Raw genomic sequence first — 102,063 nt, 5'->3', positions numbered from 1 at the left:
TAGGCATCTACCCTAAGAAAACCATAATTCAAAAAGAGACACATACCACAATGTTCATTGCGGCACTGTTTACAATAGCCAGGACGTGGAAGCAACCTACGCGTCCATCAACAGATGAGTGGATAAAGAAAATGTGGCACATTCCATACAATGGAATATTACTCAGCCATAAAAAGGAATGAAATTGAGTTATTTGTAGTGAGGTGGATGGACCTAGAGTCTGTCATACAGAGTGAAGTAAGTCAGAGAGAGAAAAACAAATACCGTATGCTAACACATATATATGGAATCTAAAAAAAAAAAAAAGTTCTGATGAACCTAGAGGCAGGACAGGAATAAAGACTCAGACGTAGAGAATGGACCTGAGGACTCGGGGAGGGGGTAGGGTAAGCTGGGACGAAGTGAGAGAGTGGCATGGACATATATACACTACGAAATGTCAAATAGATAGCTAGTGGGAAGCAGCTGCATAGCACAGGGAGATCAGCTTGGTGCTGTGTGACCACCTAGAGGGGTGGGATAGGGAGGGTGGGAGGGAGAGGCAAGAGGGAGGGGATATGGGGATATATGTATACGTATAGCTGATTCACTTTGTTACACAGCAGAAACTAACACAACATTATAAAGCAATTATACTCCAATAAAGATGTTAAAAAAAAAAATGAAGGCACCATAATTCAGCAAGGGCTCTAGGTCAGGCAGAGGCAAGAGAAAATCTGGCTAATGAATGTGACACAGTGAAAAAAATGAGGCTAGAAATGCCCACTTCATGGAGGGGTATGATATTTAGATGAAACAAGGTACTTAAAGCACTTTTGCCTTGGACAAAGTAGATGCTCTATAGATATTAATTCCCTCCCCTTTTCCTCCAATTTGCTTTACCAGTTAATTTGCCATTATCAACCCTTGTTAATGTAACAATGTTCATGCACTGGATGCAGAACCAGGGACACTGGGCATCTCCAGGCAATAGGGCAGGATGAGATGGTACCATGGGAGAAAGGGGTGAGGAAGTGACAAACCAAGCTTACTTCACAGTCTTATCACCAGGTTGGATAAATCAGGGTTTATTGTTTACCGTTTACGAGCATATGCTCTGCTGGATTCTTTACAAACATTAGGCTAAAATTACAAAGCTCTTGAATTTACTTTAGGAAAAAGAGAAACACAGCAGGTGGCAATTTTATGTTTTTAAGGAGAAAAGACTCAGAAGAGTGTGCAAAGGGGCTTCAGGTCCTGTTTTTTTATGAGAGGGAAAAAGTGACATGTGTGTGTGGAGGGCAGGACTGGTGGAGTCCTGTGTGACAGGGAGTGGGTGGGAGTGAGGCCGTAGCCACAGCCAACCTCCGGACTACAAATTCTAACTCTCCACTCAGGGATGTGATGTTTTCTTACTGCAAAAATCAAACCTGACACCATCTAAAATTTTTCTATAATCATGAACACTTTATTTCCTCAAATGTTTCACTTTACAGTAACCATGCTTTAGAAAAGGTACCATGCTCAAGATTATTTAAGGCAAGAAACCCTTTGCCATCCCAGAAACTGAAATAGCCCCAAATGTGAGAATTTGCATCAGCTCTCGCTGCTATGCAAATCAGACAGCGGCTTGTAGGGTGGCCTTGTTTATTTTGGTAAATGTGTGGGTAGGGGACGGAAAGTGGCTGTTTAAAATGCATTTAAAACTTTTAGTTTCAAATTATTGAACTCTGCAAAAGGGAACTTAGATTTCCCAGGAACAAAATGAGACAAATCTTACTCCAGAAATATGTCAGGCATAAATACACTTAAACAAAACTCTTTAAAGCCACATTGTTGGTTATTTGAATAGAGAGTTGAGAATTTTCCTACCCAATGGGTAATTTAAGTTCACTTCACCTGTGGACTCAGAATTTGTGGGCTCCCACATTGAGACTGCTGGCTCTTTTACCACAATTGTTTAAGGTTGTGATTTGCCAACTTCTGAGCTTGGCCACTGTTTCTGAACTTTTGATTTGAGGCTCTAGCCAACCATGATTTCCAGGATATGGATCTTACCCGGTGTTTGCCTCCTACCTCTACGACTTTTCTCGCTCCATCTGCGCTACTGATGCTAGGTCCCAAGGCTCTCTGCATGGACTCCCATTGGCTGAATTATTAACTGCTGATGCCATGTACCTCTGGGCTCCTGAATTGCTTCCTCAGTTTATCATCACATAATTCAATCATATTAACTATCAAGGACAATTTGACATTAACATTAGTATGGAAAAATAAATGTGCAAGTATAGCCAGGAGATCAATTAAAAAGAATAACTAAGGGAAACTGGCTCTACCAAACACTAAAGTCTGCTATAAAGCCTTTATATCTAAAGCAGTTGGATACTGGCATATGATTAGGCAAACAGACCAGTGGGATAGACTAAAAAGTCCCTGAAGAGACCCACGTACATATGGAAATTTAGTGTGTGACAAAGGGCATCTCACGTTGCTGGGGCAAAAATAGGGAAAACTGGGTAACTACCGGAAAAAGACAAAATCTATACCTATCTCACACCATACACAAGAATAAACTAAATGAATCAGGAATCTGAACACAGACATTTAAACTATGTAAGTATGGGAAGAAAATATGGGTATATTCCTCTTTAACCTTGGTACAGGGAAAGTCTTTCTAACCATGACTCCCAATACGGGAAAAAAATAAAAGAATAGATTGACTTGTATGGCAAAAGTCAAAAGGCTGTTGACATGCTGGGAAAAATGTTTGTAACTTATACCAGAGACAAGGGGCTAATAGCCTCAATATTTAAAGAATTCTGTAAGAAGGAGAAATGACCAAACTCAAGAGAAAAACAGAAAAAAAGACAGGAACAGAAAATTTATTTTAAAACGTACATATGTCATTTAAACATTTGAAAAGATATTCAAATAACTCATAATTAAAGAAATGCAAGTTAGAACTATACCGTTTCTCACGTATCAGATAAACAAAAATTCAAAAAGCATGACAACACATCCTCTTGGCAGGGTTAGGGGAAAACAGGCACTCTCACGCATTGCTGATGGGAATACAAATTGGCACAGCCCTTTGGGAGGGGAACTTGGCAATGACTAACAAAACAATTCATTCACTTACCTCTCAACTGAGAGATCCCACTTCTAGGAATCTATCCTGAAGATACATCTCCAAAAATACAAAAATATATATGTGCAGATTATTTATTGCAACATTGTTTGAAAACAACCATGTTTTTTTAACCATGTTTTTTAAAATAATCATGTTAAATAACCATTTTTAAATAACCATGATTAAAAGAGTAGCTGAATAAACTATAGTACATGCAGACAATGGAGTACTATGCAGCTGTAAAAAAAAGAATGATAAAGATTTCTGTGAACTGGCATGGTGTATTTACTAGGACATATTAAGTGAAAAAAGCAAAGTATAAAAGAATATCAGTAGGATGCTATCCTTAGTGAAAGAAAAAAGGAAATAAGAAATTATACATGTATCTGCTTAATAGTGCAAAGGGAAAGAGAGCAAGGATAAACTAGAAACTAATGAGATTGGTTACATACAAGGAGCAGGTGGGAATGGGTTGTAAAGGATGGGAAAATGAGAAGAGGATTTTCTTCCTCTTTCCTCAATCCCCTGCCCCCAGTCAATCCCCTGGGGGCAGGGGATTGACTCTTCTGAGCAACCCTTTTTAAATAGTTCTGACTTTTGGCAACGATAGTAGTGATTCACTTACTCAAGGCATACAGACAGACAAAATCAACAAGGATGGGAAAGGGAAACCAAACGAAATATGTATGAATCCAATCAGGAGGTATAAATCATGCAGTTAATTCAAACAGGGAAATTTAATGTAAACTATAACATGGGAGTAACTGTAAAGGTGTAAGCAGTACTCTAAAAAATGAACATACTTGGAAGGGGCTCCTCCCTGAGGATGAGATTCAGACCTCGTTGGATTCAGTGAATGCTAAAAATTAGTGGATTTCCTGGGCCAGGGCAGCTCCACAGTCACCAGATAAACAGGAAATAACCCTCTGTGGTACAGGCAAGCCAAAGCTTTCAGGAAGGAAATGCAGCTGGCCAGCAAACCAAAAGCACTCCTCTGGGGTCCAAGTGGCCAAGACTAGCAGACTGGCACACAGAAGGAGTTGGGACACTGGAAGCCCATTCATCAGCAGAGCAGCATGAGGCCCAGAGTGTGTGATGTCCATGCTGGGAGGGCCACAGTGAGGTGGTCACTGGACCAGGGTCAAGGCAGTGAGCTCACCAAGGGACACTGTGGTCTGGACAAGCAGCACTGGATTTTTCCACACACCGCCGGTAGCCATGTGATAGGAGTGAGAAGATAACAAAACAGCAGCACACCGGAACCAAGAAGAGAAATCCGTTTCTCTACAATGTCCCTGTAGTACCTTTCACTGGCAAATTGTAACATTGTGCTTATTGCAAAAAAGAAATACTTAAAGGATCCATCTCCATTATTGCAGAGTAAGTAATGAAGGGTGAATTTGGAGATGAAGGGCAATCAATTGGTAACTAGTAGAGAAGGCAAACAAAGAAATAAACCTAACTGTAAAATAACAAATGAATAACACAACCATACAGAAAGCAAAGGAGAAAAAGGAACAAACCTCAGTTACTTTGAAAAACAGTATTTTTACTATGTGCACTAAAACTAAAGATAAAATGAACCATGCACAAATGTACATACAGGGGTATGGAAATTACTTTCTGTGAATTCTAGTATTAAGTAAATAAATTAAAATATTGTGGCTAATGAGAGCCTGTTTTATCATTGTCAGAGAAAGGGGTTACAAATAAAGAGCATTCAGGACAAACCGTGTGGTATTCGAACGGAATCGGAGGTATCACTATGAAATCATGGTTTTTATTATATATAAAGAAAGACAGATATACAAATAGATATAAATATGTGTATATGCACATATGTTTCTAGCTCTCTCCTCTGAGAGAAACTAGAAGCAATGATAACTCCAGCAGCAGTAAGTACACCTAATGCCCAGATCTTGGTTTCTGAATACCATGCTCCAACAGAATGAACCAGGGCTCCTTGGAGAAATGGCTCAGGTCATGGCTAGGCAGTACCACAAAAAAAATAAAATATTAAAGACAAACAAGTAAGGGTACCGGTTTCTGGTCAAGAACTTAGCATAATGTCACATACAGAGGCATTTATTAAGTAAAGAAACTATAATGCATGGTGAAAGGGTAGGCTTTGGAACCATCCAGATGTATGCTCAAGTCTGGCCTTGTTAGTTACTAATTGTGTGATACCAGGCTAGTTACCTAGTCTTCCTAAGCCTCATGTCCTCATTACACATTTACATAAATGGGTCATCATAATAATACCTACTTTGTATGATTATGATTATCTAGAGTCTAATCTACATTATGATTATCTATATTAAATAAACAATATTTGTAAGGAACTTGTTCAATCAATAGGAGTCCCAGTGGTTGAGACTATGGTTGTTAGGATTAGCCATATTAATGACTAGGTTATGCCTTGTGAAGAATTATACACAGTATACTAAAGGGCCCCTTTAAGACCAGGTAGATACATTTTTAAACCGAAAAATGGTTAAATAAAAGGTGATTATTTTTTATCAAAACATGATTCATAGACTTCTTTGGGAGCAGATAGATTTTGGTTTACTTTTAATTCTGTAAAACCAGATCTATGACATAAAGCAATTATTTGTGCATTGCCTTATGCAGTTGGGGAGAGGGCCACCACAGGGTGACTTGGGCATGGGGAATATCTGGCTCACTAGTAAGTCTTAATGTTGACTCTTTCAAAGGGGTGAAGAGAAGCCAAACTCCCTAGTTGTCTTTTCTAAGCAGATTCTGAACGACTTAAATGTGATGACATAGATCAAATATTTGAGGTTAAGCATTGCTTGTAGGTTCATGCTTTCTCCTTTAATCCATTTTTTGAGATAACTCCAGCATAAATAATGGGCAAGCACAGAAGAAGGCTGAAAATGGCTAAACAGATTCTATTTGGTGCTATTTCAGTGCTAAGTCAAACACTAAAATGTCTGGTGTTTCTAGTGATACATTTATTTTATGAAAAAGATATGAGACCAAGAGACTCCTGTGGCAACTATTCCCTATATAAACAAAGGAAACCATCACAAACAAAATATGTCAATCTGCTGACTTCCAAATATTGCCAATAATCCTTTAAGTTTAGGAACAAAGGCTACATTCCTGAATAAATTTTCTTATCTTTAAAATCGACTCCAAAGTTTTGGAAACCCTAGCTTTTGAATATTAACCCAAAATAGTTTCTATCCAGTCCTTTGGAAGTGCAACTCAAATTCATGCTAACCTTAATGGAGGCAGAGGTAGTGTCTGTGATCTTTCACTGACCCCTTTGTGATTCCTGAGAACTCTAACCATATTGGATATTCCAAAGCATCTTCATCTTTGAATCCTCATCCAGCACTGCTCCCCTTCACTCAGTAGTGACCTCTACCTTATGTGGCTAAGATCTGGTCTGTTTAGAACAAGTGTCATCTAAATTGTTGCGCTGATAGCTCCACCCTCATCCAGCCCCTGCCTATCCTCCAGCCTCTGGACAAGTGGTGACTCCCTCCTTCTTCATGACTCACCCCTTCACTTGGATTCTCAATCTCACACCCTGAAGCTCCTCCCAGTGTGTCATTTATTTTTCTGATTTTCTTTCAAAAATACATAGGCTTCCCTTATACTTTCCTGGACTATCTTCTATTCTGATAGCTCTACACTTATGTTTCCCTGCCCAAATCATTGATTTATCCTTTAAACCTGGTGTCTGTCCTCACTTCTCTACTGAGACAAATCCAAGGACTTTTTACTAACTTCTGTTTTCTCTGCCTCTGCCATGTCTAACTTTGGTGAACACGCAGGGTCAATCCTAACTCTGAACCTTTGCCCCTCTTGCGGCCCCACCTGAAATCTTCCCTCCTCTTCATTTGTGTCATTCTCACCCATCCTTAAAGGTCCAGCTTGAACCCCTTTTCATCTGTGAAGTCTCATCAGAATCCCCCCTTCTCTGAACTCTTGTAATACTGCCAGTAGGATGCACTGCATCTCAGAGATGCACCCAAATTATGCTTCGGGAAACTACACGGTTCCCACTTTATGCATTCTTGCCCAGCGGCTCTTTCTTGGCCAAGGAGTGAGCATGTATCCCTAATCATGCCAACGGGATTCTCTCTCCCAGGAACATGAATCCCGAATGGAGTGACCGAAGGAGAAAGTGGATAGAACAAAACCATCCCGGCTGCAGGGTCCTGCTGAGCCTGTGTCCTAGCCCCACCCCCTAGATCCTGGGAGGTGTAGGATCTGATCTTCCTGGTTGTGGCTCTTCCACATTTCCTTCATTTCTGCGAGCCATGTTTTTTTTTCTCTTAAGTTGACAAGAGTAAATGTTTCTCCCTACATCCAAATATACTTAACTAGGATTTTCCCATTGCCTTTTATTACTGTTTAATTTGAGGGAAGAGGAGCTAATTAAGTCTCGTGTGCCAATGAGACAGGAAGTTTCTTGAGGGCAGAAATTCTGCCTTACAACTTTATATATCTTACATAAGTTTTTAACAATTCAACTGCATGAATAATCATATAGGAAAATCTCAATCTATAAATAAAGAGACAAGAATAACTATCTGAGATCATCTTTATGATTCTATGTTGCAGTTTAAGATCATTCGTTAATTCCATAAACACATCCCAAGTGTCAGCTATTGACCATGCACCAAGTTAGACACTGGAGTCGTGTGCAAGATGAAAAAGACAAAAGACATGGCTCCTGTATCTGGAGTTCTTCTTTCCAGTTTAACTTGTGTCTTATATAATGATAGTACCTAGTATCAATTTGGCACTTATAATTCTGAAAAGCTTTCAAATATAAATGGGAAAGCTTCTGATGGATCACGTGACCAAGATCAAAACCAGAGCAACAAGGAGAAGACAGGTCCCCTGACTTACAGTGATGTTCCTTCCTTCTCTCTACCACAATGAGAAACATTTCCTTCAGACACAATTAAATAAATTGTGGCATTATGTTTTATTTAATTCCCACGTTACATCCAACTCATGGGTTATTCTTTTGTTACACAAGATAAAGGCAGTTTTTGAGTTCTTGCTAGAGGAAAACAACATAAGTATTAGCTGGTTCTGGGATATTTGATGAACAAATATTTATGTAGTGCACGCTAAGTGCAATGCATTGGTCTATCCTGTGATTACACCACTCAAGACATAGTGACAGTCCCTGCCCTAAGTGAGTTTATGCTCTTGTGGGAGAGCAGGGGAGTGCCATATATGTGGTAAGTGCTAGAATGAAGAGATACAGCCCATACTCAAGTTCCCCAAATTTTTATGTTCACAAAGAATCTGAATTGAATTTCTCAGTCTCCCCCAATCATTTGTATGTTGACTGAAACTTATCAGCCTTGTTTTTTCCCCTCATTCCAGAACCAATGTCCCTTCCTCTTCACAGTATCACCTCTCTCTAAATTTCCCCTTTTCTTTAAATTCTCCCTTCCTAAATCTGAATTTCCAAGGTGATCCCCAAAACCTTACTGATCCACAGGACATTCACCAAGACCCTGATGGACCCTCAGTGGTCCTCAGAGCTCTATAAAAAATTCCTTTTTCTGAGAAGCAGGAAGTTGTCTTTGTTATATTGTCAATGGTCCAGGACAAGACCAGAGACCAAGAGCCAAAGGGTACACCATGAAATTACTTTTTTAGGATTGCATTGTTGGCAAGCCACATGCTTGAATGTACCGTTCTGCTGTTTTGCTTTTAGGGTCAACAGAAGTATATAAAATTTTTCAACTTTCTTCAAAACATGTGCCATGAAATTGACTTAATAAAATGAATAACAACAGTAGCTGCAAGTTACAAAGCAAAACTAGGCTAGGACATATCTGTTGAAAGGGCAGTTGAGGACTTCCCTGGTGGCGCAGTGGTTAAGAATCCGCCTGCCAATGCAGGGGACGTGGGTTTGAGCCCTGGTCCGCGAAGATTCCACATGCTGCAGAGCAACTAAGCCCGTGCGCCACAACTACTGAACCTGCACTCTAGAGCCCACAACTACTGAGCCCGAGCGCCACAACTACTGCAGCTCACGTGCCTACAGCCCGTGCTCCACAACAAGAGAAGCCGCCGCAATGAGAAGCCCGCACACCGCAACAAAGAGTACCCCCCACTCGCCACAACTAGAGAAAAGCCCACGTGCAGCAACAGACCCAATGCAGCCAAAAATAAATAAATAAATTTATTTTTTTTTAAAAAAAGAAAGGGCAGTTGAAATAAAGACTAAATTTTCTATCAGCTAAGAGTCCACATTTATCAACTGTTAAAACATACAACTTTCTGGACAATCTTAAAGATATTACTGTCATTTCTGTAAAAGCAATTTGTATACGGTGTAACTTTCATGTATAATTACTGCTAGTATAGGCAGACTGGGGCATTGCTAGGATGATTTGAGGCAGAGAGGAGTGAGAATATTAAGAAATGTTATACTCAGTACATTTCTAAACTATGGCAGGTAAGATCTGAAAGACTACACAATGTAAAATGAGGTCAGGCAGTGATTTAAAAGTCTGTGCGTTTCTTTGATCATAATACCTAGCACTTTTTCAGAGAATTTACTAACATTAATTACTCCTCACCACATTTTCATGATATAATATCAACAGCTGCATTTTGTCTTCATTGGTTAAGAGGCATAATGAGGGAGTTAAATGATGGCTTATATCTGGAAAGGAGTTGGAGGAATATCTAGTTTCTAAAGCTTGCATTTATAGTACATCATTAAGAGCTCCAGCTTTGAGAAAAGACAAACCCAGGTTCAAATTCAAGCTCTGTCACTTAATATATCTACGTGACCCTAGGCAAGACACTTACTATCTAAGCCTCGTGTTCTCCATCTGAAAAAGCGAACATGTCCTAGATTGCAAAAATGGGCCCAATTGTTCATCATTTCTTATATCTATACCTTTTGTCCTGCTGTTTTCCAATGCTCTCTACAGGGATGGAATGACTTATTTAACATCCTTACATTTAACTATGTGACTTGCTTTAACCAACATGTCTGAGATATTAACAGACATGTTGCACAAAGAAGGTTGAAATGGACTTATGCAATTAGGCTTGTTCAGAGCTTGCAGCTCTCCACTCACAACAGAACATGCCCAGCCTAGGCCATTGGAGGAGGAGATACAAATGGAGGAGCTGGATTGCCCCATTTATCCCAGCCAAGGCCAGGCTAGATCAGTCTTCAGTGAGCCAAATCCTACATGTCATGAGCCAATCCAGCCAAGACTGGCAGATCTCTTTAGCCAATCACCCCACGTGTATAAGCAACACATAGTTATTTTTGCATGCCACTGGGGTTTTGTGGGGTTTTGTTACATAACATTGCTGTGACAATAGATAACTGATACATGATGGTAGTACCTATCACATACATGTCAGTGTGAGAAGATACATGTAAATCACTTAGTACAGAACCAAATGATAATTATAACAATACAAGTGATAATAGGTACTGTTCTTCTGGAGAAAGGATTACAGAATATGCAAAGGTATTGGCAATTCATCTGTGGATCCTGAACAAGACCTGTCTCATTGAAAAGTTTTTACAAAATCATACAATTTTACTTCTAGTTTTTGCAAAGAACCAGGCAGATGGTCCAGCTGTAGTTTTTAAGCTTGTGAGTATCCTGGGATCTGTTCTTAGAAGTAAAACAGTTCTTTTCCTTCTATAAGATTTACCTTGTAAAGATTCAAAAATACAAAACAAAGAAGATTCAAAAATACAAAACAAAACAAAACCAAAACACCACACACAGAGTAGAGACAGACATTCAAATTCATGACCTACTGAGGGAAGCCAAAGGCTAGCCTCATGAATAAACCCGAGTTATGGAGTTTTGCTCCAGCGGAGGGCTGGGCAGGGAAGAACAATCCTCATCCTTTGGGTTCTTTTCCTATTTGGGTAATCTTCTTGAAATAGTTCAGTATAATGGTGAAGAAATGTGGCTCTAGAGTTTAAATTCTGGTTCTGCCCCTTACTAGCGCTGCCATCTTGAGCACATTAAACTCTGCATACATTAACTCACTCCTTAAGTGGGAAAAAGAACAGTAACCACCACAGGTTGCTGCAAGGATCACATAATAGCTGCAAAGGCTTTTACAGTGAGAATATTAAGAAATGTTATACTCAGTACATTTCTAAACTATGGCAGGTAAGAGATCTGAAAGACTACACAATGTAAAATGAGGTCAGGCAGTGATTTAAAAGTCTGTGTGTTTCTTTGATCATAATACCTAGCACTTTTTCAGAGAAAAAGTGCTAGGTATTATTCTCTATGCTAGAGAATGCTGCTGTCTAAGCCAGGTGAGCCTAATTGGCCTGGATACAAAACAGCCCATTAGTGTTGAACTACCTGTGTCCATCCTAAGTACAGAACAAAAACTGAATCTCAGATTTTATACTCCGAGGTGAGGAAAAGCCACACTCATGAGAGAGAAGAAGGTACAAGGCCTAGATGAATGCCAAGAGTGATGTTTCTCAGTGGCTCCCAAGCTATCTCACCTAGTTCTCGTAAGAGTTATGAGAAAGAGTCCAAAGTGACTTCTAGCTTTGCACTGCAGTTCTGTCCATTAGCACAAAGACAAGTCAATGCTCTTCACCTAACCAACCAGTAGCATGAATAGACAAGTGACTTGCTCTCTTTTAGACACCAACATTCTTCCTTTTCTGGCTGTTTCTCTTACTACTCCCGTGAAATTAACCATGGGAGCCATAGTCTACTCTGAGAGTTGCTGTCCTCCTTAGGAAAAGGAGATCAGGACAGAAGCCAAAGAGAGTCTTACCCTCTCCTTCATGGAGGCACTTCTTCCACATCCTCTCCTAAATACTCTTCCTCCATATCATCCAGGAGTCAAGGAGTTGCTACTTCATTCCTTCACGGTTTTTGTGAATGCTTCGCTATTGTAGCCCCAAAAGCTGCTGAGCAGGTCAGGACATTAATTACATTAGCCCCAGTGCCACCGTCAGCCCCTGTTCTCTTTCTCCTCTTGGATCCTGCTCAGCTATGCTATCCAACCAAGCAGGGTGAAAAATAAGCACCAGATGAAAATATAGCCCAAATAATACACCAGCACTGTAAAATTCCTGAAATTGACGGCCACCTTGTAAAAGTTAACAATACAAACTTTCTCCTATTATCAGTTCAATCTGCTGCTGCTACAGAGAAATTTCAGTCCAAAATTCTGCCCTACCCTATTTCCTTCTACTGACTCAGTTCCAGGCAGAAGAGATGGTATTTGGGCCTTTGGGTGGAATCTGCACACTGGGCCATCTGCCAGTATAATTGGAATAGAGCCTTAGCACCTCCAAAGTTTGATCATTTCAACCCTAAGACTCTAATTTCCCTCTTTTCTGAAATACCTAAGGGTCGACAGAACAAATGAGAATATCACAGCACCAGCCTTAATCCCACAAAATTCAAAAGCACAAACAAATTCCCAGTAATAACCTAAACATCAATTTCCATCTGAGGGCAGTTACCAAGCAAAAGATTGCATTTCCCAGAGCATATTCCAGATGCTTATTGCTATTGCCAGCTACAGACCATTGTGAAGATTTGGCATTATCCAGGTCTGCAAGGAAACAAACAAAAAAAAAGAGAGCAAGAGAGAGAAAAAAAGGCCTCTTCCTTTAGATTTCAGGATGCCGGTGACTTTGTACCAACTGTTAGAATTCCAGCCTTGGAAAGCCAAGTTCATGGGGAGAGAGAAATCATGTATCAAGACACAAACTGTGTGGATAACTACAAAGAACCTGCTGTATAAAAATATAAATAAAATTCTAAAATTAAAAAAATACAAAAAACCCGACACAAATTGTGACACTGTGTGCTCCTTGCCATGCTTTGCCTGCACAACTGAGCTTATATACACAATTTAAATGGCAACTTAAAAATAAAAAGATAAAAGATGTTCTATAGCCCTCATTGCTAACTCTGCTGTTGCCAAGAGTAAGCAGCAGTGAAAAGATAAATCCATCAGTATTTGAATTTAAATGTTAAAATAATAATAAAGCTTATGGTCTCCCTAAGGTTAGTTTATAATAAAAATAACTTCTTGAACCGGAAAACTTATCTGGTTTCTTTCTTCCTTTCATTATCCACTTAATGACTGAAGTTATTATTTCCATGGTGGTCTCCAAGCCAGACTTGGTTTCTATGTAGATTGGCATATCACCTCCAACAATTTCACCAGCTGCCTTTTCCTCTCAAGAGAATATGATTAAAATATTAATCCAGCTTCTGGACTAATCTAGCAAAAAAAAAAAAAGTTATATAAATCAATCTCTGCACAACATTTTCCTCGCTCTGAAATGTGCAATGTGTCCTCGTTTTATTTGTGATGCCTCCACAGGAAGGTTAGGTACTAGCAAAGCAGATCTAAAATGTTTACCTCTCTGCCCCTCTCCTGCTTTGTCCTCCTGACTTCTCAAACCTGGAAATGGGAAACTTTGAGCCCCAGTCCGAATGAGAAGAGAAGAGCTGGAGGAAATCGCCAGGGGTCTAAGTCACGCTACCTAGGCTACCCAGCTGCCTGGCAGCGATCTGCCAAAGCGCCCAGAGATAGAGGGCACGCTCAGCCAGCCGACACGGCGCTCTCTCGGCAGTGATAATACGCACGTTTGTCCTGCTGCCTGGAAACCATCCAGAACTGCAAATCCATCACTCCACAAGCATTGACCGAAACCACCCCTGGGCCTAGCATCGGGCTAAATCCTTGCTTTTGAGGAGATTACAATCTAATTACTGTAATTAGACACCAATCGAGTATTGAACTATGTGACACTAAGTAGGAATTTGAAGAAAATGGTCATTGAGGGCTGGAGTCATTGGAAAAGATTTCATGGAGCCTCCAAGACTTTGAAGGGAAGAGTAAAGTAATGCTTGAGGTTGATGAAGTTGATAAAAATGGGCTTAGGATCAAAAAAAAACAAAACACCGTGTGGAGTCTCGGTCTTACCTGAGGAAGAAATCCACCAATAAAGGTGCCGAAGGCATGCTGGGTTCCCCGGACCGTTGTGTCAGCAGAGCTCATCACTAAGAAAATGGGTTTCCTCTCAGGTCAGGAAGAAATTTCATCCTTCCTGAAATTGTTTAGCATTTGAATCAAGATGGTGACGTTGTTGATACAAAAATCAAGCTGACATCCTTAAGTTACTTAGGCCTCCAATATAGAAATGTCATTGAAAGAAATGGCTTTCTAGCAATGCCAGTTCAGACTAGATTAAAAGTTGAAAGTACTTTCCTGTGAAGTCAGGGTTACTGATGGAGGAATAGGTCTTTTTCCAAAGGGCACTAACAGTCAAGAAACATCATTAGTAGTACCTGCTAGGACTAGGATTGGAATGATTGAGCCGTAGAATTGTTCCACTAATTTTAAAAAGTCATACTGTAGGTTTCAGTCTAAGTAATTAATAAAAATAGCAAGACTTTGTTTCTTATGTGCCCTTAAGTACTAACTTTGCATTAATCTGCATATTTTAATTGAACTACGTGCATTACGTGACAAAAGTGTCTCTGGAGAAACTCTGGTTTCTCCAGTTCGTCCCATGATTAATGACAGATAAGGTGGACAGGGGTGAAAGCATTTTTCAACATGGCTAACCTGATTTTCCAAGAGAAAAGCTGTCAAGGCCCATTTTCTCCCTCATGCTTAGCTAAATTGCTGACTGAATCAACTAGTGTAATGGGTTAATTCTGAAATCTTATCTCTAATTATTGTGTAAAACTGAAATGTACCTCTGTCTCCTTTTGGGGAGGATTTTTTTAAATGGCGGAATAACAATCATTTCATTCCAAGTATCATCTGCAAGTCAGGTTTTCCATAAGGCAGACAGGGCCTTGCTGAAACTGATGTTTCTGAATAGTTTGTCTACACTTCAGCCTGGGAACAGACTGCAAAGTGGGCTGGGGTGGAAATAAGAGCTGGGCTTTCTGTGACCTTTCTGGAAGGTCAAAGGAGGTGTGACATTCACTCGGCTCTGTGCTGTAAGGAACTCAGGTCTCTCTTCCCCATTTAAAGACTCTAACGTGGGCCTGGTATCCACCATTCATTCCCACAATTGCCAATTGTCAAGGACCATCTCAGAAGTTTCTAGGAATGGGTATAGGCTGCAGGCTCAGAGAAGCTGCTTCTCAGCCACCACCAGCTGGGAATTGAGTTTGCTGTGCTGACCACAAGCGTAGGACTCCTCCAGACCAGCAACTCCAGCACTTTGCAGCAAACACACATGATGAATGGTGTATGGACACACACCCGTGGGTGTTCCCAGGATCATGCACAATTCCCTGAATACTGGCTTTAACCCCACCCTTTCTCCAAAACCAGAAAGCATGGCACAATATTAGATGAGAGAGAGTATAATTGGGAAAGGCTTGAATCCACTCTAAGGTATGCTTCGAACAAAAATAAATAATTCAGAGATGTCAGCACATTATTAAGAAAAAAATGGATTGAAACATTTCACAGAGTTGCGACACCACGTTGAGAACTGCTGCCTTTGACACGAAGCTGCCTGGGACACCGGACACTTGTCACACAAGCTGACAGCAACCTATCAGTCTCAAGGGCTACCCTGACTGGCTGTCTACCACCCTGCTGCCCTTTCTTCATAGAGAAGAGACCCACACCTATGATTGTACAGAGTGATGATTAAGAGCATGTACTTCTGTATATAAAATAGGTAAACAACAAGGACCAACTGTATAGCACAGGAAACTATATCCAATATCTTGTAATAACCTATAATGGAGAAGAATCTGAAAAAGAATAGATATAAATATAGATATATATAGATATATCTGAATCACTTTGCTGTACACCTGAAGGTAACACAACGTTGTAAATTAACTACAATTCAATTGTTTTTAATGGTTAAAAAATAAAATAAAATCTAGGAAAATAAATGTGAAAACCGAAACCTTTAAAAAAAAAAAAAAAGCACACACTCTGGAGACAGCCTGCCTGAATTCAAATCCTAACTTCACATTTTTTTGCTCTTCATTAGGGCTGTTCACAAATACTCCCATTCTCCTCCTCCTGAGGTAGATGGTGGCTTACATTTCCTGCCACCTTGAAGTTGGGCGTGTCTGTGTGACTTACTTTAATTCCTATGTGAGAAGTGATGATTCACTTCTGGGCAAAAGTCAGTAAGCCCTCCTTACTCAAGTGGCCCATGGTCCAGCAGTATAGGACTCACCTGGAAGCTTGCCAGAAATGCAGAATCTCAGGCCCACCCCAGACCTCCTGACTCGCGATGTGTACTTCACAAGCTCCCCAGGCCATGCACACGCACATTCGAGTGGGAAGCCCTGCTCCAAAGCAAGAGCCCTGCTCACCATTTGCTCATCTCCCTGCCACCGTGACTGATGATGTCCCAGATGGTGGCCTAAGCCCTTGGCCTGACCTGAGATGGACAAGAAGTAAAGCACGAGAGAATCAAAGCTTTGTTCTAAGCCACTAAAATGTGAGGGCTGTTCCTGTGGCATAAACAAGCCTATTCTGATACAATCACTTAGTGCTCTGCGACCCTGGACAGGTTACTTAAACTCCCTGTGCCTCAGTTTCCTTGATGTAAAACGGAGATGATATCAGTACCGATTCTTAGGGTTGATGTGAGGATTACTGAGGTAACATATGAATAGAGCCTGGCACACATTCAATGCAAATGTTAGCATCTATTACTGACACATTCCGTGCCCACAACTCAAATCTTGCCTAGTGATGTGTGATTCCTCAGTGACAGTAGGATCAGAACCTTTGCCCCGCTGGCAATCCCCTACCCCAAACCACTCATACTCCAGGACAAGCATGAAATCACTCACATCAGAAAGAGAATGAAAAAGGATTCCTTCTCGGAAAGAAGTAGGGGATCTTTGTAACCTGGCCCAAGCATTCCTGGCCTGGATCTTCACATCACTGCCTTTCCCCTACTCTAATATCGCATATGCAGCCCTCACCCTCTCACCTGCCTTCCCAAATCCTTCCTGCCTTTCAGGGCACAGCTAGTGTCCCTCCTTCACCATGAAGTCTGCCTCAAAGACTTCTTTACTATGCAATTTAGAATTAAGACATAGTATCTGTCTATTATGCATAAGGCTTTGTCCTGAACTCAATGCTGGGTTAAAACACACACACACACACACACACACACACACACACACACACACACACACACACACACACAATACCTAGTAAATGTTTATTTTTTGTCTTTTCTAGCACCAAAGGGTTACCAAGCCTGTTCCCCAAGAAAACTGGCAAAGGCACCGTGATGGGGATGGTATAGAGGTAGTTTCTGTTTAAGTCCTGCTTTTTAAAAGGGTCCAGTAGATTTCTGACATGATAGTAAAAGTGATAAATACTTGATAACATTTTTTATGATGATCATGAATAAAATGGGCTTTTTTAGTCTAAACCCAAATAAAATGATAAATTATCTTTTCTCCTTGCCACTCCCTTAATGTATATGTAAGGAAACAAAATATTCTAAGCCAGGGTAAATATTTTAGTGTCCTGGATCTCTCTTTCATATTCATAAACCGACTTGAAAAAAGAATCACGGTACCGAAGCAATTCACCACAGCTGCGCAATGAACCACACGACTCAGTTCCAAAGTCACAGAACTTGAATAAGCACCTTAGAAATCCAACCTCAACATTTCATATTCTCTAGACCAGGGGGGAGCAAACATTTTCTTAAAGGGCCAGACACTGGACATTTTAGGCTGTGGGAACCACAGGTCTCCGTCACTGCTACTCAACTCTGCCACTATAGCACAGAAGCAGCCCCAGACAATACAGAAACAAATGGGCATGGCTATGTTCCAACAAAACTTAATTTATGGACACTGACATTTGAATTTCACATGTTCACGGGTCACTAAAATCTCCTTTTGATTTTTTTTCAACCATTTAAAAATGTAAAACCATTTTCAACCTGTGAGTTGTTCCCAAACAGCCAGCAAGCTGGGTTTGCCGGCTCCTGCGCCAGACCCCCAAGTTCATGCTTCTTCAACCACATCACAAAGTCTCCCTAGTAGTCATGGATACATGGTATGGAGCCCAGTGGTCACTTAAAAATCAGGTGAGAAATAATCCCATGAGCCCGTTTTTATTAGCTCAACTTGAAAAAACAAAGATCCTAAAGATGTCAAACTTTTGCCGGAACATATGCCAGTGTTACCACAAAAATAATGTCACCCATCACCCCTGTCCTCACCACACACAATTAACAGTTTACAGAGTAAGAAAGTAGTTGGCAGTTGTCTTCATAGATGAAGTCAATGTAGTCTCATTCCTTTGCCAAAAGGCAGGGAAAGCAGTTCCTGATGGCTCTTCTCCCCAGGGCTATTCAAGGCCAGTTGATGCAGAATGACTAGGAAGGACAAGCTTTGGCTTCAACGTGGATTTTTAACCAGGACTCTCACTACTTTAAAAAAAAATGTTTAATTTTTTTTCAAAAAGAGCCTTGGCTTTTGCTATTTTTACTGACAGTCATTTTGAAAGTAGCAGTGCTTAAAACATTTTAAGTCTAGATATCTCTATGGAAACCCAAGAGAATTCACATTTTATGGCCAAATGACTACCTACCTAGATCCTCTCGGATCACTATAGGCCATCTGTGAAAACAGAAACATCTTAGACCTATTTTTCCAAAACTCTATCTTATCAGATATATAATTAAATTGATATAATTATTAGTTTTGCTGAGGAAAAGATTAGGAGAGAACTTATTTCTGAGGCTGCCTTTTGATTTTTAAGACATCCCTATTTAAAATATTATTAGGAGAAGAATTTTGTAAAGAATTTTATCAATTTTGGCAGACGTAATAAAAGAGGAAGAACGCAATCAAATAATTTAACAGTTGCTTTGAAATATATGTCATTAATTTTCTTCCCCCTCCTTTCCATCAATGTTGAATACATTTTCTTTTAAAAAATGTATCCTCTCCCCAGACTGCATATTCTTTGCAAGGGAGGGGAAAAAAACCAATAATTATTTGGCGAAGAAATCAGATAACACTTTAACCAGGTAACCAAAATTAACATCACCAGCGAGGGACAGATGGCCTTTAGGGGCCTCCAGATGCGACACTCTGAGAAAAACATAACATCACCTAGAATGCATAACCTGAATCTAATCATGAGGAAACACCATTATAAAAAAATAAAAAGGAGGTGGGGCAGAAGGGTTGTATTATTTTTAAAATGTCAATGTCACAAAAGACAAAGAAAGGCTGTGGAAATGTTCTAGAATAAAAGAAGCTACAGATACATGAAAATCAAATGCAATATGTGACCTTAGAATGGATCTGATATTGCAGGGGGGTGGGGAAAATTCTCTAAAGGAGGTGAAGGGGTCAACAGACAAAACTGGAATACAAATGGTATATTAAAGTATTGTACCAATGTTAAATTTACTGACGTCAATAACTATACCATGATTATATGAGAATTATATAAGAATGTATGATGTAAATAACTTTCTACTAAATGGTTCAGAAAAACATATTGATATATATGTATTTTATATACATATATTTATATATACATATTTTTTAGAGAGAATAATAGATATCAAATGATAAATCTAAAGGTATAAAATGTTAATAGGTTTAAGGAATAAGGGATATATAGGTATTTCTGCAACTTTTCTCTAAGTTTGAAGTTATTTCCAAATAGAGTTTAAAGAAAAATTAACAGTTCTTGCCTACGTTGGAGCTCTTGGCTATCTATTTTCTCTCCATGATATTCCAAATACAACACAGTAAGGGAGAGTGCCAAGTCACAAGAAAACACAGATATTTTAACATGATCTTTTATCAGTGACTGAAGGTGCCAAAGCATTACACACAACCCATTCTCAGCAGAGTCCGGTGCACAGACCAGTAAACATTGGGTACTCCAGCAACTTAGATGCAATCATTTCCCACTAATTTCTCCAAACAAGGCTGTGATTCTAAAACCTCTGTGCATCCCACAACTTGCAGAATTATGTCATACACAAAACAAGCCTCTCAGCCGGTCTCTTTGACACACTCCATCAGTATCAATCAATTGGATTCAATCTTTCTAACTGCAGCATTTCAATATTTTAAGCCACGTCTAAGTAGCTAGAGAATATGCCACTCAGGAAGCAGGATCACCTCATCATACATCCTCAACTCCTCACCACCACTGCTTAACTGCTGTCAAAATCCCGCAGCCTTCACATCTGTGAGCCCACAATGGTCCTGTATCGGTGCTGGAGGTGCTGACCTCCCATCTTCAGTACTCTGTCCAAACTGATTGTTCCCCAAAGCAATGGAGGGAACTGTGCCTAAGACCAAAAATTTAGGAGAGATTATTCTGTAAGTTGATCACTGGAAAGAGAATCAAAAAAGTAATAACCAAAATTAAAATTTTCAGCCATCCTTAGGAATTTGGAATACTTACCCATTCTCCAAAACACAGCAAAGACAGAACATATGTATAGTGGTAAGTCTTTTCTGTCCTTCCCTCTTTTTCGTTTTATTATTTTCTTGATCCTTTTAGTAGTGACTATCTCTGGGTTAAAATACCCAGGTACTATTTGGCTTTGGTTTTTTATCCCAGATATTCTCCTTATTATTAATTTTTCCCTAAATTTCAATCAACAATTTTATTTAACAAATATTTACCAAGAACCTACTTGACATAAGATGCTTGGCTGGACTTAAAGGGTGGTACTCCCCAGAAAAAAGTTCCCAGGGTTTTTATCTACCAATAATACCCAAGAAAATGACACGAAGACAATAAGTGCAATAAAGTCTGCTTGCAGAAAAGCATAAGAAGCAGAAGTGAATCACGACCAATGGCAAAAAGGAATAACCTAGTCAAAGCACTAAAATTTAATGAGAAGATCATTTTCAAAGTAGGTGAAATTGAAGGGAAGGTACATGTAAATTATTATAGATTTAAAATCATGCATATTCTTCTCCATGAAACTTCTCAAATGCAGATGAAAACACACATGTACAAAACCAAGCAATTATAAATCCTCTGAAGCATGTAACTGTGATTAACTGCTACTCTTGGCAATATAAAAATACTTTACCACAATTACATTCCAGCCTGTAATGTAATTCAAAACAAACAAGTCAGAGACATCGCTCAAATGGCAGAACCAACAAATACAGATGCTTTGCATCAAGGAAATAAATCCACTGAAGAAATGCAACCGAGGAGCTGCCCTCCAGGGCCTGGAGCTGGGCCTCTGGTGGAACAGCGAGGCCCCCTTCTGGGCAGAGGCAGAGCATCCCGGCATGGCTCTGCAAAGCTGCAGTTCATCAGAGGCAAGCCCTGCCACACTCAGGAAGCATGGATACCTGGGACTTCCTGCTGTGGATACCCTTTGAGGGTTGTGCTGACACGTTCACATTTCAGTTTTGCTTTTTGTTTTGTTTCGTTTTTTGCCGCGCCGCACGGCATGTATTATCTTAGTTCCCTGACCAGGGAAAGAACCCTTGCCACCTGCAATGCCAGTGAGGAGTCTTAACCACTGGACCTCCAGGGAAGTCCTTTTACATTTTAGATTTTAAATTCTAAATCTGTATTTTTATAAAGAGAAATAACTGTGCTTGATTTCAGATGAAACTAACCATAATTCTGCAACCAGCATTCCCACCACCAAATGGCACGCCCACCCCTTCCACCCTGTTCTGTTTCTTTTTGCCATAATTTTTATCACCCTCTAACATACTGTGTAATCTGTTATGTTCATTATCTGTCTCCTCCTGCTAGAATATGAGCTCCATGAGGGCAGGATTCTTTGTTTTGCTCACTGCTTCAGTGAACGAACAGAGCCTGGCACAGTATAGTTGCTCAATAACAAAGAAGGAGTTGTCCATTAATGCATTTCTTTTACTGTTAAGGCTATTCATCTTCAAAGAAGGCATAAATAAGATTTTACAATAGCAGTATGCTGTAATTTTTAAATGATCCTTAAGCACTTGTTTTAACAGTACGTATTTTCTCTAAATGCTTTATAAAAGCAAAAATCTGCTCTAAGGACCATAGAATCACGGTCTATATGTATATGATTCATATACAATTTCCAAGGAGTCACATCCTGCCCCCCACACCCTGGGAGAACATAGTGGTTGCCAAGAATGAAGGGTCCGAGTCTGAAAGGCCAGGCCTAGACCAGGTGTCCGTAGGGCAACGCGCTCCATGCAGACACACCAGGTAACTGAGTTCAGATACACACATCCTCTGAAAGTCAGCACTTTCCTGGACTGAACATAATGATTTTGGCAGGAAGAGCAGGCACTGCTTACTAATTTCTAAAACGTCAATCTTTAATTTTTCCCCTTCTTAAAAATGTTCTTCCAGCTTGTGGAAAATCTAGGAGTTGTTTGCAGGTGTCAGACTTTTTAAAAGTGCTAATTTGTTCCCTTAACAGAGCAAATGATGAAAAACCATTTTCCCATGGATTAAGGACAATATATAAACATACGATTCAACAATGTCAACAGCTTTCTGTCCAAGAATGTCGTCCAGGAGCACGAGTCTTTCATTAGAACAAGTTCAGGATTTCTGACATTCCTTTTTCCGAACCTTTGATTTTGGTGCTGTCAAAAGAATTGAAAAGAAAAAGAGAAAATGAAGAGGTAGGCCCGTGCAGACTCTCTTCGTACTGATTTAAGTGAAGTACATACATACAGTAGCGGAAAACTGACCATTTGGATTTTCTTGTTTGTAGAAGGTCTTTAACATCTCCACTGCTTCCTCAGCCCGATATCCGGGGATGCACTGATGAAACGAGAAAGCTGAGAATGAATGTAGGCCTAGGAAAATGTGTATTGTATCCCACAAAAACTGCAATATATACATAATTATGTAAACACATTTCCAATGTTAACACGCCTTGTGGATATTAGTAACATGGGTAAGGAAGCATATTTCCAAAAAAAAAAATAGACATATGGTCTCAAACATCTCTCGATCAACTAATTATTACTTCTCAATCAACTACTGTGTGATCATAGTACAAATCACTAGCTATGTGATCTTGGGTAAGATACTTAAACCTTCCATGCTTTGGTTCCCTCATATGTAAAATACAGGGAATTACAGCAATTAACCCAAAAGGATTTTGTGAGGATTAAATGAGATTAGATAATATAACCCCTGTTAAATACCTGGCATATCATTAAGTGCTCACTAAGCACTAAGCTATTTTTATCTGCTGTTCTTTACTGGTGGCCCATTAAGTGTTTGACTCTACAGAGCTAGGGTTGGCAGTCCACAGCTAGAAATGGTCAGCTAAGAATGGTTTTTATATTTTTAAAGGGTTAAAAAATAATTAATATGTGACAGAGATGTAAGTGGCTCACAAAGGCTAAAATATTTACCCTCAGGCTCTTTAAAGAAAAAAATCAGTCGATCCTTACTACAAAGGACTTTTTTTTTAAGTGTTCAGTTTGATCTATCTTTGGTAGATTCCTTCAGAGAAGTGATCAACATGTGAAAGAATAAGAAATTGTGGTAACAGCAGGGGGATGAAACTTAAACTTGCCTTAACGATAGAGAATATTTAAAAAGAGTGAGCAGATCATCTCAGGGAAAGAGTAGGAATAGGCTTAGGTTGTGAGTGAGAAAACCAACTGATGGGGGTGGGGTGATTATTAAGGGAATACAAGGAAAGAAATTAAAGCAATAAAAACCAAGTCAAAATATATAGGGCTTTGAAGGAGTTTGGACTTGATATGCTGCCCCCTTTGGAGGTGCACGAAGTGATGCAATGAATGGAGGAGATTCCAGGGAATCTTCCATCTGGAAGCAGTGCCCAGGAGAGGATGCAGCCAGCACTGGGCCAGCAAGTGTGGTCCACTGCTCAAGATGAGCCTCCCTTTCTCTTGTGCTTCAGCTGGCTCCTGCCTGGGCCCACAAAGCCTGCATAAACCTTCCCCATCAAAACAACCTGCTACAAGTTTGATGTTTTTGGATTCCACATGTAAGGGAGATCATAGAGTGTTTGTCTTTCTCTGGCTTATTTTGCTTAGCATAACACCCTTGAGGTCCAGCCATGCTGTTGAAAATGGCAGAATTTCCTTCTTTTTTTATGGCTGAATAATATTCATATATATATATATATATATATATATATATATATGACCATATATACAATACTTTCTTTATAGAAACAGAGTAGAATGGTGGTTGACAGGGGCGGAGGGGGTGGGGGAAATGCGGAGACTTTGGTCAAAGGGTACAAACTGTCAGTTATAAGAAGAATAAGTTCCAGCATGGTGACTATAGAGAACAATACTGTACTGTATGTTTGAAAGTTGCTATGAGAGGGGAGCTTAAGTGTTCTCACCATAAAGTAATAACAACAACAACAAAATAGTAATTATGTGAAGTGAAGGATGTATGAACTAACCTTACTGTGGTATAAACATTTTGCTATATACATGCATCACATAATCACACTGTACACCTTATAATCACACAATGTTGTACATCAATTATATCTCAATAAAGCTGGAAAAAAAAAAAAACCAATAATCTTCCTTCTACCCTGTCCCCCACGCAAGCTGATACCCTGCTCCTCCCACAGAACATTCCCGAATCGTGGCCGTCACTTTTGCAGCTCTCTGTTCCTCCCCAACATCATCCTCACTGGCTGTGCTCCCAGGAGTGCCCTCTTAGATATCTCAAGGGCCCCTATTGACCAAAACACTGGTCTTTTCACTCTCCTCAACTCTCTGCAGTCGTGGAGACTACCGGCTACACTTGTTTCTCTTTAGAAGGGACTACCGGGCCCAACCATAAACCTTACTAAACCTACTAATCTACATCACAATAACTTTCACCATGTTCATATTATTTATCCAAAACTCAACTACCACTACATTATCACCGTCTCAAACATGGAACAAAATACCCGTCATCACAACCCTCACCATACTCACCCTACTCTCCATGGGAGGACTCCCACCACTTTCAGAATTCATGCCCAAGTGAATAATTATCCAAGAACTAACAAAAAATGATATCCTTATTATACCAACATTCAGAGCCATTACAGCACTACTCACCCTATATTTCTATATATGCCTCACCTACTCCACAGCATTAACCCTATTCCCCTCTACAAACAACATAAAAATAAAATGACAATTTCACTCCTCAAAACGAATAACTCTTCTACCAACAGCAATCGTAATATCCACAGTACTCCTACCTCTCACACCAATGCTCTCCGTTTTACTATAGGAGTTTAGGTTAAATCAGACCAAGAGCCTTCAAAGCCCTAAGCAAGTACAATTGACTTAACTCCTGCAAAATAAGGATTGCAAGACTATACGTTACATCAGTTGAATGCAAATCAAACACTTTAATTAAGCTAAATGCTCACTAGATTGGAGGGATACATCTCCCACGAATTTTTAGTTAACAGCTAAATACCCTAGTCAACTGGCTTCAATCTACTTCTCCCGCCAGGAGAAAAAAAAGGCGGGAGAAGTCCCGGCAGGATTGAAGCTGCTTCCTTGAATTTGCAATTCAAAATGATTATTCACCACAGGACGTGGCAAAAAGAGGGCTCAACCTCTGCCTTTAGATTTACAGACTAATACCTACTCGGCCATTTTGCCTATGTTCATAAACCGCTGACTATTCTCAACTAACCACAAGGACACTGGCACCTTATATCTATTATTTGGTGCCTGAGCAGGAATAGTAGGCACTGGCCTAAGCTTATTAATTCGCGCTGAACTGGGCCAGCCTGGCACACTAATCGGAGACAACCAAGTTTATAATGTGCTAGTAACAGCCCACGCCTTCGTGATGATTTTCTTCACGGTCATGCCTATCATAATTGGTGGGTTTGGAAACTGACTAGTTCCCTTAATAATTGGAGCACCTGACATAGCTTTTCCCCGTATAAACAACATAAGCTTCTGGCTACTCCCTCCTTCCTTCTTATTACTAATAGCATCCTCAATAGTTGAAGCCAGTGCAGGCACAGGCTGAACTGTATATCCCCCTTTAGCTGGAAACCTAGCACATGCAGGAGCTTCAGTCGACCTCACCATCTTTTCTCTACACCTAGCCGGCATATCCTGAATCCTCGGAGCTATTAACTTCATTACGACTATTATTAACATAAAACCACCTGCTATAACCCAATACCAAATACCCCTCTTCGTATGATCAGTCCTAGTCACAGCAGTATTACTCCTACTATCACTACCCGTTCTAGCAGCTGGAATTACCATGCTATTAACTGACCAAAACCTAAACACAACCTTTTTTGATCCTGCAGGAGGGGGAGACCCAATTCTATATCAACATCTATTTTGATTCTTTGGTCACCCCGAAGTATATATTCTAATCCTACGTGGCTTTGGAATAATTTCACACATTGTAACCCACTACTCAGGAAAAAAAGAAACTTTTGGGTATATGGGAATAGTCTGAGCCATGATTTCTATCGGGTTCTTGGGCTTTAATCGTGTGGGCTCATCATATATTCACGGTGGGTATAGACGTTGACACGCGGGCATATTTTACATCAGCAACTATAATCATTGCTATCCCCACAGGGGTAAAAGTCTTTAGTTGACTAGCAACACTTCAAGGGGACAATATTAAGTGATCCCCGGCCATAATATGAGCTTTAGGCTTCATCTTCCTCTTCACAGTAGGTGGTCTAACTGGCATCGTTCTAACCAATTCATCACTAGACATTGTTCTTCACGATACCTACTACGCAGTTGCCCACTTTCACTATGTACTTTCAATGGGAGCTGTCTTCGCCATCATAGGAGGATTTGTCCACTGATTCCCACTATTCTCGGGATATACCCTTAACTCAACATGAGGGAAAATCCACTTTATAATTATATTCATAGGTGTAAACCTAACATTCTTCCCACAACACTTCCTAAGCTTATCCGGCATGCCCCGACGATACTCCGACTACCCAGACGCCTACACAACATGAAACACTATCTCATCAATAGGCTCATTTATCTCACTAACAGCAGTTATACTAATAATTTTCATTATCTGAGAAGCATTCACATCCAAATGAGAAGTAATAACAGTAGACATCACTTCCACAAATTTTGAATGGCTAAACGGATGTCCTCCACCATATCACACATTTGAAGAACCAACATACGTCAACCCAAAATGATCAAGAAAGGAAGGAATCGAACCTTCTCCAATTGGTTTCAAGCCAACATCATAACCACTATGTCTTTCTTTATAAACGAGATATTAGTAAAACCTTATATAACTTTGTCAAAGTTAAGTTACAAGTGAAAATCCTGTATATCTCTATGGCATATCCCTTTCATCTAGGCTTCCAAGATGCAACATCACCTATTATAGAAGAACTCCTACACTTCCATGATCATACATTAATGATTGTTTTCCTAATTAGCTCCCTAGTCCTCTACATCATCACCCTAATACTTACAACTAAACTAACACATACCAGTACAATAGACGCCCAAGACGTAGAAACCATTTGAACCATCCTTCCAGCCATCATTTTAATTCTAATTGCCTTACCCTCCCTACGAATCCTCTACATGATGGACGAGATTAATAATCCTTCTCTCACTGTAAAAACAATGGGTCACCAATGATACTGAAGCTACGAATACACCGACTACGAAGACCTAAATTTTGACTCTTATATAATCCCAACATCAGACCTAAAGCCAGGAGAACTACGACTACTAGAGGTGGACAACCGAATAGTCTTACCTATAGAAATAACAATTCGAATGCTAGTCTCCTCCGAAGACGTACTACACTCATGAGCCGTACCCCTCCTTGGGCCTAAAAACAGATGCAATTCCTGGGCGCCTAAACCAAACAACCTTAATATCAACACGACCAGGCTTATTTTACGGGCAATGTTCAGAAATCTGTGGCTCAAATCATAGTTTTATACCAATTGTCCTCGAACTAGTACCCCTAGAGAACTTTGAAAAATGGTCCGTATCCATACTATAATCTCATTAAGAAGCTAAACTAGCGTTAACCTTTTAAGTTAAAGATTGAGAGCCAAAGCTCCCCTTAATGACATGTCACAACTAGATACATCAGCATGACTCCTCCTATCCTATCTATATTCCTAACCCTATTCACACTATTCCAACGAAAAATCTCAAAGCATTCCTACTCCCCCAACGCCAAATTAATATTCACCAAAATACAAAAACAACAAACCCCTTGAAACACCATATGAACGAAAATCCATTTACCCCTTTCATAGTCCCAGTAATACTGGGCATCCCTATCGTCACTCTAATTATCCTATTCCCAACACCAAATCGACTAATTAACAATCGCACAATTTCCATTCAACAATGACTAACCAAACTTACATCAAAACAATTAATAAACACACATAACCTTAAAGGACAAACCTGATCTCTAATACTCATCTCACTTGTCCTATTTATCGCCTCCACCAATCTTCTTGGAATGTTACCCCACTCATTTACACCTACCACACAACTTTCAATAAATATAGGAATGGCTATTCCTCTGTGAGCTGGCACTGTTATCACAGGTTTCCGCAACAAAGCGAAAGCATCCTTAGCCCACCTCCTACCACAAGGCACACCTATTTTTTTTATCCCTATACTGGTAGTTATCAAAACTATTAGCCTACTCATTCAACCAGTAGCACCAGCTGTACGACTAATCGCCAACATTACAGCAGGTCACTTATTAATGCATCTGATTGGAAAACCGACTCTTGCACTAATAAGTACCAGCCTATTTACAGCTCTTATCACATTTACTATCCTTACTCTACTAACCATCTTCGAATTCGCTGTCACGAATTAATTCAAGCCTACGTATTCACTCTCCTAGTAAGCTTATACCTGCATGACAATACATAATGACCCACCAAACCCACTCACATCACATAGTAAACCCCAGTCCTTGGCCCCTCACAGGAGCTCTCTCAGCACTTCTTATAACATCAGGCCTAATCATATGATTCCACTTCAACTCAATAATCCTACTAGCCTTGGGCTTACTGACAAACACCCTAACAATATGCCAATGATGACGAGACATCATCCGAGAAAGCACCTTCCAGGGCCACCACACACCAACCGTCCGAAAAGGACTTCGATACAGAATAATTTTATTCATCTTATCGGAAGTCCTATTTTTCACAGGCTTCTTCTGGGCCTTTTACCACTCAAGCCTTGCCCCCACTCCCGAATTAGGCGAATGTTGACCACCAACAGGCATCCACCCCCTAAACCCCTTGGAAGTCCCACTCCTTAACACCTCCGTAATGCTAGCCTCTGGCGTATCTATTACCTGAGCTCATCACAGTCTCATACAAGGAAACCGCAAACACATACTTCAAGCCCTTTTCATCACAATCATACTCGGCCTTTATTTTACCCTACTACAAGCATCAGAATACTACGAAGCCCCATTCACAATCTCAGACGGAATCTACGGGTCCACCTTCTTCGTGGCCGCAGGCTTCCATGGACTACACATCATTATTGGATCCACTTTCCTCATCGTTTGTTTCCTACGCCAAATAAAATTCCACTTCACATCAAACCATCACTTCGGTTTCGAAGCCGTTGCTTGATACTGACATTTCGTAGACATTGTATGATTATTTCTTTACGTATCCATCTACCGATGAGGTTCATAGTCCTTTTAGTATTAACAAGTACAACTGACTGCCAATCAGTTAGTTTCGGTACACTCCGAAAAAGAACAATAAATCTCCTACTGACACTACTAACAAACACAATACTAGCCTTGCTACTCGTACTTATCGCCTTCTGACTTCCTCAACTAAACGTGTATGCAGAAAAAACAAGCCCCTATGAATGCGGATTTGACCCTGTAGGATCTGCCCGCCTACCCTTCTCCATAAAATTCTTCCTGGTGGCAATTTCCTTTCTTCTCTTCGACTTGGAGATTGCCCTCCTACTTCCCCTCCCCTGAGCAACCCAAACAAACAATCTAAAAACAATACTTACCATAGCCCTATTCTTAATCTCCCTACCAGCAGCCAGCTTAGCCTATGAATGAACTCAAGAAGGCTTAGGGCTTCCCTGGTGGCGCAGTGGTTGAGAGTCCTCCTGCCGATGCAGGGGACACGGGTTCGTGCCCCGGTCCGGAGAATGAGCCGAATATGGTACTTAGTTTAAACCAAAACAAGTGATTTCGACCCACTAGACTGTGATCAAACTCACAATTACCAAGTGTCTCTAGTCCATATAAAAATCATTATAGCCTTTACCATATCCCTCGTAGGCCTATTAATATACCGATCCCATCTAATATCCGCACTACTCTGCTTAGAGAGTATAATATTATCACTATTCGTCCTAGCAGCCCTCACAATCCTAAACTCGCACTTCACCCTGGCCAGCATGATACCAATTATTCTTCTAGTATTCGCAGCCTGCGAAGCAGCCATTGGGCTAGCCCTACTAGTCGTAATTTCCAATACATATGGTACTGACTACGTGCAAAGCCTCAATCTCCTCCAATGCTAAAATTCATGATTCCCACTATCATACTAATACCCCTAACCTGGCTATCAAAAAGCAACTTAATCTGAATTAACTCCACAACCCATAGCTTACTAATTAGCTTTACAAGCCTACTGCTCCTTAATCAACTCAACGACAACAGCCTTAATCATTCCCTGACATTCTTCTCCGACCCCCTCTCCACACCACTTCTAATCCTAACAATATGACTTCTCCCCTTAATACTAATAGCAAGTCAGTCCCACCTTCTCAAAGAATCACTCATCCGAAAAAAGCTCTACATTACAATACTAATCATGCTACAGGCACTCCTAAGCATAACATTTACCGCTACAGAATTAATCCTATTCTACATTATATTTGAAGCTACACTAGTCCCTCTCTTATTATCATTACTCGCTGAGGTAACCAAACAGAACGACTTAATGCAGGGCTCTACTTCCTATTCTATAAACTAATCGGATCCCTCCCATTATTAGCAGCACTAACATACCTGCAAAACACAACAGGGTCTCTAAACTTCCTATTATTACAATACTGAACCCAACCACTGTCCATTTCCTGATCCAACAACCTCAAATGACTAGCCTGTATAATAGCCTTCCTAGTAAAAATACCCATCTACGGATTACACCTTTGACTGCCCAAGGCACACGCAGAAGCCCCTATCGCAGGCTTCATAGTCCTTGCAGCCGTATTACTAAAACCTGGGGGCTACGGCATGCTATGAATCACATCCATGCTCGATCCCTTGACAGAACATATAGCTTTTCCTTTCCTCATGCCCTCCTTGTGAGGAATAACTATAACTATCTCTATCTACCTACGTCAAACAGACCTAAAGTCACTCATCGCATACTCCTCAGTCAGCCACATAGCACTCGTTATCGCAGCTATCCTTATCCAAACCCCTTGAAGCTACATAGGGGCTACCGCTCTAATAATCGCCCATGGTCTCACGTCCTCTATACTATTCTGTCTGGCAAACTCAAACTACGAACGAATCCATAGTCGAACCATAATCTTAGCTCGAGGCCTACAAATCTTTCTCCCACTAATAGCCACCTGATGATTACTAGCAAGCCTAACAAATCTTGCTCTACCCCCCACCATCAACTTAATTGGAGAACTACTTGTAGTTATATCAGCATTCTCATGATCAAACTTCATCATTATCCTAACAGGAACAAATATTGTGATCACTGCCCTCTATTCCCTATATATGTTGATCACAACACAACGTGGCAAACATACACAATATATCAATAATCTCACCCCCTCCTTCACGCGAGAACACGCCTTAATAGCCCTACACATCATTCCCCTACTACTCCTATCACTAAACCCCAAAATCATCCTGGGCCCCCTTTATTGTAAATATAGTTTAAGAAAAACACTAGCTTGTGAAGCTAATGACAGAAGACCAAATCTTCTTATTTACCGAAAAAGTACTGCAAGAACTGCTAACTCATGCCCCCACACCTAACAGTGTGGCTTTTTCAAGCTTTTAAAGGATAGTAGTTATCCATTGGTCTTAGGAACCAAAGAATTGGTGCAACTCCAAATAAAAGTAATAAACCTATTCACTTCCTTTGCTTTACTCACATTGCTAATCTTAACTTCCCCAATCATAATATCCAACACAAACCTCTACAAAAGCAACAAGTACCAGTCCTATGTAAAAAACATCATCCTTTGTGCCTCCATTACTAGCCTAATTCCAACAATAATATACCTTCACATAAACCAAGAAGCACTTATTTCAAACTGACACTGAATTACCATCCAAACCCTCAAACTAACACTTAGCTTCAAAATAGATTACTTTTCACTCATGTTCATGCCCGTAGCACTGTTCATCACATGATCTATCATAGAATTCTCAATATGGTACATGCACTCCGACCCCTACATCAATCAATCCTTCAAATACCTACTCCTCTTCCTCATCACCATACTAATCCTCGTCACAGCTAACAACCTCTTCCAACTCTTCATTGGATGAGAAGGAGTAGGCATCATGTCCTTCTTACTTATCGGCTGATGATTCGGACGAACAGACGCAAACACAGCTGCCCTTCAAGCAATCTTATACAACCGCATCGGAGATATCGGATTCCTCATATCAACAGCATGGTTTCTCTCTAACATAAACACATGAGATCTACAACAAATCTTTATACTCGGCCAAAACTCCTTGAACTTCCCCCTCATCGGACTCGTACTAGCTGCAGCTGGAAAATCAGCTCAATTTGGTCTTCACCCTTGACTCCCCTCAGCAACAGAAGGTCCCACCCCAATTTCAGCCCTACTCCACTCAAGCACAATAGTTGTAGCAGGGATTTTCTTACTTGTCCACTTCTACCCTCTAATAGAAAACAATAAGCTCATTCAGACAATAACTCTCTCTCTCTAGGTGCCCTCACTACCCTATTTACAGCCATTTGCGCTCTCACCCAAAATGATATCAAAAAAATGATTGCCTTCTCCACCTCCAGCCAACTAGGCTTAATAATAGTAACAATTGGCCTCAACCAACCTTACTTAGCATTCTTACACATTTGCACACACGCTTTCCTCAAAGCCATATTATTCCTATGTTCCGGCTCTATCATCCATAACCTAAATAACGAACAAGATATTCGAAAAATAGGAGGACTATTCAAAGCCCTTCCCTTCACTACAACTGCCCTTATCATTGGATGTCTTGCACTAACAGGAATACCATTCCTCACCGGATTCTACTCTAAAGACCCTATCATTGAAGCCGCCACTTCGTCTTATTCCAACGCCTGAGCCCTATTATTAACTCTAACCGCTACCTCCCTCACAGCTATCTATAGCATCTGCATCATTTTCTTCACACTACTAGGACAACCTCGCTTCCCTCCTTCTGTAACCATTAATGAAAATAATCCCTTATTAATTAATCCTATCAAACGCCTATTAATCAGGAGCATCTTTGCTGGCTTCATTCTATCCAACAACATTCCTCCAATAACCACTGCCTTAATAACCATGCCCTTACACCTAAAACTAACTGCTCTTGCAATAACGACCTTAGGCTTTATTCTCGCATTCGAGATCAACCTCAACACACAAAACTTAAAATACACACACCCCTCAAACTCCACTAAATTCTCCACTCTATTAGGGTATTTCCCCACAATCATACACCGCCTACCTGCTCACCTGATCCTAGTGATAGGTCAAAAACTAGCAACTTCCCTACGAGACCTAACCTGACTAGAAATCATCCTACCAAAAACCACAGCCTTTATTCAACTAAAGGCTTCTATACTAACCTCAAACCAATGAGGCCTCATCGAACTCTATTTTTTATCCTTCTTTATCACTATTACTCTTGGTATATTCTTATTTAATTACCCGGAGTAATCTCCATAATAAGCACAACACCAATAAATAATGACCAACCTGTAACAACCAACCAAGTACCATAGCTGTATAATGCAGCAATTCCCATAGCTTCCTCACTAAAAAACCCAGAATCCCCTGTATCATAAATAACCCAATCCCCCAGCCCATTAAACTCAAACACAACCTCCATCTCCTCACTCTTTAAAATATACAATACTACCAAAAACTCTACCACTAACCCTAAAAGAAATGCTCCTAACACAACTTTATTAGAAACCCAAACCGCAGGGTACTGCTCAGTAGCCATAGCTGTCGTGTAACCAAACACAACCAACATTCCCCCCAAATAAATCAAAAACACTATTAAACCTAAAAATAAACCACCAAAGTTTAAAACAATCCCACACCCAACACCACCACCCACAATCAATCCTAAATCCCCATAAATAGGCGAAGGCTTTGAAGAAGCCCCCACAAAACTAATTACAAAAATAAAACTCAGGGCTTCCCTGGTGGCGCAGTGGTTGAGTCTACCTGCCGATGCAGGGGACACGGGTTCGTGCCTCGGTCCGGGAAGATCCCACATGCCGCAGAGCGGCTGGGCCCGTGAGCCATGGCCGCTGGGCCTGCGCGTCCGGAGCCTGTGCTCCACAACGGGAGAGGCCACAGCAGTGAGAGGCCTGCATACCACAAAAAATAATAATAATAATAATAATAATAATACTTAAAATAAAAACAATGTATGTTATCATTATTCTCACATGGACTTCAACCATGACCAATGACATGAAAAATCATCGTTGTCATTCAACTACGAGAACACCAATGACCAACATTCGAAAAACACACCCACTAATAAAAATCCTCAACAACACATTCATCGACCTTCCTACCCCATCGAACATCTCTTCATGATGGAACTTTGGCTCCCTACTTGGCCTCTGCCTAATCACACAAATCCTAACAGGCCAATTCCTAGCAATACACTACACACCAGACACGACAACTGCCTTCTCATCAATCACACACATTTGTCAAGATGTCAATTATGGTTGAATCATTCGATACCTACATGCAAACGGAGCTTCTATATTCTTCATTTGCCTTTACGCCCATGTAGGACGCGGCCTATACTATGGCTCCCACGCCTTCCAAGAAACATGAAACATTGGGGTAATCCTACTGCTAACAGTTAGAGCCACTGCATTCGTAGGCTATGTCCTACCGTGAGGACAAATATCATTTTGAGGCGCAACCGTCATTACCAACCTTCTATCAGCAATCCCCTATATCGGAACCACCCTGGTCGAGTGAATCTGAGGTGGCTTTTCTGTAGATAAAGCAACACTAACATGCTTCTTTGCCTTCCACTTCATTCTCCCTTTTATCATCCTAGCATTAGCGGCCGTCCACCTACTATTCCTTCACGAAACAGGATCTAACAACCCCACAGGAATTCCACCTGACACAGACAAAATTCCATTTCACCCCTACTACACAATTAAAGATATTCTAGGTGCCTTACTACTAATCTTAACTCTACTTATACTAACCTTATTCGCACCTGACCAACTAGGAGATCCCGACAACTACACCCCAGCAAACACACTCAACAGTCCAGCACACATTAAGCCAGAATGGTACTTCCTATTTGCATACGCAATCCTACGATCAATTCCCAACAAACTAGGAGGAGTTTTAGCCTTACTACTCTCAATCCTAATCCTAATGTTCATCCCAATACTCCACACATCTAAGCAATGGAGCATAATATTCCGACCCTTCAGCCAACTTCTATTCTGAGTACTAGTCGCAGACCTACTAACCCTAACATGAATTGGAGGTCAACCCGTAGAACACCCATACATGATCGTAGGCCAACTAGCATCCATTCTATATTTTCTCCTAATTCTAGTGTTAATACCAGTAACTAGTCTTATTGAGAATAAACTCCTAAAATGAAGAGTCTTTGTAGTATAACAAAATACCCCGGCGTTGTAAACCGGAAAAGGAGAAAACCACACCTCCCTAAGACTCAAGGAAGAAGCATTACACCTCACCGCCAGCACCCAAAGCTGAAATTCTACATAAACTATTCCCAATCCCACACCCAACACCACCACCCACAATCAATCCTAAATCCCCATAAATAGGCGAAGGCTTTGAAGAAGCCCCCACAAAACTAATTACAAAAATAAAACTCAGGGCTTCCCTGGTGGCGCAGTGGTTGAGTCTACCTGCCGATGCAGGGGACACGGGTTCGTGCCTCGGTCCGGGAAGATCCCACATGCCGCAGAGCGGCTGGGCCCGTGAGCCATGGCCGCTGGGCCTGCGCGTCCGGAGCCTGTGCTCCACAACGGGAGAGGCCACAGCAGTGAGAGGCCTGCATACCACAAATAATAATAATAATAATAATAATAATAATACTTAAAATAAAAACAATGTATGTTATCATTATTCTCACATGGACTTCAACCATGACCAATGACATGAAAAATCATCGTTGTCATTCAACTACGAGAACACCAATGACCAACATTCGAAAAACACACCCACTAATAAAAATCCTCAACAACACATTCATCGACCTTCCTACCCCATCGAACATCTCTTCATGATGGAACTTTGGCTCCCTACTTGGCCTCTGCCTAATCACACAAATCCTAACAGGCCAATTCCTAGCAATACACTACACACCAGACACGACAACTGCCTTCTCATCAATCACACACATTTGTCAAGATGTCAATTATGGTTGAATCATTCGATACCTACATGCAAACGGAGCTTCTATATTCTTCATTTGCCTTTACGCCCATGTAGGACGCGGCCTATACTATGGCTCCCACGCCTTCCAAGAAACATGAAACATTGGGGTAATCCTACTGCTAACAGTTAGAGCCACTGCATTCGTAGGCTATGTCCTACCGTGAGGACAAATATCATTTTGAGGCGCAACCGTCATTACCAACCTTCTATCAGCAATCCCCTATATCGGAACCACCCTGGTCGAGTGAATCTGAGGTGGCTTTTCTGTAGATAAAGCAACACTAACATGCTTCTTTGCCTTCCACTTCATTCTCCCTTTTATCATCCTAGCATTAGCGGCCGTCCACCTACTATTCCTTCACGAAACAGGATCTAACAACCCCACAGGAATTCCACCTGACACAGACAAAATTCCATTTCACCCCTACTACACAATTAAAGATATTCTAGGTGCCTTACTACTAATCTTAACTCTACTTATACTAACCTTATTCGCACCTGACCAACTAGGAGATCCCGACAACTACACCCCAGCAAACACACTCAACAGTCCAGCACACATTAAGCCAGAATGGTACTTCCTATTTGCATACGCAATCCTACGATCAATTCCCAACAAACTAGGAGGAGTTTTAGCCTTACTACTCTCAATCCTAATCCTAATGTTCATCCCAATACTCCACACATCTAAGCAATGGAGCATAATATTCCGACCCTTCAGCCAACTTCTATTCTGAGTACTAGTCGCAGACCTACTAACCCTAACATGAATTGGAGGTCAACCCGTAGAACACCCATACATGATCGTAGGCCAACTAGCATCCATTCTATATTTTCTCCTAATTCTAGTGTTAATACCAGTAACTAGTCTTATTGAGAATAAACTCCTAAAATGAAGAGTCTTTGTAGTATAACAAAATACCCCGGCGTTGTAAACCGGAAAAGGAGAAAACCACACCTCCCTAAGACTCAAGGAAGAAGCATTACACCTCACCGCCAGCACCCAAAGCTGAAATTCTACATAAACTATTCCCTGAAAAAGGTTTATTGTAGAATAACCACAAGGCTACAGTACTATGTCAGTATTGAAAATAATTTACTTCATTATACCTTTGCCATATAAATCATGCATACATGTATGCCCCATATCAATAATAGCGTCTTCCTGTAAATGTATACATGTACATGCTATGTATAATTGTGCATTCAATTATTTTCCCCACAAGCAGTTGAAGCCCGTATTAAATTTCATTAATTTTACATATTACATATAAATTATCGATCGTACATAGGACATGGCCTTAAATCAGTGTAAGTCAACTAACACTATGGCCCCTCCATTAGATCACTAGCTTAACCAGCATGCCGCGTGAAACCAGCAACCCACTTGGCAGGGATCCCTCTTCTTGCACCGGGCCCATAAATCTCATGAGCACCCACCTGCACAAAGCATTCTCCTGTCAGGTAAAGTTAGAACCTTGGTTTTCCACCTTGGCTGCTCAGTGGAATCACGTGGGAGCTCACTAAAAAAATACCAATGCTCCCCCTCCCTCCACGGCTTCCGAATCAGTCGGTCTGGGGTGGGGACCAAACTCTCCAGGTGATTCTAATGCACACTCAGGGACCAGACCCACTAAGTTACAGGTGGAGAAGGAAACTGAATCCCTCTAAGCTACCAAGGTAATCTTTTCAGGCATCTAGTATAGCTACAAATTTGTGGCTTTAACAAAAAGCACATATTCTTATTAAAATAATATTTTTACACAAGGCAGGTAAAGTAATCACCATCTTCTTTGAAAAGAATAGTTCTGTAGGTCTCCTCTATGAACTTTAATGCTGCTTATAATACTGTATTAAAAGAATCTATAATTCTGCAATACAAAAACAGCAACCTGCCTCCCACAAATTCCCGCCTCACCCCTACCCACACCCTAAGCCAGCCAAATAAAAGAAGAAAACACAGCATCCAGAAGCCTGGGGTATCGATAGTTTCCCTAGAATCTCAAAACACTGTAAAAAAAAAAACAAACCCATATTTTGGCATCAAATCTGGAGATGTGGCTTCAAACCATGCCCATTCATTTTGATGGAGCCAATCTGGCCAGGTACACACACTGCAAGTGAACTTATTTTTTGGTTCAACCAGATCCTGTTGGATTCTGTGCAGGAACGTGCAGGAGAGGATGGTGTGCGCTCAATGTCACCGGCATGTTGGTCAGAAATGTTCCCCCGTGTCTGATATCCAATAGCTCATCTTTGTTCTGCCCAGAAGCTTTGAGAAATTCTTTAGATCTTTCTCATAAATGAAGTAGAGTCAGCAATTCACTTGCAAAGAGTTATGTAAGCAAAATTTGAGCTACTGATAGAAGCAACTGGAAAAAGCAAATCACATTGCAGATTTTTTTAATGATCAAGCTAACTGTATTGCTTACTCTCCATCATTCTATTACAATTTCTTTTCTGATGTGATGTTAAAAGTCATCTATTCTCATAAGTGCAGGAGTTGTTAAGAAAGCCAATGTTCAGCTGGGAAAACTCAAAATAGAATGTTTTCCAAATCTTGTTCTCAGTGGGATTCAGCCAAATTTAGCCCTTCATAGGTACTTAATATTCTCCCAAGAATATCTGAGGTCTTTGTTGTTAACTACCCACCATGTCCAGCAATTTGTTAAGTCCTTTTCTTTTCAAAGCATAATACTTGTAGGATTAACCTTACATCTGGAAAAAAAAAAACAATCAAACCAGTTTATGGAAACTGGTATTTGTCTACAGACCAAATGCTGAAATATAAATTCCTACTGTTCATAGCCTTAAACATAAAAACTTTGGGAGAAGTGGCAAGGTTAAAGGGAAAGTAGAATTTCTAAGTGGATTCTTGGGCCTGGGGGAAATTTCAACATTAAAAAGGCAGGAAAAAAAAAATAATGAAAACAGGTATTGATTGCTAGGCACCAAAAATAGTACAGGGCAATCAAGCAAAACGACTGACTTTGTGCAAAATTATTGTACATTCACTGTAAATAGCATCTACTGTCACCGAGCCTCACACAAACTTGGTACAGCATGGAGCCAGGCATACGCATGGATGGAGAACGCCCACGGTGGTAGGGTCCTCAAACATAGCTGAAGGCATGGGTGAAGACTGTTAGAGGAAAAGTCAGAAGGCTGGGGACTCTCCTCCTGGAGAGATTCTGTTAATTAAGAGAGCTGAGCACTCACCTGGAAATGATTACCTGTTGTCTTACACTGAGGCATCAATGACTTTGACCAGAGGTCCCGAGAGCCCACCTGGTTCTAGCGTGGCTTCTTGGTGTACTGAGCACACGCTAACTATGTGCAAGCCCATAGTGAGATCACAGTAATTAGAAAAAAAGAAAAAGTATAACAGTTCATGTTACCTGAAATGGTCTCCCAGTATTCGGTAGATCAGCAGAGGCAATATCTAGAACAGAGCCACAACCACCAAATCGTTCATTCTGACAGCCATAGACAACCAGCGGGATTTCTAAGGAAGAATTAAGGTCCTACAAAGAGTGTGCAGTTCAAGTGCCTACCGTGACAAAACTAGGGTGGGTTTATACCAGCTAGCCTGGAGAGGAAAGGCCATGCTACTCTTAAAAACAATTAAACTGGGACTTCCCTGGTGGTGCAGTGGTTAAGAATCCACCTGCCAATGCAGGGGACACGGGTTCAATCCCTGGTCCGGGAAGATCCCACATGCCGCAGAGCAACTAAGCCCGTGCGCCACAACTACTGAGCCAGTGCTCTAGAGCCCACGAGCCACAACTACTGAGCCCACGTGCCTAGAGCCCATGCTCCACAACAAGAGAAGCCACTGCAAGGAGAAGCCCGCTCACCACAACGAAGAATAGCCCCCGCTCGCCACAACTAGAGAAAGCCTGCATGCAGCAGCAAAGACCCAACGCAGCCAAAAAATAAATTAACTATAAAAAAAACAGCCACGCTTATTAAAAAAAAATTAAACTTAGGCTTCGTCTTAAAAATCCAGTTACACAATCCAGTTACACAAAAGAAAGAGATTTAAAGAATATAGTAACTAATGTGTCACAACTGCAAACGGAATGAAAACTGACTGTATAGCTGCTGAATGCTCAGAGCTTGGTGCTCTCTCTGATCTTTCCTAGATGATTTTTTGGAATCTTTAGAGAACTGGAGCCAGAAAGGAGGTAGGAATTTAATCCAGGGATTTTCACCTCTTAAAAATAATAGATTTTTCCCTGTTCCTTCCTCAAACAAATACAACCTGTGACCTAGTACAAACCAGACTAAAGCAGAGCCACTCTGTAAGGCAGCTGGTTGGGCAGAGAGCTTATAAAGTGGAAATTGTACATATTTTCATACTCAAAACCCTCTCTATTATTTTTAAAGTCATTAAATGATTCACACACACAGCAAAATAAGTACATAAAAATATGCAAGTATGAAATTGAGTTGTTGAATTATCCAATAATATTTTAAAAGATCTTCAGAGGTTAACTTGCTGTATTCAGTATTTGTGTCACTTATTCTGTGAAAGACAGAATTCAAAGAGCTGTAACTTTATCAATTTCCCATTTATTTACAACTATAGTATCATAAATGATTTGTTTTTTACTTTGTATTTACTTCTGACTTAAAATTTTTCAAGCCTTCTGTGTAATAGGTATTCATGGAAAAAATAAACAATAAAAACATATTAACAGAGAAAGAAAAATTTTAAATCACCTATAATCTCTTCACTAAAGGCAAAACAGATGCATAGTCTTCAGATCTTTTCCTATGCACACTGCTTTATAATCTAATTTGTGGTTTATCTTTACACGACAGTTTGTCATGTGTTTCTTGCTCTAGCTTACTTAATAGTTATATGTTTATGGATATTAAAAACGAGGTAATTTTATTATTCAAAAATCTTTCCTAAAAATTTTTTGGCCAAGGGAGACTGTATTTTATAATGTGCACCTCCTTTAATTTGTTTCATAAGTCTCTGTTGTCATGTAGTAGAAATGGGTTATGTTTCTACTACAATGTTTGGCCATTTTCGAGTTCACAGGAAGAGTACGAGACATTAACCCGTGAAGTCAAAGGATACTCATCAGGCGGAGAGCGGCTGCGCACATGATACACGGCTCCACGGTGACGTACAGCACTGTCTGTTCAAACACCTCAGAAGGACTCTTGCCATGTCGACGACACCAATCTAGGGCCTGGTCGATGGCCACCATTTCTGCATGTCGAGTAGCCTGAAAGAAGAGGTGCTTGCATTGACCTTGTTGGCTACATGTAACTGTATTTTACAAATATTAAAAAGTAAATATGAAAAATAGGCCTTCATTTCTGCCAGCGTTTTAGCAAATAAAGGTTTCAGGACACCCTTAGCAGTTGACACTGTATTTCCTAGTTCAAGTACCATAACCTCACCAACAAAAGACACCTAATCTGAGATGCCACACGAATTATGCTCTATTTTTAGTTAAGTACCTAAGTACTTTAGGGGACACTCTTTCAATTAAAATGCCATAGAGATAAGTCTCAAAAAAAAATGTCTATGGTTCCTGAATATTTCAGGGTACACTTGAAATTTTCCTAAGCATATGTTCCAGTTACGAATATGTTTTCAAGGCTGTCACTGACCTCACTCTAAGCAAATCTATATTTAGAATGTCATCATTGGAATGTCATCACTTGTATTTTCTTTGGGATGAGATTTTATATACTGGCAGACTCTAGAGAGAAGCAGAGATTTGGTATCAGTCTCAGATACCTCATGGGAGTAGCTGAGTAGAGGAGAAATCACATAGTCTGGAATCAACCACACTTCAATCTGAATCCTGACTGTGACGTTACTGATTATACAGCCCTGGGCAAGTTACATAGCTTCTCCAAGCCTTGGTTTCCCCAATGTAATACTGGATATACTGGTATCTACATCTCATAAAGCGATCTGAATTATATGACGCACAATGACGCATAATGTGATATATGCACTCTGCTATGTGATAATTATTTATAATATTCATGATAATCATGTTTATCAATAAACTTACAGGGAATGTCAACTATGTATAAGCCACTGTGCTAAACTCTTTGTGGGAAAAAAAGTCTCTGTCCTCAACAAGCATAAAATTTGATGGGACAAACAGAAAGGTGTTCATTTACCTGTGACATAGGGCAGGGTGTGGAAAGTGCTGGCACAGTGGCCAAGGTACCATGGAAGCCAGAGGCAGATGGAAGCAATGCTGGCCCAGAATTAATATACACTTGGAGCTGGAAGGTGCTTTAGCAAAGAGGTTCCCACACATGACTGCATACCAGAACCAACTGGGGAGCTTAAAAAAGAAAAGTATCCCCAACTCAGGTGCTTTTTAAAAATCAGATTCAGAACTACTGAATCAAATGTCCCCACAGTTCTCAAGAAATAATCGTTGACCTAAACCACCTCAATCAACTCTTTTACTGCTGAAGAACCAGAAGCTAAGCTATGTTAGGAGGTTACTAAAGACACACAGCTGGGAGAAGTGATGGTGGTGGTGACAGAGGGTGATGGTATCAGAGCCAAAAGGAGGATTCGGGTCTCCTCATTTGGGGTCAAGAGTCTTTCTATACTGTGATTATAGGGTAATCTTCTATAGAGCATAGAAAACTAAAAATAAATCCAGGTTCATTTCAAGGTGTGGAAGAAACCCAGGTCACTGGGGGTTTAGATGGATGTTGCTAGGACATTCAATGGTCTCACATTAAAGATGTTGTACTGAACTACAACATACACATAGGGAGGTATGACAATTATTTAAAACACAAAATTCCACTCCCGCATAAGTATCTGTATATTCACTAATTGCTGTATTATGGTTTATTACTTATCTCATAAGCATTTTTATATCCACATAACAATTGCTTCGTGAATCTGGGTTCCTATTCTGCTTGTGTTTCACTAAATCTGAGCTTTCTTTTTGATAGATGTGATGGATGAACTTTAAAGTCCCCACAGCACCAGTTCCAACACCAGCTTGTTCTCTGGCTCCCAAGTAAGATCAAGGTCTGTGTGAGGGCTATTAAAGTTATAAGCTACCCTTGGGTCCACCTAGCACTTTTTATAATCCTAAAACTTGATACTTCATTTATACTCACTGTGACACACTGTTGTGATACCATGTTCAGGAAGTGTTGCCTTAATTCATGAACTTCTCAACCTAACCACAATAAATTAGTCACACAAGCTTTTAAAGTGTACCTGTAGATAGAGACAGCAGGTGGTGGAGACTGTATTTCACTGAATTATCTGATTAAGGAATAGCTTCCTTTATACAATCTTTTTATACCTCCATAGCTATCAACTGAGGGTGACTTTTTAATTTACCAGGAGTAATACATTATTTAAAGGTACTAACGGATATGATATGAATTAAATTGATGTATTTCATAAAGTAGAATTTTCATTAAAAAATCAACATGTATCACTTTTATAATCAGAAAAAGAAGGGCATTCATAAAAAGAGATGTTTAGGGAAACCATCCTTCCACTGATACTCACGGGACTCTACACAGACCCATCTTCTAGTCAACTACGATAAATTCATTCCACACCTACCATCACTTCCATATGTCTGCAATTATACTACTCAACTCACATACATTTTTGGTTTGATTAACTTCATTTCTTCCCTTCCCTACAACTTCATTGTTGTAGACCAAAAGGCAGCCAACAGGAACCTCAATATTTTCTAGGGCTTCTTTGGCCTGAAAGAGAAAATGGAAAATCTAAGAGGTAATCTTCAAAACATGAAAAGATGGTAGGAGAGAAAAGATGCAGCCTGAGCAGTACACACATGTACAAACACCAGAACAAAGAAATTCAGGTCAGCTTTCCCTTTTCTCAAACATACTTTAGTACTTAGTGCCTTTGTTCTCTATCGTATCCATATTAAGGAGACTCAGGAACAAATCCCCTTCATGGGTCCTGAGTCCCCTGACTTTTTTCTTCTCATTGGAAGCAGAAGTAATCAAAAGACTGCTACTGACTCTTTTTTTTTCATTGCCAGGATCTATGCACCTTTTCTGAGATAGTGTATGTATCTACAAAGAGGGAGAAGAATAAGTAACATTTATAAATCTTTTATTAAAATTCTTTCCTTGTTGAAATTCTACTTATTGTTTTGTTTCTTTAAAAATTACAGAAAATATCCTCTAGAGTTCCAACGGCATAAAGGTGACCAAACTGGATATCCCCCTGTGCTCACAATTTCTGCTCTAAGTGAGACAATAAAAGTTTAGGAGCACTCTATACAAAGAAATAGCATAACCACTTTGGAAAACATTTTGGAAGTTTCTTTAAGAAGTAAACATACATATAGACTGTGAAAATATAGCCTATCCTAGTCCTAAGTATTTATTTAAGAGAAGGGACTATATGTCCACCAAAAAACCTTGTAAAAGAATGTTCATAACAGCTTGATTCATAATAGCCAAACTCTGGAAACAGCACAGGTGTCCATCAACAAAAGAATGAATAAACAAACTGTGGCATATTCACACAATAGAATACTATTCAGCAATGAAAAGAAACAAACTACTGATACACACAACATGGATGAATCTCAGACATGCTTAGGTAAAAGAAGTCAAACACAAATCATGTGAAGTACTAGAACAGACTAAACTAAACTACAGTGAAAGAAACTGGAACCGTGGTTGCTTCATGAAAGGGGATGTGTAGATTGGAAAGGGACACAAGGAAATTTTCTGTGGTGGTGAAAACTTTATCTTGATAAGATGTGGCTTACACAGATGTCTGCATCACTCAAAACTGAAAGAACAACACATTTAAGACCTGTGCATCTCACTGTATGTGAAGTATACCTCAACTGAAAAACACAAATGAGAAAAATAAGTTTAGGCATAGTTCCATCACCATCCCAAGAATGGCAAACCAATTATTATATTTGCAAAGTCTCCCCTCTATCAGAGGCTGTCCATTTTTCTTCTAGCGCTATGGCTGAGGGAACCCCAGCAGCTCCGGGGCCCAGGACAGCTAAGGAATACTTCTTCAGGCAGAGAGCAAAAACCGGCAGGTTACCTCTGGGATGCCCTGATACCACAGGTGAGAGAGAACCTTAAACGGGTGCAATCCTTGGACTACTATACAATCATTGCCACCTCACTACAGTTAAAAACCCCAAGTACAGCTGTTTCTAGAAAGGCACAGCATTTCCTACTTTGGCAGGCCGGAAGACCCTTTGGAAGACAAGACTCCCATTTCAGAGGAGGTATTCTCACACACCATAGGGCATACAAAGTGCCAAGTTGAAGACTTAGCTCACAACATTGTGTTCTATCTCCTGCACTAGCCTCTTGCTCCCAGCTTCACTATTTATAGTAGCAATAACAACCTATCATAATGCCAGCATGGGTTCCTTAGCTGCTTCAAGCTTGCTCAACTGACACTTATCATTTGGCCAAAAGCGCTGAAAGGAGAGGCACATGGTGGGAGCATATTGTACTACTCTCCCATCTGGAGTGGTGGGATAGAGCTGGGGCATGGAGAGGTGTAAACAGACAGTATCTGAAGCAATAAGCCCGCATTCTTCAGAATTGTGTCATGAACTACCCACAGGCTAGTGCTGTCCCAGTTCTGTAAAAACAGTTAAAGCGTACCCAGTTTATGCAAAGTTTGAAAGACTGAAGAGTTCCAAGGTTTGGTGACTATATACAAATAAATATACAAATGTACCATAGGCTACTATAGAAAGGAAAGCCAGGAAGAGGACTGACAGCTGGGGAGGGTGGAGACTAAGTATTGGTGCAGTTAAGGCAATCATCGCACAAAGAATGAAATTTAAAGTAAACTTAAATCACTATTCTGACTTAACTATGCCTGTTTTTGAACTTTATATAAATGGACTCACGGCGTATATATTTTGCTTCTAGCTGCTTTTGTTTCACATGTTTTTGAGTTGCATCCATGTTCATTCCTGTAACTGTAGTTCACTTTCATTGCCCTATATTACTTTGTATGCATATACCACAGTTTATTTATACAATCTGTTGATAGATGTTTGGGTTGTTTCCACTTCTTGATTATTACTAATAATGCTGTATGAACATGTTTATACCTGTCTCTTCGGGTACTATTAATTTCTGTTGAGTACATACCTAACAGTAAACTTACTGGGTTAGAGGCTATGTGTGTGTTTGCCTTTAGTACAATAGATACTGCCAGTTTCCCAAAGTGGTTGTAATAATTTACATTCCCATGAACAGTGTGTGAGAGTTCCCATTGCTCTACATCCTCACTGACAACTGGAATTTTAATATTATTTATTTTGGATATTCTGATGGATATGGGGTAGTGTTTGTGGTTTTAATTTTCATTTCCCTGGTGAGTTAAGAGGTTTACCATTTTTTCGCATGTTTATTGACATTTGGATATCTCTTGTGAAGCTCCTGTTCAAATATTTTGATCAGTTTTCCTTTGTGTTGTTTGTCTTCACAAAAATAAAAAATTAATTGAAGGAAAACAAAATAAAATAAGCTTAGGATGACACACAACCTGGGGTACACAAGAGAGACAAATCATTTTTTCATCCATCAAGTATTTGTTGAGGATCTTGAGACAGGAAAGTTACCCTGGGTTATTCAGGTGGCCCTAAATGCAGTCATAAGTGTCCTTATGAGAGAGGCAGAGAGAAATTTGACACATAAAGTATAAAGCACTGTGATGACGGAAGCAGAGAGAGAGAGAGTTGAAGATGCTACGCTATTGACTTTGAAGATGGCGGAAGGAGCCATGAACCAAGCGAGGAACGTCGCTCTAGAAGCTGGAAAAGGCAAGGAGACGTATTCTCCTCTAGAGCCTCCAGAGGGCGCACAGCCCTGCTGACAATTGGTTTTGGTGCAGTGACACTCAGTGTGGACTCTGGGCCTCCAGAACCATAAGAGAATAAACTTGTGTTGTTTTAAGCTATCAAGTGTGCGGTAATTTGTTACAGCACCCATAGGAAACTAATACACCCTGTTAAGAGGAAGAAAAGATAAGCTAAAACGGAAAGAAAATATTTACAAACCACATAATCAACAAAAGTCTAGATCTGGACTATGCAAAGAATGCTCAAAATTCAATAGTTAAAAAAAAAACTGTTAGAAAATGGGCAACAGATATTTAAAGACATTTTATCAAAGAGGGCATACAGGGCTTCCCTGGTGGTGCAGTGGTTGAGAGTCTGCCTGCCGATGCAGGGGACACGGGTTCATGCCCCGGTCCGGGAGGATCCCACATGCCACGGAGCAGCTGGGCCCGTGAGCCATGGCCGCTGAGCCTGCGCGTCCGGAGCCTGTGCTCCGCAACGGGAGAGGCCACAACAGTGAGAGGCCCGCGTACCACAATAAAAAAAAAAGGAGGGCCTACAGATGGCACATAAGCACATGAAAAGATGGTCACAACATTAGCCATTAGGGAATGCAAATTTAAACCACAATGAGATTATCACTACACACTTACCAGAATGGCTAAAATAAAAAGTATCAATGCCAAATACCAGCAAGGCAGAGAAACAGGATGACTCATATATTGCCAGTAGGAATGTAAAATGGTACAGCCACCCTGGGAGATTGTTCGGTAGTTCCTTAAAAAGCTAAACATGCACTTAACATATGATCCAACAATTGCACTCCTGGGCATTTATTTACCCCGGGAAATGAAACCTTATGTTCATGCAATACACAATTTTGTATAGACATGAATGTTCATAGGAGTTTTATTCATAATAGCCAAAAACTGGAAATGACCCAAATGTCCTTCAAAGGGTGACTGGTTAGACAAAGTGTGCTACATCTATCCATGGAAAACTACACAGCAATAAAAAGGAATCAACTATTAATTGACTCAAAACTTGGATGGATCTCAAGGAAATTATGTTGAATGAAAAAAAAAAATCCCCAAAGGTGACATATTCATGTATAAAACATTCTTGAATGACAAAACTACAGGTATGGAGAACAGATTAATGACTGCCAGGGTTTAGGGTTTGGGAGGGATGGTGGCTATAAAGAGGTAGCATGAGGAAGCCTTGTGGTGATGGAGCAGTTCTGGTGGTGATTACACAAAACTAAACAGGTGACAAAATTGCATAGAACTACACATACACACAGACACATACACAAACTGTTTAAGGTTAGCACATAAAGGTGATGAAATCTGAACAAGCCCTGCAGACTGGGTCAATGCCACATTCCTGGCTCTAATATTTTACTACCGTTACGGAAGATGTTACCATTGGAGGGAACTGCCTGAAGGGTATGTGGGCCTTCTCTGTATACTCTGTGGCAACTTCCTATGAATCTGTAATTATTTCAAATTGAAACATTAAAAAAAATAAAGGTGGAATAAACAGAGAAGGCTCTTACAATGGCGATTAAGAAGAGATGCCTACTGAGGTAGGAGGAAAACCAGGAGTGTCTGGTGTTATGGAAGATCCAAGGAAAAAACTAGGCCAAGAAAGAAGGGTCAATTTGGGTGGAATGGAGGGAATGAAACCAGTGACCTGAAGAGTGACTTATCTGTAAGTTACATTTCTAGTTTCTATTACAACAGACTGATATGTCTACATCTCAAGTGTTCTGATTCTGAGCTTGCAAATAATAAGAGCTTAGAGCTTACTGAAAAACTTACCTTGATCCAGGACTATTTTAAGCACTGTATTAATTCATTTAGTTTATAACCCTATAAGACTGGTTCCGTCAGGTTCCCCATTTTACACATGAGGAGACTGAGGCATAGTGGTATTAAGTAGCTTGTTCAAGGTCACAGACCTGGTAGGAGGCAGGTTCAGGATTCACATCCAGACAACCTGGGTCCACTGACCATATGCCCGCCACCAGGGAAGCCCCCAGGACTATTTTAAGCACTGTATTAATTCATTTAGTTTATAACCCTATAAGACTGGTTCCGTGAGCTTCCCCATTTTACAGATGAGGAGACTGAGCCATGGGAAGGTTATGGAATTAGCCCCTGTAAGAGGCTGGGACTAGAGCCCAGGCAATCTGGCTCCATCCACTCACTTGTTTGACAAGTCTTTGTGGAGCACCTACCAGATGTCAGGTTCCTGGGCTCTCTGCCATGGCTCTGTCTCTAATTCCTACTGTAGTTACCACTGATCAGCTACTTTATCAGTATTTGGGTTCTTAGTAGGTCTAGTTCAAGGGACAAAAGGAGAGGGGACATTTAGCAAGAGAGTGAGGCATAGAAAGTTTAAAGATTAAAAAAAAAACTGCAAGAGTAAACAAATGGGGAGCCATGTGACAAGGATTTTCTATAAAACTATCTCCTGAAGAATTCTATGTGAGGCTATGTGGCCATTTCAAATGTGCAGAAGAGAATCCCAGAGTAAGAGGAAAGGGAGTGGGTGGCAGGGGAGAAGGTGAACCCAAGCTGCCCAGTAGGGTTCCTTCCAAGTCCTGACTTGTTCACCTGGAAGACAGCTGGGGCCACGCTGCAGGGCCTGGCAACCCCTCCACCAGGGTCTCCAGGTGACGGGGCTTGTGCCTTTCATTCTTTCCTTCGGATTTCCTCTTTTTCCCTTCCAGCAAATTATCTCCTTTTAACTCTATTTCCCAAACCCTGAATATTATCTTCCTACTTCCTTAGAGTAACGTGTTGTTTTGTGAAATGCCTTCCTTTGCCGTCCAAATTAGAGAGAAAATATGAGTGAAGGGAGTATTTTAAAAAGGCAAATAATGTTGTTGATGAGGAATGGCCTAGCCTGCCAAGCTCACAGTGAGGGAATGAACAGCTGGAATGGTGAGTTAGGGAGGAGGTGGTGAGAATAACCCCAAATCTCCATGGAAGTGAGTGTAGAATGAAATGCTTTTCAATAAAAAAAAATATAGATGGGTGTGTTTACATGTATATAAAATACATGTGTATATATGCATATATCAAATATATATTTGCTTTGCCGTCACATTCAAAATAGATTTAATTAAGCTGAAAAGAATTTAACTCATCCCATCTTGTACTTTCCAATACCCCCACCAACTCTTCTGTCAAGTCTGATCACTTCTTCATGAATGCACAAGAACTCAGGCAAGATGGGTCTGAAGTGTGTGCAGGTAGGTTTTTAACTCTCTCATCTTTTTTGACAGGAGCCAAGGCTCAGTTACTATTTAAAATGACAACTTGGTCTTTCATAAGTTAATAAATTATCAGCTTTCAAAACTGAAGAATGAAATCTATCTTCTTCCTGGCCCAATTACTGGTCTCTACTCCAAATGTCTTTAATGTCATTTCTATTGCTCTTTAAATGTCATTTCCTTCACTCTAGTCAGAGCCCGCAGGTTACAGACAATGACAGCTCTAGGATGGAAGAGATTTTGGAGTTTCTCTAAAGCCATCGCTCCCATAAACTACTCTCTAGTGATGCAGTGGTAAAAGGAGGAGAGATGGGGACAGACTGCAGTGTGCACAGACTCTTGGTGAGTCCCCAGGTATATCTCCTACAAAAGAAAAAAAAAAAAGTCAGGGGAAAAGACAATTTAGCCAGAACAACTCTTAGGTAGAAAATAATAACGTTCAAAAGGTCAAACTACGCTACAGCTGTGACTGCTAATGACTCTCGGAAGCTCTCTTTTCCCTCTACAACATTAAATTCCACAACCTGGCACCGAGAGCCTTCCAACTACCTACCACCCATGCTCCCCACCAGCCAAATGAGCCAGCCTAACTTTTCATTAACCTTCTAGGTCCTTGGTTCTTAAACTTTCCAGAGCCCCTCTGAGAATCTGATGAACGTTATGGACTCTCAAACGTGAAAAAGGCACATGCACGTGACATTTTTACACATAGCGTCAGAGTTTATAGATCCCCCCTAAAACCTGGGCTTCTGTTAGGAAGTCCTATTCTGAACAAACAGCTGGATCACCTCCTAACCTAAGACCAAGTCTTCCATTTCTTTGGACTTGACGGTTCCTCTGCTTGATCAACCTTTCTCTCCATTTCCACCCACCTACATCCCATTTTCCCTTTGTAAAGTTAAGAAAGCATCCTATAATTTAATTCAACTGACTTGCTCAGGACTTTGTCGCCTATTATCTGATAGTACTTTATATCTGCCTCTTATTTTGGACGCTGAACTTGTTACCATTAACTTTTTCATTTGTGCGTGGCTTAATTTCATCAATTAAACAGTATGCTCCCGGTAGGCAAGCACTAGATCCAAGCACTAGCAAACCTGTTTTTCTCACCTTTGCAGGCCTAGCGCTCATCACAAGGCCTAACACATAGGAAACACTAAATCACACCACATTTGTTACAACGCATGTGTCTGTGCTTGATTTCTTTTTGAATTTTCCTCAGACCTAGCACAATATTATAGTAATACTAGGTGCCCAGAAAATGCAACAACAATAATACGCAATTGATTTATTCTAGAAAACTTGCAACTTTTCTCCCTCTATCTCTGACTCTCTGATAATACACACACACACACTCACTCACTCACTCACGCTTTCGTTTTTCCTAAGTATGAAGTAAGTATGTTCAAGGCAAAAAACTTGGGAGTAAAAAAATCTACACATCAAAAAATAAAAACCACTCAATCCCAACACTCCGAAATATGATCTCTGTTATTATTCTGTGACAGAAAGTTTTCAGGTTTTTTTCTATGCCTGCATATACATGTTCGTAGTTTTCTAAAAAGTCAAATAGATTTATACTATATAAACAGCTCAACAGTCTGCCTTTTCCATTTAGAAATATATTACAAACATTTCCCTATGTTGAGTAATATTTTTTCAGCACATGATTTTTTTAAGCTTACATGGTGCTCCTTTACACGAATATTTATGATTCATTTAACTGGTCCCCTATTGTTTAACTAGAACATGTGGCTATTTTTCAAATTCCTCACTATTATAAACAAGTGAAGAACTTTATATTTCCATCACTTCCGTATGAATTATTCCTAGAAATAGCTATAAAATACAAAAGGTTCCTACAATGTGATTTTTAAAAATAAAACTAATAATAAAATTGGGCAAAAGAGGATATGCCTAGGCAATTCACAGAGGGAAAAAAAAATCCGAGTGTCTAATTAGAATGCTCAATACACTGTAGTCAGTGGGATGAAAGTGAATAGGCAGAGAGGTCCAGTAGGGTGCACTGGAGAGCAGTGAGCAAAACCAAACACAGCACAGTACAGGCAGGGCGGGGGTGAAGACAGGTGGCTGGGCTCAAATCACAGCTCTCTCCTTACCAGCTCCCTAACTTTGGGAAGTTTACTTAACTCTAAACCTCAATGTCCCCCTCTGAAGATGAGGACAGTGATAATACACACCTGATAGGGTAGGGCTACTATGGGGCTTACACACTATGGCCTATATGAAACACTATCCACTATCCACGGCCCTGTGTCTGGAACGCAAGAGTGCAACACTGTTATTCTTTTATTTGATTCTCAGCCAACACCCTTAAAATTATATGCTCTGATGATTAAAACAGTAACCTTTATTATACACTTAGCTCTCCAAAAGAAAACTGTCATGAAAAATAGTGATTTTACAAACAATAATAAAGTGTAGAGAACTTTATTTAAAGTTTGATAAATTTATCAAAGAACAACAACAAAAAAGTAACACAGATATTATAATACTTCTCACCTATAACACTGCCAAATATTAAAGAGTGATAATTTCAGGGCTAGTGAGAACAGGGGTAGGACAGAACATTCTCATACACTGGGGATGGAACTGTGACCATTTCAGACCAGTGCTATCCAACAGAACTTTCTGTAGTAATGGAAATATCCTTTGATCTGCACTGTCCAATATGGTAGCCACTGGCCATGTGTTGCTACTGAGTACTTGAAATGCAGCTAATGTGACTGAGGGACTGAATATTTAATTTTATTTCATCTTAATCAATTTAAACTTAAATAGCCACATGTGCCAGTGGCTACTACATTGGGCAGCATAATTCTAGAAGGCAACCTTAAAATGTCTAGATGGTTTTAGAATACATACATCCTTTGTCCCACTTTTGGTAATCTATTCCATAGCAATAAAAGTATTATGGAATGGGGGTGAGAGGAAAACAAACCAAAATAAGAAATATTTACGTCTAGAAAAAGATATTCACAATCATAAAGAGAATACATAATTTCATTTATTTAAACATATATATGTCAAAAAATAAATTTGAAAAAACCTAGCACAGAGATTTAATATAAGAAAAAAGTATATATGTCTGTTTACACATGGACAGAGAGATATGTGGAAGGATGCTCCTAAAATTTTTACAACATTATCTCTGATGGTAGGATTTTTAGGTAATTATTACTTAATTTGTTAAATCTCTTTATAGTTTGAATTTCTTATGACTATGAATTATTTATATAATCAGAAAAAGAAAACATTAAAATATTTTCATTTGGGAAAAAAAATACCATAAAGGCATTACTGGATCAAAGGATAAACTAGTTTTAAGGCTTTTTTATATATACATAGCAAAGTTGCCCTCTAGAAAGGATGCCCCAATTTCAGCAACCAACTAGCCAGCTCCTCACACACACCCTTACCAACAGCAAGCATTGTAATTTTTTCACCTTTGCCGATTTAACAGGTGAAAAATTGTAACTCTTTTTAACTTGAATTTAATTTATTACTAATGAAATTGAACATTTGTTCACTTGCTAGTTATTTGTATTTCTTTTAGAATAGCATGTTCATATCCTTGGACTTTTTCAAAATTAGGGTGTACATCTTTTCTTATTAGTTTGTAAAAGTTCTTTATATATTAAGGTTATCAAACCTGTCCTTTTATTTACATTGTAAATATTTTCCCTCTTTGTCATTTGCTTTGTTACTTGTATCTTATCTTTTTAATATGGAGAAGTTTTCAATACTTATATAACTAAAACCTATTCATTTTCCTTTTATGTTTTCTGCCTTTGGTCATATACTTTAAAGAATCCATCTCCATTCCAATTCCTCCAGGCCTTTGCCCAACAAATGCTAACATCAGAGACAAACATTCTAGTTACTTGAACTGGTCATATAAATATGTGTACTCTGTACAAGTGCTGTGGGGATGCTAGTATCCTCCCTATTACATGTATACTGGACATTTCAAGTTCCTCAGAACACATTAATCAGAGATTAACTTGCTGCCTCCAGATTTGGTACTAGCTGTGCTTCTGGTCTAATCTTAAATTCTTCTCAGAAGTACATAGTACACTTTCAATTACTTCAACAATTCTTTGAAATAATTTAAGATTTGAAGTTTCTTTAGTGGGGAGGGAATGGTTGGACAAAGCCCAAGGTTTATGACAAGCCTTTTTTTCCCTTTTCTAAGTCCTGGAAGAAACATATACTATGGGCCAAAACCAAAAAAATGAGTGCAAACTAAGGACCTCCTTGACCCTGTGTAGATAAACTAGGTAATCACACCCCTAGGTGTTTATAATCTAATTAAAAGACAAAAATGTCAAGGCCAGAGAGGGCTTAGAAATTACTTGGAGTTCAACCACCCCATTTTATCGAGTAGGAAGCAATACCCTAAGGGGATAAAGTGACTTGCCCAAGGTCATACCAAAAGGTAGTAAAAAGACTCAAATGTTTAGTCCAGAAGACTAGAGAATAGTACAAAGATATGAAAGGATGGAAAGAAAACACATTTCTGATACACAAAGTGGAAAAGCTCAATGACTGATTAAACTTAGCTGTTTATGGAACCACTATTGAGTCCTCTATGACAGCAACTCTCAAAATTTCATCTACACAAGCTCCACATAAATACTCTGAGGAGAGTTCCTGAAGCAAATGAAAATAAACGAAAGAGACCACGAATTCCCAGTATTCCGGCATTCCCTGGCCTCCAGGTCTCTCGCCCACAGAAAGATATAAACGCAGCTTAATCTGAGATATTTTAGCCTTCATGTGCATTTATTATCATCCTCACTACTTATTAAGATGCTGCCCAGGGACTTCCCTGGCCATCCAGTGGTTAAGACTGCGCTCCCACTGCAGTGGGCACGGATTTGATCGCTGGTGGGGGAACTAAGATCCCACACGCCGCACAGCGCGGTCAGAAAAAAAAAAAAAAGGCGCCGCCAGGCATATGATATTATTGAAATGATTTGGGATAAGGAACGTGAGATTTTTGATATCACATGAAAATTCCTTGTCTCCAACTTGGAGAATTTAGTAACATAAAAGGAGTTCAGGACAAACAACTCCATATTACAAATTACAAATTAATTATTTAAAGGCACATGTGAACATTAAAGTATCAGACAGAAAGTTATGCATCCTGTAAGTTTAATGGGGGAAATAAATTTTGAAGTGGGCTTAAAGAGTGGGTCATGAAATCAAATCAGGGGTGATGACCAGCAATTTTTTTTTTTCCAAAATGCAATGAAAGAGAAATACCAGGAAAACTGTACACAGGAAGATTAAGTACTGTTCTGTAAAACTGTTGTTTCAATTTTATCTGTGTGTGTTTACTGGAATGTAATACAAAATAGATTTTTTTTTTTTTTACTGTGAGTCACTTTCAAAAGAGTATAAGAAACAAGTTTAAAAGAACATATGCATGTATGTGTCTGTGCACGATTTATATACATATACATATATGCCAAATACACTTTTATCCCTATTAAAGAGTTCGCTAGGACACGTAAGTATGGGTAAAGCTTGGATTATACACAAATCTTATTAGAGCCCTCCTTAATCAGGAGTCCTGAAGGGAGCGTGGGAAGTGAAAGGATGGATGGATGGATGGATGGATGGATGGATGGATGGATGGATGAGAATCTGGCTGTTCAGGGACTTGTTTTTATCCTGCTCTCTACCGGAAACATCCTCAGCTTCCTTCCTTCTACTAGATAGAGTCAAGAGGTCATAAATACAAAATAATGTGACTTTGAGGATTTGCGAATGTCCACAGGAAACAAGGGGACGCAGCACGCCCGTGCCAGCAGCCCCCGAATAGGGATGTCTGGCGCATACTTCAAACAAGAGAAAAAGAAATAATTTCTGTATTTCGTCTCTTCCTTTCCCCAGAACCACTGTGAGAATGGGCTAAAGAACATTCAGGACAGTAAAGCCATCTGTTTACCCAGAGAATGCGAGCGCCATCGAGATTACTGAGACCAGCAAGCACCCCCGGGGACGTTTACTCAAATGCTTGGGTCAGGATAAGCCGGAGAAAATTGCCACCCTATACATCCACGTCCTGCCCCCTCACCATTTGCATCGCCTGTTCCATCCACTTTTCGGTCTCCTCCGCCAACACAGAGCACGCGCCGCCCATAGTCTGCGTGGACCCTACTTTCGGCTCCATACTGCACCGGGGCAGCCTTGCTCAGCGACAGAGGCCGCGGCGGAGGAGGAGCGCTGGCAACGGAACGCGGTGGTGGCGGGCTGTCATTTCCGGGGGAATCGAACTGTGAAGCACTCGGGAGCGAATTCTAGACGGACCTCGGCGCCCCAGGCTAGTGAGCGGCGGCGGCGGCGCGCCGGCAGCAACGGAAAGCGCAGCTGCTCAGCTACAGTCCACGCCCCCTTCCCCCTCCGGTGACAGTCTCTGCGGAAAGTCGCGTTCGTGATTTTTGGAGAGCACCGAGTGGGACGACGGCGGTCCAACCGGGTCGTCCGTGCCAGGCGACGAAGAAACGTTTTCCTGGTGAACCATTCCTCCTTCCCTTTAGGCAGCCCGCACCCCCAGGGCCTGGAGATGCTGAGATCTACGTGGAATTTTCTGAAACGTCACAAAAAGAAATGCATCTTCCTGGGTACGGTCCTCGGAGGTGGGTGACAGCGTTCTTGGAAAGGGGCATAGGGAGGAGGGGGTGGGAGAGAGATGTCTGTCTTCTAAAATAGAGGTGGAGGGATCATGGCCCAGGATTCGTTCAACCATGGGACGGGGAACAGGGTGACAAACCTCCAGGATTCTTTACATCTCTGCAGTTGTGAAATTTGTGCCCTTTGCCCTGACACTGCCGCTTACTCTGTTTCTCGCCGCCTTTTACTCACCCACCTTGGGAGAACCCACCACAATTTTTTTTTTTTTCTGTTTCAAGGCACCGTTCTCTTACAGACATATTTTTTACTTTTCTTTTATTGTTTTACTGTGAGATTCTTCGTTTCTGTTTGGTACTTCCAGTACTTTGGCATTCACCGTTCGCAGAAGTTTCATAATATTCGAGGGAAGTTAACGAAAGCCTGCACCTCGAGTTCTTGTTTAAAGTTAATTTGAATTTTTGAAAACAGCACAATTGTACTGAAGGACTGGAAGGTATATGGTAGACAAAGAAACACAAATCAATATTTTAGCTCTGTTTCTGCTGTTTTGGAATACAAACTGTGTAGTAAATTATGCAGTGAGAAAGTGCTTTCGGGAAGTTGTGTAGTCTTCTCAGGATCTTCAAGATTTGGGGATGAATTCCCACCTAGCTCACATAACTGAGTTGCACAGGCTGAGAGGAGATTTAGAAACAGATTAGATAGCAATCTTGAGAGCCTTTTTCCTCATAAGACAATCATGCACGGGTCGAAAGGAGAGAATAAAAGGTCTTGTGTGATACAGGAGAAGGAAATGTAGGACTGTTAAGAGGAAATTTTTAGCATTTGAGTTTGTTGAGAAGTATTATCACTGACTGCATGCTTTGGTTACAGAAATAGTTAAAAACAAGAGCAGAAGTTTCCCAAAGAATTTGGTTGTTTTTCTCTTACTATTGATTATATTCTATTTCCCCAAAAGAGTTTGAAATTAGCAATACTCTTAGCATCAATAATTCAGCTCTGTTGATTCTTGAAAATTTGAAACAGGCTTTTTGTTAATGAGGCAAGGAGAGTGTTTTTCTCGTCTCTGAGGTCTACCACAGATTAATAATGATTATATGTAAATTTTAATGGCATTCTTTGAAAAATTCTTTTTAGATAAAATGTATTTTCTAATATCTTCATGCACTGATAGCTAATGTATATTTAAATTATGCAGACTACTGAGTCCATTTTATTTGTAGAAGCTAATGATTTATGTGTGATGGAAGAAGTATAACTAAAATATTTTTGCCTCTATTGAAGGAAAGAAAATAGTATCTCTTTAGCAATCTCAGAAAAAGTAGCATACCCCGTCAGATTTATGGAACAACCTAATGATAGTTTAGAAATAATCATAGGGGAAGCAAAAGAGTACACTTAAGAGACAGTTATAGGTGTGATGAATTGGGAGATTGGGATTGACGTATATACACTAATATGTATAAAATGGATAACTAATAAGAACCTGCTGTATACAAAAATAAATAAAATTCAAAAATTCAAAAAAAAGAGATAGTTTTAGTTTTTTTGAAAAATCTATTGAGAGCTTTTTTTTTTTTTTGCGGTATGCGGGCCTCTCACTGTTGTGGCCTCTCCCGTTGCGGAGCACAGGCTCCGGACGCGCAGGCTCAGTGGCCATGGCTCACGGGCCCAGCCGCTCCGCGGCATGTGGGATCTTCCCGGACCGGGGCACGAACCCGTGTCCCCTGCATCGGCAGGCGGACTCTCAACCACTGCGCCACCAGGGAAGCCGTATTGAGAGCTTTATAGTTAGAGATTAAGAGGAATGAGAAAGGGGGGAAGAGGTTCAGAGGAACAGAAAAAGAAAATAATCCTAGTGTTTTATAACAAGAAGGGATGTCAGTCTAAAGAGAAAAAAGAGTAGATGACCGTGATTGGCATTTGTTTGAGCCTCATAGTCTTTCTGCTTCAAGGGAAAGGTCCTATAACATGGTACATATCAGTTAATCAATTTTAAGAAATATTTATCCAGTGCCTGTAGCATTGAAGGTAATATGATTGGAAATACAAGATTTACAGAGATTTTTAATAGTAATAGCTTCCATTTTGTGGGTGCCCAGTGGGCCCTGTATTAAGCTCTTCTATTCAGTGGGGATGATGACAGGATAGTTATTGTTATCCCCATTCCAAAATGTGGGAACCAGAGTGCTAAGAATTTAAAAACTTGTTGAGGGTCCCAGAGTTAGTAACAGGGAAGCTAGAACTCAAACCCAGGTGTGTTAGATCCCGAAGCACATTCTCTTTCCACACTACACCACTCTTGTCTTCATGGACTTTGTGGTCCAAAAGGAATGAAAACAAATGACTTAGTTTGTTCAGGCTGCTATAACAAATACCACAGACTGGGTGGCTTATAAACAACAGAAATTTATTTCTCCCAGTTCTGGAGTCTGGAAATCTAAGATCAGGGTACAAGCATGGTTAGGTGAAGGTCCACTTCGGGGTTGCAGACTTCTTGTAGTCTCACATGGCAGAAGGGGCTAGGGATCTCTGTGAAGGCCCTTTGAGAAGAACACTAATCTCGTTCTTGAGAGCCCCACCATCATGCCCTAAGAGCCTCTCAAAGACTCCCACCTCCTAATACCATCACATAGGGCATTAGAATTTCAACATATGAATTTAGGGGAGACACAAACATTCAAACCACAGCAACAAGCATACAAATAATTAAAATATAAAACAATAAGAGCTGAAAAATGCTGTATATATCAAACTGGCAGATAGCCTCTGCAGTTGGAAATAATTAGGAAAGGGCTTCATGGAAGAAGTAGCACATTTTGACAGATTTGCAAACTAGGTAAGATATCAACTTGCATGCTCAAGAAGCTTGGCCATTCAGTGGTGGGGAAAAAAACTTTAATGTTTGGTCTCTTTGGTTTTTCATTCATTCAACAAACATCTGAATTAGAGGGCCTACTCTCTCTATATTGGACTCTGGTGATACACAGGAATAAGATACAGTTCTTGACTTTGAGGAACTCATAGTGCAGCCCAGAAAGCAGAAATGGAGATAAACAAAAGTAGTACAGTGATAGTATTAGAGTACCATAATAGAGCAGGGTTCTGCGGGAGCATAGAGAGAATCATGGAGGTGTTCAGCAAGCCTCCCTTAAGAATCCATTGGAGGGACTTCCCTGGTGGTGCAGTGGTTAAGAATCTGCCTGCCAATGCAGGGGACACAGGTTCTATCCGTAGTCCGGGAAGATCACACATGCCACGGAGCAACTAAGCCCACAAGCCACAACTACTGAGCCCGTGAGCCACAACTACTGAAGCCCACGCGCCTAAGAGCCCGTGCTCCACAACAAGAGAAGCCACCGCAATGAGAAGCCCACGCACCACAATGAAGAGTAGCCCCCACTTGACACAACTAGAGAAAGCCCGCATGCAGCAACGAAGACCCAACGCAGCCCAAAATTAATTAATTAATTAATTAATTAATTTTTTAAAAAAGAAGAATCCACTGGAGTTATAGCTAGCAAAGTAGAAGGGGGCACAGCAGGTAAAGGGGTTGCTCAGCAGATTCAGAGACCTTGTTTTTGGTGAATCAAAGTGTATTTCACTATGACTAAGTGCAGGGAACAAATGGGGAGTGGCAAAAGATAAATTTGGAGAAGTAGCTAGAGTGCAGATTGTGAAGGGCCTTCCTTATTGTGCTATTCTACAGAATTTGGAGCTTCTCAGACTTTAGTATGGATAAAAATCACTGAAGGAACTTAATGAAAATATAGAATTCTTTCTCCGAGATTCTGATTCTTTAGGTCCAGAGTACATTCATTAATTCTTTAATTCATTTAGCAAATATTTATTGAGCTCCAATTGTGTACCAATATTATATATTGGGGGTACAGCATCATATAAGACAAAACATTTGGGGATGTTTTCAAGGAACTTCCTTAAAGCCTACATTTTTAACAAGTACCCCATCAGTAATTCTGGTGTAAGTGGAACAGGGACTGTACATTAAGAAATGATGGCAGGGTGTTGAAGAATTCTAAATACGGCAATAGTACAGTCAGATTTAAGTTTTAGAAAAATCACTTTGCATATAAAAGATGGATTGGAAAGGTGTGAGACCAGAAACAAAGGAGAGTTAGGAAGCTGTTAAACCAGTTCAAGAGCATTAATAATCTGGGTCTGAATGAAGACAATGGTAGAGAAGTGGACTAAAGTGGCAAAATTTAGAAAATATTTCTGAAATAGAATCAGAATAGAAGGGTTTGGTGGTCTTTTGTATGGGAGTGAAGTTAATAGATTATTTTCAAACTCTTATTGACATTATTAACCTAGTAAAATAGTTATACTAAAGGATTTTCATCCATTAAGACACTAAGTGATGGTTTTAGAGAACCAAATTTGTAATATGGGAAGGCTAGAAGATATTTTGCTTTACCAGCAGTGTTCTGAAAGGAAACATCAAAACATCTTACATTTATTTTTTGAAATATTTAGTGAATGTTTTCATTATTCATAAATAAAGTCATAGCTAAAGAAGAAACTTTAAAGCTCATATAATCCCAGCCTTTCATTTTATGAAGAAATTTAGACCCAGAGAGAGGAAAGACTTGCTTAAAGTTACCTGCTTAGTTGGTGCCACAGCCATCAGTATCTACTCTCTTCTGGGCCAGAATTCAGGCAGCAAGTCAGGTGTATCCTGAGCTCCACATTTTAGGTAATGAATTCTCTGCCTTCATTCTTACTTCCGTGGGGAAACAAATCAGACAAAATCAGAATTTATGAATTTTGCAAATGAGAGCCTGGGTAAATTAGTCCTTGTATAGGAATTTACTTCAGTGCTAACTCGAGGAAAATAATGGATTGTGGGATTTTAGCCTAATGCCTTGTATCAGTTTTCTAGGGCTGCCATAACGAAGTACCACAAACTGAGTTGCTTAAGCAACAGAAATGTATTGTCTCTCAATTCTGGAGGCCAGAAATCCAAGATCAATGTGTTGGCAGGATTTGTTCCGTCTCAGGGCTTTAAGAGAGGATCTGTTCCAGGCCCTTCTCCTTGGCTTGTAGATAGCTTTCTCCTCCCTGTGTCTTTACATCATCTTTCCTCTACACATGTCTATGTCCAAATTTACCGTTCTTATAAGAACACCAGTCATACTGGATTAGGCCCACCTTAGTGACCTCCTTTTAACTTAGTTATCTCTGCAAAGACCCTATCTCCAAATAACGTCACTTTCTGAAGTATTAGAGCTTCAACATGTTAATTTGGGGCAGGATACACTTCAACCCATAATAATTTATCTTTTAGCTTTAGTAAGAATATACTACATTTACCAAATAAACACAGTACAGTTAGTTGACCCTTGAACAAAACAGGTTTGAACTGCACAGGGACACTTACACAGTACGTTTGACCCTTGAACAACTCAGGTTTGAACCGTGCAAGGCCACTTATATGCAGACTTTTTTCAGTAAATACTGTAGCATAACAGATCCTCGGTTGAATCCAAGGGCACAGAACTATGAATTGAGCCCACTGTAAAGTTACAAGCAGATTTTCCACTTCTGGAGGGAGTGTTCTGCACCCCTAACCCTGGAGTCGTTCAGAGGTCAACTGTAGTTCCTAAAGTGTTTTTGTCAGACATTGTTGAAAATCTAATGAAAGCAGTGGACCTTCTCCCCAGGAAAACACATAGACCAATTAAATTTACTATTATTCCAGAAAATTCTTAACTATACAAGGGGTGTCATTGCAGCATTTCATTTTACGCTATTATTATTATTTGAGAAATAATAATCATTTTACACATAACATTTAGCCATCTGTTGTGCAAATAAAATAGAAGCAATTCATTGAGAAGTAGTTATTATGTAAGTGTTTCCTGTCAAAGGGTTACTTTGTGAAACGTAAGTCAGTTGCTTCATTCTGTCAGTATTATGGCACTGTCTTCAGTTTATTGAGGATGAATTACAAGAAAGGTAGCTCTGAAGACATTTATATGAATTTTTATTTATTCTTTAAGGAGATTGTAATACATTTTTTTGTATATAGACCTAACAGCAGTCACACTTTATTTCTAATTATTTGTAGCACATACTCTTTCAATGTCTTTTTAAGACATATAACATGTTATCAGGTCATCTGTATTGCTTACATTAGTGAAAATAATTCAGGATACGTGTTTGCTTTGCAATTCTTAGTGGGCTTCCTCCTTCCCACCTGTGACAAACAGACCAAATCCAATTATTTAGATCATGTACAATTCTTATGTTCTTTCTCGTTATATTGGAGGCTACAGACAGTTGGTGGTAGGTGAGGATTAGTTACTCTCCTACAGCCTTGTTGCCAGCTTATCATGAAACAAATTCTGGCTCACATTAAAACATCTATTATCAAGCATAGATAAAACAGTATCATAACTTGTTCCATAAGCTCATTGAAATCCCATTGTCCTTTCTTTGTGCTACAACAGAACCATGCATAAACGATTTACCCAAAGCAAATGCGACAGTATTCTAGATGTAGGATTCTGCTGGCCATTTGGTTAACCCTCTTGACTAAGAATCCTTCGAACTAGCAGCTGAGGATCTGAGACTAAGCCATTCCTAAGGGTGATGGACTTGCTCGTATATTCTTGTTCAAATGAATATTACTAAAATGTTTCAGCTAACCCAGTATCTTAAACACCAGTCATTTAATCTGTGAAAAGCCATTTCTGATATTCATTTTGCTAGGTTAGTTGAAGTGCTTACACCTTGAAATATGGCTTTTGATCAAATGCTAACTAACCATGCTGGAGTGTTAACATTCCCAGTCAGGACAACTGACTGCCCACAAAGTATTACCCAAATTTGCACATTTTATATTATACTGTCTATACTGAAATGTGTTAAAGTAAATTACAGGCCGCAAGACTCCACATATATTTTTATGTCGTAGTGTCATAATTTAGGAATTTTTGTACCCTCTTCACCTTCCCTTTTTCACTTAAGTTTCTAGTTTTAGATGTCTGCTTGACAACCTACCTTTCTTTTATTCTTCCTTTTAAATTTTTTCTTATATTTTTAAAAAGTATTATATTTTGATTGAAGAAAATGCGTAAACCATAGAGAAGCAAGCAGAAGGAAAAAAATCACCTGCTATCCCACTATTTAGCAATGATCATTGTTTAATATATGTAAGAAATTAAAATCCATCTGTTGTCATATATGTTTACTTACATTAAAAAGCAAAACTTCCAGGATCTTATTTTATCCTCTAACACTATAACATGGATGTTTCCTTAAGTCATTAACTATTTAGCAATGTAGTTTTTAGTAGCTACGTAAGAGTCCATTGTATGGCTAGACCATAATGTATTTAAACAGTTCCCTTTTGCTATACGTTTAGAATATCTCCAGTTCACTATTAAAGGCATTGCCTGACTTTGTAGATTTAATTCCTTTCTGTTTCTTTAGACCTAGTCTTTATGTACCCATCTGTCATTGGCTTTTAAAATGGCAGTCTCCTTTTCCTTCTCTTCAGGTTGCAATTCTTAAACAGTTCTTTAATTTAGGTTCTTAAAAGTTGTAATTTTTAGCTTTTCACTAATATAAGCCTCATATTTGGATAAAGTGGGTTAAAAATACTGTTTAGAATTTTTAATACTCTAATTAACTGCATTAATATACTAACTTGTTTTAAAAAATAATTTTAGGAGTATATATCCTGGGGAAATATGGACAGAAGAAAATCAGAGAAATACAAGAAAGGGAGGCTGCAGAATACATTGCCCAAGCACGCCGACAGTATCATTTTGAAAGTAACCAGAGGACTTGCAATATGACAGGTAAGACAAAGAGAACTATTTATACATGTATAGAGTTGCTTGATGGTTTATATTAATTTACATACCTCCAGGACCAAAGTTAGAGGAAAAGGCAAAAATGATAAATCTAGCAAGTATTTACATGATCTAACTGAAATACATCATTTAATGTGGATTTGGAAAATCAATGCAAATTAATATGCAACATAGAGGCTTGTTCATTCATTTTATTTATTCATTCAGCAAATACTTAGAGTACTCAGCACTGGGGAAACAGAAGGTGAACAATTTAAAAAAAAAAAAAAAAACACCTGACCTTCAGAGTTTATTCACTAGTGAGAGAAAAAGATGATAAACAACAGATGAATGACTTTAGGCAGTGATGACTGCTTACAGGAGAGTGAGCTTTGTGAGGGGTGGGGTGCTCTTTCAGTCGGGGCAACCAGGAGTCAGGCCTCTTTAAGGAGGTGACATTTGAGGAGAAATTAAATGGTACAATGGAGGGAGCCATACAAAATGCCTGTGGTGGGAACAAGCTTGGCATATTTGAGAAATAGCGAAAAAGGCTGTGTAGCTAGAGTAGCATGAGCAATGGAAGAAGAGTGATAGGAGACAGGGCTGCAGGAGTGGGCCTGATGCCATCGGGCCATATATGTCATAGTAAAGAATTTCTTACATTTACAAGGCACCTAGAGATTTATAAGTCTAACACAATAGTATACACTCAGTGTTAATCAGTGGTAATAATTTAATCTCCAGAGCTAGAAACCTACTGGGAGGATGCTATAACAAAATCAGCTGCCCATATTTGAAGAAAACAAGGTGTTATGTTATAATTGGCGTAACTCCTTGAAGAATTAGTTCTCAAATCCATGTCAAACTTGTTTTTTTTTGTTATTGTTTGAAGCTTAATGCTTTTCTACCATTTCTTTCAAGAACAATTAATTTAGAAAAAAATTTATAACAGTAGGTTCTCTTTGTTCAATTTTAAAAGTAGAATATTTTTTCAAGATTGGAAGAATTTTGTTTTTAGTTCAGTCTCATTTGATAAAGAGGCTGGGATTAAGAAGGTTAAGAGGGCTTCCCTGGTGGCGCAGTGGTTGAGAATCTGCCTGCCGATGCAGGGGACACGGGTTCGAGCCCTGGTCTGGGAAGATCCCACATGCCGCGGAGCAACTGGGCCCGCGGGCCAAAACTACTGAGCCTGCACTCTAGAGCCCGTGAGCCACACCGTGATGAAGAGTGGCCCCCGCTTGCCACAACTAGAGAAAGCCCTCGCACAGAAACGAAGACCCAACACAGCCATAAATAAATAAATAAATTTATTTAAAAAAAGAAGGTTAAGAGACACATTCCATTTCAGCTAGAGTATGATTTTTTTTTTTTTGTCTGTGCCGTGCGGCATGCGGGATCTTAGTTCCCCTACCTGAGATTGAACATGTGCCCCCTGCATTGGCAGCGCAGAGTCTTAACCACTGGACTGCCAGGGAAGTCCCATGATTTTTAATGTTTGAAATAATAATACTTCAATCTATAAAGCAAAAAGTAATCATAAATGCTGTATAAAATGGCAACTCAGATAAGGTACAGTAAGTAAGAGCACAGGCCCAAAGGTGAGGCAGATCTTGTTCCGTTCCCTAGTTTTGCCTTGTAATATCTGTGTGTCTTTGGGCAAATCTAAATCTAGTTCTTTCCTCTATAAAATGATCATCATAAAACCTACTTCATAAATGTTTTATGAGAATGTGGTAATTCATATAAAGTGCTTGGTACATAATAAATACTCAGTAACTGATAACTTTTTAAAAATTACACAATTCTTTAAATCAATATTTAGCTTTCAATGTAGTGGTACTACCACGGACATTTTAATGACTTTTTAAAGAATAAGAGCAGTCCATTTCTTTTTTTTTCTTTTCTTTTTTTTTTAATTGAATGAAAGATTCTTTAAATTCTTTAGTGCTTTACAGTTTTCAAAAGTTTCACATACATGATTTCATATCATCCCATAATAATCCTTTTTTTTTTCCTACCCCTGTATTGCCCCTGCCCCCTTCCCTCTCCCCACTGGTAACCACTAGTTTAAGAACAGTACATTTCCAGTCATTGCTCAAATTTTCAAAAAATGAAAAATGCTAACTTCTGGGATCTCACAATACATCTTAGTTTGACATGGACCCTTGTGTCGGTTTAGGTGCTCTGGGAAGCACAGCTAAAATGGGATTAGATGTGCGGGAGACTGACTGGCGGGAACCACACCCATGCAGAATAAAGAGGAGGGAGCAGAAGTAGGCAAGGAAAGCCTTAGACCACCGCACAGGTCTGACAGCCGTGAATCGAATGGGCAAAGGAAGGAAGGTTAGGTAAGAAGAGTCTGACTACAGCATGGTTTTAAGAAAGTTTTGGCAGGCCAGTCGGGAGTCCTCAAGCCTAAGTTCCCTGGTAGAGGAGTCCCTCGAGATCCGGCCTGCTTTAGTATCCCCCTCAAGCACTGTCATTGGCTGAGAGCAATGTAGATCCAGAGGGGTGGCAGCTGGAGCTCTCAGTTAATTATGCTCCTCCCAGCAGAAGATGTGAGTGGCACATTTCCATGACCATCACACCCCTCAGATGAATAAATAGCTGATATAGGCAGTTAAAACTAAAATGCGGTGCCCACTAAGAGCCAAAACATAGGTTCACTGACAACAGTTCCAAATTAGCTTTCTGATATGTATTGATAATGGGTTTACAAATCATGTAATTAAATTTCTGTTCTTTTGAATAAGATTTAATGGACATACTAGAAAAATTTAGTACTTTTAGGTAAATATAGTCAGTTTTTTAACCCAAGAAGTTGGCCCCGACTTGAAAGATAGTATCTAATGGCATGCTTCTGGGCCCTGCCCATTGTCTTCACCACCTTCATGATTTTACTAAAGATTTGGGAGAAGTGCTTATTAACTTTACACGTGACACAATGCTTGGATGCATGACTGATACCACAAATGAAGTTTGGGGATGCAAAATAGTCTAGTCCCGTTTAAGTGCTAGACTGGGATAAAAGAATTGTTCTGCATTAAAAGTCAGTTGTACTGATACAGAATTATCCAAGCTTGCTTAAAAGCAGGACGTATGAGTAAAGATTGGGAATTCTAGTTGAACATAGCTTGTTATGAACCAGAGTATGATGTGACTTCTGGACATACTAATTTAATCTTAGACTGCAGTAATAAAGTCTGTGGTTCAGCTCAAAGGTAGTTATAACATGCTCTGTGGTAGTCAGAGCAGAGGTCCATTTCTGCCTCTCACATGTTCAGAAGACACAAACTGGCATGTGTCAGAAGCAGCCAAGTAAGGATAATAATAAAAAGAGCTAACTTACTGAGCATTTCCATGTGTAAGGAAGCACTGTTCTAATGCCTTTTATCCTTAATCCTCACAACAGTCCTGTAGGGTAGATCCACTGTCACCCTCAGTTTACAGATGAGGAAACTGAGGCACAGAGAAGTTAAATAATTTGCTCAGGGTCACACAGATTCAGAGCTGGTGAAGGGTTGTCCTATGATTTGTGGTTGGACTGGGGATGTTTATCATGGAGACCAGGTGGCTAAAGCAAGACATGAAAGCTGTATTCAACTCAATACAGAAACATATTTGTTCAGTGTTAGTACAGATGGCTAGAAGAGAAGAATAGCCTTGTCTTTGGTTGAGTATGCTGAAGTGGAAAGTCAGAAGCTCTTATCTCTCAGGAGAATTATTGAAGAGATTCCTCTTAAATCATGTTGTCATACCACATAATCTTTAACGTTCCCTACTACTTTTTCTGAATGTAGGACTCTGGTGTTGCTCTTTCTTGGTAAGATAAAATACCGTGTTTAGGCTAGATATATATACCACGGACACTAAGAGAGAAACCACGTTTTACATTGACTGAGCTGCTACTTTAGTTAGTGGTCTAAACAACTTAGGTGATTTAATCATATATCCTGAGGAAATATGCTGAAGCTACACAATGCAGCGCTGAAATAAATGTTTAGAGTAAAAGCTGAATTTTCTATAGAAAAAAAATAACATGGATCTTGTCATTAATATCTTGCCTTGTCAAGAAGTAAAACTCACACACTAAAGTTTTCCCTTTTAGAATATGGCATTTGTAATCTCTTGATATTTTTTCATTTTGTTATCACTACTTCTTTAGTGTTAGAAATACATTTTAAATTTATGTATGTACATTTCACCAACATTTCTTATACCATGCATAGAGCCATAAATAAAGTAACCCCCATAAATTACATGCAGCCTTTTTTTTCTATAGAGTATTATACCTTATTGTATCTTCATGTTGGTATTCGAACAATAGCCATTGTCAAAACCAAAACTACAGCTCGGCAGCTCTTAATTCCTAGCCTGATGCACTTTTGTCTAGGTTGTGACAGATGCCTGTTGCTTTGTAGTATTTAAGAAATAAATGTTTTCTAAAATTAGAAATAAAATGTGAAGCAAGGGCTTCCCTGGTGGCGCAGTGGTTGAGAATCCGCCTGCCGATGCAGGGGACATGGGTTCGTGCCCCAGTCTGGGAAGATCCCACGTGCCGCGGAGCGGCTGAGCCTGTGTGTCCGGAGCCTGTGCTCTGCAACGGGAGAGGCCACAACAGTGAGAGGCCTGCGTAACGCAAAAAAAAAAATTTTTTAATTTAAAAAAAAATAAATAAAAAGTCCTGTTTAAAAAAAAATATGTGAAGCAAGAAGTATAGCTCAAGACAAAAGATCAGTTTATTGAATCAGAAATAAACATTTATTGTAAAAGATCTGGAAAAAAAAAAAAAGAATTATCCATCGTCTGTAGCCCAAAGACCAATACTGTTAACATTTGGGAATAATTCTTCCCATTCTTTCTTCTATGTGTACTTGTTTGCATCACTATGATCATAACATGTATATGCATAATTTTGCTTCACGTGAGCAGATAAATGATTTATTAGTATGTAACTGGTTTTTATTCTTAATAATAATTTGAAAGCCCTGACCTTCCCTACCAACCCTTGCTAGTTGCTAGTCCTGTCATATAGCTTAAAACAATGTGCATTTCTCAGTGAGGGCAGTCCTATCACTTGTGACCTTTTTAATTTTCTGTTTGTATTGTAGTGCTGTCCATGCTTCCAACACTGAGAGAGGCCTTAATGCAGCAACTCAATTCTGAGAGCCTTACAGCTCTGCTAAAAAACAGGTAAATGCAAGTTACAGCAATTCTCATTTATACATTGCACTGAAAATTTATAGAATGTAACTGAAATACTTTTCAAAAGTCTTTGTTTTCTTATTTTTCTTTCTATTTAGAGCTTATAATAAGCTCATTTAGAAAAAAATATTTACTTACAATATCATTTAATTAATATTTTATCCATTTATTTATGTTCTACCTTGATGTGCAAAGTATTTAGGGTGACAATATTTGTATGTATTCTGGTTTTCATATGAAGAGATCTTCCGTCACTTTGACTTTTTTTTTTTTTTTTTGTGGTATGCGGGCCTCCCCCTGCCGTGGCTTCTCCCGTCGCGGAGCACAGGCTCCGGACGCGCAGGCTCAGCGGCCACGGCTCACGGGCCCACCCGCTCCGCGGCATGTGGGATCCTCCCAGACCGGGGCGCGAACCCGGTTCCCCTGCATCGGCAGGCGGACGCGCAACCACTGCGCCACCAGGGAAGCCCTGACATTTTTTCAGAAATTTAATTATTGAGTACTTAGGGAAAGTGTTCCTGAACCAGATGTTGTGAAGCGGCAGTAATGTTAAATATTAAATATTAACTCTTTAATATTCTTAAAGAGTTTACAGCGTACTAGCTAAAGCATGTGAACATACATTTTAAGTAACTAAAGCATATAAACTTACATTTTATATCATTAACAAAATGAAGTACAAATATAACATGAATATATGATAATGATAATTTATCTTACCATGACAGTGTACTGTGTACAAAGCACTTTCATACATAGGACCTTGCATGTGGAGAGTAGTATGTATTGGAGTATTGTAATTTAATGTGGTGCTGTGTTAGTTTGAGAAGACTTCCAGAAGGAAATGGCTTCTTCTTTTAATGAACAAGAAGGAGGGTGGAGGGGAATGGTTTCACTAAATGTATTTTAATCATTGTGGCCTATGGAAAGATATTCATTTTCCTTGTAATCATCCTCCAGTAGTCAGGGGAAAGAAAGTGCTCTTTCTGGGGTGTCTCTTTGTGCCAGGCCCAGTGCTAGATACATTACTCCCATTTAATTTCCACAGTATCCTTGTGAGGCAGATTTTTTTTTTAACATCTTTATTGGAGTATAATTGCTTTACAATGGTGTGTTAGTTTCTGCTTTATAACAAAGTGAATCAGCTATACATATACATATATCCCCATATCTCCTCCCTCTTGCGTCTCCCTCCCACCCGTCTAGGTGGTCACAAAGCACCGAGCTGATCTCCCTGTGCTATGCAGCTGCTTCCCACTAGCTATCTGTTTTACGTTTGGTAGTGTATATATTTCCATGCCACTCTCTCACTTCATCCCAGCTTACCCTTCCCCCTCCCCGTGTCCTCAAGTCCATTCTCTGCATCTGCATCTTTATTCCTGTCCTGCCCCTATGTTCTTCATAACCATTTTTTTTCTTTAAATTCCATATATATGTGTTAGCATACAGTATTTGTTTTTCTCTTTCTGACTTACTTCACTCTGTATGACAGACTCTAGGTCCATCCACCTCACTACAAATAACTCAATTTCGTTTCTTTTTATGGCTGAGTAACATTCCATTGTATATATGTGCCACATCTTCTTTATCCATTCATCTGTCAGTGGACACTTAGGTTGCTTCTGAGGCAGATATTATTAACTCCATTTTGCAAATAGGAATTTAGTGCTCAGGCAGGTTACCCAGCAAGCTGGAAAATTTCTTTGAAGACATTTTCAGTAGTCAGATAATACCTCCCAAAATAACAGTGAATTTACATACAATTGGTTTGTTTACTTTTTTTGGATGGGGGTATAAATTGTAATTTTTTTATTAGAAAACAAATATACAACTTGGAATGGATTTGAAGCAAATTGTGTCATAACAGTTTTTAAGTGGCTAAAACAAAGTTTAAAAATCAAGTAACAGGGACTTGCCTGGTGGTCCAGTGGTTAAGAATCCGTCTTCCAACGCAGGGGACGCAGGTTCAATCCCTGGTCGGGGAGCTAAGATCCCACACGCCATGGGGCAACTAAGCCTGCGCGTCGCAACTACTGAGCCTGCACGCCGCAACTACTGAGCCGGCATGCCACAACTAGAGAGAAAGCCCACGCACACGCCACAACAAAGAGCCCACGCACTGCAACAAAAGATCCCACGTGCTGCAACTAAGACCCAATGCAGCCAACAATAAAAATAAATTTAAAAAAATAAATAAAAATCAAATAACAATAAAAGAAAAGTGTATGAGTACCTGGATAATACACCCGTTTTGCAATAGTGCAGCTTTTAAATACATATTATTGATTGTCCATAATCCACGCAACGTTACAACTCTGCACTTCAATAACATGATGACAGTCCCTAAAGAAAGCTACTTTAAAAAAGGCATAACCTAGATATTCCCTCATTCAACCAACTGATTAGGTTTTTTAATCTGATTAAAGTATAATGCTAGTGATAAGAATTTTTTCCTTAGTTTCATGATTCTTAGAGGCTGACACACTTTTACTACTACTTATGGATGTAAGGTTTGGTTTATAAATTAGTTCATGTGATTATATAAAGAAGAAACATATAGAAAAATAAATTTTAATTGCCTTAAGTTTTCGTCTTACTGAGAAGGCAAGACAAATGAAATAAGTGAATACACTTTTATAAAAGCAACACAGGAACACACACATTAAACATAAGTGGGAGTCTTTCTTGGTAACCTTGTTTCCTGTAAGGCCCCACATTCCCTGTGTTTTGGGGGATTCAAGGTAATTAAGATAAGGTCTCTTTCTCTCTAAGACCTTGTCATCCAAAGGAGGAATTCGATGAAATAAATTGTCATAATTCAAGACATACTATGGTTAGTCTGTGGTTAAAAAGTAAAAGCAAAATGTGGGGAGAAAATGTGGGAGGCTAGAGAGCAAAGGGATTAATGATGGGTAATCCTGGATAGCTTTAAAGAAAAGGCATGAGCCCTCTTTTCTTTATACACAGGAGAATTTCTTAAATTCTTGGAAGGATAAGATGCACAGCAGTTCTCCTCATTGCCTGTTTCCTCTTTAAACATCTCCGTGTTATTTTTTCTTTCCTTTCTTTTGATTTGAAATTAACTATTTGCAGTTTGGGGGCTGGGGGAGGGGAGAATGTCCATTTGAAAAGTATTTGCATAAAGAGACGCTTGAGCCCTTACAAAATGTGATTAAAGTAAGGCCTCCAATCTTATGACTGCTTTTGTATTGGTTTTCAGTCAACTCCAGCCTCATATAAGCCTGTCAAGCAAGTTAATTTTCTCCTTAAACTGTGATAATAACTAATCAGAAATAAATGAAAGATTTGATAGTCTTTATTTTATCAGTTTTATAGTAGCAAATAAACAGCCATCACTGCCTTTAATATTTGGCATTCTTATTGATGATTGATAATGGCAATGTAGTTTCAGTGGCAAAGGATCTTAAACATCCTTCTTCACAAGACGGATAGAACACTTTGAAAGGATTAGTTTAATTCTTAAACATATTTTGGTAATATTAAAGAGTCTGATTGTATCTAACTTGGAGTTGGTTTCCATCAGACAAATCATTTGAAAGGAATCTTGGCCTAGAAAGTACTTTCCTCTGTTCTACATAGGTTTGGAATCAGAATCTTTAAAACAGATAAGGTGAATTTTTTTTTCATTTTTTGTAAATGTATATATTAAAAATGATTACCACAGTCAAGCTAATTAACATATCCATCACCTCATGTAGTTACCATTTTTTTGGTGTGTGGTGAGAACACTTAAGACCTATTCTCAGGAAATTTCAAGTATACGAAAGCATTATTATCAACTGTATTCACCGTGCTGTACATTAGGTCTCATCTTATAACTCAATTAAATCTACTTTTAAGTCTGATAGTGGTGAATGTCAACATGAAGAAATGTCCTGCATGGCTATAATTCAGTCCTGTCCCACCAAAATCATGCCAAATAAGTACAGTTTCAAGACAGATACCCTAATTTGCCCTTCCACAGGCTGCTGCTATTGAGCACTTCCTGTGTTAAAATTTTGGAACCACTGTTTTCTTATCTTGTTTCATTTAGAATTTCTATACGAATCACTTTGAAATTTATCTTAGATAACATTCAAAAGAAGTGATTTACTTGCATTAAAATACCTAACCCTTGAATTGTGATTGATTCCCTAAAACACCTAAAATATGGTGTTCTGCCACAAGGCCTGAACAGTAGCGTAAGGTTGCACCAGGGCCTGGTAGGATTTTCTCCATGTATCTACCAAACTTGTGCCATCTAGGAAAGGGATATCTGAAGCTCTACAGTCTCTCCAGTGCCAAAGAAAGATAAGAAGCTAGTAATATCCCACAATTGTAATGGTACCTCATTGTCTGATTATAATTATAAAGAATATGGGATTTGCATTTTTTGTATCTTTGTGGTTTTTTAATTTCATTTTTCTAGTAATTCATTTTTATTGTACTTTACCAAACTGTTCATCTGTGACAGATTAGAAATAAGAAAAAAACCTGGTCCTACCACAAAGGTGATTTGAAAAGCCCTGAACTTCATCCACATAGTATATACACACAGTGAGTGGAGTACTGTGCCATGGTTTTTTTAAAAAAAGATGGCTGCTATCTCTATACTATTATGGAATGATCCCCAGGATATATTATATTTTTTAAAAAGATAAAGGAAAATGTGTATAGTATGCCACCATTTATCTAAGGGGGCAGATATGAATATATATACATATTTGCCTATATAAAGCAAAACAATGGGAAGTTAAAGTATATTTTTTTAATAGTTACCTATGAAGAGGAAAAAGAATAAAGGTGTGTAGGAATGGACTTCTTTGAATATACTGTGTTGTATAAATTTGAGTTTGGAACCATATAAATATTTTACATATTTATAAAACTATGTTTAGTGTTTAAAAAGCGATGTCTAAAAAATGATAGTAAAATAAATGAAATTAACCCAAATGCGTATCTAGTTGGTGTTGTAATCACAAAAACAGAAACTATGCCAAGTGACTTTAAAATAGAAATTTGACTGTGTGTTTTTAGTGGGATATATACTCTTAGAGCATACAGAATTGAAAAAAAAAAAATCTTAAACTCTTTTCACTGTTGCTATTGCTATTCTGAGACCATAGAGTGAGGGATGAAGCAAATTAGTAATTATGTTAGTTTCACTGATTTCTAGTGTGGGCAAAAAGAAATACAGATGTAAGAAAAATGAGATTGTTAAAAAACCCAGTGGTCCTAATTTTGAATTAGAAGTATCAATATGAATTCATGATGTATTTTATTTCTTTGAATATATGTTCATATAAATAAATACATATATTGATATTTGCTAGCTTAGTCTACTGAAAAGGCTTAGAAATAATGACCTACCCAGTAGCAATGAACATCCTTAATCAAAGTTTGCAGTCTCAGACTACCATTTTCCACTACTAGGAACCAGGACTCTCAGAGAAATGGATGATTTCAGGTTTGCAGCAAGAAATGAACAAGGTGAACCCAGAACAGCTTTTTATGTCAGAAAGCAAGGAAGTCGTCAACGACTAAAGGGGTCATGTCAAAAGGACTTAGGAACTAACCTGAATAGTCCCACAATAGTCAGAGATGGGCAGTTTGAGCATCAATAAGGATAATAACTACAGTGGGTAGAAACACATCAAACACACATTTAAATGCATGTGTTTGTAATGATACTTTTAAACAAAAAATACTTCATTACTTACATTTGAAGGGTTATAGAACCTACTGCATTATTTGAGCATCAATAAGGATAATAACTACAGTGGGTGGAAACACATCAAACACACATTTAAATGCATGTGTTTGTAATGATACTTTTAAACAAAAAATACTTCATTACTTACCTTTGAAGGGTTATAGAACCTACTGCATCATTTATAAAACAGTAAATAAGGGAAAGAAATAAATACTATTCCTGCTTTTCCTGTATGATTTTATAATACACATATGCATATGCTCAGAAGGAGGAGAAAGACTGGAAGGATATACACCAGGATACTAGTGAAGGTGGTTGTTATTATCAGTTACTGAAATTACCATTGTTTTTTACTATATTTTATGGGCTTTGTTTTCTGCAGTTATCCTGTGATAAAATATAATTAAGTATAGAGCTGTAAAGTTCAAAGTTTTCTATTAGATTACCTATATTATTATTTTCATATTTTCTGATATTTTTCTTTAGGCCTTCAAACAAGCTAGACATATGGGAGGATCTGAAGATAATAAGTAAGCCTATGTATTCTGTGTAACAGCACAGCCTTAAAATATTTTTAATGGGAAATATTTGTACTCTATTATGTGGGTAACTCTTCTTTACCTACCTCATAGAGTTTTTGTCAGATTAAATAATTCTCATAAAGCAAGTAGATCAATGGTCATAGAAACTACTCAATAAATGTTAGCGGTGGTGGGGTATTATTATTGTTATGGTAATATGTAAACCTGTCCTAGACTACATATATGCATATTAGATACTGATATCTACAATATATACTTTGAAGGAAGTTTTTACTCCAACCCAGATAGTAACTTTACTTTGATATTGTATGCAAACTTTGATTAGTGATAAAAATTTGTAGCAAAAAGCTGCCTTAGAATAGATATATCTCCATGTCTCAGAACTTCATACTCTGTCAGTTATTCCTGTGTTTTCGTATCCATTCAACTAATCCTTATCAACTGAATCATGCTTTAACTTTGCCTATTTGAAAATGAACTAAACTTTTGTACTACCCTGTATTTCCTTTCAGCTATTGTACTTTCTCACATCCATTGTATAATACAAAAGATTTCTACATTCCCTTTCTTTCCTTCTTCACTCCTACTCACTCTCTGACATACTAGAGCCTGGTTTCCAGTCGTGTATCTCCACCCAAGCACATGTCTCAAGCATCAGTAGTAACTTCTGTGTTGCTGAATCCACTGGACATTTTCATCCTACTAGACCTCTCCACAAGAGTCAACACCTTTCTCTCTCCTCTGTTTTGAACACGCTCTCCTAGCTGGGTCTCTGGGTGTTTCCCTGTCTTTGTGTACCTTCCTCCAGCCCTTTAATGGGCTTATCCTTTATCCTCTTTTACCTGCCATTGACGGCTGGAGCTCTTCCATGCTCAGCCCTCTTCTCTTACTCAGAACTAGCTCCCTGGACAGCTCTGAGTTCTGAGGCTGTAGCTCTTAGTGCTTCCCAGTCCTTTCTTTTTTTCCTTTCTAAGCTAATATTATATAACCCTTAACTGAATATATTGGTTATTGGTTTTTTTTGTTATTGTTTCAATTAAGAGATCATTCCTAATTTACAGTAAACATTTTGTAAGCAGATAAACTATGAAATGCTTTGAATTGATATATTTTTGTACTTGAAACAATTACAAATGTATTTTTAAAGTCATCTTATGAAAAAATAACTGTAGGAATGGTTTGTGACTTTACACGTTTGTATTTTAATAATTAGTACCAAGTGGTTTTCTTTTCTCTGTAAAGGTTTCACAAGAAGTATTGTAGCTGTGTACAGTACTTGCATGCTGGTGGTTCTTTTGAGAGTCCAGTTAAACATAATTGGTGGATATATTTACCTGGATAATGCAGCAGTTGGCAAAAATGGCACCGTAAGTTTAATAGACTTCAATAGATATTGCCCTTTCTTTCAAGAGGTTCAAAATTTAACCAAATATTATTTATCATGATAATTCATATAGAATAAATATCTTTTTATTTCATGTGATTATAAACTTTTAGCATTATTATTCTTCATATTTTGAAGCTAGGCTTTTTGTTATGTTAAAGAATAGTATTTTTCCTGTCGTTCCAGGTCCTAAAGAATCTCAGCTCAAGTTTTAATGAAAATATTATTATTTACTAATAATATTGGGTACCTTATTTATGTTTTATACAGACAGTTCTTGCCCCCCCAGATGTCCAACAGCAATATTTATCAAGTATTCAACACCTCCTTGGAGACGGTAAGATTCTTATTCATGACCTGTAAACTAATTCTGATTCATTCATTTGTATTATTGAGGAATTGAAAAAGTGAACAAGGCTTTTATGTTTGTTTTTGCTTTAATAGGCCTGACAGAATTGATCACTGTCATTAAACAAGCTGTGCAGAAGATTTTAGGGAGGTAAGGCATTTTGCTTTGGCTTTTCTGACTTACTGATTCTGATGAATAAAAGAAAAATTAGAATTGTTCTAATGAAGCTAGTGATTTGACAAATGGTGGTCTGCGAAACTCTTAACCTAATACGGACACAGCCCTGCGATGTTACATTGTAGAATCCGTTTTCTTTATCAGTATCAACCTTTTCATACTAAGGGAAAAGATTTAGTGTTTCATTGTTTATTGATTGATTTCCAAACAAACCAGAGACATTTGGGTCATGAGATAAAAGACCTGCTTTTAAAAATCTGTGTCTGAGGCTTTTAACTCCCGTTCATACAGTGGGAATTTTCTTGTGAAATCTGCAATTTGGACCTAGTAGCTGATTTCTTAATCTACTCTAGTGATTTCACAGTCAGCAGTTTCAGGTTTGACTGGTTGAAACAGGATCTGAGGTAGTAACCTGTTAGGGTAAGAGTGTGTATAGGATGTGTTGTATGGTTTCAATTTATCCCAATTCCCTTTTCTCTTTTTCTAGTGTTTCTCTTAAACATTCTTTGTCCCTTTTGGACTTGGAGCAAAAACTGAAAGAAATCAGAGATCTCATTGAGCAACATAAATCTTCTTCTTGGATTAATAATGATGGATCCAGATCTTTATTGTGCCATTATATGATGCCAGATGAAGAAACTCCATTAGCAGTTCAGGTGCTTAATTCATAACCATTTAACCAAACGAATTACTCTTTTTTTTTAAGGTTTTTTTTCACTATCTCTTAAAATTTAGATTTCTGAGTCTCTTGAACGGTAAGTGATTGAAAGACATGTATTTCAGTAATTTAAATAAAACCTCATTAATTTAGAAAACAAACTATAAATGGAACTGACTTCTAGTTAGAAACAACAGACACTAGTGTGATTGGGATACAAAATGAGTAAGACATATTCATTACACCTGGGGAACACAGGAGACAAATTCAGTTCCTTTGGCTAGAGCATTTCTGTATGAGGTCAGGTAACAGAAGATAAAGCTGGTAGTTGGGGCAAGATCCTAAAGAGCTTTGTGTGCCAAGATAAAGAGTCTGAATTTCCATTTCAAATTCTAATCAGGCCAGTACCACAATCACGTTTGCTTTTTTTTTTTTTTTTTTTTTTTAATTGCGGTACGCGGGCCTCTCACTGTTGTGGCCTGTCCCGTTGCGGAGCACAGGCTCCGGACGCGCAGGCCCAGCGGCCATGGCTCACGGGCCCAGCCGCTCCGCGGCATGTGGGATCTTCCCGGACCGGGGCACGAACCCGTGTCCCCTGCATCGGCAGGCGGACTCTCAACCACTGCGCCACCAGGGAAGCCCCACATTTGCTTTTAAGATGAATCAATGATGGCAGTATCTGAATGGACTGAAGGAGTCATCCAGTTGAGAAACAAAGAAGGCCTAATCTAACATTTATCAACTATGGTGTTGCTATACACTGGTGTGTCCCAGCCAGTTGTGATTTAAGTTATTCATTGATTAAGAATAATAAAAATGCCAAAGATTACAGGTTATAGACCTCATTTTTAAAAAATTTTATACCTAAGTGGATTGCATCCATTCTTTGCAGTTGAGAGAAGAATATCTCTCACTTAACAATTGGAGAAGTCTTAGACCAGAGAGGCCCCTATGCCATACCTTAGCGTAAAGGCCCTGTTAGAACAAAGACTGCCATGTTTTTCATTGCCTGCCGGTTTCCCCCTTCCCCAGAAACCCCAGAGATAGATGTTTGTGGGTACTGAGAGACCCTGCATTCATGAATAGGCCAAAAAAAATTGCAAACCATCTGAGGAAACCCTGTGAACTACAAGATGGAGGCTAAATTGAATGAGCAGAACAGACCTGACAGAATTAATGAAAGAAACAGGAGAAAACTTACTTACAAATTAGAATCTCGAATACTATTATTGCATCTAAAAAGCTTTCTGGAATAATAAAGCAATTTCCAAATTTTAAAATTCAACAGTGGAATGAAAAAAGAAAATGATTCAAAAGAACAGATGAAGAGAGGGATGATAGACCAAATCTTACCCGAATTACATTTAAACCTGCAACTTCAGATTGAAAGGACACACAGAGCCTTAGACTAAACTAGATTGATGAGAAAAGACACATACATATCCTGATAAAATGTCTTAACAATCAAAGAAAAAAAACCCTTGGCCTCTGCAATCTCAAAGACTATTTTTTTCTTTGTAAGTATATTCTAGAAATGTGTCCAAGAGGGGTCAGATAAACAAAGTTCTTACTGTGACTCATGTTTTAAATACTACTTACCTGTGTACATGAACCTTTATAGTTTTTTGAGTTTACCATTTTTTGATTGTTGATAGAACATAGACTTTGAGACTTCCTGAACTCCTGAGTTTATTAATATGATTTGTTTCATCATAACCCTGTGCTAATATTTGAAACCCTGAAATGTGGCCTTTTAATTTCACAGGCCTGTGGGCTTTCTCCTAGAGATGTGACCACTATTAAACTACTCAATGAAACTAGAGACATGTTGGAAAGGTATGTATACTGCATGTAACAGAAAGCATGTGTTTCTTTTTTGAATGTACTTATGACCATTTTATAGTTTTTCTTGAACAACGTTCAACATAATATTTTGTTAAAATTAAATTTTAAATCTATTCCCCTGCCTTAAGTAGGATTCCCTACCTAAACTAATGGTCCTCTTATTAGGGTGGGGAGGGAAGCAAAGATTTTTTTTAGGATACCCATGCCTTGCCCCCACCTACTTTCCTAGCCTAGAGACTCTGATATACTAGTTAAGGAACTGGAAGATAGTTAGCATTTATATTTTGAGGAAAGCTTTCAAGGGTGATTCTCATATGCTCAGTGTGTAGTGGTAAATGGTTAACAACCAGCCCTGTAAAGAAAAAAGACCAGAAACAAATTGTAGCCACAGCAGTGCTGACTACCAACTTGATGTCACTCAGTGCTGACTTGGAGAGTTGGGTAAAGATGCTCTCGGCAGCCAAAGCTAGCCAGCTCCAGCTAGGCCTCAGGTGTAGACACATGTACACACATGCTAATGTGTATGCACACACACCTATACTCAATTTTGAGAACTACTTCCCCTAACCCTTTCAGGATAGTCTGTAATGTTCCTAAATCTTTGAGTGATAAAAATTTCACATCCTCCCTAAACTGAGTATTACTATTTTAAATTACCCAGAAGAGAGCCAGAGTGTTAGAAATGGAAAAAGCATCAGATTATGCATTAGAAGACGAGAGGACCTAGATTCAAGGTTGGCTGTCCTATTTATTATCTGGTCAACCTTGGTTGAGCCACTTACACCCGTTGAGGTAGTTCTATCATTGTAAAATCTTAGTGGTATACGAGTTCCATCCACTTTATCTTAAGTGATTAAAATATCAAAGTTTCTTTTCAATTAAAGATAATTTAAGATCATTTTTTCTAGTTTTTTTCCAGTTCTGTTTTCTGGACAAATTATATCCTTTGTTTATAATATTTTTTCATAATCTTGAAGAAAATCAGCAAATTTTTAGGTTAACTCAGCTACTGACTCTACTATGTGAATTCCTCAAGTTCTAGTCCCTTGACTTTCTACAGTAGCGATCTCCACTTTTTTCTTATTCAAACCACTCCATGAAGCTCTAGAAAAAGGTCATCAGTGATCTTTTGCCAAATCCAGTCAACATGTAATGTTCATCTTACTTGGCCTTTCTCTAATAATTGACACTGTTGATCAAGGCTTTCTTGAAATTCCTTTCTCTTATGGCTTCAATGAAAAATCTAATTTTTCTCCCAGTTCTCAGATCATTTCTTCTTAGGTTCCTCTATGCCTGCCTTTCCTTTAAATATTAGTGTTTTCTAGGTATTTGTTCTTATTTCATCCTCAGCTGCCCCAAGCAATTTTATATACTCCCATTAATTTACTGTCTGTATGTTAGTGATTCCCAAACTTAAAGCCCTAGCCCTCCACTCTCATGAGTTGAATTGAGATTTCTACATGTCGAAGATAGAACTAATCTGTTCAACTAACTCTCATAGCATACATATATTATTCTTTATATCAAAGAGTTTTTGTGAGGTACTGACATGATGTAACAAAAAGAGCTTGAACTTTAAGATCAAAAAGGCCTGGGTTCAAATTCTGGCTCCCAGATTTACTAATTACATAACCTTTGGACAGATTTCTTCATCCCTCAAGTATCCAGTTCCTCATCTGTTGTACATGTTAATAAAATATTCTGTCTCACTGGGATGATATGATAGAGTATATAAGGCAAACCAAGAATCTGTGACTGTAAGAGGATTCCTCTTCAAGTGTTTCCTCAAGAAAAGTAATACTATTTATTGATATTTATAAAAATACACTTATAAAGTGCTGCCTAATGTAAGAAAATCTAGCAAAATGCATGAATATTCTCATTGTGTTGTGCTAAATAAAAAGCTCACTTTTTATGCTTAACTTTTAAGATTGACTCCTTGATATATTTTTATAGTGTTTTAGTCTAAAAATTAAATTGTGACTAGAAATGTTGGTGGCTGTCAAAGGTAACCACATGGTTATTGAATTTGTGTCCTTTTCGATTGAAAATCTGAAAAGTAACTTATCCTCTTATTTTGTGTAGTCCAGATTTTAGTACAGTTTTGAATACCTGTCTAAACCGAGGATTTAGTAGACTGCTAGACAATATGGCTGAGTTCTTTCGACCTACTGAACAGGACCTGCAACACGGTAACTCCATGAATAGGTAAGAAGTCATGAAAGAATGTTATCAGTCTAAAGAATGTTCTAATAAAATAGTGCTTTTGGATGTGTTTATTTTTTGTTCCAGGTAACAAAAATATCTTAGAGGATAAATTTGAATGTTTGTTTTTTCAACAAATTAAACTCTGTTCAACCAATGACTCCTTCATTAGGAGGAGCTCTTTCAGTATTCAATATTAAAACTTTCATTTCGTCCAAAAATTTTGCCACTATATAAAGTACTTAAGTTGTGAAACTATTTTTCTATAGACCAAATTTCAATTATTGGGGCTTTTTAGATTTAACTCTTTAGAATACAAAACTGAAAATGTTATTTAAGTTTTAATGTTTTCTCTTATATTATTCCAGTACTATAAGCCATAATTAGCCTGTATAATTCAGCCAAGCATTCTTGTTCTAAATTCCCACTTGATGAATTATCTCCTAGTTCTACATCCCTTATTGTAGGATTAGGAATGTTTAGTTAGTGCAATTGGTAGTGATTTTTAATCATAACTGTTCCTAAGTCATGGATTCACACTGCCAAAAGGTATCTTATGGTTTTATTATATTCTTATCATCTCAGCATGAGCACCTTGAATCTCCTATTAGGATTTACACTCTTTTGCAGTTTTTTAAGTTAAATTCAGAAAATAATAGGTACTAAATCAATGTTAACTGACTATAAACTCATCTGTTAAAATTAGGGGTAACAGTAACTGATGTGCAGTATGTATGTGCAATGTCCAATTTAATTCTCAAATACACAGGGCAAGATTATTTTATTTGCCCAGTTCTCTGGGACCCATCTTTATTATACAAAAAGGAATAATTTGCAGTTAACATTGAGGGTTTGGAATGCCTAGCGTCATAAAATTTATTTTCGAAAGCAATTTAAATATCATCCTAAAATTTTTTAGCAGTTCTTTAAATTATCAAAAAAAAAAATTTCAGCCTCTATAAAATACTCCCTAAATCAAGGTGCTCCAGTCAACAAAATTTCACTATAATCTCTACCTAGCAGAAGTATTAGTTATTTCCTGAGTAGTTATAAGAATTGTAATAGTTGTTATAATATAAACAAATACTTGATCTTGTACACTAAAGAATTATAAAAATTATGTTACAATTACATCAGCCATTGATAGTCTTTTCTGAACTCCTGTAGTACTCATTATCACTCCTGTAGTACTCAGTGTTTATACTTAACTATTGGCAAAGAGACAAAATATCACTAATTATGTGTGCTACAATTAATAATCCAGAACCCTCAAGAGAATCAACAGAAAAATGATGTAAACTAATAAAACATTAAATTTTACATATATATGTATATATGTATATATTACATATGTATATATTTATGTATATACTATATATACAACATGTGCATATAATCTATGTGTATATATAAACATATATATATAATATTAAAAGTTTACCTATCACAAACAACACAATAGAAAATATGATGGATAAACATGGGATGTAAAAGAAAAACTATACAGACTTTAAGTATGAATATAGATATAAGAATCCTAAATAAAATATAGACAAATGAAATCCAGAAATATATAGCAATAATAATAGTGACCAGTACTTCTGTTTTCTTTTTCTACGTACAAGTATGATAGATATTTTTCAGAACATTATCTCATTGAATTCTTAAAATAGCCCTAGGAAGTAAGTACTAGTATCTTCCTCTTGCCACAGGTGAGGAAACTAAGACAGAGAAAAATTAAATAATTTGAGGTCAAGCAGCTAGCGAGTAGTAAAGCCAGATGTTCACTCACATTTGTCTCACATCAGAGCCTGGAATTTCTAGTTATTCTCCAAGACTGTGACTAATTAGGGTTTATTTTAAGAATGCAAGGAAGTTTAAACATTAAGAAAGTTATTACACTAATTCATAACATTAATAAGTTAATAGGACAAAAAGCAAGCATCATCTTCAGTGTTGCTGAAAAAGCATTCAATAAAACATAACTTTTATTACTGATAAAACCTCTTCTAGAAATAAAAAATCCTTTTTATATAATAAAATATTTGAAATCAAAAGCAAATGTTATACTTAATGGCAACACACTAGAATTATTTCCATTAAATTAAAAACAGTATAAAGATGGTCACTATTGACATATTTATTCAACATCATTTTATTATTCTAACTAGTGCAGTAAGACTAGGAAAAGACAGTTTTGAGAACCAAATTCAGGAATGCCAGTGATTTTTATATATTTATTTTGCGAAGAGACACTTACTGAATGTTTATTACTATATAATAAACTGTTAGTTGACTCTTGATTTTCTAAGTTAAATTCTTATCTTCAGAAAATGACATTAGTTTCAGAAAGGGAGAGAAAAAAGTTATTGTTATATGAAAGTGACATGATTTTATACTTAGAAATCCAAGAGAATCAGCTAACAATTGTAAAGTTAGCTTCGCAAAATTAATCTATAAATGTGGTCAAAGTACCATCGAAATCCACTGAGGATTAGAGAGTGGTTGCTTTGTTATTTTTGAACCTGAAAAATTGATAGTACTAAAGGAGGAATAAAGGACTGAGAATATTCAAGAAATTATTGAAAAAGTAGAGCAATGAATACTTTCCCTATAGAACATGTATTATAAGGTACAGTTACTCAAATAATATGTTACTAGGAATAGATGAATCAGTGAAATAGGATATAAAATCCAGAAACAGGCTCTAAAATATACAAGATATAGCATATGATAAAAGTGAGGAAGAGATGTATTATCTAGTAAATAACGGTAAGACAGTCATTGTAAAATGAGTAATTGTAAAATAAAGTTAGAGCCTTTCTGTACCATACTTATAGCCAAAAACAAAAACAAAAGCAAAAACCAGGGGGTTTAAACAATCAAAACATAAATGAAGTGATAGAAAACAGGTGAATATTTAGCTGATCTCAAGATGGAGAAAGTTTTTCTAAGAATGAAAGTAAAGAACTTTATATGAATAAAATAATGTTTGGCGGTAAAATTTAAAAGTTAAAGATCAAGCAAGTTTTAACTTTATAATCAATATTAAATGCAAATGATATGTTGGGGGAAGTGTTTGCAAATTATATGCATCATATAAAGAGCTTAATAGCATTATATATACATCAGTTAAGGAAGGAAACCCAAAGAAAGAGATGGTCAGAGACACAAACATAATTCACAAAAGATCATGTAGAAATGACCAATTTGTCCATTCATCTAAAATCTGTTCATTGAACATCTGCTATTTATCAAATACTTTACTAAGTCTCTGTCCTCATGGATCTTACAATCTAGTAGGAGAAACAGACAGTAAACATAATTGCATAAACTATGATAAGTGTTATATAGGAAAAGAATGTTGAGCATATAATAGAAGTATTTGAACAAACATGGAAAGTCAAGCAGAGTTTGCAAGGAAATAATTTGAACAAGAACAAAAAGGTGAGGTCTTGGATAGAGTGAGGCAGTTGACATTCAGAGCAGAAGGCATAGCGCAGAGACTTCGAAGACAGGAGGACCACAGCACACTTCGAGGACCTGGAAGACCAGTGTGGTAGCTGAAAGGATGGCGCTAGGAAAAGAATGGTGTGAGATGAAGTTGGAGAATTCAGCACATACAGGTTATGGTTGTCAGCTTGAGAATGCTGGGGAGCCACTAGAAAAGTGGCAGGAGAGTGACAGGGTGGGATTTACATTGTAGGATCACTTTGATTGCTTTGTGAAGGTGGAATTGGGAAAGTGGACATTGGGGGTGGGACATAGCAATGGATGAATGAAACTTTTGTTAATCGCGTCAGCAAGTATGTTTTGAGCACACACTGCACCAGGCCCTTTACAAAGTGCTAGGATAATACAGTGAGTGAGGTAGGCATGAAACCACATGGACCTTGTGTGGTAGTGCTGTCTTCAATGTCTGTGGAAGACAGATTCACTAACATATAAAGAGATACATCAAACAAAAATCATGACAGGTTTTGAAAAATGCTGCAAAGGTACCAAGGGGGAGAAGTGGCGGGGGGTGGGGTGGGATGGTGGGATGAATTGGGTGATTGGGATTGACGTATATACACTACTATGTATAAAATGGATACCTGTTAAGAACCTGCTGTATAAAAAATAAATTAAATTTAAAAATTCAGAAAGAAAAATGCTGCAAAGGGTACTGTGAAGGAGAATGATGACTGATCTCTTCAGAAATGCATAAATCTCTCCACTTTTTTCATTTTAAGCATTCCCTCAAATCTTAGCACAGCATACTAGTTAGATACCATAGCTTCAGCATTTTCATGGTATTTAAAAGGAAAATTTTAGTGTAGTCCCAGGTTTAAATGTATGAAGTGTGATATTTTATGTAATAAACCAAGTCTTTAACCCACACACAAAAAGTAGTTTCATTATTTAACAGTCATTATATATATAGTCACGCATAACATTCATTCATTCATTCATCCAGGAAATGTTTATGGAGCATTTACAGGTTAGAAGGTTATTGCTGTAGTCTAGAGAAGAGATAATGCTTAGTGTGGATAGGTTTGGCAATGGGGAAAAGTAGACACATTTAAGAAATATTGAGGATTGTGGAGAGTACCGATGATCCCAGGTTTCCTACTTACTCAGCTGACTAGATGACAGTACAGTTCACTGAAGTAGAGGAAAAAACATTTGACATTGCTAGTAATTAAGAGAAATACAGACCAAAACTGTGAGATGCCATTTTCAGCTATCAGACATATGAAGGTTAAAGAAAAAGATAATGCTTGATGTAGAAAGAAGGCATGATAGACCAGGTATCCTCATAAACTGTTAGAGAAGCAGAGAGCATTTGGCAATATACATTTTAAAGCTTAAAAGCATTCATACCCTTCGACCCAGTAATTTACTGTAAATACAAAAAGTTATTTATATTAAGGAATAGTAGGCAAAAACTTAAATGCCCAACTGTAGGGAGCTGATGATATAAATTGTCACAGCTAGAGGATGGATTACTATATAATTATTAAAAAACAGACAAAAACTTCAGAAGAACTTTTAATGAGATGGGAAAATGATTATAACCTGTGAATAAAAATGCAAAACAAGTGTTGCTTGGGAGGTTATAGTTGTGTGTTAAAAACACAAAAAGTATAGATATGTATATATAAAAAATTACTGGAAGAAATTAACTGTGATGTCAGTTGACATCAGTTGTTATTTCTAGGTGGTAGAATTATGTGTGGTTTTTATTTTCTTATTAATACATTTCTATAAGTACTTTTCAATGACTATTACTTTTATAATTAAAATATTAAGTTCCTATAAGATAATTTCAGAAAATAATTATAACTGTGATGATTTTTCAGTCTTTCCAGTGTCAGCCTGCCTTTAGCTAAGATAATTCCAATAATAAATGGACAGATCCATTCAGTTTGCAGTGAAACACCTAGTCATTTTGTTCAGGTAAGAGGAAAGCTTGGGGGTACTATTAAAAACAGATTGTACTCTTGGTTGTGGTCCTGTTTGTCCAACATAAAATTACATTTCTCTTCTATGATATTTGTTCAAAGAAACCAAAAACTTGAAACCACATGTAGAGTGTGGTAGAATGACCCATGAGAATAATAATGTATCATGGCACTTTTATGAGGTTGGGAATACCTTTCTCCATGTTATAGTCCAACACGTGTTAGACTACATTTTAGTCCAAATACGTTCTAGTGGTCAGTTGAATTTACAGTGTTACTGTTTTGCATTAAGCTGTGCTAATAGAAGAGTTGAACCTTGAGGCAAATCAGCAAACTACTTCCTCACATTTTGAGGAAAAATTTAAAATTTTTGTGGGAAAGTAAAGCATTTTAATAGCTAATAAATACAACAATGAATAGTGCACCAATAATCTGCTCATTAAAAACTGCATACTCAGTAGGTTATTTAAATTTTTCATTAGACTACCTATAACTCCATCTCCTTTCTTAGGAAAGCATTTTAGAATACATTGAGTAAGACTGATTTTATTGAAAGGACAACTTTGAACCCATAGGTTTTTTTCCGAGTCACTTGCAAACTTGGAAGCTGTATAACAAGTAATAAATTACTCGCAGTACACCTCAGTTGCAAACCACTGCCATAATGTGCACTGAGAAGAGACCCTAGGCCTAAGTGTAAAGATGGTATCTTCTCAGTATCGTTTATCTCTGTGGATTTCTACTTGAGGACATGAAGAGTCCTGAGACTATGGGTTGTAATTCTTCCTTTCTCTGTATAGTGTCATTAGCTTGTCCTTAACATGCTACTTTTCCTCACTGTTCTCTTCAGTCTTCTGTGTCCTCCTCTCACCCATGAGAATTAGCCATTCATATTTCAGAAGAAAGAATGAATAAGGCTGATCTCATTTCACTTAATTTTAAGCTTAATTTATGCTCAAAAAATCTTAATTAAAAACTTAGTTTTAAATTTTCTCTTTATTTTTTTTTAATTTTTACATGTATATTAGTGTGAGGAAAAAAAGTTATAACTTCTGGCATTTAAGCCTTAACTTTATCTTTCTCCATTTTCATAAAGTCTCTGGCTCCATCAGTAAGCTGTTCATCTTGACAAGTGGGAAATACAGCTGAGCGTAATACACCACCAGCTTTGGTGCTTAAGTAATTTATGTACTACATTAATTAAAGTCTGTATAATTGAGAATGAAGACAAAAGGTTTCAACCTAGTAAAAACATCATTGATACTAATGCTTAGTAAATTTTCTTAGTGTGACTGGATGTAGATTAAGTTTATAAACAAGACCATTAATTGACAAGACTTCCACCAATTTTTTTAACTATGATTTCTATGAGTTAAAATGCCACGTGGTATTCAGAGAATTTAACCTTGAATTTGTGAGATCAAGACTTACCTAAGCTCACTTGCATTTTCTGATGCTTAGGAGAGAACACAAAGGATAGGTTCACTTGTTTCTCTGCTGCCCACAGGGCACTTAAGGGTTTGTATTGTCATAGATCCTTTCACTATCTGGAGAAGCCTATGGACGCCTCCTCAGAATAATGCCTGTAAATGCATATTGTAAAATACATAGGTTTTAAAGAAAACCAATTGCATACAGTTTTAAAATACTTTTTAAAATCAAATTTACGATATAGCAATATTGCTTCTTTGTTCATGCATTAAATAACAAGATGTAATGGCACTTCATGTAACTTCCACAACTGTCTATCATATGATGTAAAAATGTCTGATTTCTACTAAAGGCAAATTCAGAGGTTCTGCTAATACTATCGGTTTGTTGCTTACATTCATAACTGAAGGAAATGCTAGATTTTAGTTGAAGGTTAATGAAAATAAGGATGTAATTTTTTCCTTATCTACATTCATAGATCCCTTAAGAACCCCTGTTCTCAGGTGTATATGTGTGATTATGTATGTGTGTATATGTAATATATGATATACTACATATATTCTATGTTAGAAAGTAATATACCTCAATCATGTCATGTCAGCTTCCAGCAAAAGTACCTTTAGACTTGTATAGTTAGTGTTGTAATCATTTATTCAACAGATACTCTTCTAGCACTTGACACACACAGAAATCCATTTGAAGACTATTTTGGGTCTTCTTCTCAAAGCCACACTTGAATACTGACCATATCCACTATCCCTCACGTAAGAACTTAAACAATAAACATATCCAGGAACTTATTATAAGAAAAACTACTTCTTTTATTAAATGGTTTTCTTTTTGGCCTTAATGCCACAAAATTTAGAGCTAACTTTGTTGCTTGATTGCAGAAATGAATTCTGATTATCTGTTCTTTTTATAAACTGTAATGTTTTATTGCCGTCTTTGCTAGGATCTGTTAATGATGGAGCAGGTGAAAGACTTCGCTGCTAACGTGTACGAGGCCTTTAGTACTCCTCAACAACTGGAGAAATGATTTTTTCCTTCAGGCAGAACTACAGTGGAATTCATTTGCTTTAAAAAATACACTGAATAAATCAACTATATAGAGGGTAATGATTTGGTACTGAAATGTCTAATAAAAATATATTCATAATCAGTCTTCATTTCATAATAAAATAGATTTATTTGGCATCTTAATATATTTTTTTAAAGTCATCAACAGACTGGTTTTTGTGGGCATATCTGAGTGTACACAGGGCAAATGTCAGAATTGTTAATAATTGGTTACACCATGGATATTAGTTCCAAACTGATTAATGTAGATACTTTTTTTATATAATAGGAAATTCAGTATACTTTGACATTAATACTGAGGTAAAATCTGTTTGCGAAGTAGGTGTAAAGTCTGGAAAATATGCTATTTAATCATAAAGTTCTCTGGACTGCAGTATACCGGAGTGAATCAGACTTTTCTCCAGTTAGTCTTCAAAGGGATAAATTATTTGTCTTAAATATACCTGATTGAGGACTTCGTTTTTTATAGAAATCAGTTAATTTAGCAACTGCGATCGGGACTTCCCTGGCAGTCCAGTGGTTAAAACTCCCTGCTTCTCCTGCAGGGGGAACGGGTTCGATCCCTGATCCCTGGTCGGGGGAACTAAGATTTTGCATGCCATGTGGCACGGCCAGAAAAAAATAGGGGACAACTATGATCAGCAATTTTTTTCTTTACTGTTGTTAACAATCCTTAGGAAACTACATATTGATATAGGGGCAAAAATTGTGTTGATGCCATTTACTCACAGCTGTGATTAACTACTGTACATAGTTTCATTTATTTGTATGTAAATAATTTTAATAACTTACTTTGTATTGTTTTGAACACACTGAATCTTATTGCAATAAAATATTTTAGTAAAATATGGTTTTATTGAGTTAATACTTTACAGCTATTAATTTATTTGTCCCATAGCATTTTTGCTGTTATTTTTGGAGATTACGCTAGTTTTCAAGTTTCATTTTAACGGGTAATTGTTGCTTTCTTTTAACTTATTTGTTTAGAAAAAATAAATAGCATTTCCTTCTGAAAAGAAATAATTCATTGTTCTAGTAAATCTATAGTTCTTTATATGGGTAATTAGAGCAGAAATGAATCATGATCATCATTATATTAGATATATTTTCAGTAGCATAAGAATATTTTTCAGTAGCATCATTTTATGTGGTTTTATGTTTCTCTAACATATAACCTATAGCTAAATAGTAGACGGTAGAAAATGAATTGTGAAGTCTCTTCTAAGGCCAGGTTAGGCCTGAAGCCAACCACTAGGGAATCTATGCCTAGAATATTTTTTTTAAAAACCAAAAAACAAAACAAAAAAAACCCAGAAAAAACAGATGTAAAAGTGGAGAGGAGAGCAAATGCTTCTTTTCAAAATTTGACAGAATATAATGATGTTATTTCTAATAGGGTGGTGGAAAAACTGTATTTTGGAAAATTAGTGAATGTGTGTATAATAGGGCATGCACCTCTTCCAGCAATATTAACCCAGGATTTCATCCAAGGAAATTTTGAGAATGAACAGGTGCAGCCTTGTTAAGGATAGAAAGCTGATCATCTGAAAATTATCACCTGGAATCATCTACCTCTGTAGAGTTGTAGCAGTTGTAGAGATGACAAGGTAAAAACCACATGTATTTGAAGCTAATTGGACTTAGACATTATAAATTTGTCTTCTAATTGTACAGTAGGAGCCCTTTTATCTGGGACCCTTAGTTGTTTGATTAACCCAAAAAGTCATTTAAAGCAGGGTATCATTAAAAAAATAACACATGTATTCTTAGATATTTTAACTTAAAATATAAATAATCTTTATTTGCCAGTTATTGAATATAGGACCCATGTCTTTTCTACCTTTTCAGTGTAGGTCTGCTTCTAAGGGTTTTCTAATTGTCTTTCTTATACAGAGCACATGTATTACATTATATAGTTGTAAACCAGGGGTACATAATTCTTATAGATTTTTTACTATATTTCCCTTCAGTCTTTTACAACTTTTTTTTTTTTTTTGGCTGTGTTGGGTCTTCGTTGCTGCGCGCGGGCTTTCTCTAGTTGTGGCGAGCAGGGGCTACTCTTCGTTGCAGTGCGCGGGCTTCTCATTTCAGTGGCTTCTCTTGTTGCAGAGCATGGGCTCTAGGCGCGCGGGCTTCAGTAGTTGTGACTCGCGGGCTCTAGAGTGCAGGCTCAGTAGTTGTGGCACACGGGCTTAGTTGCTCCACGGCATGTGGGATCTTCCCAGACCAGGAATCAAACCTGTGTTCCCTGCATTGGCAGGTGGATTCTTAACAACTGTGCCACCAGGGAAGTCCTTTTACAACTGTTTTACCCACAATAATTAACCAGTACATTTAAACTGGAAAAAAAGGCAACATAAGTTTATCTAGTTTTTCCAGAGTATTCAACCTGGTTTTCACGGAAACTATAACTGTTCACACTCATTTCATCCGCTTAGGCAACATGATAAAAAGTTCTACTGGCATAATCAGTTTGGTAACTGTATTAGTTTCCTAGAACTGCCATAACAAATTACCACTAACTGTGTGGCTTAAACAATAGAAATTTATTCTCTCACCATTCTGGTGCTTAGAGATCAAAAATTAAGGTGTTGGCAGGGCCATGCTCCCTCTGAAGACTCTAAGGAAGAATCCCTCCAGTCCTTCCTTGACTCTTCCAGCTTCTGGTGGCCCCAAGAATTCCTTGGCTTGTAGCAGCATAGTCTCTGCTTCTGTCTCCATATGGTCATCTTTTACATGTTTGTGACCCCCGCATCCAGTATGATCTTACCTCAATATTTACCTTAATTGCATCTGCAGAGACACTACTTCCAAGTAAGATCATATTCTGAGCTTTTGGGTAGACGTGAATTATTGGGGAACACTATTCAACCCATAGCAGTAACAAACTCAACTAACCCTTGGTAAACATATATTGCAGCAAGTGAAAATCAAGGTGAAGCATGGGCCAGACAGAAGCCTACTAACTGAAAGCCTGCAGCTTGCCTGGGCGTCAATCAGTATGCTTTTCCAAGGAAATGGAGAGCACCCGTTAATCTAGTGAGTTGGTTAAATGGAGATTACTTAAAACAGCTTCTACTTTCTTCTTCAAACTTGTATAAATGTGTTTGTTACTGTGTATATATAAAAATCTGATATGAACAATTATTTATTTTTTTGCAAGTTAGGAAGGTTTTTATCTAACCAGGTCTTTTACTTACAAAATTGAAATGAACAGAAGGCAAAACATCTGTCTTGTTTTCTGTTGTCCTAATTAATATTTATTTGATTAGCCTGACCTTTTAAAGTAATTGTGTTGCTTCAATGTGGCACTCATAAGAAAATGAGATAGAGTCTTATTAAAGTGATATCCATATTTTAAATGATATCAATGTCTAAATCATTCAGTCTAATAATCTAGCTTTGCTTGCCTTCAATATTTCTCGTCATTCAAGAAAAATCCAAAGTTACTGAAATTCAAAACAAGTCAATTTTGTGCCTATTTAGTAACTCTGGGAAAAGGCACAATTGCTTGGGGGGATAAGAACTATTGGCTTAAAATAGGTAATAAGAGCTCTGATTTTTAATTATCCTTACTATAATTCTTGCCCTCCATACCAATGATAATGCTAAGAATTTGATGGAATATTTTTAAATGCTTGTTATGAGTCCCACTTATAGTATATTTCACATATAAGCAAGATAATACCTTAAATAAACTTAAATTTGGTGTCTCATTCTGTTTCATATATAATGTCTGGTTATTAGCAAAGCATTTTATCAGCACCTCTGAATGCTGAGCTGTATTTTATCATTTAGCTCCCTCACAGCTACCCATTAACTAAACCCTATACCTAACTATAATTTGCTTAAATAGTTCCATTTTCCCTCTATATTCTCTTATTTGTGAAGGTCAAGATGGACAGGGTAGGAATTTAAATGATTGACAGGTTTTTAGTCTCAAAAATACTTTCTTCAAACAAACAGATGACCTCACTTTTATGTTAAGATTCTTCTAACCCTGTTTATCTGGGTTGGTTTGAGGGCTTTTATCCTTTTTTTGTTTTTCCTTAGTCTAGTGTTTGGGATCATGTAAATCTGTCTTTGTTGGACCTCTAATAAAATGTTACTTGGGATTTAGAACTCTTAAAGTACTTATTCATGTAAATACTTTGGCATGGTTTCAAAACTTTGATAGTTGTAGAAACTTCAGCAATGAATAATTTTTTTTAAGATTTTTTCAACTTCAAGATGATTTTAGAAAATAAATATGAATAGTATTTTATTTCCCTGTCTACTTGAAGCATTTATAGGGAACAATGAGATGTCCACATTTGATTGATATGACAAAATGAAGCCTGTAGCACTTCAAATAAAGATCTAGCCATGTGGAACATCTTTCGTTAAGGGGAGTGAGTTCTTTAATCAGTGTTTCTTTAAATTTACATCAATATCAGTATTATTTTTGCTTCATTCTTAGGGAAGATCTGAATAGACTTCCTAATTTTCAGCTAGGTGTTCAACTTCAATTTGCTTAAAGGCATATACAGGAAGTAAATTTATTAATTTAAATTGGACCTCAAATTAGCCCACTTACAAAAATAGGCCCATACCTCCAATCCCACACACTCACCTCCCCTTGCCAGAAAAAAACCTGGAAGAATATATACTAAAATATTAGTAGTGGTGATCTTAACAGTGATTTTGCCTTTAAGCATTTCTGTATAATTTTAAATATCTATAGTGAACATATCAGTTTTATTGCCAAGAGGGAAAAAAAGACAAATTTTTTTTATTAAAAAAATTACTGTAAGCATTGGAAATAAATATTAAGCCAAATTTTTTATATGCCTATGAACCTGTATTAGTCGGCTAGGGTTGCCATAATAAATACCACATATAGGATGGCTTAAACAACAGTAATTTATTTTCTCACAGTTCTGAAGGCTGAAAGCCCAAGGTGTCAGCAGGTTTGGTTTCTCTCGAGGCCTCTGTCCTTGGCTTGCAGATGGCCACCTTCTCACTGCATCCTTACATGGTCTTTCCTCCATATGCTTGCATCCGTGCTCTTCCTCTTCTTATAAGGACTCCAGTCATATTGGATTAAGGTCCCACTCTTATGACTTCATTTAACCTTAGTTACTTCTTTAAAATCTCCAAATACAATCACATTGAGGCTTAGGGCTTCAACATGTGAATTTGGCAGAAGACACGACTCGGTCCTTAACACCACCAATTCCTCAGTACTCTGAAACAAAATCCCCACCTCTGAATCACACGTGGAAATAAATTCAGTGTGAAGGGACGTCAATAGCAAAGTGCACTGGAGAGTTAAAACAGTTATGTGAGTAATTTAGGAAATTCTGGGCCAATTTTACCTTTGCTTTCTCTGTGTGCTACAATTATAGAAACCTGATACATTCTAGTCTTAGATATAACTGTATCAGGAAGCACTCTACTGCAAATCAGGTCACATTAGTTAGTGCTAGAGCCCAGCCCCATTTACAGGGCATCTGATGAACAGTTAGCTTAGGCAGTTCTACCATGATGCCATTTTGCTCCAAAGGAGTCCACTGAAGTGGCTGTCCATGTCCCAGTAGTTCAACCTGAAATTAAAAACAAACATACACACAAATGTCTCCAAGTGTATCTCTGACTCCCTCACTTTATTGGGAAGGAGTGGTTGATATCTCTTAAAAAGCCATGTGGACAGGAGATTCATTTTTTACTTTTATTTAGTGGATTACAAGCTGTTTTAAAATAAGTGTATACATCTGTCTTGCTCCCATATTACTCTCAAAAGTGTGCAGGATTTGGGAAGAATTGTAAAGACTGAATAGTGTCAGAGTAGAGAAAATTATTCTCAAACCAATCTGCACGACTAAGGCCTGCCCAGTTCTCACACAGAATGTTTGAAGAAAGGCTCAGCTTCCTTATCCAGCCACCTTTCCCCCTCAGATGTTCCAATAACCTCCACTAATCAACAATACCTAAGTGTGATCAATTATTACTGTAACTGTTCTATATTCTTGGTCTTATACAAGGTGAATTTAAATAAGTAGTTTTCTATATATCTGTGGTTATTTTGAACCAGAAAACTTTGCTTATCGTGTAGAGTAATATAAAAACAAAACCCATGAACTTTCAAATAACATTATTAATGGCAGCCAAAGAGAACATAAATAAAATTAAAAGATAATGTCATGCCCAGGACACTAAGCTGTAATTAAACATCAGATCTGAACTCTTATCTCCTTTTCTGCCTGATCGGCCACAAGTGTTAGAAATGAAATATGGAAAAATGATGCAAGGAAAAGCATTTGGACAATTAATAGCCCAGAAAATTTTCAGTTTCTTAAAAATAATCTATAAAATATATCAAAGTGAACTCGATGCCACAGCTGATGGTTACAACTGTGAGATTAACCTTTAATTTTCCCCCAGTTTTTTGTGAACTTGAAATGATATCTCATAGTTATTCAGATGTGTTCTGGGGTGGGATGTCAGGGGAAGAATCTGGACTCCAGTTTTACGAAAAGAGTCATTTTGGATGCATGCAGTGAGCCTGAACAACATAGAATGACTTGGAAGAAGATATTTTAATTGATATGCATGGAGATAATATAGCCGCTTTATAGGTTTGGTTTTCTGGGAAATGAAAGAAAACTTTCAAAGGTTTTTGCCAAACATTGCCATTGATGAAGTCCATTTTTAAATTACTCTTATGAGGTATAAGAGGAACACATATAAGGCTCACCCTGAAGTTAAAAGTTATGTCTTCATCAGGTTATTCTAGTCAGCAAGTTAAAGGAACAATAAAGACAAAATTCCCTGTTACCTCTGTTGCCCCCAAAGTAGCTTTGGGCTGACCAAGAAACAGCTGTCCTGATGTGGGCCATTTGAGAAACATGGCATAGACCAATTTGTTTTTAGGTTTGGATGTGTACCTGGTTAAAAGGGGAAAAAAGCATAGTAAATTTTAAAAAAAATAGTAATATTTCTCATTATTCATGGGTCAGGTCTAGAATTATTTTACAGAGATACTTCGATTCAGTAAATATTTACCAATGTTTTTATTAATAGAGTGAAGGAAAACTAGCCCGATGGTAGCATAAGAAGCACCCAGAAGGGTTCTGATCCCAATTCCCGTGTATGTGTGTGGAGTGGGGGAGAAGTTTCCCACACCACCAAGCAATTCTCGGACACTAACTGGGTGTCCTACAATTCAACTCAATTCTGACACCATCTACCCAGAGATAGTGTCAGAGTCCACAGGTTAAGGGTTTAGTCCTACAAGACTGCTCCCTCCCCAAATTCAGACACCAGTCACAAGTCCAGATTGTCACCTGGGCTTCTGACCCACAGGCTATAGATTGGAGCTTCCTATGACCCCCTCCTTTAGTTCAACTAATTTTCTAGAGCAGCTCACAGAATTCACAGAAATATTTTACTTTCTGGATTACAGGTCTGTTATAAAAGGATATATCTCAGGAACAGCCAGATGGAAGAGATGCACAGGGCAAGGTATGTGGGAAAGGGCAGGGAGCTTCCATGCCCTCTCCAGGTGCCCCACTCTCCCTGTACCTCCACCAATCCAGAAGTTCTCTAAACCTCATCCTTGGGGTTTTTATGGAGGCTTCATTAGTCATTATTGATTAAATCAATGACCACTGATGATTGGTTCAACCTCCACCCTCTCAACCCTCCCTGGAGACCATGGGTGGGACTGAAAGTTCCAACCTTCTAATAACATGGTCGAGTCTCCTGGCAACCAGCCCTCAACCTTTGATAGTGTCCAAAATCACCTCACTGACATAACAAAAGACACCTTTATGGCTCTCATCGCTTAGGAAATTCCAAGAGTTTTAGGAGCTCTGTGCCAGAAACGGAAAAAGACCAAATATATATTTCTTACTATAAATCACAATTATCACAGCACCTCTCTTCCCCACTTCCCCAGTGCTAAAAGGAAGTTCTTGGAACAGAGATTTTTCTAGTACTACTCTTCTTCATCAGACTTTTCTCATGGAGCTGGAAACAGGTGGGGGAATGTGAGCAAAGAGCATAAGATGCAAGAATAGATGGCTTTCCACCTGATGATCAAATCTTCATATTCCTTCATTCAACAGGTATGTATCTGTCAATGCTGGGCTCAGTACCGTGCTTGGTGTTAGGGATACGGTAGAAAACAAAACACACTTAGTTCTTGTTCTTGTAAAGCTTAGACTAGAGTGAGGGAGAGAGACATCAAATAATCACAGAAATAATATAGAAGTGTGAATTTTTATAAGCACTATGAAAGAAGAGGAAACTGAAATATTATAACAAAGGCATCTTTTTAGGTTATACCATTAGCAAGAAAATGACATTTAATCTGAGACTTAAAGGATGAATGTGAGCAAAAGTGAAAAGGTAAGAAGAGTAAGGTCTAGACAAAGAAAAGAAAATTCATTCATTTTTTTCACTCAATTATTTGACAAATATTTATTGACATCTTAAAATGCTAACCACTGTTTCAGAGCTGGAGACATAGCATTGAACACAGTCCCTGTCCTCATGGAGCTTATATGTAGTGGAGAAAATTAGAATGAGCAAAAAAATATATGTCAGATGATGATTAAATGTTATGGAGAAAACTGAAGCCCAGTAGGAAGAATAGAGCATGCCAGTGTAAAAATTAATAAACAGGAAGCTCAATTAAAATAGAGTCAGGAGACCAGAGAGGGGAGCTCCCATGCCCTGCAACAATAGCAGAGCCCACAGGAAGTAGGAAGCCTCCTCTTATTTCCTGGCAACAACTCAGCCAATGAAAAGCCATGGACTCTTCGTTTACTATAGCTTTCCCAACTTCCTTTTCCCCCCAGTAAAAGAGTTGTCCTTCCCTTGCTGTGCAGGGAATTGCATGTGGCTTGCCATGTTTGAAGACCCCAAATTACAATTCTTTGCTGATCCCAAATAAACCCACTTTTGCTGGAGAAATAACTGGCAGTCTATTTTAGGTCAACACTAGGTTGGCAAAAAGGGAACTAGGTGTTCTTTTAAATAAAATAGTCAAAAGAGAAAACTACAGACCAATATCACTGATGAACATAGAAGCAAAAATCCTCAACAAAATACTAGCAAACAGAATCCAACAGCACATTAAAAGGAACATACACCATGATCAAGTGGGGTTTATCCCAGGAATGCAAGGATTCTTCAATATACGCAAATCAATCAACGTGATACACCATATCAACAAACTGAAGGAGAAAAAACATATGATCATCTCAATAGATGCAGAGAAAGCTTTTGACAAAATTCAACACCCATTTATGATAAAAACCCTGCAGAAAGTAGGCATAGAGGGAACTTTCCTCAACATAATAAAGGCCATATATGACAAACCCACAGCCAGCATTGTTCCCAATGGTGAAAAACTCACCCATTTATGATAAAAACCCTCCAGAAAGTAGGCATAGAAGGAAATTACCTCAACATAATAAAGACCATATATGACAACCCACAGCCAACATCGTCCTCAATGGTGAAAAACTGAAACCATTTCCACTAAGATCAGGAACAAGACAAGGTTGCCCACTCTCACCACTCTTATTCAACATAGTTTTGAAAGTTCTGGCCACAGCAATCAGAGAAGAAAAAGAAATAAAAAGAATTCGAATTGGAAAAGAAGAAGTAAAACTGTCACTGTTTGCAGATGACATGATACTATACATAGAGAATCCTAAGGAGGCTACCAGGAAACTACTAGAGCTAAACAATGAATTTGGCAAAGTAGCAGGATACAAAATTAATGCACAGAAATCTCTGGCATTCTTATACACTAATGATGAAAAATCTGAGAGTGAAATTAAGAAAACACTCCCATTTACCATTGCAACAAAAAGAATAAAATATCTAGGAATAAACCTACCTAAGGAGACAAAAGACTTGTATGCAGAAAACTATAAGACACTGATGAAAGAAATTAAAGATGATACAAATAGGTGGAGAAATATACCATGTTCTTGGATTGGAAGAATCAACATTGTGAAAATGACTCTACTACCCAAAGCAATCTACAGATTCAATGCAATCCCTATCAAACTACCACTAGCATTTTTTACAGAACTAGAAAAAAAAATTTCACAATTTGTATGGAAACACAAAAGACCCCAAATAGCAAAAGCAATCTACACCATACACAAAAATAAACTCAAAAGGGATTAAAGACCTAAACGTAAGGCCAGACACTATAAAATTCTTAGAGGAAAACATAGGCAGAACACTCTATGACATAAATCACAGCAAGATCCTTTTTGACCCACCTCCCAGAAAAATAGAAATAAAAACAAAAATAAACAAATGGGACCTAATGAAACTTCAAAGCTTTGCACAGCAAAGGAAACCATAAACAAGACGAAAAGATAACCCTCAGAATGGAAGAAAATATTTGCAAATGAAGCAACGGACAAAGGATTAATCTCCAAAATTTACAAGCAGCTCATGCAGCTCAGTATCAAAAAACAAACAACCCAAATCAAAAATGGGCAGAAGACCTAAATAAACATTTCTCCAAAGAAGATATATAGATTGCCAACAAACACATGAAAGAATGCTCAACATCATTAATCATTAGAGAAATGCAAATCAAA

At 38.3% G+C, this 102,063-nt stretch overlaps 3 protein-coding genes across 6 annotated transcripts in view; 1 reads left to right on the top strand and 2 right to left on the bottom strand.

The window, feature by feature from the left end:
• Window positions 1–2,950: 2,950 nt before the first annotated feature.
• ADAT2 (adenosine deaminase tRNA specific 2) lies at window positions 2,951–57,224 on the bottom strand. 3 transcript variants are annotated; one of them, XR_003681411.2, is made up of 7 exons: window positions 57,041–57,224; window positions 44,440–44,544; window positions 41,897–42,047; window positions 40,203–40,309; window positions 22,822–22,894; window positions 22,599–22,713; window positions 2,951–3,166 (listed from the first exon to the last, which is right to left on the bottom strand). XR_003681411.2 is itself a non-coding variant. In XM_007114313.3 (6 exons), the coding sequence occupies exons 1-6, from the start codon at window positions 57,134–57,136 to the stop codon at window positions 22,670–22,672; spliced, it is 576 nt and encodes a 191-aa protein (XP_007114375.2). In that variant the 5' UTR covers window positions 57,137–57,224; the 3' UTR covers window positions 22,423–22,669. The 3 variants fall into 3 exon arrangements, 1 of the variants encoding a protein (XP_007114375.2); XR_448220.4 differs by lacking the exon at window positions 2,951–3,166 and adding an exon at window positions 14,030–14,204; XM_007114313.3 differs by lacking the exon at window positions 2,951–3,166 and having other exon boundaries at window positions 22,423–22,713.
• A 44-nt stretch (window positions 57,225–57,268) lies between these two features.
• PEX3 (peroxisomal biogenesis factor 3) lies at window positions 57,269–91,540 on the top strand. Of its 2 annotated transcripts, none has more exons than XM_007114314.4 (12): window positions 57,269–57,602; window positions 65,292–65,423; window positions 70,529–70,610; window positions 76,822–76,865; window positions 78,120–78,244; window positions 78,532–78,598; window positions 78,706–78,760; window positions 79,275–79,443; window positions 81,211–81,281; window positions 83,376–83,498; window positions 88,841–88,937; window positions 91,326–91,540. In XM_007114314.4, the coding sequence occupies exons 1-12, from the start codon at window positions 57,530–57,532 to the stop codon at window positions 91,407–91,409; spliced, it is 1,122 nt and encodes a 373-aa protein (XP_007114376.2). In that variant the 5' UTR covers window positions 57,269–57,529; the 3' UTR covers window positions 91,410–91,540. The 2 variants fall into 2 exon arrangements, with proteins under 2 accessions (XP_007114376.2, XP_007114377.2); XM_007114315.4 differs by having other exon boundaries at window positions 57,290–57,587.
• Window positions 91,541–96,334: 4,794 nt separating this feature from the next.
• FUCA2 (alpha-L-fucosidase 2) overlaps window positions 96,335–102,063 on the bottom strand; it is a 21,382-nt gene continuing 15,653 nt past the window's right edge. The window contains exons 6-7 of the mRNA XM_007114311.2: window positions 98,268–98,376; window positions 96,335–97,035 (exon numbers count right to left, since the gene is read on the bottom strand). Of these exons, the coding sequence (XP_007114373.2) occupies window positions 96,895–97,035; window positions 98,268–98,376 (250 nt within the window). The 3' untranslated portion in view covers window positions 96,335–96,894. The remainder of the gene's footprint in view (window positions 97,036–98,267; window positions 98,377–102,063) is intronic.

The sequence above is a fragment of the Physeter macrocephalus genome, chromosome 10 (genome assembly GCF_002837175.3).
Source record: "Physeter macrocephalus isolate SW-GA chromosome 10, ASM283717v5, whole genome shotgun sequence".
NCBI lineage: Eukaryota > Metazoa > Chordata > Mammalia > Artiodactyla > Physeteridae > Physeter > Physeter macrocephalus.
This window is presented reverse-complemented; position numbering and strand designations above follow the sequence as displayed.

Coding starts and splice junctions, on each gene's coding strand:
- ADAT2 (XM_007114313.3), bottom strand. CDS start 57,136: ATGGAGCCGAAAGTAGGGTCCACGCAGACTATGGGCGGCGCGTGCTCT. Junction 42,048..44,439: donor AAGTTAATCAAACCAAAAAT/GTATGTGAGTTG, acceptor CTCTTCTTTCAG/GCTACTCGACATGCAGAAAT. Junction 22,895..40,202: donor ATACTGGGAGACCATTTCAG/GTAACATGAACT, acceptor TCGTTTCATCAG/TGCATCCCCGGATATCGGGC.
- PEX3 (XM_007114314.4), top strand. CDS start 57,530: ATGCTGAGATCTACGTGGAATTTTCTGAAACGTCACAAAAAGAAATGC. Junction 57,603..65,291: donor CCTGGGTACGGTCCTCGGAG/GTGGGTGACAGC, acceptor AAATAATTTTAG/GAGTATATATCCTGGGGAAA. Junction 81,282..83,375: donor ACTAGAGACATGTTGGAAAG/GTATGTATACTG, acceptor TATTTTGTGTAG/TCCAGATTTTAGTACAGTTT.